This window comes from Rattus norvegicus, chromosome Y (genome assembly GCF_021556685.1).
Source record: "Rattus norvegicus strain SHRSP/BbbUtx chromosome Y, alternate assembly SHRSP_T2T, whole genome shotgun sequence".
NCBI lineage: Eukaryota > Metazoa > Chordata > Mammalia > Rodentia > Muridae > Rattus > Rattus norvegicus.
Genome location: NC_141555.1, coordinates 17,971,205 through 18,115,383, shown reverse-complemented (window position 1 = coordinate 18,115,383; position 144,179 = coordinate 17,971,205). Strand labels below are relative to the sequence as shown.

General features: G+C 37.4%; 1 pseudogene; it reads left to right on the top strand.

Moving 5' to 3' along the window:
• On the top strand, positions 7,878-8,204 carry LOC103694783 (glutaredoxin-1 pseudogene; annotated as a pseudogene).

Genomic DNA, 144,179 nt, shown 5'->3' with positions numbered 1-144,179 from the left:
GCCAAGACATAATATAGATTTTAAGCCTTTTGAAGATGGAATGAAGAAATAAATGTTCTTTCTAACTGATATAGTGATGGACTGGGTGTTGAGTATATCATATGCTCTATAAATTGTAGAACGGTAATAATCTTACTCAATTTATGTATAGCTAAAAAGACTGTTTACCTAGACAATAAGGGGGAAACATTGTTTACACTGAAGTTATCTGTATTTTCATACTTCTGATGAAGCAAAGAGAAGTTTCCAGCTGTAGAGAGATGTAGTACAAAAATATTACCACTGGTTTACAGGAGACATTCCTGGAAAAGGCACACCTGAATCTGGTCAATGTAAGGAAAGCTGTTAAGCAGGTAGGCCATGGCAGTTCTCAGTGCCATCATCATGTGGCCCTCCCTGAAAAATTTCTTGTACCCTGGAGAACACTAGCTTTTGTGATGTCACAAGGAACTGCATCTCAGATATTCCTGCAGTACCTCTAGGTATTACTAAATGGCCTCTATTTCAGTGAAAACAGCTATTTGGGAGAGAGAACAAAGAGGATGTACATAACAGAGATGGGGAGAAGGAAGTTGGACTTCTGTTTTAGTTTAAAAAAATGAAGAAATATGTGGTACATGGGACAGCACAGTGAGTGCTGTGTAGGGTTTGTGAGGGTTCACTGAACACATAGCCTTGATCTGAGTCTTCCATATATGGAATTCAGAAAGTGGGAGCCTCTCCGTATCATCTGGATTTCATTGGTTGTTATGGTTCCAGGAAGTCAGATATTTTTTATCATTAATTTCTTTATTCGAAAAGCCAGGTGTTCGGAAGGGTACAGTTGCTTGTCTGAGAGCTCATGGCTTTCATTCTTTTACCCCAGGAGAAAAAGGTCCAAAGGAAGGAGGAATCACAAGTATTGTATCCTCAGCTCAGTGTAAACTCCTCCTTGCTTTGGATTCCTATAATGCACTTTGTTTCTGACACTGATATATGGGACAGAAATGTGCATCTAGTTGAGACATCATCATCTCTGTCTTTCCACTAGTATTACTCTGATTACCATTACCTGACAGGTACCCTTTAGATTTCTGCATCAGTACGTATGATTCATTGACAGTTTTCTTTTCTTTTACTTCTATATTTTTTATTGTTTAGCAATTTTATTGATTTTTAATTGAATACTTCTATATTTACATTTCAAATATAAATTGCTTTCCCAGTTTCTTGTCCATAAGAGCCATAACCTGTCCCCCTCCCCTTTTTCTATATCCCCCCTTACTGACACTTGACATTCCGATGAACTGGGAATCAAACCTACAGAGGGCCAAGGGCCTCTTCTTCCATTGGTGCCCACCAAGTGCATCTTCTGCTACATATGCAGTTGGAGCCATTGGTCTGTCCATGTGCAGTCTTTGAATATTGGTTTCGTACCAGAAAGATTTAGTTATTTGGCATTGTTCTTATGGGGATTAAAGCCCCATTCAGCTCTTGTAATCCTTTTTCAATATTTACCAACAAGAAGTCCATTTTCAGTTTATGGGTTTGCCACTATCATTTACCTCTATATTTAACATTCTCTAGCTGTTTCTCTCATGTAAGGTCTATATCCGGTTCCTGACAGAGTGTACTTCTTAGCTTCATCAATTATATATCGTTTTGGTTGCAGATATATACTTTTGGTGGCTCCTACAGCTAGGTGTTTAGGTATTAGGTAACAGAATATATGTTAACATATATTCTGCCCAAATAGGTCGAGAATGTGGAATTCACAAATTACAATGTCAAATAGATTCCCTCTTGTATTATGAACATATTGAATTTTATGTTTGACTGGTAATCATGGCATTCTTCTCCCTGCCTATCCTCTGGTATCTAAGGTTTTTGATTAAGAAAGAATAATGGTAAAATAACAACAACCCTCAAGTCTGGCCATGGGAACACAGGAAGATAGTGCAGAATTGCTATCAAATTGAACTAGAGAACCACATTCTATAGTCCATGTTGCCTTAGCTTTACTGATGTTTGATAATTTTCAGATTAAATTAGGATTTAGGAGTTCTTCTTTTGCAGTGAGTACACAGTATTTACACCGTTATTCTCACTCCATAGTTGGGCACACTTTGTTGCCAAAATCATTCCAGAAAATGGAATTTGAAAACATAATTTTTGAGTACACATTCAGGAATATTTATGAAGTCCCCTGTCAAGGAAAGTACAATAAGAAAGTGAAATACAATATTCATTTAATTAAAGTCTGTAGAGAAAATACTGGCCTTATGATACATAGATAACCACGAAAATTGAACTCTATGTCACAGGAATGAACCTGGGAATAAAAATATTGTCTAGAGGAATGTCCTACACTAGATGTTCCTAAATCTTTTCTACCCATCCCAAGCCCCTGATTAACTTTCTACATCCAGAGCATGTAACCTCTAATAAAGCAAAGAGAAGTCTTTAGGTTTAGAGAGATGGAGTATGTAAAGGATTCCACTGTGTCACAGGAGACATACCTGGAAAGGGCACCCTCAAATCTGATCAATGAAAGGAAAGCTGTTTAACATGTAAACCATGGCACGTCTCAATGACATAATCATTATAACCTCCCTGAAACATCTATTGTAACCTGGAAAGCCCTAGCTTCTGTGATGTCACAAGTGTTGTGGTGACTGCAACTCCCTCTCACATATCCCTTCTGTAACTCTAGGGTTTACTAATTGAACACTAATTCACGGTAAACATCCATTTGAAAGTGAAAACAAAGAGGATGAATGGATCAGAGAAGGGGAGAATGAAGCTGGCCTTCTTTTTTGGAATAAAAAAAGGCACAAATACATGGTCCTCGGGAAAGCTCAGTGAGTCCTTGGTTCAGACTGAGTGGGAATGCTGAAGAGATAGACTTGATGTGAGCCTTCCATATATACAGAAGCTGGAGCCTGCCAAAAACATCTGGACCTCCCTGTTATTATGGTTCTTGGAAGTCAGAGAATTTATATCATTCATTTCTTTATTTCAAAAGCCAAGTATTGGGAAGGGCACCGTTGTTTTACTGAGAGCACATAGCCTTTATTCTTTATGTCAAAAACAAAGTGTCCTAAGGAAGAAGGGATGGACAAGTATTGTGTCCTCAGCTCAGGGTAAACTCCACCATGCTTTGGATATGTATGCTGCCATTTGTGTCTGACGATGATATCTGGGAGAGAGAAGTGCTTTGGTTGAGGCTTCATCATGTCAGTCTTTCCACTAGCATTACTCTGAATACCATTTTAGATTTCCGAGTCAATAGATGTGATGAGTTGTCAGTTTTCTTTTATATCTTTCATTTTTTTTACTGTTTAGCAAATTTTATTTTTTAACTGGATGTTTCTATATTTAAATTTAAAATATTATTTCCTTTCCGAGATTCCTGCTCATAAGATCCATACACGTTCCCTTCCCCTTCTTCCCAAACCCCCTTTTCTGCCAATTGACATTCCCTTGACCTTGGAGACAAACCTAGGTAGGACAAAAGGCTTCTACTCCCATAGTGGCCAACAAGGATGGGGAGAAGGAACCTGGCATTCTGCCTTGTTATAAAAATAAGAGAGAAATATGTGGTCCTTGGGAATGCTAAGTGATTACTTCATATGTGTTGAGTGGAGTAACGTAAGAGATCGCCTTGCTCTTAACCTTCCCCATATGGGAATCAGGAGCTGAGAGCTTCTCAGAAGCATCTGGACTTCCATGATCTTATGGTTCCTGGAAGTCAGACAGTTTATATCATTCATTTCTTTACTCAAAAAGCCAAGTGTTGGGAATGGCACAGTTGTTTTCCTGACCTCATGGCCTTTATTCTTTTTGTCCAAATGAAAAAGGTCCTAAGGAAGGAGGGAATGACAAGTACTGTGTCCCTAGCTCAGAGTAAACTCTTCCATGCTTTGGATGCCAATAGAGCAGTTTGTATCTGACTCTGATATTTGGGAGAGAGAAGTGCTTCTAATTTAGACTTCATAATCTCTGTCTTTCCACTAGTATTACTCTGAATACCACTTTAGATTGCCAAGTAAATAGGTGTGATTAGTTGCCAGTTTTCTTATCTTTCATATCTTTCTTTTATTATGTTTAGCAAATTTTAGTGGTTTTTAAACTGCATGTTTCTATATTTACATATAAAATATTATTTTCTTTTTCATTTTGCTTCCCATAAGATCCCTACCTATTCACTATCACTTCTTTTTTTTTTTTTTTTTTTTTTCCGGAGCTGGGGACCGACCCAGGGCCTTTCGCTCGCTAGGCAAGCGCTCTACCGCTGAGCTAAATCCCCAACCCTCACTATCACTTCTTAAACCACACTTACTCCCCCTTCACAATCCCTTGAACTTGAAGACAATCCTAGGTTGGATCAAGCACTTCTCTTTCCATTGGTGCCCATCAAGGCCATCCGCTTCCACATATCCATTTAGAGCAATTGGTCTGTCGATGTAAAGTCTTTGAATATTGGTCTAGTACCAGGAAGCTCTGGATCATTGGCAATATTGTTCTTATGGTGTTGAAAGCACCTTCAACTCTTGTAATCCTTTCTCAAAAATCTGTCAACAAGAGGTCCATTTTCAGTTCCCTGGTTTGCCACTAGCATTCACTTCTGTATTTGACATGCTCTAGCTGTGTTTCTCAGGAAATATCTATATCTGGTTCCCAGTAGAATGCACTTCTTAGGTTCATTTATATATCTATATATCTATATATCTATGTATCTATATATCTATATATCTATATATCTATGTATCTATATATCTATATATCATCTATATATCTATATATCTACATATCTATATATCTATATATTTATATATCTATATATCTATATATCTATATATCTATATATCTATATATCATCTATATATCTATATATCTATATATCTCTCTCTATCTCTATCACTATATATATAGTGATATATATATATGGTGACTCCTACAGTTATGAAGTTAGGTGGATTTTAATATGCATTCTGCGCAACTAAGTCAAGAATGTAGAATCCACAAATGGCATTGCCAAATAGACTCTCTCCTGTTCTTATGAGCCTATTGAAGATGAGGTTTCACTGGTCCAGAAGCCATTCTTCTTTCTGCCCATCCTCGTCTATCTTATATTTGGCCTTAAGATAGAATCATCGTAAACATCCTAAGCCCTTAAATCTGGCCCTGAGACACTGGATGTAGATATTGCAGATGATATCAAAAGTGACTAGAGAACAGAATTCTATGCTCCATGTGGTCCTTTGCTTAACTGATATCTGTAAATTTTGGATAAAATAGGATTTCGGAGTTTATCATTTGATGTCGGTACATCATATTTACACTGTTATACTCAGTCTATAGCTGTGTGCTTTGTTGAGAAATCATTGCAATAAATGGAAGTAGAAATCAGAATTTTTGAGTACACACTAAGGAACATTTATAAAATCAGCTATCAAGGAATATACAATAAAAAGTGAAACACTATATTCATTCAACTAAAGGTCTGTAGGGAATATACTGGCCTTTGGGAGAAAGAGAAATCCTAGAAATTGAACTGTATTTCACAGTAATGAAGCTAGGAATAAATAATTATCTAGAAGAAACTCCTACACTCCATGTTCCTAAATCTTTTCTACCCATGCCAAATCCCTGACCAAATTTCACCATTCAGAGCATGTAACCACTAATGAAGCAAAGAAAGTTTGTAGCTTTAGAGAGATGGAGTTTGTAAAGGATTCCATTGTGTCACAGGAGACATTCCACGAAAGGGCACCCTTGTATCTGGTTCATGTAAGGAAATCTGTTTAGCAGGTAGGCTAAGGCAGGTGTCAGTAACATCATCATTAGGCCCTCCTTGAAAAATCTATTGTAACCTGGAGATCCCTAGCTTTTTCTGTGATGTCACAAGTGTTGTTGTGACTGCAACTCCCTTTCTGATATTCCTTCAGAAATTCTATTGTTTACTAATTGGCCTGTAATTCAGAATAACGAGCCATTGGGGAGTGAGAATAAAGAGGATGAAGAGTTCAGAGATGGGGAGAAGGAAACTGTTCTTCTGTCTTGGTATAAAAAAAGAAAGAAATACATGGTCCTTGGAAAAGCTCAGTGAGTCCTTGGTAGGGGTTGAGTAGGATCACTGAAGAGATAGATTTGATCTGAGCCTTCCACATATGGGAATCAAGAGCTGTGAGCCACTCAGAAGCATCTGGACTTCACAGTTCTTATGGATCCTGGAAGTCAGAGATTTTATATAATGCATTTCTTTATTCCAAAAGCCAAGTGTTTGGAAGGTCATACATGTTTTCCTGAGAGCTCATGGCATTTATTCTTTTTGTCAATTATGAAAATGTCCTAATTAAGAAGGGAAAGACAAGTATTGTGTCCTCTGCTCAGAGTAAACTCCTCCATGCTTTGGATACCAATAGTGCAGTTTGTTTCTTACACTAATATCTGGGAGATAGAAGTGCTTCTAGTTGACACTTCATCGTCTCAGTCTTTCCACTAGTATTTCCACTGACTAACACTTTAGATTTCTGAGTCAATTCATGAGATAAGCTTGCAGTTTTTCTTTCTTTTATTTCTTTCACTTTTTTTAAAAATTTTTTAGCAATGTAGATTAAACCCATCGGATGAAATGAAGAATTGAAAAACTCTCCTGGGGATGAAAATGGTAAGGAAATCACGTTGATGTATCATAAATTCATTGACAAGAGCAATATTCAGACTAGTCTGGGGAGATGCTGCCTTCATCAGAGACCACAGACCTTTAGTGGAGAATGATTCAATACTGAACTGGGAAGGAAATATGATGGTCAATATTGTTCTAGAATATCTGACAACATTAACAAAGTGTTTCTTCCAGATCATTGAATGATTATTTTAAAACAACTCCCAGAATGAACTAATGAGACCCACCATCAGCCTGTGAAATAATGTGTGAAAGAAGAAATCTGTGTCTCTCCGGGCTGTTGATTTCAAACCAACAGTAAAGTGCCCATTCTATGAATGATACATAGATATATACACATTATAGTAGGAAGGTTACAAAGTTTCTTCAGGTCCATGAATGGGGTATTCAGCAGTGGACATGGCTCAGCAATAAAAGTAATTTTTGCCAACCCTTGAGACCTGAGCTCCTTAATTAGGAGCCCCATGATTGAAGGAAAGAACAAACTTCAGACAACTTGTCTCAGATTTTTATGTAGTTCAGGTTTCCTTGTCCTGGTCCTCAGAAGGAAAGGCATATTTTTTTCCAATTCTTGTTTATACTAAAATTCTTCTTTCTGATGCACTCATGCAAACAAATTACTGTGCATTTCATTGATAGGTTACTCTTGCTATTTTAATTCTGTTGCCAAGAACTATAGAAAATAAGAAGGACTGTATCAAAGCATCATATGAAAATCAGAGTAAGAGAATGTGGCCATTGGAAATTTGTAACTGAGCTAAAACTCTTACTAGAGACAAACAGCTGTAAAAGGTCTTCTCTAGATACCTGGTGTAGAAGTTGGTGTTCCCCAACAGATAGTAAAGGATGAATCTCTCTGTACAGAGAAATCAGACTAGTCACAATGATCACAGACTATGGACCATATAATTTAACAATGGGTGACTATTTGTAAAGTCATAGAATCCATTAGATTATTAGTCCAAAATGCTGGATGCCTGATCTGGTCATTGGTATATGGATAAATCTTCAGTATGCAGGTTCAAATGTCTTTGAGGTTTTGGTAGCATTGTGAGTGCAAACATGAAAAAGTAAAAGCTTCTTTCTTCCATGTTTTCTATGGGGATTCAAATAGAATGTATGGTTAAGAATACATTGGGATTGCCATTCTCAAATAAAAAACGATCTTCAACTGAACATTCTTTTCTGGGAAGCTGCACCCTGTCAGCATGTCACAAGTGTATGTGAACTGCAAGATCTCGTCTGACAAGGAAGTCCTGTTCATTGATCCCACCTGCCCCTATTACAGAAATACCTAAGACTTCCTCATCAACTCCTTTGCAAACACGGTCTTCTGGGATTTGAAGACATTACAACCACTAACAACACCAATGCGATTCAAGATTACTAACAACAGCTCACTGGAGTGAGAACAGTTCCTTGGGTCTTTATACGTAGAGAAAGACTGTATAGGCAGACACGGTTATCTAATCTACCTACAAGAGAATGAGGAGATGATAACGTTGCTGAAGCGGATTGGAGCTCTGCAGTTATAAATGGGGTGGCAGTTAAAGCCCATGCTGACAGGAGACATTCAGCCATGCTGAAGCCATGCTGAGAGTTGATGTGTGTCACAGAGGATGTCAGTATTTTCTTATGATTGGTATTTTCAACAAATTTGCTTTTATTCTATTCCTCAGTGCAAAAATCTGTTGTTGTTTGCCGCAATCTATGGGGTATTGAAACTTCAGAGACAACAGAAGTTTGATTATCCAGTCTTCATGTGCTGACATGTCTCTACCTCTAAGTCTATATTTCACAATCTAGTGCATTTAAATCTCCAGGGAATCAGTTACTGTTTCTCTACCATGCTGGTCTGCTGAAGTTATTTTACAGAATTCCACTTCCTAGTAATTATTAAAAAAATAAATATTGTGAAGTTGTTTAGGATCTACAAATATTGTGAAGTTGTTAAGGATCTACACACAGGCCTTTCATGCCCCAAGAATGTTCCATCCCACTTCTTCATTTACAGCTCTCAGCCAGCGTTCTCAATCTATCCATACAGCAACCCACAGAAGTGCACACTTGTATGAGGATGCTGTTTGAAAAACAGAGGAATAGCTTTAGCATAGTTGTTCTTCACTTTAGCCATATTAACACAGATGGCAGAGCATATGATGCATTCAGCATTGTTTGTAGTGTTTAATTGCCCATAAAGTCCCAAAGATTTGTGAGTTGATTCTGTCAGAGTACCAGAAAAGTGAAATATGAAATGCAAAATTTCACAACTTTCCTTTCAAGGCTGTTTGTGAAAGAAGTTGTTTCCAAATCACTGTCCTAATAAATTTATTACATTCTCACTTTGGTATTTTGTTTTGATGTCTTGAAGTGACATTTAATTATCATTGAAATGCAAGTCCCTTCTATGTTATCCAGTGAGTAGGATTCATTCCTCAAAAAGACGTATCTGCATATGCTTGAAAAATAAATATAAAGAATAGATCTTGATAAAGTTCTAGGTTAAAGATGCAACATCCTACCCTAAAGTTCCATATAAGAAGTACTTTTGACATTGACCTTATATTTTGCAGAAATTCTTCACATATTCCCTCTTTCGTTGGGGTTTAATTAATCTCAGATGAATAGTTGACAACCAAGCATAGCCTTTAGAATCATTTTACCCTCTTCACTAATAGTTTTGAGCAAATGAAAAACTAAAAGATCACAAAGAAGAAACGATAATAATCACCAGATACATTTGAGTCAGCTCTAACTCTCATGGTCAAGGTGACTTTGGACACACTCATTATGGTCATGGATTGCTATCATAAGACTCTGAAGAAGGTTGTTCCTAGTGCCTCACTTTAGGTTCCAGGAAGACCAAGCTGCCAGACATGATCAGGTTACCTTAGAATGCAATTGAAAGCCACATACGCTGAGGAACTTTTGATGTGCTTTAGCTCTATTGTCTGGTTTTTTTAAGGCTCTACCAAATAGCAAGCTGTCCTTTTTACTTCCTTCTCAACACCTCTAAATCTGCTCTATCTCAATTGCTCAGTTGACATTAGCATAGCTCAGCACCCCAAATATGGTCTCATCTTACTCTGTTTCTAACATTCTGCCTGCTACACCAATGGCCACTCCATACTTGATCTCACATGACTGGTAGCTCTTACTCCATCTGAAGTATTAAATCCTTTCTCCATCCTTGTGTCTACTAGCCTGCCTGCAGGAATACTAGATATCCACAGAACTGGTTGTCCAAGAGCATCCTTATTGAACTATACATACTCAATTTGGAAACAGGATATTCAGTGTTCTCAGGAATATTTCCTATCTAAGAATCAAAATGAGACCACACAAGACTGAATCCGTATCTGTTGGTTTTGGGAGGGAGATAGAGCAGTTAGAATTTCAGAGTTGAAATTCAAATAATTTTAATATATATGTAGTATTAATTATGCCAGGATAAAAGGATCCAAGAAATTGAAAATGGGTAACATTAAAGGCAAAAGAAAAAAAAACCTAGTACTGCAAACAATGTGGACCTGTTAGAAAGACTGGGCTCTTTCCAGCCATCTGAATTTGTACTTGAAATTCTTTCGACCACTTCTTGATCTCTGCATGTCGAAAAGAACAAAATGTAAAAGAAAACAAAATAAAATAAAAAAAATCACCAAAATGAAACAAAAAGCAAAAGAAAAAGTGAATCAACCCCATTCCTAAAAGAAGAAGACCGAGTGAAGTTTGCTTGAGGTCCTTATTTTTAACTACAACCATAAGCCACCAATAGCTTTCAATGAGAAATTATTCATTATTTTACTTGAAACTTCTCTGTGGGTCAAAGAAACAAGGTTTATACGCTGCAACAACAGGAAACAGAAACAAATCATACTGTAGAGCTCACCACTGATATTATGGTGACTGTGGGCAATGCGGAGAATACTGGTGTTTGACAATGGTTCTTGTGGTTTTCTATATGCTGGCAATATCTATGACTCTGAAATGAGTTAGAGTCAGCACCAAATCATCACTAAATGAACTCCTCATTTTCTTTGGAGCACAAGATCTGGCAAACAGTTGACTGACTATGATTTGTATTTTGGACCTAGCCTCTGTGGTAAAGCTAAGGCTTCTGGTGGAAAATCCTCCACCAAAACACTGGGTGGTCAATGGTGCTGCCAGTAAAAACCATGTCCTGAGTCTACCCTGCAATCTCCAGAAGAGGATTCAAAATGTCAAACTTAACAATATTTTATTTGTGGCTTTGTCTTGTTGTCACATTTTATTTTAAATAAAGTGTGATTTCTGGCATAATTTCTTCTAATTTCTTCCTCACATAGAACTTCACATTTGACCTCAAATTCCATTCCTGAAGGGGCACTCTTATCGTTTGTTGGCTAACTTTTCTATTTTCCTTTTATGGCTTTCTGTGATTGCTTATTGTGGCTGTCTAAATGATGCATTATTGAGCATTTGACCCCATCATAACGGTTTGTGGGCATCAGTATTTTGCATTTTCTTGATGGCTAGTTGATGTATGGGGAAGAGTGAAAGCAGTGGGCTGGTCCTGAGGAGGTTCTTAGAGCAGGTGTTCTTGGATAAACCCTTCTAGGAGTAGAACTTATGACCTGAAGTCTCTGGATTCCTAAAGAAGACAGGCAGTTTCAGGAATATCTGATGAATTTTTGGCAGAGAGCCAGGAATTGTCAAGCATGCATCTGGTCTACAATGAGTTCCTTAATTCCACTCTGAATGAGGAAGAATACCTATAAGAGCCACAGGGATAAAAGCTTTGACTCTCAGAGTAGAGTATTGAATTTTATCTTCAGAGGATTCCTGTACATGCCATTGGATTTATAATGGAGACAGAGCTACAGACATGCATCAAGGTCTCTGACTCTTTGTCTTCAACATACATGATTAAGGCTTGGTGGTCCTAAACACTATGGACTCCAGGACTTACCTACATCCTATCAGATATGAACTGAAAATGTCCTCCATTTCTTCATATCTTTGCCAGATTTTGTTGCTAAGGGCCAAGAGGACTGCAGAAGGGAGTGAGGCATATGTCTAGCAATCATGATTGGGAGAAAGAAAATAGCTAATAGGTCCAGGTTGAAGAGAGCTTTCCTCCTCTATCAGTGCTTCCAGTGTCTGTAGATTTCCCCTTTCGTCATGCTTCATTGGGCCACTAGCATTTTCTCTCCTGTGTCTGGGCCATTACTATGATTGTTCCCTTGTATTTATCTTCAGGGTTTGCTGGGAAGGCATTATTCCAACCTTCTATGATCAGTGAGCAAGTTGGAGAAATTGACTAATGACCTCCAGAAAATGACCTATGAGTTGGGAAAACTCCCAGGAGTGCTGACCCATTGCACCAACTGCATTTGGACAAAAGATAGCTATTATGCCGACTCTCTTGTTGACTGTCCTGACCTCTCTGTGTTAACCTCAGTTTTCTCACACCACAGGAAAATGCAACTGTAATGTCCTCATGTACAAACTAATTTTCTTATGTGCCTCTCAGAGGCAGGATATGAAGAAAGGATAGAAGTGTGATAAGAAGGTATTTAATTTCTCAGAGAAGCAGAAGCTGTGTTCTGAATAACAGGCTTGAGATATGGCACGTAATGTGTGAGCTCTCATCATGGATTTTGATAGACAGAGAATGCATTTCCTGTCCTCAGAGGAATACAAAAAGCTGTTCAGCTACAGAAGCACAGTAAATTAAACTTAGATAAGTAAACATTTATTTATTTACTTTAAAGGTTTATTTTATTTGATTTGTAAGATTATTCTGTAACTGTCAGGCACAACAGAAGTGGGCATCAGATGTCATTACAGGTTTGTATGCCATGATATTTTTGCTGGGAATTAAACTCATGGCCTATGAAAAAGCAGTCAGTGATCTTAAATGCTGAATCATCTTACCAGCCTAAATTAATTTTGATGGTGATGGTGATTTTATTGATGATGCTGATGTTGTGGATGATGATGATGATGATGATGATGATGATGATGATGATAATTATTATTATTATACAGAAACTCTAAATGGATCAAGACTTAACCTCCTCCAATGCTCTTCCCCCTCTCCTGTCTCAAGAAGAACCTACAATAAGGAAGACACCCTCAGAGCAGTCTATCCTCCTCAGCACTAAAGAAAGAAAATATTTTCTTTGACTTGTTTATGGAGATTTAATTTTTGACTGGGCTTATAACTTCAGACCTGAAGCCCGGTAGACTATGGAAATGGGAGCTCCTATTGGAGGAATTTGCTTATCTTGGATTAACTGGGAAATAGTGAGCAAGCATAAGATGTTGGTCCACCACCTTATCCCTTGTTGACAATAAAGTCTCCTGGGAACTGGGCAAGCAGAGTAAGCAGGCATAGCTAAAAGTCAATCCAGGTGGGTAAACGTTTGTCCATTAGGTATACAGGGGGAGCATTTCATTGACTAAGCTGAATGTTTCTCCTGTACACTATGTTCTAATCCCATGCAAGGAAAGTTTTGTTGATTTTGTCTATCCTGTGGCCCAGCAAGTGTTTTTCACATTCTGTGTGCAGTTTCGTCACTGATATGAATCTTGTAAGAATGGAGGGAGTCAAGGAAAGACACAGACAAAAACATTCTACCTTCTAGAAGATCAAGGCCTTCTCATAAAAAAAAAAATCTTTGTAACTATGAATTGAGCACTGAGGTAAATTGCTACCAACCTCTGGTCATGCAGTTGATATCAAAGAACCCACTTGTACCTTTTTGCAGAAATATGCAATAAAATCTCAATCAACTCCCTTTCAAACATGGTGTTCTGGATTTGTAGACATCACAGCCACTAACAATACCAATGTGATTCAAGATTACTTACAACAGCTCACTGGAGTGAGAAGAGTTCCTTGAGACTTCGTAGGTAAAGAAAGACTGCCTAGGCAGACACAGGGGTCTAATCTCCCTCAAACAGAATGTGGAGCTGATGACTTAGCTGAAGCAGATTGGAGCTCTCCAGTTATGAAAGGGGTAGCAGTAAAAACCCATGCTGACAATAGACATTCAGTCATGCTGAGGCCACTTCACCTGAAAGATGATGTGCATCATGAAGGATGACAGTATTTTCTTATGATTAGGATTTTCAACAAATTGATATTATTCTATTCCTCAGTGCTAAAGTCTGATGCTGTTTGCCTGAAACCATGAGTTGGGGAAGCTTAACAGATCACACAGGATTGAATATCCATTCCTCATGTGCTGATATGTCTCTCCCTCTAAGCCCATATTAAAATTCCAGTGCATCTAAATCTCCAGTGAATCAGTTATTGTTTTCTACCATGATAATCTACTGAGGTCACTTTGCAGAAGTCCACTTCCTAATGATCATTAAAAAATGAATATTTGGAAGTTGTTGATGATCTACACAGTGGCCTTTCCCTCCCTCAATCATGTACTTCTGCATTTATATCTCTCAGCCAGCGTTCTCAAACTTTCCCTACCAAAACCCACAGAAATCCACACTTGTATGAGGATGCTGTCTGAAAAACAGATGAAGAGCTTTAGCAGAGTTGTTCCTCACTGTAGCAATTTTAACATAGACAGCAGACCATATGATGAATTCAGCTCTGTTCACAAACTGGTTAATTGCCAAGAATATCCCAAGGAGTTGTGAGTTGATTCTAGTCAGAGTCTCAGAAAAGTCAAATATGAAATGCAAAATTTCAGAGATCTCCTTCAAAGACAGTCTATGAATGAAGTTGCTTGCAAAGCACTGTCCTAAAATATTTATTCCATTCACATTTTTATATTTTGCTTTGACATATTGCAATGACGTTTATTAATCATGGAAGTGCAGGTCTCTTCACTGGTCTCCTGTGAGAAGGATTCATTATAAAAAAGTTGTATCTGCAGATGACTAAAAAAAAAAAATAAATAATAGATCTTGATTAAAGTTCTGGGGTAAAGATGCAACATCCTACCACAAAGATCAGATTAGGTGTATATTTGACATATATGTGTGTGTGTGTGTGTGTGTGTGTGTGTGTGTGTGTGTGTTAAATCAGACTTGTATGTCTTGTGTTTTAAGAAAGCTTACCAGGTTGAAGATTATTTTTAATGACGTCATGAATCTATTCATCAAGATTTTATTGAGAATATATGTGTATCAGTGTAAATTAATCTGTAATACTCAGTCTTCCTCTCTTTCTGTGGGTCCTCTGTAATTCTTTGTCCCTCACTCTGTACCTTTCTGTTTACCTCATTTTTTCCCCTGCCTCACTTTCTCTCTTTTGTTCTCTGACAATTGTTGGATAATACTAGATTCAAAATAGAGTTTTAATGTATTCAATCCTTTTGTCTATTTTATGGAATAGTCTAAGAAACTTTCAGTGCTTTTTAAATGTATAATCAAAATCTTAAACTGAATACATGTGCACCTATGATATTTTAGGAGGGAGATATTAAATGCCCGACTCTGTGTCATTGTTCAGTGTAGTGCTGTTTAAACTATGCATATTGAGGTGATTTAATATTGGTATATCCAATAAATCCTGTAAATCATTAATGGTTTATGAAATATTCTAGGTTTGGGACTGTAATATAAAAAGTGTTTTCTCCTTGTCTCCTCTCTTCTCTTTAACTTTGTTAATTCTACCCTTTCTTTAAATAACTTGGCCAGAGGTAAAGAAAATCTTGTTAATACTGTCCACGAATAAAATCTTCTTTTCTATCATTATATTGTTGTCCTCATTTTATTGATTTCAGCCTTGATAAGTTGGATATACATGTTATACACCTTCCACAAAGCTCAGAGGCCACCCTAAAACAAGGTGCAAAGAGACTTTAGGTGCACAAATGTGGGAGTGATCATAGGGAAAGCGTGTCTTCTGGATACATAGCAGCTGTGGTTCCCTGAACAGCTTCAAGCCAGTCAACAGTCCAGAATGCATTGTAAATACCTGAAAGCTGTTACTCCTATCTCACATATTATGGACAGCTAGTGTCCTCTGTTGGAGTGTTGAACGATTTTTGTAAGGGGTGAACATGGGGTTATTAAACAGTATTTTAATGTAGAAGATATACAAAGGTAGGATTCAAAAAATATAGTGATGTAGGTAAAATAAATGGGAAAATTAACATCAAAAAATAAAACAATTAAAGTATATTACTCAATATTATGTACAAAGAGAATGTTTTATCATATAGGGATGTTTCATAAAGTGACTCTAATGAATTATCTTAGTTACAACAAATCTGCCAATTCTGTGAGTTTAGTGAGAGCACATTATGTGATTTGACTTTTGTAAATTTAAAGTGGCTATTTTCAAATATAGTGAGCATTTTTTCCATGTACACATTCAACAATGGGCTTCTATAAATCATAATGAAAAAAAGTAAAACACTGTATATCCTGAAAAAATAATTAGTTGGGTAAATATCTAAACAAAATATTCACAATTGAAGAAACTTAAATGACTAAGAATCGAATGCAAATTATATACCATTCTTATTCATTACAGAAATGCAAATCAAAATTATTCTGACATTTTTTTCATCCGTTTCAGAAAACTTAGTTTAATAACACATGAGCCAACTTATCTTTACAGTGTTATGGAGAGGGGAGAATATTGCTATTCTCCTGGTGGGAATGCAAACTTCTACAGCAACTTTAGAAATCAGTATGTTTCTTCATGAATGTAGAAATGGATACACCTAAAGATATAACTCCAATAAATCCGAATTTGATTTATTCTAGTATAGAGACCTGATAATTTGGAAATATTCAAGTTGTTCTTTAACAAATGAATGCATAAGGAAAATATGGTGCATTGACAGACTTGAAAAAGGAAAGCATGCATTTTTCAGGACATTGAATGTATCGTGTGAAATCTTCATAGATGACTTAATCCAGATCACAAAGCAAAAATGGGATACTTTTCACTTTAATCTGAATGTTAATTCAGCAAACTGTGTATCTGTATGATCAGTTTAGTGTCCGCTGTCCTCATTTTGGGAAGTACAAGTGCACTTATGAATTGCTGAGGGACAATGTCAGGAACAAGAATGTCAAATGTGAAGAGACAGGGAAGAGGGCGACAATGGAGGGAATACAGAGATGTACTGCTAAAATGGAGTAAAATTTTAATCATTGAATGGAAACCAAATGGAGTAGAAAATCATTTTTTTTAATTTTTATAAAGGATAATATTGATTTAATATAGGTACAGGGACAGAAGATAAAATATTGATTGATTTTATCTATGTAAATTTTCAATAATAAGTACATCTCAAAAAATATGGATTTCAGCTTTCAGTAAACCTGTAGTATAGATATTGACTGTACAATCCTTAAGGAGTGAGATGTGAATGTCTCTGTTGGAAACATGAATTATTATATTATAAACATTATATGTGTTCGATAATCTATTCATTTGTGTATCTTTCAAATGCCATTTCCCCAATTTGTCGTTCTTTCTTGAATCTCCCAAGCCATTCTGATCCTCTTTGTTTCTAAGATGGTGCTCCCTCATCTAAATGCCCACTTCCACTTTAGTCCTCTACCATCCCCCTTCTCTGGGATATGACGTCTCCACAGGAGCAATTGACTCCCTTCCCAGGGATGGAAAACGAGGGAGTGGTCTTCTCCATATGCTCTACAATCTAAGTATCAGAAGCCATGGGCTGGCCCAAGTATACAATTATTTGTAGTAAATTTCCTGGGACTCTGAAGTGTAAACATAATTGATAGTGTTGTTCTTCATATTGGGCTCCAATCCCCTTCAGATCCTCAGGCAATCCCCTTTACATTCTTTTCTGGATCTCAGTTTCTGTCAAATGGTTATCTGTATGTGAGTCTGTCACTGCCAGGTGATGGCAGAGCCCCTCAGAGCACAGACATATTAGGGTCTTATCTGCCACCACATCATGAAATCAGGAATAGTGTGAGTATTTGGAGTCTGTGGATGAAATTGTTTTTCTGGTCGGGTGGTCTCTGGATTGCCTTTCCTTCAGTCTCTGCTCCATTTATGTCTTTGCATTTTTTTAGACTTTGGACATTTATAGGTTAAAGATTTTGAACTGTGTGGCATCACCTGGTCTTCAGAGGTGGGCATGTCTAGCTACAGGAGGCAGACTTTTGTGGTTCTATCTCTTTTCTGCTTAGTATTTCAACTACCATCATACCAGGAAATATATGGGACCCTCTTGCATCCCTGGCATCTGCGACTTTCCTGGGGATAGCCAAATTCAACACTCACCACTGATGTTTATTTTTATTTATTCCAATTTTCCTCTAGATTTCTATCTTTTCTCTTAATATTATTTCTACTCCCCCCATTTTGTCCATCCATATCTACCTCTAGCAAGATCCATCCATCTGTCTGTCTTCCATTATCCTTTTGTTCTCACTTCTAAGTGGTTGCAAGAATCCACAATTTTGCCTTCTAACATTTTACCCTCCATGTGATAAATGATTTGTGTATTGTGTATACTGATATTTGGGGATAACGTCCACTTCTCACTAAGTACATCCCATGTTATGTCCTTTTTGATCTCTGTTACTTCACTAATTTCCAACTATATCCCTTTGCCTACAAAGTTCCTGGTTTCCTCTTTTTTAATACCTGAGTAGTATTTCTTTGTTTAAATAAAGCACACTTTCTGTATTTATTCCTCAGTTGACTTGACGTATATCACGATTGTTTCCTGAACTTGACTAATAGAAGTAAGTGTATGGAGATTTGGGCCTGGCTGCTTTGTAACTGTATGGCCACAGTTAAGATTACTGCCATATAGTCATGAGATTGTTGGACAGAGGCCTCTCCCATGTATTTACAGCACAGGAAGAAAAGTCCAAGTAGTAAACACCCAGTGTCTCCACTGCATGACCACTTCTGAGCCCGGCTGATGCATGTGGAACAGACACACCTGGACAACACCTGGGTGGTGATCAATTTACTTCTGCCTTTTGCCTCCTTAGCCTTTATCCTTGAGATTTACGCTGGTCTTCTGAGATTTCTCCCTAATTAATTCAGATCTCATAGTCAGTCTTTTGTTACCAAAGTCATGAGCCAGGTTGTCTGGAGCCAGGTTTTCTCACTGTGCTTCCCAGATATTTTCTACCTGGAGACATGTGTATATATGTGGTGAATAAAGCTACAGGAGACTCTTCCTCCTTCCTCTCTCTCTCTCTCTCTCTCTCTCTCTCTCTCTCTCTCTCTCTCTCTCTCTTCTGCTCTTTCACTCTTCCACTCTTCCCCTCTTCCTCTCTTCATCTCTTCTGCTCTTCCACTCTTATCCTCTGTTCTGCTCTTCCTCTCTCTCTCTCTTTCTTATTCTTCCTCTTCTTCCTCTTCTTCCTCTTCTTCCTCTTCCTCTTCTTCCTCTTCTTCTCCTTCTTCTTCTTCTTCTTCTTCTTCTTCTTCTTCTTCTTCTTCTTCTTCTTCTTCTTCTTCTTCTTCTTCTTCTTCTCTTCCTCTCTTGGCTTGAAACGATAACCTGTGTGTGTGTGTGTGGGTGTGTGTGTGTGTGTGTGTGTTGTGTGTGATTTTCTATCATCCCGCAGGCTTTTGCCCGATTCTCGGTACCTTGTCTGTGTTGGCGCCAACAAGTAAGGCTGCCATGAACATGTTCAACTACATGTCACTGTTATATGTGGATCATGTTTGAGTATTTGCTTTGAAGTGAGTGGTAAAGCTGGGTTTTCAGGCAATGCTATTTGCAATATTCCCTGAACCTCCACATTGATATCCAAATTGACTATCCAGATACCATTCCCTCCAGCAGTGGAAGAGTGATCCACTTTCCATACATCCTATCCTACTCTGCTACTGCATAAGTTTTTTTTGTATTAGTCAAACTGATTGCTGTAATGTAGAGTCTCAAGTTCATTTCAATTTGCATTTTTCTGATAACTAAGGATGTTGAACATTTCTTGATGTGTTTCTCACCTATGGAGATACCTCAGTTGAGAATTCTTTGTTTAGCTCTCTAACCCAGGTTAAAAGTTTGGTTATTGGTTGTGTGGGAGTTTAACTTTCTAAATTATTTCTTTATTTTTTATTAAGGCACTGTACCAGATATAGGATTGGTTAAAGTCTTTTCCAATGTGTAGACTTCTGTTTTGTCCTATTGGTATTGTACTTTGCTTTAAAGAAAGTTTTCAGATTGATGAGATTTCATATATTGACGGGAGATCTTAGAGCCTGAACCTGTGTATTTTGTTCTGAAAATTTTCTCCTGTGCAAATGTGTTTTAGGCACTTTCTGACACTTACCCTTCTGTTGGATTCTGCATATATAGTTTTATATAGATTTCCTAGATGCACTTTGACTTGAACTTTTAAGAAAGAGATAAAAATGGGTCAATCAATATCCAGACCAACAGTTAGGGTAGCGTCATTTCTTAAAATGCTTTCTGTTATGTACAACATACTTAGTCATCAGGTAAATGCAAATCAAAACAACCCTGAGATTCCACCTCACATCAGTCAGAATGTCTAAGGTCAAAGTCTCAGGTGATAGCAGATGCTGGAGAGGATGTCGAGAAAGAGGAACATTCCTCCATTTTTGTTGGGATTGCAAACTGGTACAACCTCTCTGAAAATCTCTCCTGAGTTTCCTTAAAAATTGGACATTGCACTTCCTGAGAACCCAGCAATACCTCCTCTGGGCATATACTGAAAGGTGCTCCAACATTCAACAAACACACATGTTACACTATGTTCATATCATCCTTATTCATAATATTCAGAAGCTGGAAAGAACCCAGATGCCCTTCAATAGAGGAATGGATACATAAAATGACATGTATTTACACATAGTACTACTACTCAGCTATTAAAAACAATGAGTACATGAAATTAATAGTCAAATGAATGGACGTAGAAAAACAAACAAAGTATGCACTCATTGATAGGTCGATATTAGGACAAATGCTCAAATCACCTAACATACAATGCACAGACCATATGAAACTCAAGAAGGAGTGGAAAATGCAGATGATTCACTCCTTCCTTAAAAAGGTAACTAAAATATCCATAATAGGTGTAGGGAGGCATTGTTTTTAGGAGAATGAAAGAATGGCCATTCAGAGTCTGCTGGACATGTGGCACACACACACACACACACACACACACACACACACACATAAACACACACACACATACACACACACATATATATACATATATATATATATATACATATATATACATATATACACACACACATATATATATGTATATATGTATATATGTATATATGTATATATGTATATATGTATGTATGTATGTATGTATGTATGTATGTATGTATATACCAAAACTTTTAAGAATGATGAAGCTAAGAAGTGCATGCTGGCGGGAATTGTATATAGATCCCTCCTGAGAGACACAGCCAAAGCATGTGAAACACATAGAAGAATGCCTGCAGCAAACCACTGAACTAAGCATAGGACCCCCTTTGGAGGAATTAAAGGAAGGGCTGAAGGAGCTGAAGGAACTTGCAAACTCAAGAGAAAAAAACTAGCAGCCAACTAGATCTTCGAGGTACTAAACCACAACCCAAATACTATACATGATCTAATCCTGGGCTACAACTGCATATGTAGCAGTGAATAGCCTTGTTGGGGTACCATTGTGAAACCCTTGGTCCTATTAACGTTGGACTCTTCATGTAGGGGAAAGTACAGAGGGGTGCTTTAAGGAAAAGAATGGATGTGGAGGGGACAACAAGATTATAGAAGGGGAGGGGGAGAGGTTCAGGATGATGAACTGGAACCCCAAAATAGGAATAAAATTTGAAATGTAAATAGTAAATACCCAATTTAATAAAAATGGAAAAAAAAGTGTAATCTTTCATGTCAAAAATCTTACTGTTAAATAAATATAGCTTTCGAGATTTTAAAACATTTATTTCCTATGGAGATTAATGTTGGGATTGCACATTGGAATACAAGTGCTCAGCACTATATTAGCAAGTTATATGGAGCCTGAGAACTGAACCCAGATGTTCTAGAAATATCTTTCAGAATGATTTTAAAACGTTTTGAACTAGTTCTAAATTTTCTGATTCTTCTTTATTAACTATGTACAATTGCTGTTAAAAAGATACAGAAAAGTTACTTATAATTTTTACAACCATTATTACACATATTCCAGCACTGACACAATATGAATTAGGGTGAATACTGTAAGTTATTATTAACTCGTTGTCTCCTATAAAAGTAAATTCTGTACCTGTTCATTTATTGGATCATTGATTTTTTAATTGTATGAAATATAAAAATCTATATTTGTATCCCATTATCATTTACTTAAAATATTAATTTAATTGATTGTAATATGGCCCACATAAAATAGACCATGGGTAAATGTAAGGATTGTTGAAAAGTGTACAGTCTCGTCTTTGTTGAGCTAGGTATGTATCAAAATCAGAGCGGTAGAGTGACTGATATTGATATGGAAAAAAGAAGTAATTACATATGGTGTCCTATGCTATGGAAATGATAATCAAGCTCAATATTTAAGGTTTTTAAAATTTAAAGGAAACAAAGTTTTGTTAGATTGCTTTTAATGGATATCCTTCTGAGGAGAGGAGATAATTGGGCCTTAGTAACGAATGCCCACAAATATGATACACTGCTATGCTTATTATTTTAAATTAATAAAACCTGGAGCAGGTAAATGCTGTATGAAGTTTCATCCACTATACCCCTTTTTAGAGATTGGATATGTCAGAGATGAAAAGGGTTGTCTTTGGTTCCTTATTGAATTTTTTTTAGTTAAATGAATGTATTCAAAAATCAGGAAAATTATTTTAAAAAAATGACATTTTGTCTCATTGAATTAATCATACAGTAAAATATAATTTCCCATTTCAGATATTGGTACAAATGTTAGAGTTTGGCATTAATTTCCTTTGGTCTTTTTTGCTGTCTATAGCCAACATGTCCCTTTTTGTTATGACTTATATACACAAAAATCTATTTTTCAATTTAAAGGAATATAGATTGAAAAAATTACTAATATCATTTGAGAAGGAAAGTAACTAACAATTTTACTATAGTTCCATTTATTAAAGGTTAGACAACTCTTTTAAGGAACTTCAATGGATAATATCAAAATATGTTTATAGTAATGGTACATCAAATACTTTTTGTTAATAGCCAGAATCAAAAAAGGTTTCTGATATTTATGCATTGTGGTATTTAATTATGTAAGAAACTGAATGATCTTAGATTTTGAAATAATGTATATAAATCATTTATTTTTAATATTTGTTGACAGAAGGAAATTATCAACGAATACATATATACAATGTGGCATACAGTTATAATATAAATAGAGCAAATTAAATATATAATTAATGAACCAAAGGTGAGCAATCATGTATAAAAGCAAGACATATGATTGAGTCTACCTACAGTTGGAGTTAAGAGATGATACGTGATTCCATGTATTTCTTTCTAGACACATAATAAGATAAAATTAATGTTGGAAAATGCTAAGACTACAATGAGTAGGTTTGATTTAATATACAAATTTAAACATTGCATTTGAAGAAATATACATAATGTATTTTCAAGTTTATATGTACAGCAGATACAAAATTCACTATGTCCAAAATTATCAATATAACTCAAGCAATTTCTCTGCTCATGTTAAAGTTGAATTATCAAATTACATATACATGTATGTATGTATATACACACACACAATACTCCTAAAAATTTCAAACAAATTAGCAAATAATAAAGTCATTCAGAGAAAAACCATGGAAAGTGATGAACTAAATTTCCAGAATAATGCTCTCCCAAAAGAATACTTTCTAGCATATCAAACATTGCATCAGGATTTTTAACAAAAATACGTATGTGGCCAATATATGTAATCAGATCCCAGTTGGACTTATCACTCAGAATTGAAGTAGAAATTGTAGTGGAGTGGGAAAAATATTAAATAACAGGTTAAACTATTCTTTTCCAATTATAAAAAAGAAAAATTTGAGAAATGGTGAAAGGACACAACAGATAAGATTGCTTTCTATTAAGTATTGATATCTAAGTGTATTCTTTATAGTTTATATAATAGACAGAGAAAAGTAAATCTTACAACTTGTTTCTTCACCTAAACACATTTTTCTTGGTTTGTGAATATACCCAGAACCATTCAAGACAATGAAAAGTGATAGATGCAGTGGTTCAATAAGTAAAAGACCTTTTGTTTATTTATTTTTTATAAATGTATTTTTTAGCATTTCTTCCCAGGTTTCTGTTGGATATTTTATAAACCCGTACTTTGATGTGGTCGATGGTTAAATTTAACTGAACATGGATGAATATGACAATACAATGGAAATGGATCCTTGGGGCAGAGAATATCTTTGGGTTTAACCTGGTTATAATGAAATGGTGGCCAGAGTGTGCACAACCAATCAGAAGGTAAGAAACTGTGGATTCGGGTACTGGTCTCTTTATGAGATTTCCCTTGTAGTGTTGGCAGAATTCTGTGATATCATGTGATTGTGCAGTGAGCAGGCCTTTTCTTTATTCCTGTAATGAAAGCAAATATTTGTGATTTTCAGTTCCTTCAGAGAGCTTGCTACGTGACTAGATCAATCAGGAACTCGGGATGAGGGAGTTAGTTGTGCAAAATATGTTGTTGGTATTGGATTTCTTCTAGGTATTCTAGGAAAGTTACTTCATAAGATTTGGAATATAATCAGAAGAGCTTGTTAAAGATGGAGAAAATCACTGGGTGTGGTGGCACAGGCCTTTAATCTTAGCACTGGGGAGGGAGAAGCAGGAAGAACTCTAAGTTAGAGGACAGCTAGACCTACAAAGAAAGAGAGAGAGATATCTGGTACTGCTAGGGATATAAAAGAAACACTTTCTCAAGAAAAGTTCAAAAACAAGTTCTGTATTATACAAAGAAAAAAATTCTCATTTTATTTTAGTAAGATGTTAATAATTTTATCTTTTTCTAATGGAATATATTAGCTATAAAATAATGTTTAGGCACTGAAAATGTATAAAAAGATGTTTTCTATCACTATTCTGCTGAAACTACAAGCTGAACTTGTATTATATAAAACTTTTTAAATATATTTGAAGGCTTTTCTGTGATTAGCTAAAGAGCTTTGCATTGTTCATTAAAAATTGTAGATTTCTGGCCAATCTTGAAAGGTCATCACTAAAATGTAGATGCATATAAAGCATAAAAGATCAAATTTAAAATTTTGCACAATAAAGAATGAGAACCTTTAATTGGTTTTCCTCTAAAGTAAACAGCTTTTTTTTTTTTTGGAGTGAACATCGGATGATTTGAACAAATTTTATGATAAATACCACCCACTCTGAGAAGATAAGTAAAAGAGAAAAATAAGTGAAAAAGAGGGCTATGGGACAATGAACTGGGACAGAGAATTCTATGGAATATATAGGACAATAAATTTGACCCCTCTAGTATTGGTTAGCTGGGGAATTCATTATGCATATCTATGTACCTAGAAAAAATTTCTTTTTCTTCTTAAGTTTGCACGGTTGGTCTGAAACCTCTGGGTATTTTATTAAGATCTTTTCATGTTTACATGATAGTTTTGAAATATTAGTGTCATTATCAAAAGCCAAACTTTGTATATACTTTTGGTGCAACAAAATAGAGACGTGTCTGCTTGGGTTTATGAGGAAATTTAGAATGTTAAATATGAATTTACATTACTCTTATATACCTTCTCTTCATGTTCCATGCTTGTTGATGAAACCTTACCAGATAGGAATGCATAGTATCCATCTCGCTAGAATTGCAGGACTTTATTGTATCTTGTTTGACATGTGCATTTCTATTAAAATGCTAACTCCTTTCTAAGTCTCTTGATTTAACTGGAGAGGTTTTCAATAACACCTAGTCTGTTGTTTATTCATATAAAATGTCTTTGGTTTGGTTATTGAATTTTATGCCAGTAACTTCTTAATGTACTTTATTTTGAAGATATATATATATATATATATATATATATATATAATTAAAATAGTAAATTTTTAGTGGAAATCCACTTAGTGATGGACACTTTTTACAAATATTCTCTATATTATTGAATATTTTCCTTTTTTAATTAGTGTAAAATATTATGAATACCACATCCTTTATTAATAAACACATCTCTAGTGAATATAGCCACAAATATGTTATTACTTTTATCTTTGAAAATTTTTCTTACTTTTTCAGTAATATGTCTTGACTTCTGTATCTGAGCTTTCTCATATTTATTCACAAAGAAATCTATGGCTCTTTTATTGAGAATAGTAAAAAATATTCATTGATAGGTAGATCGATGATTAACACAATATACACAATGGTATTTCATTCACCGCTAGGAAAACTAAACTATGATGGTTCAGGAAAATAGATGTAACTAGAATATTTACTGAGTAAGGTAACAAAGACTCATGTAGATCATATAATCAAATTTTAATGTAAATGCATTTATGTGAAGCTGTGGGTCGTTCGAGTTTATTAAACTATAATGGGACACATGAGACTAGAAGTAGGGTTTAAAACAGTGTGGTTTGTAAGATATTGAGCATGTGGGATATGAATGTAGAGGTAAGATTGACACAGACACAATAGTATCAGTGAGAGAGAAATAGTGGGGGTTGGGAAAAAGAACTGAGGAAGGGAGGATGAAGTTCAATGTCTGCAAACATGACATAAAGCAACCTGGGACTTTATAGGTTAGGTTAAAATAAATATTAAAATTTAAAATTAATACCATAATGTTTAATGTAATATACATCATGTTTGAGGAAAAATGCCAGCAAGCGATATCAAAATGTAAACAATATATTTATCTTATTTGATCTTAGTCATATTATCCATAATTATTTGGTAAAAATATTACTTGCCTGCCAAATTTTGGTATCATTTAAAAAATCACCTGTGAGATAATAATTACTTATGGTAGTAGAGTATTATTATTATAAGAATATCAAGTGGTAAATTTTGTGATTTGATCTATGTTTTAAGCAGCTTTTTGCTTAATGTTTGCCCCTCCTGTCATTCACTCATACTGGACTATAATTTTCAATGTTGAATACTACTATAAAAATATGATAATTCAGGGTTGTTGAAATTGCTCAGTTACAAGTTAATATTATCCATAAATTACAGGATAGCGTCCAAAAAGTTCATAGATCCAAAGAAGATAAGCAAGAAGAAAGGTCCAAGTGCAGATGCTTGACTCTCACTTAGAATGGGGAATAAAATAGTCTTGGAGGCAGAATGAGTGAAGGAACTGGATGGGAGAAGGAAGGGAGAGGAGAATGGATTACCTGTGGGAAGGGAAGGAATATATGGACAGACAGTAATGAGAAGGTAAGGAAATCTTGAACTTATGGAGATGAAGAGGTAAGGGAAATCTCCAGGATGAGAAAGAGACCTGGATAAGGGAGGTACCCACGAATCAATGGGGTGACCTAAGCTGTTACTCACATTGGTGATATTGGAGATGAATAGGCCAACTCCTGTAGTCAGGAAGGACCACCAGTGGAGGGATAAAGACACAAGTAGACTCACAAAACTTTCTGCAGACAATATGTCAAGTCTAAAAGAAAATCAGGGACTGAGTGAATTGCCAGTACAAATTGGGACCCATTCCATGGGAAAGCACCAGGACGACCAACAGTGTTAATGAACCTAGAACCATGGGAATTCTTAGAGACTGAGCCCCAAACCGAAGATCATTCACAAGCTGGACCTAAGCCCTAGTGCATATGTAGCAGACATGTAGATCAATCTTCATGTGGGTTACACAAAAACTTGAGTGGGGGATGTCCTGTTGTAGTCAAGTTGTAGACTGACTGAGGAATCTGTCCCCAAACAAGGTTACCATATCTGGTTGCAGTTGGAGAGGATGTGCCTAATCCTGAAGAGACTTGGTGTTTCAGAGTTGGAACCATAACTAGGCACGTCATCATCTTAGGAGAGAAGAGGATTGGGTCAGAGACTCTGGGAGGAAGGGTAATACAGGGGGCAACATTTGGTATGTAAATTTAAAAAACCTAATTACTAAATTTTCTATTTCTTTAACAATAATCTCCTAGATTATAGTCTCACTGTACATTACTACTGTGCTCTTAAATCCAATCTCTACTGGTGGACTTCTATTTGAATAGATGTTTAGCTTCTGTCTCCTTACAGCCTGAGTTCATAAATAGGTTTTTGGGAATGCAATTTTCTTCAGAAGGCAAGCATAGATGTAGCATACACTAGGAGAGTAGGCAATTGAAATATGACTGAGTATTGAGGATTGAGCTATAGTTGGAAACATAAAAGTAATTTCCCATTTAATAACATGCTTTTTGTCATGAACAAATACAGGAACAGGGGATTCCATATGTTTAACATATAACATAGTTTTGGTCATACATTTTCCTCTGCTATAATTTCCCATATATATATGTATATACATATATATATATATGAACAGCACTTGTAACTACTCAATAGGAGAATCAGTCCAATGATGGTGCAATTTACCTTATCATACAAGAATGTGTTTTCCAAATCATTATCTGACCTAGGGATCATATCCGTAACATAAGACCCAATATATCTTATTCTTCAGAAATATGTTTCATATTTGAATAAATGCTTAAAATAATTGCACAATACTTATCAAAAAGACATGAAAAATACTAAACGCACAAATCATTGGTGAAGTTTAAATACAAATGACAATACTTATACTGTGTTGCTGGAAAAAAATCTAGTATACAGTTGCTTGGAATAAATTTTAATATAGCTATTATAGAAATCAATATAAAAATTAAAAACTGAAATTACTTCTGATCAATAATACCACTGATGAAATATGTACCTGAAGGAATCTATCAGTATATTCCTCTGATACCTTCATTAAATGAGTTTATCTTCTAACTTTTCACAATATCCATGTTACAAAATGGGATGAATAACATCTACAGACACTACATCTTTCTTTAACCATGAAAAGAGCAAAATTTCATCATTGGCATGGATATTGATGAAGCTAGATATCATTGTCTCAATTGAAAATTCAGAAGTATGAAGACAAGTACCATCATCTTATGAAAATAGGCAACTACTGTTTGTTTGATTTTAAGCCTCTTCTATAGAAGGAAAATCAGATGTCATATTATAAACACGGACAAATTTTCTCATGGCTCTGATGGCCATAGAGAAGATCCTACTATTCCTATTTTGCTAAATAGCCATGTTGTCAAACTGCCTTCCAATTCTTACTGTTTTTGTCCATAGATTACAGCTTACATGAGGTGTGTTCAGAGAAATGTATAGGTGTACTGTGCAGCAATTCCTGCCGATATGTGTAACTGGTATAAGGGCTAAGACCATTAGAAAAAGAATGCTGAGCATAAGGCTTGGGAAACATGGAAGAAAAGGAGAAGGCAGAATGTGAGGAGAGGGAGGATGCAATCTGGACATGACACAGTTACTGGACCTATGGACTCACTGCATCTACACTTGTATGCACAAGTACTGCACATGATTAAGACAACAAGATTAGGGAACATCCCAGTAGGCAGTACTCAGTTAAGCAATGGATTACAAAGAAAAGAAAAAAAGGAAAATATAAAGAATATGTAACTGGAAATAGAATGGATCTGGAAAGAGTAGAACCAAGCTAAGGATAGGTGTGATCAAGGTATACTGTATATATGTATGAAGAATAAACAAATAAAATTAAAATTCTAAAATAAAAAAATTCTGAAAATCTATTAAGAATTTTTGTGTCCTCTGCAAGTCACTTTTTACCCCTAAAAGTAGAATAGAGTATCCTAACTTTTGCTAAGTTGCAGGAAAGTAAATGAAAGAGGTAGTTACATTAGTTCAGTGCATGGTGTCTTCATTATGGAAATATCCAACTGAGGGTCATTAATCTGTACAGTTAACTTATACCACTTGTTCAAATAAAATAAAATTAAACATTGTGTAATGATCCACCAAAACCAAACTGCACACTAGAGAGTTTAATGCATCCCGAAAATGCCCTCTTCTTAACCCTAACCATTTTAATCTTTGAAACTCTGAATACATATGAATAAAAAATGTCTAACCTGATACACAGTATGTAGTATGGTGTCTTTGTGACTTATATGGCAAGACATTCAGGGTTGCACATTGCCTTCATTATGTCATTCATTTTACAAATCCTAGGACACCAAGATCTAATATCCATGGGCTTTGTTCCTGACAACCATGGATTGCACTCTGTCCATGATAACTTTATGTATATTAGTTAAACTCTGAAAGGCAATTTGCTGCCTCACAAAATTAAATTGATTCATTGCTCTGGTTATGATAATAATTTCTTGTAGAATAGATATAAATTTCTCATGACAAAATTTGCTTACCCTTCTGGTGGTTTGTGGGCTGTTGAGGAGCGTAAACCTCTTCCTTCTCAACATACCACTTACTATAGATTATTTTTCACTGTTGATCTTATATACAGGAAAGATAGGAAAAACACTGAAAATAGTATGGGCTTTGATTTCTATCCCAAAAATTATTTTTTACTTCTTCATCATCTTCATCATCAACACCACCACCACCATCATCAATGCCATCATCAACATCATCATCCAATTTACATAAAACTGAATTTGAAATTTTGTTACACCAACAATGAAATGAGTATTCTGCTTGAAGCAGAAATATTGATGAACACTAACTCCTGTGCAGTCATTTTAGTGTTATAAAGACATTGCCAAAATTGCTTCAGATGATTGATTGAAATACTAGTGCTCTTTACAACAGGTTTTGAGAGTCCCTGAGTGAGAGAATGGTCTTTATAGCAAGACCTTCATTAACAGGCTTTGATTTAACCCATCTACCTACAAAGTGAAATTGTCCCAGAAATAAAATAGTGCCTCTCCAGAAACATCTTTTATCCACTGATACACATCTACTTCTATTTCTTAATTGTCATGTTGATATGCTCCTAGGATACAATATATTCTGATTTATTAATGGTATTTTAGTATTATTTGAGTTAATTGTGAAAATTTCAATGGAAAATATCTGTTCCATGATTTTATCCCATACAACTTTTAATTTGATCTTGAAGAGTTTCATGAAAATTGAAGTATCAAAATTGTATATCTTCCCATTGAAAAGTTGTAACATCCATCATGTGAAATACCAAGAGTACCTCAATGGATTGATGTCTCTGAATGCATTTAAAGACTCTCCTACTGCATTACTTTAAGCCTGCAGAAGCTTTACTCACATAGCTGCAGTTCCAGGTTGGCTATAAACAAATCACTTTCGGTAAGTTGGAAAGTGATTAAAACTTTGATATGAAACTAGTTAGGACTTTGAGAAAATGGAGCAGACAGGCCATAGAAAGTATGTTTTTAAAATTCTTTTATTTTCTTTTTTTTATTAACTTGAGTATTTCTTATATATATTTTGAGTGTTATTCTCTTTCCCGGTTTGTGGGCAAACATCCCCCTAATCCCTCCGCCTCCCCTTCTTTATGGGTGTTCCCCTCCCTATCCTCCCCCCATTGCTGCCCTCCCCCCAACAATCTAGTTCACTGGGGGTTCCGTCTTAGCAGGACCCAGAGCTTCACCTTCCACTGGTGATCTTACTAGGATATTCATTGCTAACTATTCTTTTCTTAAAATTAGACTTTTTTATGCAATATATTTTATTACGGTTTCTCTTCCCTCTATTTCTCCCTCTTCTTGTATACCACTCTTGCCACCTGTATCTACACTCCTTCTGACTCTCAGTAGAAAACAAACAATCATCCAGGGGACAAAATTAAAATAAAAGTTAATGAAATGGAGTAGAACAAAACAAGCAGATAGAAAAGACCCAATAAAAGGCACAAGAATCAGGTACAGACACAGAGACACAGACTTCCATTCACATACTGGAGAATTCCATGGAAACATAAAACATAAACCAGGAAACAATATACACTATATACATATACATATATACATATACATATATATATATATATATATATACACACACACACACACACACACACACATATATATATATATATATATATATATATATATATATATATATATATATATATACAGGGTAACAATTAATAGATAATTAAACAAATTAAAAAAGGAAATACAAATTGTGAAGGATTCTCCAAAGATAATGATGAATTCCGTCAGTGCTTTATATGCAGTCTACCCTTAAAATGAATTTGTGTATGCAGTGAGAGTCCCTTGGAGTAAAGTAAGTTTTCATTTTCATATGATTACCCATTGGAGATAATTTCTGGTTTAGAGATAAGGTGATGTTCAGGGCTTGACTTCTTTCAAGGGCTAATTAATAGGTAACGAGATCTGTGAGATGCTGTCCTCTGAACATTATTCAGTGGTAACACTCAGGAAGTCGCAATAGTTACATCTATCCGAACAGACCCTCAATTATATTGACCCTGACTATTCAAAGTAACTAAGGGCAGTGCTGGAAAATAAAAAATGATGTAGCCACTGGTCTCTGAGTAGTGGTCAAATGTATAGCTTCACGCCCATGTTCACGAAATGGCTCAGGTTATATCCAGGGGGTCATGAAGCAAAATATAAAGATATGCATGTGCTATCAGGATTTAGTCCAAAAAGGTTATGTTGGTTGGGGTGGTTGAGGTTGAGAGTGTAGAGGGCTTCCATACATGTGTTGTGCATGTATGGAATTGTAAAAATAACTTGCTTTCTTAAAACTTCTAAATGTAACCACCGAGAAAATTTGGGAGATAATCTTTTAAGTCGGCTCTATTTGTTTTAAAAATTGAGTCTCATTGTGTAGCTCTAATTGACCTAGAACTGACAGTGTTCTGTCTCCTGCACCCCCTGCTCTTGTAGTAGGTTTACACAACATTGACAAAATTATAGAATATGTGTAAATCTTCTGTTTTTGAAGTTTGATTACATAATTCAATATTCTGTCATTTGTTTATCAATTAACAATATAACTTGAATACATGGACATGGGGAATTTCGTCATGAAATATCATGCATTTAATAAATGGTAGTATACTCATTTGTTTAAAAAATAACCTAATGGTGGCATTCAGATTATTTTCATTTTCATTAGCTAATGTTCGCTACAGAAAATCAGCATGGACACTGTCTCAGGCACTGTACTCACTGGTGATTTTTTACATTATATTTTGTATAAATTACAAAACACATTGTTGCAATGATGTCAAGGCTGTTAAGTAATGTAATACTTGTATAAATACTGCCAAATTTCCATCTCAGAATACTATAATAAATACATATTGCCATCAATTTTATATGAAAGGACCCATAATATTCCATTCAAAATTAAATGATACATATATTTTAAAATGGTATCAGTCTCTGACTTCTGTCAGTTGTTGAATTATTAGGGGAAGGATTGAAGAAGTTGAAGCAGAGAGCAACATCTATAAGAAGACCAGCAGTCTCAACTAATCTGGACCGCTGAGATCTCCCAGACACTGAGCCACCAACCAGGCAGCATATACAAGGTGACCTGAGGCCCTGACACATATATAGCAGAGGACTGCCTGGTCTGACCTAAGATTTGAGAGACTTGAGCCCACAGGGATTATGGTTCCTGACAGGGTCTGGAGAACATCCTCTTGGAGTCAGGGAAGGAAGAGGTGGAATGGAATGAGGAACTGTTGGAGGGGACCAGTAGAGTGTACAATGGAAGGAATGTAAATAAATAAAATAATTTATATAATAGTTTCACTCATAAATTCAAATGCTAGATTCTTTTTAACATCTTCATTGCAATTCAATCGTGAAGTTTAGCATTTTATGCTTATTGAACTGTGTAAACTTTAATCCTTAATTTACCCTTCATACTATTTGCGAATAGTCTCCTTTCTGATTACATTGCATCAATTGTGTTTGCATATGTAGAAGGCTTACTGTTTATAATTTGTGCAGAAAATACATTCATGAATCTTTTTATTTTAATGATCTGTTATGAGTGAACATCTATGTATAGATTTGTGCACATGAACACAGGCACCTGGGAAGAACATAAGATATCAGATCCCCTTGAGCTGCTTTTACAGCTGTTGCAAGTGGCTTGATCGATGTTGGAAGCTGAACGTGTTTGGTCTAAAGAGTAGTAAGAGCTCTTAACCACTAAGCTAATACTACAGTACTTATTCCATAATAAACTCAACCTATTTATGATTTTCTCATGTATTTCAGGGTATCATTGAACTTGAGACATCTTGCCACATTCTAGATTCTGAGACTACATTCAGGCATTAATTTTTCCAGCTTTCGTTCCTTTATCATAGTAAGATGTGTTGGATTAAATATATTAATATTATGCAGTAAATCCTCCAAATGTTTACTTGTAGAACCTTGGCTTAGTGTCTGCTTCTTTCCTTTTGCAATAACTATTTTAATTTTACAGTTTGTAGTTCTCTCTTTCTTTACACAATCCATCTGATGTGTTTTTCTTTCATATAGAATGAAGCAAAACCTTTTAGTTTTTCTTTGAATAGTTAATGTACTAAGAAAATGTGTTGAGCTTCCCATTTTAAGGCCAATACAATACATTATTTCTTTAAAATGTTCCTAGAGTTTTGTTTTTTCTTTTTCTTATTACTGATCTAATTAGTCTCATTATTAATATTCTGTGTAATCATTTATGTGTTCAGGTCATGGAGCAAATATGGAAGTCTTCCAATCATATATGTGTAGGTATCAAATTTCGGTTCTTGGTTTTTCATGGCATAAAATATTATCTGCTCAACGCCCTCACTGCAATAAACTATAACATTTTAAGGTGCATTATAACTCCAGACTCCCTTTATATATACAATTCTTTCATCATTTGGCTTTTAATAAATATTTTTGATTATTCTAATATATTTTATTTTCCATGTCCCCTTGGTAATTCTAGTATGCTATTTTAATATTTAATTAATAATTTAACCATAATTATTATGCATTTGTTACCTAGCTAATATGAAATTTTCTTAGATACAATTGAATACATGCAATTAGTTAACTAAAGCATGAAGCTTGGTACATAATTTTGTTCATTATTACTATACATTTGCATAAAACAGAGAATATTTCATTGTCACAATCCTGATGCCAACTTTACACATTATTCCAGCTAACAACTATCTGTAACTTTTAATCACTTAAAAGGAGTTAGGATTATTGTTAAATGATATTTCCCCAACATCAAGTAAGTAGATTTTATTTTGCTTCAATTAATTAAACATGCTACAGCAGGAAAACCTTAATTTTCTTTTTTTTAGTTAAGATGAAATTTAACTTTTACATCCTCCTGCCTATCAGAAAGTCAATATTCTTATACAGGAAGATGTGCCAGGCACAGATCAAATTTCTAGTATAACCTGTAATTACAATCATCAGTCTTGTCAGTTTCATAGAATTGTTCACATCATGCCTGTAAAACACAATGATCAACATGGCAGAATAACCATAAGGGCAGTGCAATGGCGTAAATAGCTTGGTGCTAGCCAACAGCTCTCTAACTTGGCTTAAGTCCTGTTCAGTGAACATGGATGGTAGTATTAATTTAGCCATCTATATAAGGCTATTGAAGGTGTGGGTAGAAGGAGAATGTACAGCCCCTCACTTACTTAAGCCAGTATCATACCTAACAACAATCAAAGCCATGTGTCCTTATATGCAGAATTAATTACAGTCTCTTCAACAAACATCACAGTAAAAATCCCAGCCATTCAAAATGCAGAATAGAAAATTAAGTCCAATCTCAATGGCTCTATCTACAAAATGTCACTTGATTCAAGGCTGAGGAACATTATAGAAGAGGTGGCAAGAAGATTGTAAGAGACTAAAGTTTACTATGAGATGGTGTCTCAAAGTAACACCAGAAATTACACTTATAGTGTCTCACTAACATGACTGCCTACACAACAGCTGAGGAAGACTGTGAATGGTGAAGAATTAAAGTTTAGTTTTCTTTCTGTTTCAACTCCTTCTTCTTCTTCTTCTTCTTCTTCTTCTTCTTCTTCTTCTTCTTCTTCTTCTTCTGCTTCTTCTTCTTCTTCTTCTGCTTCTTCTTCTTCTTCTTCTTGCCCTCTCCCCTTACCCCTCCCCTCACCTACCCCTGCCTCATCCCCACCCTCCTTCTCTCTCTCTCTCCCTCTCTCTCTCTTTCTCTCTCTCTTTCTTTCTCTCTCTATCGCCTTGTTGACTATTAAATATTTATATTTCAAATGTTATCCTTTTCCAGTTTTCCAGTCCATAAGCCCCTTAACCATTCTCCCTACCCTTTTATAACCGTGTTAACATCCCCACCCACACCCTCCCCAAGCCTCCCCACATTCCCCTACTCTGGGGCTCCAACCTTGGCAGAAAGAAGAATTTCTCACTCCATTGTTTCCAGCAAGTCCATCCTTTGCTACATCCAGTTGGAACCATGGGTATGTCCACGTATAGTCTTTCTGTTGTGGTTTGGTTCCTGGCATATCTGGTTTGTTGTATTGTTATTATTGTGGGGTTGCAAATCCCTTCAGCTCTTTCAATCTTTTCTCTAATTCCTCCAACAGGGGTCTGGTTCTTGATTCAATGGTTTGCTGATGGGATTTCCTTCTGTATTTGACATATTCTGCCTGTGTCTCTAAGGAGGAATCAGTATCCAGTTATTGTCAGCCTGGACTTATTAGCTTGATCCAACTTATCTAGTTTTGGTGTCTGTACATGTATGGGTAACATGTGGTCCAGGCTCTGAATGGCTTGTCCATCAGTATCTGCAATAAACTTTTCCTCCTTATATACTCCTACAGGTATTGTGGTTCCCCTTTTAAAGAATGTGTGAAACATCTGCATTTTGGTCATCCTTCTTGTGATTCATGTGATCTGTGCATTGCATGATGAATAATCTGAGATTTTTGGTTATTATCTGCTTATCAGTGAGTGCATATCAAGTGTGTTTTTCTGTGATTGAGTAACCTCACTCTTGATGATATTTTCTAGTTAATTCCATTTGCCAATTAATTTTGTAAAGTCATTGTTTTTGATAGCTGAGTAATATTCCATTGTGTAGATGTAAGATATTTTCTGTATCCATTCCTCTCTTGAAGTGAATCTGGGTTCTTTCCAGCTTCTGACTATTATAAATAAGGCTGATATGAATATAGTGGAGCATGTGTCTTTGTTAAATGTTGTGGCATCTTTTGGGTATATCCCCAAGTGTGGTATAGCTGGGTCCTCAGGTAGTTCAATGTCCAATTTTCTGAGGAACCTCCAGACTGATTGCCAGAATGGTTGTACCAATGTGCAATCCCACCAAAAATGCAGGAGTGTTCCTCTTTCTCCACATCCGCACCACCATCTTTTATCACCTGAGTTTTCATCTCAGCCATTCTGACTGGTGTGAGGTGGAATATTAGGGTTGTTTTGATTTGCATTTCCCTGATGACTAAGGATGTTGAACATTTATTTAGGTTATTTCTGGCCATTCAATTAACTTCAGCTAAGATTGTTTTGTTTCGCACTGTACCCCATTTTTAAATAGTGTATTTTGAATCTCTAGAGTCGAACTTCTTAAGTTCTTTTTACATTTTGAATATTAGCCACTATTACATGTAGGATTGGTAAGATATTTTCCAAATCTGTTGGTTGCAGGTTTGTCCTAATGACTTTGTATTTTGCCTTACAGAAGCTTTGCAGTTTTATGAGATCCCATTTGTCGATTCTTGATCATAGAGCACAAGGCCTTGGTGTTCCCTTCAGGAAATTTTCTCCAGACCCCATGTGTCCAAGACTCTTTCCCACTTTTTCTCCTATTAGTGTTCGTGTATCTGGTTTGATGTGGAGGTCCTTGATCTACTTGGACTTAAGCTTTGTACATGCTGATAACCATGGATCAATCTGCTTTCTTCAACATGCTGACTTCCAGTTGAACCAGCACAATTTGCTGAAAATGCTGTTTCTTCCTTTGGATGGTTTTATCTCCTTTGCCAAAGATCAAGTAACCATAGGTGTGTGGGTTTATTTCTGTGTCTTCAGTTCTATTCCACTGATCTATCTGTCTGTCTCTGTATGAATACCATATCATTTTTATGACTATTGCTCTGTAATACTGCTTGAGTTCAGGGATAGTAATTCCCCTTGAAGTTCTTTTATTGTTGAGGATACTTTTAGTTATCCTGGGTTTTTTTATTATTCCAAATGAATTTGAAAATTGCTCTTTCTATCTATATTAAGGAATTGAGTAGGAATTTTGATGGGTTGGCACTGAATCTGTAGATTGCTTTTTTGCAAAATATCCGTCTTCACTATATTAATCCTGCCATTCCATGAGCATGGAAGACCTTTCCATCTTCTGAGATCTTCCACAATTTCTTTCTTCTGAGACTTGAACATATTGTCATACAGTTCTTTCACTTGCTTGGTTAAACTCACATCAAGTTATTTTATATTATTTGGGACTATTGTGAAGTGTGTGGTTTCATTATTTTCTTTCTCAGCCTGTTTATCCATTGAGTAGAGGAAGGCTACTGGTATGTATGAGTAAATTTCATATGCTGACTCTTTGCTGAAATTGTTTATCAGGTTAAGAGTTCTCTAGTGGAACTTTTGGGGTCACTTAAGTACACTATCATATCATCTGCAAATAGTGATATTTTGATTTATTCCCTTCCAATTTTTACAATTTGACCTCCTTTTGCTGTCTGCTTGCTCTGGCTATGACAGTGAGTTCCGTATTGAATAAGTAGGGAGAGAGTAGGCAGCCTTGTCTCATCCCTGATTTTAGTGGGATTGCTTCAAGTTTCTCTCCTTTTAGCTTGATGTTAGCTACAGGTTTGCTGTATATTTCTTTCACTATGTTTATATATATGTCTTGAATTCCTGATCTTTCCAGGACTTTTATCCTGAAGGGTTGTTGAATTTTGTTTAATGCTTTCTCACCATTTAATGAAATGGCAATGTGCTCCTTATCTTTGAAGTTTGTTTACATGATAGATTACATTTATGAATTTTCCTATATTAAACCAACCTTCCATCCCTGTGTTCAAGTCTACTTGATCATGATGGATGATTATTTATGATGTGTTCTTAGATTTGGTTTGCAAAATTTTATTGAGTATTTTTCATCAATAGTCATAAGGGGAATTGGTCTGAAGTTCTCTTTCTATGTTAAATCTTAGTGTGGGTTAGGTATAAGTGTAATTGTGGATTAATGTAAGGAATGCGGTAGTCCTCTCTCTGTTTCAATTTTGTGGAATAATTTGGACAATATTAGTATGAGGTCTTCTAAGAAGGTCTGATAGAATTTTGCACTAAACCCATCTTAACCTGGGCTCTTTTTGGATGGGAGAATTTTAATTTCTCCTTCTATTTCTTTAGGAATTATTGGTTTGTTTAAATAGTTTATTTGTTCCTGATTTAACTTTGCTTCCTTGTATCTGTCTGCGAAATTATCCATTTCCTCCAGATTTTGCAGTTCTGTTGAATATAGGCTTTTATAGTAGAATCTGATGATTTTTTTTTAAATTTCTTCAGATTCTGTTGTTAGGTCTCACTTTTCATTTTCGATTTTGGTAATTTGGGTACAGCCTTTTTGACCCCTGGTTAGTGTGGTTAAGGGTTTATCTATCTTATTGTTTTTCTCAAAGAAAAAGCTCCTGCTTTTGTTGATTCTTTGTATCGTCCTTTTCATTTCTACTTTGTTGACTTCAGCTCTGAGTTTGATAATTTCCTGCTTTCTACCCCCCTTTGGTTTCATTAGTTATTTTTTTTTCTAGAGTTTTTACATGTGCTATCAAGCTCCTGACATATGCTCTCTCCTGTTTCTTTTCGCAAGCACTCAGAGCTATAAGTTTTTCTCTTACCTCTGCTCTCATTATGTCACATATGCTTGGGATTGTTGTATCTTCATTTTCATTAAGTTCTAAGAAGACTTTCATTTCTTTCTTTATTTCATCCTTGACCAAGTTGTCATGGAATAAAGCATTTTTCAACTTCCATGTATATGTGGGCTTTCTCTCATTATTGTTATCGTTGAAGACCAGTCTTAATGTGTGGTGATCTGATAGGATGCATGAGATTATTTCTGTCTTCCTGTATCTGTTAAGGTCTGTTGGGGTACAGTTTATGTGGTCAATTTTGAAGAAGGTTCGCTGAGGTTTTGAGAAGAATGTATATCCTTTTTTTTTAGGATGGAAAGTTCTATAAATATCTGTTAAATCCATTTGGTTCATAACTTCTATTACTTTCTCTAAATCTTTGTATAATTTCTGTTCCCAAAATCTCTCCAGTGATGATGGTGGGGTGTTTAAATCTCCTACTATTATCAAGTCAGGTGCAATGTGTGCTTTGACTTTAGTAAGGTTTATTTTATAAATCCTCAGGATTTCTCGTGAATCATTTTTATTGCACAAATTTAAATGTAAATATAACATTATGGTTCTTGAGTTGATATTCTGGAAATTTAATGGGAGAGGCCGGGCCTCACCCTCTAACTAGAGAGCTACCTATACAAATACAGAAATTACTAATGAAAAGGAAGTTGCTTTAAAAATATTTCAATTTGGGTTGGGATTTAGCTCAGTGGTAGAGCGCTTACCTAGCAAGCACAAGGCCCTGGGTTCGGTCCCCAGCTCCGGAAAAAAAAAAATTCAATTTAAAAATGTAGTCTTTTTCTGTGTTGGCTGTGGGAAAGTTGTTTATTTGTTTTTGTTTGTTTGTTTGATTTAATTTAATGTGGAAAAATATTTACAGTACATAAAAAAAGTGTGAAATACATCACACTAGAATCCTATTCATTACAGCATTTTTTTTCTACAAGAGCAGAGTCCACTGCATGGTCAAGTAAGTACAACAGCACTTCTGTTTCATAATTGTCAGAGCTTTAAGTCTACCCTATCTTCTCTACACTTAGATTTTTATAAATTTTGCATGAATGGGTCAGATATAATCTAATAGATCTAATAAGCTATTATGCCTGACTATGTACCCTGCCCCCATGAGAAAACTTTGTATTGTTTTTCTTTTGTTGTTGTTGTTGTTGTTGTTGTTGTTGTTGTTGTTGTTTTGGGGAGCTGTGTTTTTAATTATCCCCAGTAGAAAATTAATCTAGTGATCATTTAGTGAATAGAAACGAAAATTATGTATTATGGTGAGAAATTCTGCAAAATAGAGGGTAAATCTAAAATATTTGTGGGTAGACATGCACACATGTTCATGACCCATGTAGCTGACAAGCATTCTACACCTGCTCAACTTAAGTGATTTGGGAAATTAACTTATTCACACAGAAGAAAACTCATGGTGAATAGATTTTTTTTTTTAGCCGTGTTTATAAGTGATCAAATGGTGAAGCAGGATGTAAACAAATACTATTTTCCTTCACTGTTGCTTATACTATTATTTTAATTCATGTACAATCCCTACGTGCACTTTCTCTATTATGTTTGTCTGTGTCTCTGTCTCTGCATGAATATATAGGCACACATGTGTATGTGGCATACAAGTGAGTGTTTGTGTGTCTGTGTGTATGTGTGTCTGTGTCTTATATGGTATTTATGAACGTAGGTAACATGTTTATTTATTTCTAATTTGGAAATACTGAAACCCACATTTGATTTGTGGATCAACCATGTGCTGAACTACTAACATACCTCTGAAATTTCATTACATCAAGTGAATAGAGAGAGAGCCTAAGAGGCTGGTGATATCTCCTATTCTACCTTTTTCAGGAAAAAGTGGTGTATCTTTTGGCAAGAAAACCCAAAATTCAGCAAAGACATATACACTTCACAAAACAGAAAAGGACATCTCATTGAAGGGAAAAGTTATCAGATTGGGAGAGAAATAAGTTTGCTACATTCCAATATTTGTGGGACATGAGAATGAAGATCAGAAGATATAATGAGAAGGGACAGCTAGAATCCCTAAGGAAGCAAAGTAAGTAAATACTGGAGCTTCTAATTACACGAGAGCTAATGGATTGGTAAGGATGGTAAACATAATGATAAGAACTTTGCAGTCCAGACTCAGTCTCCATGTAAGGCTACAATGTGAACACGATGAAAAGTTTTCACCACCACAGTGCTAACAGCTACTTTCCAAGTTACATTGTGGAAAAAAAAGAGTATAATTATAGACAGAAGAGAAGGATGATATCTGAAAACAGACAAGGCTGTGCTGGGACTGAACAGTTTTCCACGTAAGTAACCCAACAAGCACACAGCAGGTGCCATATGTAAAAGTGAGCAAAGAGGAATGAACTGCATAGATACTATGTGTGCAGAAATACAGGAAATTTGGTGGAATTCTAAGATGTTGAGATGAAAGTATAGGAAGGAATTTCTATCAAGCCAGGCACCATGTCTTGCTCTAAGATACTCACATTCAAGAGACTGAGGGAGAGAAATTAGGAATTTCAGTTTAGTCTGGACTACATATCAAGACACATCTTTTATTCTTTTTCTTTATTTAAATCAATAGTCTGATTGATAGAACATCATGAACAATATTAAGAAAACAGAAATTTAATGCATATTCAGTGATAGTCCTGCAAAGAAAACATGTTCTATAAAGAGACAGGAACTATTTAGTTACAAATACCAGCTGTCATATTGAAGGGTGTGGCATGAAGGGGTATGGTGTTGTTTGGTTGATCCTTCTTCACTTTCATGGCTCACTTTACACATCTTAAAAATCTTCTCTGATGTCCTCATTACTGTGCAGACATCAAGATGTGCCTTGCCTTTAATTCTATGAAATAAAACCGGTAATCATTTATTTATCAAATGATTATTTGATTTTACTTTATCTTCAAAAATAATGAGTCTTGTGAAAATGATACCTTTATTTGTGGTTTTGAATATTATTAATAGCAATCAGAGGATAATCGGGGCCCAACACATACACACGGTGGTTGGAGAGACTATACCTGTGGAAACACGAAAGCATAGAAACGAGTAGGTTGATCTGTTTTTCTGAATAACATTGATAACTAGTTAATGATAAGAATGGGTAAAAAATTGTGATACAGTCAAGGTTTTCTTTTTCTTAATTTGAATGATTGCTTATACAGCATGTGAAACTGAACTCCGACCAATGGAAAACCTTCTGCCTGAGCTTCATTAATGCCAGGACTACAAGTTTGCACTAACTTTGTAAATGTTTGGACACTTGGCTCAATGTTTAAAAAAGTTTTAAAAAATTAACATCTCTCATCTGCAAGGAACCTTCTAATGGCTTACTGCTCTGTCTTCCAGGTGATGAGTGTCAATTGTGTCAATTTTCAGACGAATTTCCCTTACGAACATTGGTGGAAAAAATACTAGGTAAAATGCTCCAAAACAAAATCCAAGAATATATCAATCCGCCATCCAGCGCCATCTACTAGGCTTTCTCCTGAGGATGCAGGAGTGGATCAATCTATGAAAACCCATCAAAGTGACCCACCATATTAACAAACTGAACTGAAAAAAAAATTCTGCCCTCAGCATTTCACATTAATTTGGGTGCTCCCCTTGGAATTAAATTTGTGGTAGTTGCTTATCATGACATGTATATATATAAATATGTACATATATATTTTAGTAAAGTAACATATTAAATTGTTAAATCCTAATGCTATAATTTATAACAAATATTAATATATTATATTAATATTAACACATTGTACTTATACATTAAATTTTATATTAATATGGTAAATATAATTAATATTAATATAGTATGTTACTATATTAAAATAATACATAGTGATATAATATTGTAACTTCATACATGAAAATCACTCAACCAGTCGTGTCTTCACAGAGAGAGTTGAGAACCAGGGTGGTCTTTTCTTAGGACAAGAGAAAGATTTGCCAACCTTCCAAAAGGAAAGCAATCCAGACAGTCTGGGTGTGAGGATGGTTAATTTGTGCATGACTAACACACACAAACACACACACACACACACACACACACACACACACACGCACACACACACACATGGACACACACACACAAACACACAGAGAGACACACAGAGACACAAACACTCACACATAAAAATACACACAGAGAGACAGACAGACACACACACACACACACACACATTATAGATGTATGTTTCCTAGAGTGTTTAGGTGCAAAAGGATGAAGTGTCCCCAGGAAATAGTCGGTCAACAGAATATTGGTCTGCCTGCAAGTGAGTTGGGGGTTGCTCCAAGGTATTCACAACTCTATTAGAAGGTATTCAGGCATGTGCTGTGTGCATATATTTTACTCAGCTTGAGCAAGGGCTACACAAATCTTGGAGAGCGGGAAGGGGTTTTCGGGCACATTTACATCGATGGAGGCTTAAGGTACCAGGAAGGCCTCATTTGCTTGAGCTTTTATAATTTCTGTCCAAGCATCGGTCTGTTGTTCAGGGATCTTCATTTGAACTCCTCAGAAACCGACTCTACTGAATGTGACCCATCCCCAACCCTGAGGTCCTACTTGCTTGATTTCAAAAAATTGAAGGTTCGGACTCTGCGTTCTCTATCAGATTACATTCTCGGGAGGTTGCATCTAGATGTAATGAATTAACTAGTGCATCCATCATTTTTCTGCATTAACCCGTATTTCCCCTAACTCTGGCCAGTTCTCTCTGCACCGCGCTATCCCTCCTTCTTCCCCACTGACCTTCTGCTCATGTCCTCATTCGCCCTCACTCACCCACAGAATCTGTTCCAGTTTTCCTTTCAGAGAGGTCGATGCTTTCCCCTCACAGGCCTTCACCTTTCTGGTGACCTCTCTCCATTTGTGGATTGTAGATAGAATAAGATTTATCTCACACCTGATACCATCCATAGGTAAACGCGCTCCATGTTTGTGTCTCTAGGTGTCAGTTCACTTTTGGTTGTTTTTTTTTTCCTAGTTTCAACTATTTTCCATGCAGCTTCATGATATCATGCCCCCATCCCTATGATATCATGCCCGCACCTCAATGAGGTCATTTCCCACTCTCATGATGTCATGTCCCACCCACACGATGTCATGCCAACACACATGATGTCACGCCCCCATCCCAGTGATGTCATGTCTGTGCCCCTTGCTAGAATGGTTGCATCTATTCAACAGGTAACATTCTGAATTCTGCCCTATCACCACACTCCTCCAGGCTCCACCTATTTACAGTCCCTCCTTCTATTCTCTACCTTTCTTCTCTGACGGAGTGGAGGTCCCCTCTTGGTACACCCTCTCCCCTGGCACATAAATTCTTTGCAGAACTAGATTCATTGTCTCCCACCAGGTACTGAAAATGCAGCCTGGGTTAGAGAACAGGATCCACAGGCAGGCGACTGGTTTAGTGAACCAACGTGAAGGCCATTGTGCTCCTCTGCCTCTCTCAGTCCTTCCTTCAGCTCTTCAGTGAGAATCACTGACCTCCGTCCGATATTTGTCCGTGCGCCTCTGCTTCTGTGTCAGTCGGCTGCTCGGTGGAGCCTTGCAGAGGACAATAACGCTACCCTCCCGTCTGCAAACACAAGAAAGGACCATTAATAATGTCAGTGTTTGTCGTTTGCCCATAGGATAAGGCTCACATCCGGCCACTTATCCTTTGGCCATTCCCTCATTTCCTGTTCCATCTCTGTCCCTGTGCTTCTTCTGGTGGAGGCAATTTTTGGGTCAAAATTTTGGGGGTGAGTTTGGGTCCTTATCCTTCCACCTTGGGTCCTCTCTGGCTACAGATACAGACCATTTCAGTATCTGTATCCCCACTGTTACGAGTCTCAGCTAAAGTCACCCTCATGGATGACAGTGTAGCATCACCCATCCCAGATTGCTGGCAAATCACAGAGATAGCACCCACCCTGGACAGTCACTCATTTCTCTTTATTCTCTTGACCCTCTGTCCCTCTTGCCCGTCTCTCCCAAGAAATGATTCTCAAACCCCATTTCCCTTCCCATCCCCTTAGGCACCCAATCCTTTCCTTGCTTCTGCCTACTCTCATTAGTTTATTCCTCCTTCTGGGTGAAATTCAAGCATGTTTCTTGGCCCTTTCTTCTTGTTTATCCTCTTTGATTCCGTAAATCTTAGTGTGTGAATTTTGTACTTTATGGCTAATACCCTCTTTTACGTGAATATGTACATGTTATTTTGGGTCTCAGTTGCCTCATTCAGGACAATACTTTCTCATTCCATCTACTTGACCTCAGCTTCTCAATGTCCTTATTTTTCATTTGTGTGTAGTATTCCATTGTGTAAATGAACCACATTAACTGTAGCCATTGTTTGCTTGAGGGGCATCTGGCTTATTTCTATTTTCTGTTCATTATGAAGAAATCCACTAGGAACATGATGGAGTACATGTCCTTGTGGTATGGCAGAGGTCTTTCCAGATATGAGACCAGGTGTAGTGTAGCTGGGTCTTTAGGAAGAATATTCCCCATTTTCTCAGATCCACTGGATAGATATGGAAAGCATTATACGGATTTGCTCTTCTCCCAGCAAATGCAATTTGTATCCTGATATTTATCTGCTTCCTCAAAGGAGGTTTCCCCCGACTGGTGCTCTATCATGGACTCAGGTGATCCCATATGAAACTTCTTCCCATTTTAACCGGTCAGTAAATGCTAGAGCCTATTACTGAGAGCCGGAGGGGAAAGTTGGTACTGGAGGTTTGACTGTGGGGTTAGGTAGAGAGGCAGAGAGGGTAAGAGGGGAAGGCCGAGGGCTGAAGAAAAAGAGGAGGAAATAGTGATGGAAAGAATCCATATGGCCTGGAGAAATCACATGTAGCAAGGGTTTTTCTGGTTGGGGAATACATTATGGTAGCCTTTAATCTGCCCAATACACATTTATAGATTATAATTATAATAACCATATTGTGTGTTTTCTTTATGGGCTCATTAGGTTCGGGATTTTCAACAAGCTTTCCTCAACTGTATTTCTGGATCAAATTTTCTGTTAATAGAGATCTCCCCTTATAGGGGCTCTAACCATTGCTCCATAGTCCAGTAGACACAGCTGTTTCTTCCTCAGTCATGTCTCTTCTATTTTCTATGGATATCTGTGTCTTCAGTGATCCAGGCCCAGTGTTCCTTTTTCTCGAGGTCTTCAATGATCTCACCCAGAGGAGTTTCACATTTCTCAACTTGTTCCATCTAGTTGACTGCAGCTTCACAATGTCCTTATTTTTCATAGCTGCATAGTATTGCTTCCATAATTTCTTCTCAGCCTCTCTGTCATTTGCATGAAAGATTATTTTCATTTAATTTTTCACCTGTCAACTTGGCTGAAGGTGATGTTCATATGTAGGTCATTACTGGTAAAACTTTGGGATCACATATGTTCACTATTATATGATGTGTGAATGGTGATACACTGAATTCTTTTCCGATATCATCCCCACGACTTCCTTTGGTTGTCTTATTGCTCTATCTGGGAATTGAAGGACTTTACTGACAGGATGCTTTGAGATAAGCAGTCTGTTCTCATTCTCCAATTTAGTAGAATTGCCTTTTGCTCCCCCCCCCTTATTTTGATATTAACGGTTGGCCTGCTATATTGCATTTTGTGTAATATTTTATGGATTTATTTAGTATTTTATTGCATTAGGTATGAGCCTTACATCCATGGTCTCCCTGAGATCATAAATAGTGAAGGACGATGGATTCTATCAAAGGCTTTTTCAGAATCTAAAGTGATAGAATGGCATATTTTTCCTTGTTTCTTCAATTCAGCTCCTTCACACCATTGTGTAATAGTGGATATTAATAATTCATAGTAAATATATTAATAATTACTATATTAATTTTGAAATATTAATGTATTATATCAGTTACAATATTATATCACTATGTATTAATTTAATATAGTAACATACTATATTAACATTAATTATATTTACCATATTAAATTTAAATTTAAAAAATTTTAATGTATAAATACAATGTGTTAATATTAATATAATATATTAATATTTGTTATAAATTATAGTATTAGGATTTAACAATTTAATATGTTACTTTACTAAAATATATATGTACATATTTATATATATATATATATATATATATATATATATATATATACATGTCATGATAAGCAACTACCACAAATTTAATTCCAAGGGGAGTACCCAAATTAATGTGAAATGCTTAGGGCAGAATTTTTTTTTTCAGTTCAGTTTGTTAATATGGTGGGTCACTTTGATGGGTTTTCATAGATTGATCCACTCCTGCATCCTCAGGAGAAAGCCTAGTAGATGGCGCTGGATGGCGGATTGATATGTCCTTGGATTTTGTTTTGGAGCATTTTACCTAGTATTTTTTCCACCAATGTTCGTAAGGGCAATTCGTCTGATATTCTTTCTTTGTTGAATCGTTTTGCGATTTCGGTGTCAGGGCTACAGTGGTGTCATGGAATCAGTTTGGCGATTATCCTTCTGTTTCTGTGTTTTGGGGTAGGTTGAGAATTCTTTGAAAATCTGGTAGGAGTCTGTGCTCAATCAATCTGGCCCTGGGGATTTTGCAGTGAGTAAACTTTTAATTACTTTTTGTGTCTCTTTAGGGGTTGTAGAGCAATTAACATAGTTTATCTTACCTCACATTATCTGTGGTCAGTGTTATCCATCTACACAATCATCCTTTTAATTCAGAGATTCTAATTTTGTAGAGAGCAGGTTTTTGATCTAATGATTCTGTGACTTTCACCAGTGTCCATTGATGCGGGTCCCTGTTCATTTCTGATTTTGTCATTTGGATGCTGTCTTACCTCCTATTACATTATCTGTTTAAGGGTTTGTCTGTCTGGTTGATGTTCCCAAGGAACCAGCCCTTGTTTTTGTTAATATTTGTATTCTAATTTTTTCTCATGGATCACTCTCATCCCCAGTCTGATCATTTCTTTCTGTCCCCTCCTTTAATATGTATTTGCTTCTTATTATTCTAGAGCTTTCAGGTATGCTGGGAATTGCTAGTGTGGGGTCTCTCCGGTTTCTTTATGAAAGCGCTCTGTGCTGCATGTGCACCTTCCTCTTACCACTGTTTTCCTTATGTCCCTTCAGTTTGGAGACAATATGCCATCATTTCAATTGAATTCTAAGGACACTTTTTTTTTTCAAGTCTTCTCTGAACTGGTGGTTCTGCAGTTGAAAGATATTGAATATCCAAGAGTTTATGGACTTTTTGTTATTGTTTTAATCCATGGCGTTCTGAGAACATCCAATGGTTAGCACAGTCTTTCTGTATCTGCTGTGGCTTATTTCAAGAGGGAATGCATGATCAGTTTAAGATAAGATTCCATGTGGTACTGAAAAGAAACTGTGTACTTTTGTGTTCATGTGAAATATTGTGTAGTTATCAGTGAGGTCAGATTAATTGAAACCCGTGTCATTTACATCTTCTATTTTTATTGTTTTATTTTTTAGTTTCTGTCTCAATGACCTGCCCTTGGTGAGATGGCACACTGATGCCCCCCACTATTAATGTGTGAGGTTCGATGTAATATTTAAGCTTCAGCAATATATCTCTCATTAATGTTGCTACTTTTGTCTTTGGGATATGGAAATCTAGAATTGAGATGCCATTTTGGTAGATTTTTCCTCTGATGAATATGAAGTGCCCTTCCCCTTCTGTTTTGATTACTTTTGGTTGAAAGTCCGATTTGCTGGATGTTAGAATGGCTACACCATCTTGTTTATTTTTTCAATTTCTGGGAAAACCTTTTCCAACACCTTAGTCTGAGGTTGTGTCTATCTCAATTGCTGGAGTGTGTTTCTTGAATGCAGCAGAATGACGGATCCGGTTTTTTTAATCCATTGTGTTATCCTCTGTCCTTTTATTGTTTAATAGAGGCCTTTAATGCTTAATGATATTAGTGACCAGTGATATTTACTTCATGCTATTTTGATGTTGGGGGTACAGTATTTTCTTGCTTGCATGTATTTTGGTTTTTGTTTTTTTTGTTTTTTGTTTTTTTGGTTGGATGTTTGAGTGTGTATGTTAGTATAAAATCTGTTCTGTAGGGTGTATGGTTTTTTGTTTACATGCTGGTTTTTTTTGGGGGGGCAGGTGGGGTTTGAGTATGCAGGTGAGTATATGATCCATCCTATAGATTATGCTATGTAATTTTTAATTTCTAGTGGGCGGTAGGGATGGTTCAACTTCTCAACATACATCAATATAATCCAATATATAATGAAACAGAAAGAAAAAAAATCACATGATAATGTCATTAGATGCTGAAAAAGCAATTCCAATCCTGCTTCATGCTAAAAGCGTGAGATTGATAAGGGAGACCAGTCCTATGGAGAATCATAGTAGAAGCAATGGACAGAAAACCAATAGTGAACATCAAGCTAAATATAAAAAAACTTGAAGTAATTCCATTAAAGTGAAGGACAACGTAAGGCTGGCCACTCTCTCTATTCAGTATAGTATTTGAAATTCTATCCAGGGTAAAAGCATAGTTTAAATTTGGTTCTGACATGGAGTATGGTCAAGGCCTATGAAGCAGAAATGACACAGCGTTTTAAAATCCTGGGGTATGGCCCACACTTTAGCACTGCCTCATTTCACCTTGGTGAGTCATAGCACCAAGGACCAAGTGTACTGAGAACTTCATGCAGCATTTCACTCGGTTGTTCCCCTCTTATCTCTCTACTTCTAAGAAGTACATAAAAATCCTCATGGAGCTTCCCACCACTCAGGGAGCAACATCATTGGCATTTGCAATTATAGTGGTCGAGGTCTTTTAGGAGTTTACTCTGTGGCAGACCAATGCTTCCACCATCACCCAAGGAAAGGTAGAATAATGAGAGATGGCCACCAACCGTAAAAATTTGGAAAAATAAAATTGTTCATTAAACTTGCTAACATGATTTAACTACTGGCTCTGATGTAAAAAAAAATGGGGGAATAATTTGAAATTCGGAAAGGCTGGGACTTTTAAGGTCCGCCATCAAGTAAACTGGTGGCACTGACTAAAGGTGTGACTGTCACAGAGTCTGGACTGTTGAGGACGGATTTCTGTCCCAGTTGTACCCTCAGCTTCCTGATAGGATTTAATAAGGATTGACAATCACAGGTGTGCAGTCTGATCATTTAAAGTAGTTATGACTTTTTTATACAGATGTTTAGATTTGAGCTTTTTAGAAGATTCTTATTAGACTACATTTAAAGATAAATAATATGATATTAAACCATTTCTCTCTAAATTCAAATTGCTGCCTACAGTGAAGGGAAACCGACTGAGAAAACTACTTTGCTTACTCTTTGTTACTCTATAACAAATTGCCTATGTATGAAGTTATGTTGACCTTGGGAGTAATTTGTTTTCTTTATGTGTACTATGTAATATTTGTTCTCATATAGTATTGGGTATCACTTTTTTCAGCATCAAGCATGAGAAGAAACTAGAATATTATCATATTTGCAATTTTACATGGCTTGAATGATTTCTCTAGGATATCAAAGGTACATGTTGTGCTTTACCCTGAAGTTATCTGTATTTTGATGCTAATTCCACTACCCTAAGTATAGCTGCCTACTCATGTACACAGAACTCAGGAGACTTCACCTGAACCACCTCCCATTGAATTTGTAAAGTGCAGGTGAGGGTCAGGTACAGGATAGAAGGAGGCCTGTCATTGGAGGAGAAAGAAGGATGTTTCAAGGAAGAGGAGGAGACTAGAGGAAAAGGAGAAATAGGAAAAGGAGAGGGTGAGAAACCATGGCAGGTGAGGTTAAGATTTTGCTCTGTGTATTTACAGGTTGTTATTAATGTTCCTAAGGGATGGATGGTAAAGTGCTTTATATGTTTAAGTGGGCAATTATATTTTATCAATTGGGTCAAAATTATTGTGTTGTGTGTTTTACTATGTGAGGGTTTGAATATAGGAAAGTGTGTGGCGGCAAGTGAAACTGGGCCGACAGGGAGTAGGGATGTGTTTACCATCCCAGATATATTGGGACACTGCGGTGGTAGTGATAGCAGGGTAAAAGACAAGTTTTTCTTTCCTTTTTTTTTGTTTTTTTACAACAACAGATGGTGACCCAAGGTGATGGGCAAGAATCCACTAGTAATCATAAAAGTTGAGAGAACTTTTTTGTTTTCTAAGTAAGAGGACACCAGTGTCATGTGATAATTTAAGGGCTGGAAATCAAACAAAAAAATGGGAAAGCATCCTGGGCTGACAGGATGTTGGTCCCCTGCTGTGTGATAAGTAAAGGCAGCTCAGAGAGTTAAGAAATTAAAGCTGTTTTTTAAAGAAAGTTGTTTACAAAGTCTTTCAGGATATTCCTATTCTTTTTAACATGGGCTCCACCGGAATTTTCGGGGAAATCCTAGTTATACAAAATGTCTTTTTTTTTTCAGGTATTATTAACAAGTGATTAGTGTGTTTTGAGAAAGAAGAGAGTAGAGAGATTACCTGAATCATGTGGTGATTTTCATCTACTGTTCAAAACATAGGGAAAAATTATTCACTACCAAGTAGAGAGTTGTGATGAAATGTCTGTAACGCCATGGAGAGTGAATGCAGACATATATTGTAGAAGTTATAAGGGTAAAGAAAAATCTGTGGTTTCGGGTAGAGAGCTTAACAGATTGAGATATTTTGGGAAAAAGTCCTCGTTTGATGCATTGCTTATTGATATTAGAATTGATAAAATGTATTTGGTTAGTTTATTGAATTACCCCACTATAAGGCTAGCGATGGTTTGGGGTTACTTTTGATATTTATCACAATAGGATGCTCAAATTCTCTTCATGTGGGCTCCACGGGAACTTTGGGTTAATTTCCTGATATCACCGAGTACAGAGTGATATCAGGCTCATAGTTTACATAAATTCATTTTTTTAAAAAATTGTTTAATCTTCATGATGGGTGTGACATTGAGTTTTATGCTTTTATTATTATTCTGGGAGAGAGTGAAAGATACAAGCTTTTCTGATTTCAGAATAGGGAACAGAGTATTTTGGGAGAAAGATTTTGTCCTTGTGTCTTTAAAAATTGTGATTAGGCTCTGGAAACCTCACAGAGTCATACAGATTTGAGAGTGGTAGACTGCCTGACAAAATATATTCAGGAGAATAAAACAAAAAGATATCTCGATTCAAAACATTTGTCTTGAGAGTTGTATTTTTCAGAGTGTACCTACTTGGAATTCTGGTCTCAATGACTTTCAGCTGGGTCCAGTCATGACATATTAGCTATCACATTTGTTTCATTCTCCCTACCACCTACCCCTAAAGATATCTCAACACCCATGTACACCTTGAAGAAGTTATGGAGGAGTCGTCGTCTCAATTCCCTGGAATTTGTGGGCTGGGGCTAGATGTGGTTATTCTAATGTTGTTTTTATAAAGAATTTAAAATTGGTTGAAATTTAGCAGGGAGGAAAAAGATAGATTGAGTTATACGGTCAGAATCGCATTTGGAAACTAAGCTTAATCTTATCTTTGTTTGGGAATAGAATTTATTTGACAAAAAAAAATTTAAAAGTACAAGAGCCAATCCTAATATTGTTGTCATTACAAACTTCGGAGTTGATTTCACCTGTGAGTTAAGATTCAAATAGCAAAGTCGTGGCTCTAACTTTGTAAGAGTACTTTCAATATTAAGATATAAAGACAACAGTCCAGATTGTCTTAAATAGATAGTTTTCAAAAACGTCACAAATCCACAAAATTTGAGATTTAAGTTATTATTTATCTTTAGTTGCTCCTAACTGTTCCCCTTTGGCAGATTTAATGAAGAATTTGAACATCTATACCTCCAATTGAGGCAATACATTGTGGCTAGGCAGTTCCTGGGAAAAATGCCTGTTTCATCTGCAGATTTATACTATCCAGAAAAGGACAAATTATGCAGAGGATTTGACTGATAAACCCTGCCAATACAGTGTAATCAGCCCTTTCAAGTTTGCGTTTCAAGAGGCTGTCAGTTGATCTTGTGTCAGAAGGCTGAAGACTTACCCTCACATGTTGCTAACAGGGGACTGTGCTGGTGGAGATTTGTCTCTACAACCCCTCATAACTAAAAGTCGTCTTAGGCTTCCTATGTGTATAGATATTTGGTCATTCTCAGATTTCTGGCGGGGTTGGAGACTGATTATAGCCTCATTGTTCATCAGGACATATAACTCAGGATATACATATTTTATTGGATAGTTATCACATAGTATACAAGCTAGCCAAGGCATAATATAGATTTTAAGCCGTTCTGTAGCTGAAATGAAGAACTAAATGTTCTTTCTAAGTGATATAGTGATGGACTGGGTGTTGAGTATCTCAAATGCTTTATAAATTCTAGAATGGTAAAAATCTTACTCAATTGTTATATAAATGAAAAGTCTGTTTAACTGGACAAAAAGGGGGAAACGTTGTTTACACTGAAGTTATCTGTATTTTGATGCTAATCAACTGCTCCAAGGACAGCTGCCTAGTCCTGTACTCAGAACTCAAGTGACTTCCCCAGAACCACTTCCTCATTAAATTTGTGAAGTGTAGGTGAGGGGCAGGTACAGAATAGAAGGAGGCCTATCCTTGGAGGAAAACGACGGATGTGCAGGAAAGAAGTTTGAAGGCAGTAGAAGAGACTAGAGGAAAACGGAGAGACAGGAAGAGGAGAGGGTGAGAAGGAATGGCTGGTGAATTTAAAATTCTGCTCTGTGTATTTACTGGTTGTTATTAATTTTCCTAAGGTATGGATGGTTCCAGGCTTTGTATGCTTAAGTGGTCTATTATATCTTATCAATTGGGCCAAAGATTATTTTGTTGAGTGTTCTTTTATGTGAGGTTTTGAGTGTAAGAACGTGTGTGGCAGTAAGAGACACTAGGCAGATGAGGAGTGGGGATGTATTCAACTAAGATATCTACCATGGACTTGGGAAATTACGGTGCCAACGTTAGCGGGGTAAAAGACTACTTTTTTATTTTTATATTTTCGCAACAACACATTCATTTCTGTATTTGACATGTTCTAGGTGTGTCCCATAGGAAAGATCTATATCTGGTTCCATGACAGAATGTGGTTCTTAGGTTCATCAATCTTATCTAGGTTTGGTTGCTGTTATATACTTTTGGTGGTTCGTACAGCTATGAAATAAGGTGGCATTTTAACACGGATTCTGAGCAACTACATAAAAAATGTAGTATCCACAAACGGCAATGCCAAATAGACTCGCTCCTGTTCTTATGAGCCTATTAAAGTTGAGGTTTCACTGGACCTCAAGTTCTTCCCTCCCTGCCAATCCTCTTGTATCTCATCTTTGGCCGGAAGAAAGAATCATTTTAAAACAGTCAAACGATGAAATCTCACCCTTTGGAACACAGGAAGGTAGATATTACAGAAATGATATCAAATGGGACTACAGAACCACCTTCGATAGTCCATGCTCTCCTTTGATTTACTAAGGCAGGTATGTATTTGGATAAAATAAAAATTTGGCAGTTTATCATTTTAAGTAGGTACACAATATTTACACTTGTAAATTCACTTTATAGCTAGACCATTTTTGTTGCCAAAATCATTGCAAAAAAAAAAAAAAACCAAAAAACTAGATTTGGTAAACAGAATGTTTGAGTACACATTCAGGAATATCTATAAAGTCCCCTATCAAGGAATGAACAATCAGAAAATGAAATACAAAATTCACTCAATTAAATGTCTGTAGAGAAAAAAATGGCCTTTGGGAAAGAGGGAAAACCTAGGAAATTGAACTGTTTGTCACAGGAATGGACCCGGAAATAGAGTTATTATCCAGAAAAATCTCCTACAACCCATGTTCCTACATCTTTTCTACCCAATACAAGTCCCTAACTGACTTTGTCCATTCAGAGCCTGTAACCACTGATGAAACAAAGAGAAGTTACCAGCTGTAGAGAGATGTAGTACATAAATATTACCACTGTGTTACAGGAGACTCTCCTGGAGAAGGCACCCTTGAATCTGGTAATGTAAGGTAAGCAGGTAGGTCATGGCAGTTCTCAGTGACACCATCATTTGGACCTCCCTGAAAAATTACTTGTACCCTGGATAGCCCTAGCTTTTGTGATGTCACAAGGAATTGCATCACAGATATTCCTGCAATACATCTAGGGATTACTAAATGGCCTCTATTTCAGTGCAAGCAGCCATTTGGGAGGGAGAACAAAGAGGATGTACTTAACAGAAATCAGTAGAAGAAAGTTGGCCTTCTGTTTTAGTTTAAAAAATGAAGAAATATGTGGTACATGGGACAGCACAGTGAGATTTTTTATCATTAATTTCACTATTCCAAAAGCCAGGTATTGGGACGGGTACAGTTTTGTTTTGTTTTGTTTTGTTTTGGGGGGGGGTTGATTTTTTTTCCGAGAGCTCATGCCTTTTATTTTTCCCCCAGAAGGAAAAAATCCTAAGGAGAAAGGGATAGACAAGTATTATATCCTCAGCTCAGAGTAATCTTCTCCATGCTTTGGATTCCTATCGTGCAGTTTATTTCTGACACTGATATCTTGGAGAGAGAAACGCTTCTAGATGAGACTTCATCATCTCCTTATTTCCACTACTGTTATGCTGACTACCATTCCCTGACAGTGTCCCTCTAGATTTCCGAATCAATATGTCTGATTACCTTTCAGTTTTATTTACTTATATATCTGTCATTATATTTTTTTTACTTTTTAAGCTAATTTTAATACTTTTTGGATATTTCTATATCTACATTTTAAATGTTATTTCCTTTCCCAGTTTCCTCACCATAAGAGACCTGAACGTTTCCCTTCCTTTACCTTAAAACACCCCTTACTGCCCCTTGACATTTCCTTGAACTAGGAGTCAAATCTAGGCAGGACCAAGGGCCTCTCCTTACTTTGGTTTCCAACAATACTATCCTCTGCTACATATGCAGTTGGAGTCATAGGTCTGTCCATGTACAGTCTTTGATTATCTGTATAGTACCAGAAAATTCTTGTTCATTGGCATTGTTCTTCTGATGGGGTTGAAAGCATCTTCAGATCTAGTAATACTTTCTCAAAATTTACCAACAAGAGGTCCATTTACAATTCTCTGGTTTCCCACTGGCATTCACTTGTGTAATTGACATGCTCTAGCTGTGTCTCACAGGAAAGATCTATAACCTGTCCCTGGCAGCATGCAATTCTTAGCTTCATTAATCTTAATCGTATCTAGTTTTGGTGGCTGATCTATCTATCTATCTATCTATCTATCTATCTATCTATCTATCTATCTATCCATCCATCCCTGTCTCTGTCTCTGTCTCTGTCTCTCTGTCTCTCTGTCTCTCTGTCTCTGTCTCTCTCTGTCTCTCTCTCTCTCTCTCTCTATTTGGTGGCTTCTACATCTATGAAATTAGGTGAAATTTTAATATGGATTCTGAGCTCCTAGTTCAAGAATGGAGAATCCACAAATGACAAAACCAAATATACCCCCTCCTGTTCTTATGCACCTATTGAAGTTGAGGTTTTACAGGACCTCAAGCCATTCCTCTCCCTTTCCATCGTCCTGTATCTTATGTTTGGCCTGAAGAAAGAATCATGCTAAAATATCCAAAAGCCTGAAGTCTCACCCTTGGAAAACAGGAAGGTAGATATTACAGAAATGATATCTAATGGGACTACAGAACCACATTCCATATTCCATGATGTTCTTTGCTTTACTGATGTCTGATAATTTTTGCATTAAATAAAAATTCTGGAGTTTATCATTTGAAGTAGGTACACAATATTTACACTATTACATTCACTCTTTAGCTTGGGCAGCTTTTTTGCGAAATTCATTGCAAAAAATTAGAATTGGAAAACGGAATTTTTGGGTACACATTCACGAATATCTATAAAGCCCCCTATCAATGAATGAACAATTAGAAAATGCAATACAAAATCCACTCAATTAAATAACTTTAGGGAAACAATGTCCTTTTGGAAACAGATAGAACTTAGGAAATTGAACTCTTTGTCATAGGAATGGACCTGGTAATAAAATTATTATCCAGAAGAATCTCCTACATCCCATGTTCCTAGATATTGTCTACACATACCCAGCCCCTGAATAACTTTCTCCATTCAGAGCACGTAGCCACTAATAAAGCAAAGGGAACTCTCTAGTTTCCGAGAGATGTAATATGTAAAGGTTTCCATTGTGTCAAAGGAGACACTCCCTAGAATCTTGTCAATATAAAGAAAGCTCTTTAGCAGGTAGGACATAGCAGTTCTCAGTGACATCATCATTAGGCCATCCCTGAAAAATGTCTTGTATCCTGGAGAGCCCTAGTTTCTTCTTTGATGTCACAAGTGTAGTCGTGACTGCAACTGCCTCTCAGACATTCCTCAGTAACTCTAAGGTTTATTAGTTGGCCTTTATTTCAGTGTAAACAGCTATTTGGGAGTGAGAACAAAGAGGATGTAAATATCAGAGAATGGGAGAAGGAAGTTGGTCTACTGTTTTATTTTTAAAAAATGAAGAAATATGTGGTACTTGGGAAAGCACAGTGAGTGCTATGTAGGGGTTGTGAGGGTTCACTGAACACATAGCCTTGATCTGACCATAACACATATGGGATTCAGGAGGTGGGAGCCTCTCTGTAGCATCTGGATTTCCTTGCTTGTAATGGTTCCTGGAAGTCAGAGATTTTTTATCATTAATTTCTTTATTCCAAAAGCCAGGTGTTCGGAAGGGTACAGTTGTTTTTCTGAGAGCTCATGACTTTCATTCTTTTACCCAGGAGAAAAAGTTCCTAAGGAAGGAGGGATGACAAGTATTGTATCTTCAGCTCAGTGTAAACTCCTCCTTGCTTGGGTTTCCTATAGTGCACTTTGTTTCTGACACTGAAATATGGGACAGAGATGTGCATCTAGTTGAGACATCATCATCTCAGTCTTTCCACTAGTATTACTCTGATTACCATTCCCTGACAAGTTCCCTTTAGATTTCTGTGTCAATACGTGTGATTCATTGACAGTTTTCTTTTCTTTTACTTCTATCATTTGTTTTTTCTTTATTTTTTAGCAATTTTTATTGCTTTTTATTGGATACTTCTATATTTACATTCCTAATGTAATTTCCTTTTCCAGTTTCCTGCCCATAAGAGCCCTAACATGCCCCCCCTGTTTTTCTATAACCCCCCTTATTGCGTCTTGACAGTCCGTTGAACTGGGTATCAAACCTAGGGAGGACCAAGGGCCTCTTCTTCCATTGGTGTCCACCGAGGCCATCTTCGGACACATATGCAATTGGAGCCATTGGTCTTTCCATGTGTAGTCTTTTAATATTGGTTTAGTACCAGAAAGATTTCCTTATTTGGCATTGTTCTTATGGAGATTAAAGCCCCATTCAGTTCTTGTAATCCTTGCTCAACATTTACCAACAAGAAGTCCACTTTCAGTCCACGGGTTTGCCACTATCATTTACCTCTGTATTTCACATACTCTAGCTGTGTCTCTCAAGAAAGGTCTATACCGGTTCCTGGCAGAATGCACTTCTTAGCTTCATCAATTTTATATCGTTTGAGGGCAGATTATGTATGTGTGTGTGTGTGTGTGTGTGTGTATATATATATACTTTTGGTGGCTCCTACAGCTAGGTGGATAGGTGGAATGTTAACATAGATTCTGCCCAACTAGGTCAAGAATGTAAAATTCACAAATGACAATGTCAAACAGACCGCCTCTTGTATTAAGAACATATTGAATTTGAGGTTCGACTGGTAATCATGCCATTCTTCTCCGTGCCTATCCTCCAGTATCTAAACTTTCTACTAAAGAAAAAGTAATGGTAAAACATCCAAAACCCTCAAGTCTGGCCATGGGAACACAGGAAGATATTTAGTGTAGAATTGATATCAAATGCGACTAGAGAACCGAATAGTATATTCTATGTTGCCCTTTGCTTTGCTGAAGTCTGGTAATTTTTACATAAAATAAGCATTTATGAGTTTATTAATTGAAGTGAGTACACAGTATTCACACCGTTATGCTCACTCTATAGCTGGGCACACTTTGTTGCCAAAAATCATTGCAGAAAATGGAACTGGAAAACAGAATTTTTGAGTACACATTCAGAAATATTTATGAAGTCCCCTGTCAAGGAAAGTACAATAAGAAAGTGAAATACAATATTCATTTAATTAAAGGTCTGTAGTGAAAATACTGGCCCTTGTGATACATACATAGCTTAGAAAATTTAACTCTATGTCACAGCAATGAACCTGGGAATAAAAATATTATCAAGAAGAATCTCCTACACTAGATGTTCCTAAATCTTTCTTCCATGCCAAGCCCCTGACTAACTTTCTCCATCATGAGTATATAACCACTAATGAAGCAGAGAGACGTCTCTAGATTTAGAGAGATGGAGTACATAAAGGTTTCCACTGAGTCACAGGAGACATACGTGGAATGGGCATCCTCGAATCTGGTCAATGTAACAAAGCTGTTTAACAGATAAGCATTGACATGTCTCAATGACATAATCATTAGGCCCACCCTGAAACATCTCTTGTAACTTGGAAAGCCCTAGCTTCTGTGATGTCAAAAGTGTTGTCGTGACTGCAACTCCCTCTCAGATATTCCTTCACTACCTCTAGTGTTTACTAATTGAACTCTAATTCAGAGTTAACAGCCATTTGGGAGTGAAAACAAAGAGGATGAATATCAGAGATGGGGAGAAGGAAGCTGGCCTTCTTTCTTGGTATAAAAAAAAGGAAGTAATACATGGTCCTTGGGAAAGCTCAGTGAGTCCTTGGTACAGATATAGTAGGAATGATGAAGAGATAGTCTTGATATGAGCCTTCCATATATGGGTAACAGAAGCTGGGAGCCTCCCAAAAACATCTGGACATCCCTGTTATTATGGTTCTTGGAAGTAAGGGAATTTATAGCATTTTCTTCTTTATTTTAAAAGCCAAGTGTTGGAAAGGGCACAGTTGTTTCCCTGAGAGCTCATAGCCTTTTTTCTCTTTGTCAAAAAGAAAGTGTCCTAAGGAAGATAGGATGGATAAGTATTGTGTCCTCAGATCAGAGTCAACTCTTCACCATGCTTTGGATTCCTATAGTGCAGTTTGTGTCTGACAATGATATCTGGGAGAGAGAAGTGTTTCTAGTTGAGATTTTTTTTTTTTTGGTCTGGAAGTCTATGGTGCAAGGCCATTTTTTTTTATTAACTTGAGTATTTCTTATATACATTTCGAGTGTTATTCCCTTTCCCGGTTCCCGGGCAAACATCCCCCTCCCCCCTCCCCTTTTTTATGGGTGTTCCCCTACACATCCTCCCCCCTTGTTGCCCTCCCCCAACAATGTAGTTCACTGGGGGTTCAGCCTTAGCAGGACCCAGGGCTTCCCCTTCCATTGGTTCTCTTACTAGGATATTCATTGCTACCTATGAGGTCAGAGTCCAGGGTCAGTCCATGTATAGTCTTTAGGTAGTGGCTTAGTCCCTTGAAGCTCTGGTTGCTTGGCTTTGTTGTACATATGGGGTCTCGAGTCCCTTCAAACTCCACAGTTCTTTCTCTGATTCCTTCAACGGGGGTCCTATTCTCAATTCAGTGGTTTGCTGCTGGCATACGCCTCTGTGTTTGCTGTTTTCTGGCTGTGTCTCTCGGGAGAGATCTACATCTGGCTCCTGTCGGCCTGTACTTCTTTGCTTCATCCATCTTATCTAATTTGATGGCTATATATGTATGGGCCACAAGTGGGGCAGGCTCTGAAAGGGTGTTCCTTCTGTTTCTGTTTTAATCTTTGCCTCTCTATTACCTGCCAAGGGTATTCTTGTTCCCCTTTTAAAGAAGGAGTGAAGCATTCACATTTTGATCATCCGTCTTGAGTTTCATTTGTTCTAGGCATCTAGGGTAATTCAAGAATTTGGGCTAATAGCCGCTTATCAGTGAGTGCATAACATGTGTGTTTTTCTGTGATTGGGTTACCTCAATCAGTGTGATATTTTCTAGTTCATACCATTTGTCTATGACTTTTTGAGATCATTGTTTTTGATACCCTAGTAGTACACCATTGTGTAGATGTACCACATTTTCTGTAACCATTCCTCGGATGAATGCCATTAGGGTTCCTTCTATTTCCTGGGTATTATAAATAAAGCTGCTATGAGCATAGTTGAGGATGAGTCCTTTTTGTATATTGGAGCATCTTTTTGTTATATGGCAAAGAGAGATCTATCTGGGTCCTCAGGTAGTGCAATTTCTAATTTTCTGAGGAATCTCCAGACTGATTTCCAGAGTGGTTGAACCAGTATGTAATCCCACCAACAAAGAAGAGTGTTCCTCTTTCTTGACATCATTATACACATCTGCTGTCTCCTGAGTTTTTATTTCAGCCATTCTTACATGTGTGAGGAGGAATCTCAGGGTTGTTTTCATTTACATTTCCTTGATGACTAAAAATGATGAACATTTCTTTAGATGTTTCTCAGATATTTTATATTCCTCAGTTGAGAAATCTTTGTTTAGTTCTGGACTACAATTTTAATAGTGTTTTTTGTCTCTCTGGAGCGTTATTTCTTGAGTTCTTTGTATGTATTAGGTAATAGCCCTCTGTCAGGTGAGTATAGGTGTAGACCTTTTCCCAATCTGTTTCCTGATGTTTTATATGACATATCTATATATCTATATATCTATATATATATCTATATATATCTATATATATCTATATATCTATACATCTATATATCTATATATCTATATATCTATATATCTATATATTATATATCTATATATCTATATATCTATATCATATATATATGTATATATATACATATGACAAAGTTGTTCTGAACCTTGACACCCACTAGCATGTTGCCCTATAAGGGGTACAACAACAAAGAGTTGGTGAGCAAAGCTCCTCTATTAGGGGCTTTAGCAAGCTGAATGAATCCTCAGGCCTCTGTATGTGCTGGGACAGGAATCTAAATAGATGTTATACTGTTATTTAGACAGACTATACCAAAAGCATCATATTATTTCCACAGTACAGTATTGAGGCTACTCCATATCACACACATGGGATGCTGACGTTAATGCTCTACAGAGATGAGAGCAATCTTTCCCCCCTCTTGTCAGGAATATATTCTTCCATGAGGAAAATCAGTGTGTATTGTTATGTTTCAAAGCCTGAACTAAAGGTCTGATCATGAAAAAAGGGTTTATAAAGTTCATCCTGATTTCATTTGAGATTTTTGGATAGGCAGATGTTTCCCAATAGTGTTTGCAATATCAAATAAGGACACAGTGGCATGTGTTGGCTGAAAGTATAGCACAGTGGACAACAGAATACACGATCAGCCTGCGGTAAAGGTTTTACTTTTTCACAGGTGAAAGTCTATGTATCAAAGGATGTGTGTATTACAACAGCAGCTGCTGTCAAGTTTTGAAGAAGCATTGCTGAGGGCTACAATGGATTTTTAACACAGTGATATGCCATGGCCAGTAGGGCCTAGCAATCACTTGGCCTGGAAACATCAGATAATGTGATGTTTGACAGCTAGGTTGGATGATTCTGGATTATTGTTAAATTAGCACACAAGAATGTAAATACAAGATGCCATTCCAGAGCAATGCAGAGTCATTGTGGGGACCTTCACCCAGAACAAAGAAGTTGATTCCCAGATCCATAGATTGTGATCAGATCCAAATGACTATAAATAAATATGGGAATCACTTGTTTATCAAAAATGACTCTTTATTAACTATTTCTGTTTTGTCCTACTGTTCTGTGCTAAACCTTAGCTCTTTATTACTTGTGCTTCAACAAGTGTTAATATGTGTTGATTACCGCATGCTACTTAGCAGCAGGAATTCAGGAAAAAAAATATTTATTCCTACTTTCTATGGCAAGTCAGCCACAAGCCTCTTCCTTATACCTTTTCTTCTATTGCTTTGTTGAAAATAGTTCCTGGACTTTTGAACTGAGAATCTTCTCCTTCTATTCCTATTGCACTTAGGTTTGGTTGTTTGTTTGTTTTTCTTTTTTCATAGTGTCCCATATTTCCTGGAGGTTTTAGATTTAATTTTTATCTTTACTGATAGATTAATTCCATCAGTCTTATATGCCTGTGATTACCACTCCCATCTCTTGTATTATCTTATTGATGTTTGCATCTATAGTTTCTGTTCTCTTACCTAAGGTTTCCATCTCCAGGGTTTCTTTATTTTATGCTTTTATTATTTCTTTTATTTTTCTTTTCAGGTCTTGAACAACTTATTCATTTTCTTCACTCGTTTGATTGTATCTTCCTATATTTATTTACAGGGCTTATTCATCACATCTTTAAAGTTCTCTACCATCTTCATAAGATTAGATATAAGGTCATTTTCTGTTGCAGCTGTAATTTTTTATTCATGACAGTCTGCTTTAGGATAGCTAGAACACGGTTTTACCAATTTCCCTGGGTGTTATTGATTGTGATGTTATGTTGGTCTTTATCCCTCTTGGTTTTGCAGTTATTATGAATTTACGGGATGATTTCTGAGATTATCATTGTTTGAAAAGTGCTTTAGGATGCCCCACTCCAATGATTCCTATTTTCTCTCTGACTTCTGGTCTGAGTGTCCCAGAGCACAGGTTACTTGCAAAATTTCAAACCCAGTAGGGGTCTATCCACAGGTTTTACGGCCTATGTGGCCTCTTGGGTTTTGGGTGCTAAACTTGTTTCTATGGTTTCTAGTATATATTTGATTGGGGACCCTGTTACCAGATTAATCTAGAGCAAAGAAGGTGGAAGTTGTTCTCTAGATAATGGACCCTAGGGATTGGGGTGCTATTTAAGGTTCCTGGGTGTGCTTTAAGGGGTCTTGTTAGACAAAGAATTGGGGCACGATCTTACTTGGTTAGTCCTTGTCACAGCTGGTCTCCATGAAAGCACTTGTAGTTGTGCATCAGAAAATGGAGTGCAAAATTGAGGGTGTAGTTTACTCCTGCAGAGTGTGCTTTAAGGGGATTTGACTGGCAAGTGCATGAAGCAGTGTCTTCCTGGTTGTCCATTGTGCCTGTAGGTCTCAGAGAACACAAGCAGAGTTGTGAGCCATGAAATATAGTGCTAAAGACATAGTCTAAATGCATGAAATTTAATTGAAACCCAAATTCTTTCTTGGCATTCTTTAACTTTATTCTTAAGATACCTATAAACTCACACACCGTTTTTTTTTTTTTTTATGTCCTGTGGAGGAAGTTTATTTTAATTTGTGGAGGAAGTTTGCTTCCACATCAGTAACAGATATCTTGGATTGAGAAGAATTAAGCACCAAGTCCCTCTGACATGTTTGGAGGCAACTACTATATCCTGGGTCTATACCAATTTGAAGCAACCTAACATTAATGCATGTGTCTATTTACATGTCTAGGTAGTATCATGGTAAGTAGATGAACAGATAGAGAAGTATAGATCTGAGGTATATATATATATATATATATATATATATATACATATATATATATATATATATATATATATGTGTGTGTGTGTGTGTGTGTGTGTGTGTGTGTGTGTGTGTGTGTGTGTGTGTGTGTGAGTCCCTGTATGTGTTTCTGGACATATGGGGGGAGGAGAGATTTATTTGAGTGACTTACAGGCTCTGGTCCAGCTAATCCAACAATGGCTGGCTGTGAAAGTTAAGTTCAAGGATCTTATAGTTGCTGAGTCACCAAGAATGATGTCTGAAGTTGTCTTCAGGAGCTTTGGAATTCTTTCGAATTATGATTTAATGCCAGTAATGAAATAAACTTGCTATCAAGACAGAGCAAGCAGGATAAGAACAAACACTTCTTTCTTCCATGTCCCCATACAGGCTTCCAATAGAAGTAGTTGCCCACATTGTAGCAGGTTTAAATATCTGGATCAAGGTGTGTTTTTGTATTTTACAATTTCAGACAAGAAGTAGATTTTCTCGCTTTGAATGAAATCAGAAGTCCTTCAAAGATATGCCCATTATTTTATGGTTTTTGGTAATTCCAGTTGTAGTCAAGTAGGCAACCAAATATAGTCATCACGAGTCTACTTCTAGTGAACTGGAGACACCATCATATTTCCCTATATCGTGAATTATTTGTAAATGAAAATAATAACCAGATTATAATGGCACTTTGATAAAATAGAATGATCCTACATACAAATAAAAATGCACTAAATATTTAACCAAGTCATAGTCATACTGAATGTGATATAATTATCAATACCACAATGTCGAATGCGTTATACATTTAGAATAGGTGAAATGGGTTTTATGGCACATTCTTTTAGTATCTCAAGTTTGAAATGAATATGAAAACGATTGCATTTTCTTAATTGATATTATATTGCATGATAAAGAAATTGATGTAAGAAAACACAAAAATCTATAGAAACACTTTGTTAACAAAATACGAAGGAATTATTGATTTCAATTATTAATCATTTTCTACAACTGGTTATGGTTATAAAGACAACCATGTGTAAATACCAACTTAGGTTGTATTTATAAATACCTTTTTCACTACCCTGTCTTATTTTCTTCACCCATCAGAAGCACCTCATTAGATACCAATCTCCATGCCTCATGGGTTTGCACCCTTTGTCATTCTTCATGAGTTTGGCTATTTTCTTTTTACATTGGCTATGAGGACAAAGATCTCTCTATCTTTTCCAAGCTCAAGCTGTCTCTCAATTCTACCCCCTGGCCTGAAAGTTTTGCGGCAGAGCACACAATTCTCTTCTAGAAACTGAGAAAATGACCTAGCTCACTGCATGTTCTTAACTCTTGTTAAACTGCTTTCTTGTTTCCCACTGCATTAGCCAAATAGGATGTATTTTTTTTCTTGTATACTTTGTCTTTAACATTCGAAATGTAAATAAGAAATACTCAAGTTAATAAAAAGTAAAAATAAATAAAAATGAATCTGGTAATTTGCATTTAGAGTTAGTCTATTGAAAATGTTTCCCTCCAAGTCTTGGTCATTCTGAGTGGTCTTTCGATTTTACCCTGTAATATCATGAAGCAATAGATTTATCTTTTTGAAATTGTACAGTTTGAGCAACTTATACATTTCATCATGGAGTATGACCCTGATGTCTGTAGATTTCTTTCAAGGTGCAACCTGATACATTCCACAGGGAACCAAGACAAAGAACCTCAACACACTGGTTGAGGCACCTGTGCTAGACTAGTCTAAATTTCCTATAGAAATTCTCATCTATTTTGTCACTTCTAGAAGTAATACTGTAGATAACACCTTCTGTTTGAACACATAGTGATGGGCATTTTTTACTGCAGGTAACAGACATCAAGATTCTAGTGAGATGTCTCCAACTGACACTTTTTCCAAGTGTATGATTGTGTTGTAGCCACCATTAATTGTCTCCTTATATTCATTTATTTCATTATGTGTTGTCTATCTATGTCTCTTCTGACCATTTTGTTATTTGTCATTCTGAATTGAGAATTTTGTATTAAAACTAATAAGCAGTTCACTCCTTGGGATATTATCTTTATTATTTCCTGAAGACCTATAAAGAAAAGTAGGTGTTTATGTATTCTTTGAATTAGAATTACCTTCCGTTAATGTGAAATTGCTGAGTTCAGGGACATAAAACCACTGGAAATCTGGAGAAGTATGGATGGGCATCATAAGAACTCCTCGCCACTCTAATTAGTTTCCTTCCATAGATATGTGCTTAGGTTTATAACAACACCTTCCTCTCTGGGTTGCACCTGTTTCCTTAAAATTATATCTGTGGCAACTTTAAAAATAAACTTCCCCTATGAAATAACAGAGACCAAACCAACATCCCAACAGTACACAGGAATTGACCTATAACTCTTGCCACATATGTAGCAGAGGATGGACTTGTAAGGAGAGGTCCTTTGTCCTGACAAGGCTCAATGTCCCAGGGTAGGGGAATGTCAGGGAATGAAGGTGGGAGGGAGTAGGTGGGTAGGTATATAAGGAGCTCCCTCATAGAATCAGGGGAAGAGGGATGGGATAGTTGGTTCCTGGAGGTGAAACAGGGAAAGGGAATAACAATTAAAATATAAATAAAAAATAAATTATATCAATCTTCTAGTAACCAAGCGTGGAGAGAAAAAACATTAAAAAATTTTCTACACATTTATTAAGATGAGGAAGAACTACACCTATCCTCTTACTTTTTAGGATTGGTGACCTCATCCTGTGCATAAGCTGTGCCCAAGTGCCTTTTCCTCTTCCTCTACTGAAGTATCCCCTTGCATACCTATTATTGAACCGATTAAGTTCCTTGTGTCCTGAACACCTGAATATAGCTTCAGTATGTGCAGTTCCTGCAATTATTTGCCTCTGATCATTCTCATTTTGGAAGAAAATATCTGAGTAAAGAGCCCCTATCCGGAGTTATGATATGTGTTTCTTTAAGGACCAGTGACCAATACTACTAGAGCACATAGAAACCCTCTTCCTCTGAGAAAACTCAGACACTCATCTCTATTTTAGAGAATTTTTTTAAAGTTAATCAACCCAAAGACAATGCTTGCAAACTGTTACTGGCCACCCTGTTCATATCAGAAGAGAAGGATTGAATAATTTTGGAAAGTAAAAACTAGATTCTGAGTCCATATATGGATCTCTGACTGAATACACTAATTTTATTGAGAGTCTGTTCCCATTCCACACAGCTCCCTTAGGATTTTGACCTTGACCAAGGTACTGTGGTCCTGGTCATCTATTACCAGACTTTCTGGGTGGGCTACAAGCAGCATTTCAGAGGCCAGAAAACCTGTAAATATAAGTGACTTCACACAGGGTACCTCAGAACATACTTCTTTTCTAAAATAGTTTCTATGGACTTATCATAACAATACTCCAATAGTCCTAGATGCCCTGGATCTAGGAGATGTTGAAGAGTGCTTTTGTCACTCATTTCACACAAGATATTTGATTTAAAAAGATTAGAGGGATGTGCAGGTATTGATGAGTCTTAGTGGTTAGTAGTAGTTTAAATTAGTTTGAAAATAGAGATCTGATTGAGAGGCAGGAGGACTGGAGATTTAAGAAGGCCATTAGTGGTAATCCGAAGAGTAAATTTGAATAATAATCAAGGCTTTTAAAACAAACATGAAAAGGGCTAGAAGCGAGCAAGCAACCATTGGAGAAAGACCAATATGCCTCTTGAAAATGAAGTGAACATTGGAAAAATAAGTGATGTAATTGGTATTAAAAGGTACAGTAGGTCCTACAGTTAGGACAGTGACGGTGCCCAGGCTACTGTACTCCAGGAGTCTATGGTAAAACTTAAAATTGTGACAAAGCAATTGATTTTGTAATGGTCACTGGATCTACATATTCAGTCCTCAATAATGTACTATGACAATTACCTGAACCAAAGAAAGCATTCACCGTAGCAAAAGGAAAACTCCCTTAATATCTCTGAAGCAGCAAACATGCCATTGACATAGGCAAGGGGATAATAACTCAAATGTTATTGATCATGTCTGATTGCCCCCTCTTGCACCTGTTTCCTTCTGTCATGAGGCCTCTTACATAAACCGAAAGCAACCACCAGCTTTTTGAAAAATGAGATGCAGTTAGACTTCCAGACACTAACAAAGTAAACATTGTTTCTGTTTACCAAAAGAATACCTTCTTTGTGAAAATCCTGCTCCCTATTAAAAAGATAGTTGGAATACCTTTCAGATTTGTAATTTCAGATTAGTAATGAAGAATCCTAGGTATATTGGGAGAATCTATCCTCTCAGACCTGTCCCTAAAATATAATCTCATAATTATTCAACTAACCAGATCATTTGTGCATATGTAGATTAAATAATGCACACTGTGGAAGCAAAGGGAGAGATACAGTCTATATTACCCAGCTGAAAGAGATGGGCGTCCTGATATCTTGCCAGTCTCACTGGAGTATGTTGTCATTACTTGAGAAGAAACTGGGCTATTTATTATATAAACTATCCAAGATATGAGGGACTGTCATTAGAGGGTAGAGACTACCAACCCCATAGTTCCGATCTCATATACACTCAGAAGTCTGAATCCTCCAGAGAAAAGTGTGTAGATTGTCTTGTTCTTGAAAGATGTATTCTTCAGGTTCCCTTTGGCAAAGGAGATAAAATTAAATTTTGAATGATAGTTACAGCGGGAGGTAAAAGTCGGCAAATAACTTAGACCCTATTCATCCATTGATTTCAAAATTCTTCAGTCCTGTCTGATGATGGCCTCAGAAGTTTCACAGGTCCACACCCTTTCAACAGATAGATAACCACCTCCTCCCTCATGAAGCTCAAAATAATTACTCAAGGGGCACTGAGGCACAGGTCCAAGAGTTATAATCACTGAGCTAGAAAGGGTGAGCTAGGAATGTTCATATTTTTATATTAAGAGGACGAAAATATTGACAAAAATATGGGGGAGGCAAAAAAAATCCTGTATCAGAGAATGGTTGCAATAATCCCATTGGTCCCAACACCAAAGGTTACTAGACAGGTTTGAGATATTCTTGGTGTGGGTGGATATTTCTCTGCCTGGATACCAGGGTTTTGGAGAAATAGCAAATCCTAGATACCCAGAACACATGGGGGTACTAGAACCTAATCTGCGTGGAGACAGAAGGTATGGAGTTTGATGCTTGATAGTTCTTGTGGTTCAAGCCCTAACCTTTCAAGGTTCCTCAGAATGTTTTCATCGGTTTGTTCATGAAACAAGTGAAAAGACACTGCATGAAGGATTTACAAAAACACTTTAGGGCCGTGAAAACACCTTGTGTGCACCTGTCTAAACAACTGGACCTTGTAGCCTCAGGAAGGATCACTTGTCTAAAGGTGACATTAGCTGCTCCTCTTCTGTGAAAGATACAGGGAAGTTACTTCTGGGTCAGCATTTTATACTTCTATCATCCCAGAGAGTTGAAGCCTTTTTAAAAGGAACAGCACAATCTAGCTTCTATTATTTTTCTCATCTTTATTAACTTGAGTATTTATTATTACATTTCAATAGTTATTCCACTTCCCGGTTTCTGGGCTAATATCCCCATAACCCCTCCCCCTCCCTTCTATATTTGTGTTCCCCTCCCCATCCTACCCCCATTACCACACTCCCCCCAAAAATCACGTTCACTGGGCGTTCAGTCTTGGCAGACCAAGGGCTTCACCTTCCACTGATGGTCTTACTAGACTATTCATTGCTACCTATGAGGTTGGAGTCTAGGGTAAGTCCATGTATAGTCTTTGGGTAGTGGCTTGGGCATTGTTGTTCATACGGTGTCTCTAGCCCATTCCAGCTCTGTCAGTCACTTCCAAGATTCCTTCAATGGGGGTCCCATTCTCAGTTCAGTGGTTTGCTGCTGGCATTAACCTGTATTTGCTGGATTCTAGCTGTGTCTATCAGGAGAGATCTACATCCAGTTCCTGTCAGCCTGCACTTCTTTACTGCTCCATCCATCTTATCTAATTGGGTGGCTGTATATGTATGGGCCACATGTGGGGCACACTTTGAATGGGTGTTCCTTCTGCCCCTGTTCTAAAATTTGCATCCCTATTCCCTCCCAAGAGTATTATGAGACACTAGCTTCTATATGTCCCTTTTGCACACGAACAGATACTATTACTGCATCATCCTGGAGTGTAGAAGGAAAAACACACTTTACATAAATCCTGTTACCCTGTTGTGTGCTGTAGACCCACAGATGCTCATCACTGACTGTCCTGAGGTAAGAACAATGATCCAATTTACCTGGACAGACCTAATGGATTACTGCAAAACCCCAACCCATGAAAGACACTAATTCAATACTCAACACAGCTGGGAGTATTGTCATTAAACATGGAGCAAGGTACCAAGGAGCTTCAATAGTTACTGTTATTGAAATTATTTTGAGGCAAGCCTTAGAGACAGGTCCCTAGGCCCAGAGAACAGAATTGATTTATCACTCTGACTCAGGATGTCAAAAAAGGATAATGGAAGCCTGTCACCTTGTACATGCACAGACATTATGCTTTGGATACTCCACACGTCTATAATATGGAGACAAAATTGTCCTTGTTGCTGAGGAAAGGACATTAAGCACATAGAGAAAGTCTTGGCTCCCCAGAGGATATTTGGATTCCCCTATGATTTGCTAGGCTTCACTGCTATGCACATCAAAGAGATGACTGCTTTTTGACTAAAGGCAACAAGATCACTGACCTGGATGCCCAACAAGTGTCCCTAAGACCTGTGACCCTACTGACCTCCTGGTGACATACCCAACCCCCTGCTACCTGAGACTTCATGGTATAAATAAGATGTGAGCATGAAAAAAAATCAAATGGCTACCTTGAATCCACAGGTTGGTAGTGAACCGAAGAACAAAGATCATTATTTCAGAAACAATTGGCAGTTTTCTGGAAACCCAGCTTTACCAGGCTACCTGTCCTGGGTCCACAGAACTCTATGAACTGCCAGTACCAAAGTATGTTATAACTACCTACATTGGACAGCATGGCAAGATATGTCTAAGCCAGACATCAGGTTTATACAGTACATAAAATAATCTAGAACATTACAACATTAATGTATACCGTAAATTAATTTATATTCTCCTAGCATGAAAGCATGAAATTGAAATTAATGAATTAAGACATAAAACCAAACTTTAAATTCAATCCATATTAACATGAATATTCTCAAATACATTAAAATACTGCGTCATGGACATATCTGTGTTATCAGACATATACCATGAACGTCATAAACCTTTTTCTTCCATATGAATATCACCTACCACAATTGGTTTCTATTTCTACCATCCTCTGTGAAATCAACAACCTGCCCACTAGTCCCCCTCTTCTCACTCTGGGCCCATACAACATGGGGGTGAATAACATGAACCTTTACCAGGCATCTGGTTCTTAATTCAGGGCCATTTACTGCTTTATCGTCTATACATTCCCCTGAAATAAGACATCTCTATGATAATGGGTCTAATCAGTCCATGACCATCACAACTGTGATGTCATCCATTTAGTATTTTTTTCTAAATTTTCGGATGCTTTCAGTCAACATAGCTGCTGAAACTGTTTAGCAGGTAGGCCATGGCAGTTCTCAGTGACATCATCATTAGGCTCTCCTTGAAAAATCTCTTGTATTCTGGAGAGCCCCTTTCTTCTCCTGTGACGTCACATGTGTTGTCATGAAACAACTGCCTCTCAAATATTCCTTCAGTACCTCTAGTATTTGAGGTGTATGTCTGATAACACAGATATGTCCATGACGCAGTATTTTAATGTATTTGAGAGTATTCATGTTAATATGGATTGAATTTAAAGTTTGGTTTTATGTCTTAATTCATTAATTTCAATTTCATGCTTTCATGCTAGGAGAATATAAATTAATTTACGATATACATTAATGTTGTAATGTTCTAGATTATTTTATGTACTGTATAAACCTGATGTCTGGCTTAGACATATCTTGCCATGCTGTCCAATGTAGGTAGTTATAACATACATTGGTACCGGCAGTTCATAGAGTTCTGTGGACCCAGGACAGGTAGCCTGGTAAAGTTGGGTTTCCAGAAAACTGCCTCTGATTCAAAGCATACCACCATTTGGGAGGGAGAACAATGAGGATATATCAGAGATGGGGAGAAGGAAACTGGCCTTCTGTCTTGGTATTAAACAAGGAAGAAATATGTTGTCCGTGGGAAAGCTCAGTGAGTCTTATCTAGGTGCTTAGTGTGTTTGGTGAAGAGATAGCATTTTTCTGAGCTCTCCTCATATGGGAATTAGAAGCTGGGAGCCTCTCAGAAGCATGTGGACTTCCCTGCTTGTTATGGTTCCTGGATGTTAGAGAGTTTATATCATTAACTTCTTTTTCCCAAAGCTAATTGTTGGGAAGGGTAAAGTTGTTTTCTTGAGAGCTCATGGCTTTTATTCTTTTTGCCCAGAAGAATATGTTCTAAGGAATAAGGGAAAGAAAAGTATTGTGTCCTCAGCTTGGTTAATCTGCTCCATGCTTTGGATTCCTGAAGTACACTTTGTGTCTGACACCGATATCTGGGAGAGAGAAGTGCTTCTAATGGAGACATCATCATCTCAGTCTTTCCACAAGTATTACTCTATTACCCTTCCCTGACAGTGATCCTCTATATTTCTGATATATATATATATATATATATATATATATATATATATATATATATATATATATATATTGGTGTCTCCTACAGCTATGAGGGTAGGTGGAATGTTAACATGGATTCTGTGCCGCTTGGTCAATAATGTAGAATCCATAAAAAACAATGCCAAATAGAAACCCTCCTGTTCTTATGAACCTATTGAAGTTGAGTTTTCACTGGTCCTCAAGCCATTCTTCTCTCTGCCCACCCTCCGGTATCTTATGTTTGGCCTTCAGAGAGAATCATGCTAAAACATCCAGCCCTCAAGTCTAACAATGGGAACACAGGAAGGTAGATAGTGTAGTACTGACATCAAATAAGACTAGAAAACTGAATTTTATAGTCATTTTGTCCTTTGCTTTGCTGAAAATGGAAATGGAAACAGATATTTTGAGTACACATACAGGAATATTAATAAAGATTCTTATCATGGAATGTACAAGGAGAAAGTGAAATACAATATTCATCAATTTAGGTCTGTAGGCAAAATACTGGCCTTTGGGAAATAGAGAAAACCTGTGATATTGAACTGTATGTCAAAGGAATGGACTTGGAATAAAATATTATCTAGAAGAATCTCCTCCACTCCTTGTTCCTAAATCTTCTAGCCATGCTAAGCCCCTGACTAACTTTGTCCGTTCAGAGCAAGTAACCCCTAATGAAGCAAAGAGAATTCTCTAGATTTAGAGATACATAATATGTAAAGGTTTCCACTGAGTCACAGGAGACACTCCTGGAAAGGGCACCTCCAAATCTGGTCAATGTAAGGAAAGCTGTTTAGCAGGTATGCCATGGCCGTTCTCAGTGACATCATCATTAGGCCCTGCCTGAAAAAATCTCTTGTATCCTGGAGAGCCTTAGCTTCATCTGTGATGTCACAAGTATTGTCCTGACTGCAACTGCCTCTCAGATATTCCTTCAGTACCTCTAGGGTTCACTAATTTGCTTTAATTTATTGAAAACTGCCATTTGGCAGGGAGAACACAGAGGATAAAGTGATCAGACATGGGGAGTAGGAAGCTTGATGCGCCCACCTCGACCAGCAAGGAAGACGCAATACCGTTGGGCTCTTCTTAACAGCCTTTATTGCAGGGACACCTTATTCTTGATACGGGGGACCCTGGGGAACAAAGGCACTCACCTTAAATACAAAACAAACAGTGGCTGTAACAAACTTTTCTCTGGGGATTGGTGGAGTGAGAGATACCTTACTAACATGCTTATCACCCTGGCCTTGTAAATGCTAAAATGCCAGGGACACGGCCATAATGGTTGTGTGCCGCAAATGACCACTGCATTTCAGTACCATCTTTAGCTGCTCCCAACAGAGGCTGGCCTTCTGTCTTGGTATAAAAAAGGAAGAAATATATGGTCAATGGGAAAACTCCTTGAGCCTTGAGTAGGGGTTGGATAGATTCACTGAATAAATAGCCTTGATCTGAGCCATCCACATTTGGGAATCAGGAGCTGGGAAGCTCAGAAGAATCTGGACTTCCCTGCTTGTTATTTTTCTTGGAAGTCAAATAGTTTAAGTAATTCATTTTTTATCCCAAAAGCCAGGTGTTGGTAAGGACACTATAATTTTTTCCTGAGAGCTCATAGCTTTTATCTATTTGCCAAGAAGGAAAAGGTCCTAAGGAAGAAAGGTAAGGCAAGTATTGTGTCCTCAGCACAGAGAAAACTCCTCCATGCATTGGATTCTAATAATGCAGTATGTGTCTGGCACTGATATCTGGGAGGGAGAAGAGCTTCTGGATATGACTTCATCATATCAGTCTTTCCACTAGTATTACTCTGACTACCATTCCCCAATAGTGACTCCTTAAAATTCTGAGTCAATAGGTGTAATTAGCTGACAGATTTCTTTTATTTCTTTCATTTTTTTATTTTTTAACAAATTTTATTGCTTTTTTAATTGGAAATTTCTAAATTTACATTTAAAATATTATTTCCTTTCCCATTTTCCTGACTAAAAGATCTCTTACCAGTCCCATACACTTCTCCTATAACACCCCTTACTGCCCCTGGACATTCAATTGAACTGGAAGTCAAACCTAGGCAGGACCAAGGGTTCTTCTTCCTTTGTTGCCCAACAAGGCTATCTTCTGCATCACATGCAGTTGGTGCCATAGGTCTGTTCATATACATTCTGTGAATATTGGTCTACTACCAGCTCTGTTTCATTGGCATTTTTTTTCTTATGTGGTTGAAAGCACCTTCACCTCTTCTATTTCTTTCTCAAAAATCTACCAATAAGAAGTCCATTTTCAGTTCACTGATTTGCCACTAGGGTTCATGTTGTGGTTTGCCCTGAAATTATCTGTGTTTGATGCTAATTCCTCTGCCCCAATGTCAATTGCGTAGTCCTGCACTCAGAACTCAGGTTACTTCACCAGAATAACCTCCCCATTGAATTTGTAAAATATATGTGAGTGGCAGGAACAGAATAGAAGGAAGGTAATCATGGGAGCAGAAGGAAGAATGGGTTCTTTGACTTTTTTTGCAAGACTTTTTTTTAATTTTTTTTATTAACTTGAGTATTTCTTATATACATTTCGAGTGTTATTCCCTTTCCCGGTATCCGGGCAAACATTCCCTCCCCCCTCCCCTTCCTTATGGCTGTTCCCCTCCCAACCCTCCCCCCATTGCCGCCCTCCACCCACCAATCTAGTTCACTGGGGGTTCAGTCTTAGCAGGACCCAGGGCTTCTCCTTCCACTGTTGCTCTTACTAGGATATTCATTGCTACCTATGAGGTCATAGTCCAGGGTCAGTCCATGTATAGTCTTTAGGTAGTGGCTTAGTCCCTGGAAGCTCTGGTTGCTTGGCATTGTTGTACATATGGGGTCTCGAGCCCCTTCAAGCTCTACCAGTTCTTTCTCTGATTCCTTCAAGGGGGGTCCTATTCTCAGTTCAGTGGTTTGCTGCTGGCATTCGCCTCTGTATTTGCTGTATTCTGGCTGTGTCTCTCAGGAGCGATCTACATCTGGCTCCTGTTGGTCTGCACTTCTTTGCTTCATCCATCTTGTCTAATTGGGTGGCTGTATATGTATGGGCCACATGTGGGGCAGGCTCTGAATGGGTGTTCCTTCTGTCTCTGTTTTAATCTTTGCCTCTCTCTTCCCTGCCAAGGGTTTTCTTGTTCCCATTTTAAAGAAGGAGTGAAGCATTCACATTTTGATCATCCGTCTTGAGTTTCATTTGTTCTAGGAATCTAGGGTAATTCAAGAATTTGGGCTAATAGCCACTTATCAATGAGTGCATACAATGTATATCTTTCTGTGATTGGGTTAGTTCTCTCAGGATAATATTTTCCAGTTCCAACCATTTGCCTACGAATTTCATAAAGTTGTTGTTTTTTATACCTGAGTAATATTCCATTGTGTAGATGTACCACATTTTCTGTATCCATTCCTCTGTTGAAGGGCATCAGGGTTCTTTCCAGCTTCTGGCTATTACAAATAAGGCTGCAATGAACATAGTGGAGCACGTGTCTTTTTTATATGTTGGGGCATCTTTTGGATATATGCCCAAGAGAGGTATAGCTGGATCCTCAGGCAGTTCAATGTCCAATTTTCTGAGGATCCTCTAGACTGATTTCAAGAATTGTTGTACCAGTATGCAATCCCACCAATAATGGAGGAGTGTTCCTCTTTCTCCACATCCTCACCAGCATCTGTTGTCCCCTGAGTTTTTGATCTTAGCCATTCTCACTGGTGTGAGGTGAAATCTCAGGGTTGTTTTGATTTGCATTTCCCTTATGACTAAAGATGTTGAACATTTCTTTAGGTGTTTCTCAGCCATTCGGCATTCCTCAGCTGTGAATTCTTTGTTTAGCTCTGAACCACATTTTTAATAGGGTTATTTGTTTCCCTGCAGTCTAACTTCTTGAGCTCTTTGTATATTTTGGATATAAGGTCTCTATCTGTTGTAGGATTGGTAAAGATCTTTTCCCAATCTGTTGGTTGCCATTTTGCCCTAACCACAGTGTCCTTTGCCTTACAGAAGCTTTGCAGTTTTATGAGATCCCATTTGTCAATTCTTGATCTTAGAGCGTAAGCCATTGGTGTTTTTTTTAGGAATTTTTTTCCAGTGCCCATGTGTTCCAGATGCTTTCCTAGTTTTTCTTCTATTAGTTTGAGTGTGTCTGGTTTGATGTGGAGGTCCTTGATCCACTTGGACTTAAGCTTTGTACAGAGTGATAAGCATGGATCGATCTGCTTTCTTCTGCATGTTGACCTCCAGTTGAACCAGCACCGTTTGCTGAAAATGCTATCTTTTTTCCATTTGATGGTTTTGGCTCTTTGTCAAAAATCAAGTGACCATAGGTGTGTGGGTTCATTTCTGGGTCTTCAATTTTATTCCATTGGTCTATCTGTCTGTCTCTGTACCAATACCATGCAGTTTTTATCACTATTGCTCTGCAATACTGCTTGAGTTCAGGGATGGTGATTCCCAATGAAAGTCCTTTTATTGTTGAGGATAGCTTTAGCTATCCTGGGTTTTTTGTTATTCCAGATGAATTTGCAAATTGTTCTGTCTAACTCTTTGAAGAATTGGATTGGTTTTTGATGAGGATTGCATTGAATCTGTAGATTGCTTTTGATAAAATGGCCATTTTTTACTATATTAATCCTGCTAATCTATGAGCATGGGAGATCTTTCCATCTTCTGAGGTCTTCTTCAATTTCCTTCTCCAGTGTCTTGAATTTCTTATTGTACAGATCTTTTACTTGCTTGGTTAAAGTCACACCGAGGTACTTTATATTATTTGGGTCTATTATGAAGGGTGTCGTTTTTCTAATTTCTTTCTCGGCTTGTTTCTCTTTTGTATAGAGGAAGGCAACTGATTTATTTGAGTTAATTTTATACCCAGCCACTTTGCTGAAGTTGTTTATCAGCTTTAGTAGTTCTCTGGTGGAACTGTTGGGATCACTTAAATATACTATCATATCATCTGCAAATAGTGATATTTTTACTTTCTCTTTTCCAATCTGTATCCCCTTGACCTCCTTTTGTTGTCTGATTGCTCTGGCTAGAACTTCAAGAACTATATTGAATATATAGGGAGAGAGTGGCCAGCTTTGTCTAGTCCCTGATTTTAGTGGGATTGCTTCAAGTTTCTTTCAATTTAGTTTAATGTTAGCAACTGGTTTGCTGTATATGGCTTTTACTATGTTCAGGTATGGGCCTTGAATTCCTATTCTTTCCAGGACTTTTATCATGAAGCAGTGTTGAATTTTGTCAAATGCTTTCTCAGTGTCTAATGAAATGATCATGTGGTTTTGTTCTTTCAGTTTGTTTATATAATGGATCACGTTGATGGTTTTCCGTATATTAAACCATCCCTGCATGCCTGGGATGAATCCTATTTGGTCATGGTGGATGAATATTTTGATGTGCTCTTGGATTCGGTTTGCCAGAATTTTGTTGAGTAATTTTGTGTCGATATTCATAAGGGAGATTGGTCTGAAGTTCTCTTTCTTTGTTGTGTCTTTGTGTGGTTTACGTATAAGAGTAATTGTGGCTTCGTAGAAGGTATTCGGTATGGCTCCATCTGTTTCAATTTTGTGGAATAGTTTGGATAATATTGGTATGAGGTCTTCTATGAAGGTTTGATAGAATTCTGCTCTAAACCCATCTGGACCTGGGCTCTTTTTGTTTGGGAGACCTTTAATGACTGCTTCTATTTCCTTAGGATTTATTGGGTTGTTTAAGTGGTTTATCTGTTCCTGATTTAATTTTTGCATCGATATTCATAAGGTAATTGGTCTGAAGTTCTCTTTTTTTGTTGGGTCTTTGTGTGGTTTAGGTATTAGAGTAATTGTGGCTTCATAAAAAGAATTCGGTAGTGCTCCATCTGTTTCAATTTTTTGGAATAGTTTGGACAGTATTGTTATGACATTTTCTATGAATACTGGATAGATTTTTGCACAAAACCCATCTGATCCTTGACTCTTTTTGGTAGGGAAGCTTTTAATGATTGCTTGTATATCTTTAGCAGTTATTGGTTGTTTTAACATTTTTTCTTTTACTGATTTACTTTGGTACTTGGCATTTCTCTAGAATATTGTCATTTTTCTCCAAATTTTCAAGTTTTGTTGAATACCGGCTTTTGTAGGACGATATGATGACTTTTAATTTGCTCTGATTCTGCTCTTACGTCTCCCTCTTCAATTCTTATTTTGTTAATTTGGACACACTTTGTGTTCCCTCTGGTTAGTCTGGCTATGGTTTAATATATCCTGTTGATTTTCTCAAAGATCCAGATTTTGGTTATGTTCATTCTTTGTATGGTCCCCTTTTTCTACTTGGTTTATTTCAGCTCAGAGTTTAATTTTTTCCTGACTTCTACTACTCCAGCACATATTTGCTTCTTTTTGCTCAAGAGCTTTTAGGTGTGTTGTCAAGCTGCTGATATATGCTCTCTCCTGTTTCTTTCTGAAGGCACTCAGAGCTATGAGTTTTCCATTTAGCACAGCTTTCTTTATGTCTCAAAAGTTTGGGTATATTTTACCTTCATTTTTATTGATTTCTAAGAAGTCTTTAATTTCTTTCTTCATTTCATCCTTGACGAAGCTTTCATTGAGTAGAGCATTGTTCAACTTCCATTTATATGTTTGTGTTCTTTCCTAATTGTCATTGAAGAACAGCTGTAGTCCACGGTGGTCTGATAGGATGCATTGGATTATTTCTATCTTTCCGTATCCTTTGAGGCCTGCTTTTTGACTGATTATATGATGAATTTTGGAGAAAGTGCCATGAAATGGTGAGAAGAAGTTATATCTTTCTGTTTTATAATAGAATGTTCTAAAGTATCTCTTAAGTCCATTTGGGTTATAACGTCTGTTAGTCTGTCTATGTCTCTTTTTTAATTTCTGTTTCCGTGATCTGTCCAGTGATGAGAGTCCTGCTATTATTATTTGTGGTGCAATTAGTTCTTTGAGCTTTAGTAAGGTTTCTTTTAAGTAAGTAGGTGCCCTTGTATTTGCAGCATATATATTTATGATTTCGAGTTCATCTTGGTAGATTTTTCCTTTGATGAATATGAAGTGTCCTTCCTTATGCTTTTTGATGACTTTAGTAATGTAGATTTTATATGATATTAGAATGGCTACTCCAGCTTCCTTCTTCAGACCATTTGCTTGGAAAGATTTTTTTCCAGTTTTTTACCCTGAGGTAGTGTCTGTCTTTGTCTCTGAAGTGTGTTTCCTGTTGTGCAAATCGCTGGGTCCTCATTACATATCCAGTTAGTCAATCTGTGTCTTTTTACTGGGGAATTGAGTCCATTGAAGTTGATAGATATTAAGGAATAGTGATGGTCACCTACTCTTATTTTCATAAAGGGAGGTTAGTTTATGTTTGTGTGCTTCTCTTGGTTTTGCTGTGAAAAGATTAATTTCTTGCTTTATCTATGATTTTACTTGCCTCCTTGTGTTGGAGTTTGCCAGTGTCCTTTGTAGGACTGGATATGTAAAAAGATATTGTATAAATGTGGTTTTGTCATGGAATATCTTGGTTTCTCCATCTATGTTAATTGAGAGTTTTACTGGATACAGTAGCCTGGGCTGGCATTTGTGTTCTCTTAGTGTCTGTGTCCAGGATGTGTCCAGGATCTTCTTGCTTTCATAGTCTCTGGTGAGAATTCTAGTATAATTCTGATAGGTTTGCCTTTATATGTTACTTGAGCTTTTCCCTTACTGCTTTTAATATTTTTATTTGTTTTATGCTTTTGGTGTTTTTGACTATTATGTTATGGGAGGATGTACCTTTCTTGTCCAATCTATTTGGAGTTCTGTAGGCTTTGTGTATGTTTATGGGCATCACTTTCTTTAGACTAGTGAAGTTTTATTTTATAATTTTGTTGAAAATATTACTGTCCCTTGATATTGGCAGTCTTCACTCTCTTCCATACCTGTTATCCTTAGGTTTGACCTTCTCATTTTGTCCTGGATATCCTGTATGTTTTGGGCTAGGTGCTTTTCTGTTTTTCATTATCTTTGACAGTTGTGTCAATGATTTCTATGGAATCTTCTGCTCCTTAGATTATGTCTTCTATCTCTTCTATATTGTTTTGGATTCGAACAGCTATGACTCCCGGTGTCTTTCCTAGGTTTTGCATCCCCAGGCTTGTCTTCATTTGTACTTTCTTTATTGTTTCTATTTCCATTTTTAACTCCTGGAAGGTTTTGTTCATTTCCTTCTCCTATTTTGTTGTTTTTCCCAGTAATTCTTTAAGGGACTTTTGTGTTCCCTCTTTACGGGATTCTACTTGTTTACTTCTGTATTTTCTGTCATACTGTATTTTCTTCCGGGGGCTATTTAGGACCTTCTTAACATCCTAAATCGTCATAATAAATTGTGAACTTAAATCTAGATCTTGTTTTTCTGGTGTGTTTGGATATCCATTGTTTGCGTGTTGGTGTGAGATCTTTGCTCTGATGTGCCCAAGTAGTCTTGATTTCTGTAGTTGTAGGTCCTGTGCTTGCCTCTAGCCATCAGGTTGTCTCTGAAGTTTGCTTGTCTTGCTCTTTCTGACAGTGGCTTTACTGTCCTGTAGGCTCAGGTGTCAGGACTGCTGTATATCTGTTTTTCTGTTTTCTGTTTTTGGGTTTTTTTTCTCCCACTTTTGGGAACAGAGTATTCTGCTCTCATGTGTTCAGTTGCTCCTGTCCACTGGCTTTCAGGTGTCCCAGTAGGCAGGAATGAGGAGGAACTTCCCATATTTCTCCTATGTCCTTTGTGGTGGTAGGGGGCACAGAAAGCACAAGGTGTTTTCCTCTTGAGTCAGGAATCTCGGCAGAGAGTAGTCTCCTCTGGCTTCCCAGGAGTGTCTGCTCCTCTGAAGGTCTAGTTCCCCCACCATCTGTACTTGTGTGCAGGGTGCTGTTTGACCAGTTCAGTTCAGATCCAGGCACAGATTGGAACATGGTGCTCCTGCAGTTTTACTTCTCCTATATTCCTGGGTCCAGAGGCACTATGCTCTTTTGTCTTGGACCAGAGTTGTGGGTAACATTGGGGAGAAGTGGCAGTCTCTGTGCCTTGTAGGGTCAGTATTGCCCACACTCCTGGGTGGTCATCACTCTCTCCCAAAGGGTCTGGGAACAGGGAGCTCTGGGCTGGATCAGCAAGGTTCAGGAGCCAGCTAAAAAATGGAAGTGACTGGTCACAGAGGAGTTCTGCCTTTGCATGCCATGAGTCCATAAGTCAGGTCACTTAGAGCAGAAAAGTTGTATTCACCTCTTTTCTCAGGCTCCTCGGGCTGATGTTCAGCTCTCTATGAGAGCCACAACCAAAAATGTTCTCCCGGTACTGCTCCTAAGTCCCTATGCACAGGAGGCCCAGATGGAGATAGGTGATTTTTTTTCTTGAGTCAGGAATGTGAGAAGAGTTCTCATAGATTTCCACACTCTGATGGTCTCGGTCTTCCCCACCACACACAAGATTTGTGTGTAGGATGCTTTATGGACCAGTTCAGATCCAGGTGCAGTTTGGATTGCAGGGCTCCTGCAGATTGACTGCTCCTATATTCATGTGTCCAGAGTCACTACGCAGTTTCCCCTTGAGCTAGGGATGTGGACAGAGGTGGCCAGAAGTGGCAATCTCTCCTTCCCTGAGACTCAGTACTGCCCACTCTTCTGGGTAATCGGCTCTCTGTTCACAGAGTTTCCAATGGAGTTTAAATGTTCATTCCCTATTCTACAGGTCTCCAATCTTTCCAATACTCCTCCAAAGTGTGTTGGACAAGACCCCTCTGGACAAGGGGAGGTACAACATGGCCCATCAGAAAAATAGGGCTGCAAACCTTCTTCACTTATAGGTAATCTCAGTGATTTTTCATATTCCACAAATGGATTAAGACCTGCCTTCTCTCCACATGAGACTTTAATAACTTCACTAACTGCCAAAGCAAGGCAGAGGGCTATGTTCACTCAGAAAGAAAGTCAAAAATGTCCCCTATCTCCACCAAAGTACCTTATGCAATCTGCTTCAGTTAAAGTGAGTTTGAAACCTGATTCTGCTGACAAAGGGGATTTCAGAACTTCCCTATTTAACCAAGAGGAACTTCAAAGTCTTCCACTATTAAAAAATGGACTTAAATCATCACTTATGGTCCAAGGGGGACAAAATGCAGTCACAAATCCCCAAGAGAACCTCACAACACACATACAAGTCCAAAAAGAGACAAACCTTTCTGCATGTACACCAGTAGAACAAGGACCATTCCCAGTTTCAGAAGGGGCTCTGGAGAGTTCCACACCCACAAAATATGTGGTAGAATATTCTGAGTCCACCCAAGGGACTCTTGAGTCTTTTGCACATAAAAAATATGATCTACCACCCGCACCATCTGTTCCAGTGCTTCCTATGTCAATATTCCACAGAGAATTATTCAAATATCATTTACCAGCCAAACGTACTCTCCTGACTTTTCATCAGGCCCAAAATAGCCAAATTTATCACAACACACAGTTAATGAGCCATGCAGACTCCATATTGATACAATGTGCAGAGAAGATAAAACATCCCCTACTTCCTCACTGGACTCTAGGTCATTCTGTCCTGAAAGGAGAGGCTCCAAAATTTTCCACATATACATCAGAGTTGCTAGAATGTCCCAAAACTGAGCAGGATTCTCTGAGTAGTACTCTATCTCATAAAGAGACTGTAGTACAAGAAACATTCTCAAAAGGATTTTACCCACAGCCACATATTTATAAATGGCTTGTCGATGTGAGAAATGTACAAAAGATGTTCTAGGACATATTCCATCTGTAGAGAAGGTTATGGATCCAAATATATGTGAACCGGGAATGGGGGAACATGATATGCCAACACCAGTGTCTGTGGCATCCTGGCCATCTGATGAAACAGACTCCTTGGCTTCCTTTTGTGCAAAAGAATGCATACGACCTCCACAAACTTCACAGTAGGCTATAGGAACTTCCTTATCTCCTCAAGATCAGCCATTTTCCCAAAATACAGAAGAAGCTACACACTCTTCGAAATATGCACAAAGGGTTGCCAGTCCTTCTTTATACCCATAAACGGACCTAGAACATCTGCCAAATACATCAAAGGCGCTGGATTTTACCTTTTCTTCTGAAGGGGCCTTTGGAACCTGTTATGCTTATCAAGCAGTCTAGGGAACCTGACACTTCTATACGAAATTCTGTTTCAACTTCTCCAGTACAAGAAAATTTTCTTGGAACTTCCACAATTATACAACGATATCTAGAAACATCCTTATTTGTTCATGAGGCTCTCAGACCTCTCACATATGTCCATGATGCTCTAGGAGAGGTCACATTCAGAGGTAGCTCTAATACCTAACCCCCATTCTGATGTCACAAGCAGGATTTCTACACATATACATGGTACATTGAGACCTTACTCATCTGAGAAGGATGTCTTAGGATCTACTGCATCTGAACAGCATGCTTTACAACTATCCCCATTTACCCAAGTAGATTTGTTTCACATGTCCACTTTGGGGAGAAATAGTCGACATTCTCCCTCTACCAAAATGGACCATGGGCATCCAATTTCTAGAAAAAAGGGTTAAGATTTGTTCCTTTTGATGGTGTCTTGAGGCATTTATTCTCTAAGGAAGACAGTTTCAACATTCCCCCTTCTGCCACAATGGATGTTGTGCCATCTTCTGCTGCCAAAGACACACCAAAACCCACAACTACTCCTCAGGTGAGTCCCACACCACCATCTGTCCAGAGGGCCTTGGGATTTTCAAAAAAAAATGACCAAGGAAATGTGGAAAGTTGCCAATCCATACAAGGGCATGCTGGATATTACATATCATCCACAGATGCTCAAGTAAGTCCTCCTTCTACGAAAAAGGCATGCTCACCCTCTGTACAGGGATTCAGGGAATTTCTTCACCTCTTTCTATGGCTCTAGAAAGTGTTCTCCATGCTCAAAGTGATTTGTCATTGTGAAAATTAGACTTCAAAAATACAAAACCATTTTTATATTTCCAAATGTCTGAGGGAAAGTCCACATCAAAAAAAAATTATTTAGACCTTGTGCCATTACCCCAAGTATATCAGAAAAATTCCATGTCTTCTGAAGCATCTAAAAATCATTCTGGCTCTAGCACTGTTCCAGCGAAACATTTACCATCACCCATACAATCCCCAGGACCATCGAAATATAAAAAGGGTATTCTAGAAACTTTACCATCTGCTCAAAGGTCTTTAGGATGTTCAGCAACTTCCACAAGAGCTCAGTAAACTTGAACAAAAGAACTAAAGCCATCTTCCCAGGGTGTTTTCCCAAGAACCACATATTTCTTCATTTCTTTTATACCAAGACAGATGTCCACCTTCTTTTTCCCCATCTCTGATCTCTTCATCCTATTTGTCCTCCCTCCCAAATGACACTTTACTCTGAATTAGAGGACAACTAGTAAACCATAGATATACAGAAGGAATATCTGAGAGGCAGTGTCTCTCAAGACAACACCTGTGACATCACAGAAGAAGCTAGGGCTCTCCAGGATACAAGAGAATATCCAGTCGGGGCTGAATGATGATGTCACTGAGAATTGCCATGGTCTACCTGCTAAACAGATTTTCTTACATGCTCTGAATGAAAAAAGCTAGTCAGTGCTATGTCATGGGAAGAAATGATCTAGGAACATGGAGAGAAGGAGATTCTTCTGGAGATTAATTTTATTCCCAGGTCCAATCTTTTAACTTAAGGTTCAATTCCCTAGGTTTTCTCTTTTTCCCAGGTGCCAGTATTTTCCCTACTGACCTTTAATTGAGTGAATATTTTGCTACATTTTCTGATTGTACATTCATTGCTAGGGGACATTATATATGTTTCTGCATGTGTACTCAAAAATTTCATTTTTCCAATTCCATATTTGCAATGAATTTGGCAACAAACGGGGCACAGATATAGACTAAATGTAACAGTGTAAATATTGTGTACCTCCTTCAAATGATAAACTCCCAAATCCTTATTTTAACCATAAATTACCAGACATCAGTAAAGCAAAGGACAACATGGACTATAGAACGTGGTTCTGTAAATCTATTAGATATCAGTTCTCTAATACCTACCTTCCTGTGGTCCAAGGGCAATACCTGAGGGTTTGGATGTTTTACCATGATTGTTTTTTCAGACATTATATATATTCCTGAATGTATACTCAAAAATTCTGTTTTCCAATTCAATTTTTTGCAATAATTTTGACAACAAAGGTTGCACAGCTATAGAGAGAATATAAAAGTGTAAATATTGTGTACCTTCTTCAAATGATAGACTCCCAAATTCCTATATTATCCAAAAATTGCAAGGCATCATTAAAGCAAATGACAGCATGGGCTATAGAATGTGTTTCTGCAGTCCCTTTAGATATCAGTTCTCTAATATCTACATTACTGTTTTCCCAGGAAGAGACTTGAGAGTTTGGATGTTTTACCATGATTCTTTCTTCAGTCCAAACAAGATTCAGGAGGATGTGCAGGATGAGGTATGGCTTGAGGTCCATTGAAACCTCAGCTTCATTAGCTTTATAAGAAGGGGCTCGAGACCCCATATGTACAAAAATGCTAAGCAACCAGAGCTTCCAGGGACTAAGCCACTACCTAAAGACTATACATGGACTGACCCTGGACTATGACCTCATAGGTAGCAATGAATATCCTAGTAAGAGCAACAGTGGAAGGAGAAGCCCTTGTTCCTGCTAAGACTGAACCCCCAGTGAACTAGACTGTTGGGGGGAGGGCGGCAATGGGGGGAGGGTTGGGAGGGGAACACTCATAAGGAAGGGGAGGGGGGAGGGGGATGTTTGCCCGGATACCAGGAAAGGGAATAACACTCGAAATGTATATAAGGAATACTCAAGTTAATAAAAAAAAAAAAGAACAGGAGAAAGTCTATTTGGCACTGCCATTTGTGGGTTCTACTTTCTTGACTTTGTTTCCCAAATTCCATTTTAAAAATCCATGTAACATCATAGCTTTAGTATATATATATATTATATATATATATAATAATATATATAATAATGTTGTCTCTCTTTCCCAATGGCCAGTATTCTCCCTACAGGCATTTAAGTGAATGAATATTGTATTTCACTTTCTTATGTACATTCCTTGATAGGAGACTTTATAAATATTCCTTAATGTGTACTCAAAAATTCTGTTTTACTATTCCATTTTTTGCAATCATTTTGGCAACAAAGGGGGCCCAGCTATAGAGTGAATATAACAGTGTAAATATTGTGTATCTACTTCAAATGATAAACTCTCAAATCCTCATTTTATACAAAATAGTTTTGGTACATATATATCATATATATATATATATATATATATATATATATATATATATATATATATATATATATGTGTGTGTGTGTGTGTGTGTGTGTGTGTGTGTGTGTGTGTGTGTGTGTGTGTGTTTGTGTGCAACATGTCCAGCAGACTCTGAATGGCCATTCCTTCAGTCTCCTAAAAATAATGGCCACCTACCCCTCATATGGATATTTTATTTACCCTTTTAACGAAGGACTGAAACATCTGCATTTTGGTACTCCTTCTTGAGTTTCATGTGGTCTCTGCTTTGTACCATAGTTAATTAGAGCATTTGGGGTGATATCCAATTATCAATGCGTGCATACTTTGTGTGTTTTTCTATGATTGTGTAACCTCACTCAGGATGATATTTTCTAGGTCCATCCACTTGTCTATGAATTTCATACACTCATTGATATTGATAACTGAGTAGTAGTCCATTGTGTAAATATAGGCCATTTTCTGTATCCATTCCTCTGGTGAAGGGCATCTCGCTGTGTATGCAGGGTCAACCTCAAAAATCTCTGACTTTCTAGCATGCAGATGTTGTCACAATTTCAAATCACATCAGTCACCGAAAACAACCTCGGTAAAACTCTCTGACAGAGGGATGGCAGTCATTACTGGAGAAAGAAATGGCTTTGATGTCCGTTAGAACAATCTGCTCATGGCATGGCCATTCAGTCAACCCAAGCATCATGGGATGAAAAAAATCTAGATTTAGAGACTGAATGTTTAAAGTTTCTTTGGGAGATTTTAGCCTGTTCGCAATGGTTCACTCTTATCAGGAAATATTTGAAGTGGAATACTATGCAGCTATGAAAAATAAGGACATTGTGAAGCTGCGGTCAATTAGATGGAACGAGTTGAGAAACCTGAAACTCCTCTGGTGAGATCATTGAAGACCTTGAGAAAAAGGAACACTTGGACTGGATCACTGAAGAAAAATGTGTCCATAGAAAATACAAGAGACATGACTAAGGAAGAAACAGCTGTGTCTACTGGACTATTGAGCAATGGTTAGAGCCCCTACAAGGGGAGATATCTATTAACAGAAAATTTGATCCAGAAATACTGTTGAGGAAAGCTTGTTGGAATTTCCAAACCCAATGACCCCATAAAGAAATCACACAATCTGGTTATTATAATTATAATCCATAAACGTGTATTGGGTAGATCTAACTTTATCATAACTTATACCCCAACCATAAAACCACTTGCTACATGTGCATTCTCCAGGCCATATGGATTGTTTCCACCATTACTTCCTCCTCTTTTTCTTCAGCCCTTTCCCTTCCCCTCTTACACTCTTCTGCCTCTCTACCTAACCCCACCGTCAAACCTCCATTACCAACTTTACCCTCCAGCTATCAGTATAGGCTCTAGCATTTACTCACAGGTTAAAATGGGAAGAAGATTCATATGTGATGACCTGAGTCCATGATAGAGGGCAAGTAGGTGGGGAACCTCCTTTGAGGAAGCAGAAAAATATCAGGATACAAATAGCATTTGCTGGAGGAAGAGCAAATCCGTATAATGCTTTGCATAACTATCCAGTGGATTGTGAGAAAATGGGGAATATTCTTCCTAAAGACCCAGCTATACTGCACCTGGCCTTATATCTGAAAAGACCTCTGCCATACCACAAGGACATGTATTCCCTCATGTTTCTAGTGGATTTCTTCATAATGAACAGAAAATAGAAATAAGCCATATGCCCCTCAAACAAATAATGGCTACAGAAAATGTGGTTCATTTACACTATGGTATACTACGCAGCTATGAAAAATAAGGACATTGTGAAGATGCGGTCAAGTAGATGGAATGAGAAATTATTGTTCTGAATGAGGTAACTGAGACCCAAAATAACATGTACATACTCACTTAAAAGAGTGTATTAGCCATAAAGTACAGAGTACATACAGTGTGACCTATGGAACCAAATAGGCTAAACATGAATAAAGACCCAAGAAAAATGCTTGAATTTCACTCAGGAGGAGGAATAAAATAATGAGAGGAGGCAGATGGAAGGAAAGGATTGGGTGGCTAAGTGTAAGGGAAGGGAAATGAGTTTTGAGAATCATTTCTTGGGAGAATCGGGCAAGAGGGACAGAAGGCCAAGAGAAATCAGTGACTGTCCTGGGTGGGTGCTGTCTGTATCATTTGCCTTCAATCTGGGATGTATGAGGCTACCCTGGCGTCAATGAGGTTGAATTTAGCTGAGACTCATAACAGTGGGGATACGGATACTGAAATGGTCACTTTCCGTAGCCACAGAGGAGCTAAGGTGGAAGGATAAGGACACAAACCCACCCCCAAAATTGTGACCCAGAAATTGGCCTTTCTATTATAGACACAGGGATAGAGATGGAAGAAGAACTGAGGGAATGGCCAAAGGATAAGTGGCCAGATGTGAGACTTATCCAATGGGCAAACGGCAAACACTGACATTAATAATGGTCATTTCTTGTGTTTGCAGGCAGGAGGGTAGCATTCTTGTCCTCTGCAAGGCTCCACCGAGCAGCCGACTGACACAGAAGCAGAGACGATCGGCTAAATATCGGAAGGAGCTCAGTGAGTCCCACTGATGAGCTGAGGGAAGGACTGAGAGACGCAGAGGAGCAAAATGATCATAACGTGGGGTCAGTAATCCCATCGCCTATCTGTGGATTATTGTTCTCCTACCCGGGCTGCGTTTTCCGGACCTGGTATGAGAAGATGAATCTAGTCCTGCAGAGACTTGATGTGCCAGGGGAGAGGGTGCACCCAGAGGGGAGAGCCTTGATGTGCCTCTCAGAGAAGAAGGGGAGAGGATAGGAGGAGGGACTGTAATATGTGGGAGCCTGGAGGAGTGTGGTGACAGGGCATCATTCAGGATATTACCTGGTGAATAAATACAACCATTCTCACAAGGTGCGCAGGCATGATATCACGGGATCGGGAGCATGACATCATGGGTGTGGGGCATGAAATCGTGGGGGTGGGGCATGACATCATTGGAGTGGGGCATAAGATTATGGGAGTGGGGGAATGATATCATAGGGATGGGGTCATGATATCATGAAGCTTCATCGAAAATACTTGAAACTAGAAAGAAAAACTAGCCCGAGAGGGAGCTGAGACCTAGAGACACAAACATGGCGCGCGTTTACCTATGTATGGTATCAGCTGTGAGATAAATCTTATTCTATTTACAATCCACAAATGCAGAGAGGACACAGGAAAGGAGGAGGCCGGAGAGGGGGAAAGCATTGACCTCTCTGAAAGGAAAACTGGAACAGATTCTGTGGGTGAGTGCGGACGACTGAGGACAGGAGCAGAAGGTTGGTGGGGACCATGGAGGATAGCACGGTGCAGAGAGAACCGGCCAGAATTAGGAGACATACGGGTTAACGCAGAGACTTAATGGATGCACTGGTTAATTCATGGTGTCTAGAGGACAACCTTCAGAGGATTTAATCTGATAGAGAAGGCAGAGACCGAACCTTCAATCCTTTGAAATCAAGGAAGTGGGACCTCAGGTTTGGGAATGGGGCACATTCAGTAGAGTCGCTTTCTGAGGATGTCAAATGGAGATCCCTGAACAACAGACCGATTCTGGGAAAGACATTATAAAAGCTCAAGCAAATGAGGCCTTCCTTGTAACTTAAGCTTCCATCGATGTAAATGTACCTGAAAACCCCTTCCCGCTCTCCAAGGTTTGTGTAGCCCTTGTTCAACATGAGTAAATTATATGCACACAGTGAGTCCCTGAATACCTTCTAACAGAGTTGTGACACTGAATACCTTGGAGAAACCCCCAACTCACTTGCAGGCAGACTAATATTCTGTTGATCGACTAGTTCCTGGGGCCTCTTCACACTTTTGCACCTGGACCCTCTAGGAAACATTCATCAGAGATGTGTGTGTGTGTGTGTGTGTGTGTGTGTGTGTGTGTATGTGTGTATGTGTGTGTCTCTGTGTGTGTGGGTCTCTGTGTGTGTGTCTGTTTGTCTATCTGTCTGTGTCTTTCTGTGTGTGTCTTCGTGTATGTGTGTGTGTCTGAGTGTGTTTGTGTGCATGTGTGTGTGTGTGTGCGTGCGTGCGTGCATGTGTGTGTGTGTGTGTGTGTGTGTGTGTGTGTGTGTGTATGTGTTAGTCATACACAAGCTAACCATCCTCACACACAGACTGTCTGGATTGCTTTTCTTTTTGGAAGGTTGGCAAATCTTTCTCTCGTCCTAAGAAAAGGCCACCCTGATTCTCAACTCTCTCTGTGAAGCCATGACAGGTTGAGTGATTTTCATGTACGAGGAGTCTTTCCTAGAGAAATTTGCTTTCATGGATACAATAACCCTTAAAAAACACGTCTCAATATTTACTTTCCTTAGTCTGTGATCCCTTGAGGTGATTACTCCATTACTATTATTATTATTATTATTATTATTATTATTATTATTATTGTCGTCATCATCATCAATATATATATATATTATTATTGTCGTCATCATCATCAATATATATTATTATTGTCGTCATAATCATCATCATTTTTATTATTATTATTATTATTATTATTATTATTATTATTCCAGGATAATTCCATTATATAATTGTCTGTGCTGTTACCAGAGTGCAAATATTCACTGATGGGAGGAAGTAATTCTTAGTGAGAAATAAGACAGTTTTTCACAATGTTTCAGGCTTTGGAGATTGGTAGACATTACATAACCATCTTTTTATTCATAGCAGGAATAATAAAAATTATTAAATAATAGTAGGCAGAAAATGTTAACAACATATTTATGCTGGCTAATTTAAATTCCTCATTTCATCTCTGGAACATTATATATTTTCTTTCAGGAGCTTCTTGAAATTCTTTGAAGATGTGAAAACCGGTATGTGTTCATCTGTACACATTCATAAAGCATGGCCATCGCTCTAGTGATGGACAGATGACACGACTGTCAGAAACAGACTGATTTTCTTGCCAGAGGAATAAATCTTCATGTTCATGGAGGCAGTTTCTGTCTTAGGTGCAGATGTTTAAAATCCCCTGAGAATGCTTCCTATAGCTACCGTTTCCTATATGTGTTAATATCCTAGGATGTGTTTTGTTCTTTGCATTTTTTTTCAAGATCTACAAGAAAGTTTCGATTGCGTATACTATTTGGAGATGTTGTCTTTTATCTTCTTTATCAATATAGTCTGGGATGTAGACCTTCAGGCATTTTATGATCCATCTATCACAGCTGGGGCTGCAAATGAGATGAGTCTACATTAGGAATAAAGGAAAGAAGACAGGTAAGGTAATAGAGAACTCCCTGATGAATTTATCCCCTGTGAATCTGAGATGACTGTTGTCATCAACCTGTATATATAAACTTTAACTTTACAACAAAGTACACTCACATGAGTTTAAAACTTTGTACTTTTCATTGTGTAAATATTTGCAATAAAGAGAACTTTAAAAGTAATAAAGTTTTGTGATGTGTGTAAATCATTTAATAGATTCCCTTGTATAACGTAAAGAAATATAAGTCGTTTTCCTTCATGTTGAATGTAATGAATACAGTGTCTCTTCTAACAATATATGTAGTAATTTGACCTATATAAAATTTAATATGTTCATATCTTGCCTAAACATAAACCACAATTACTTAAGAAATACTTCCTGTAATTACTCAGTGTTTTTTCCTAAATATTGACTTAAAATGCATTTAGCAGAATAGATATTGAGGATAGAGGGAGAGAAGAAACTAAATGGGAGGGGAGGTAGGGATGGGAGTGGGCTTTGGAGGAATTATGTATAGGCAAGGCAGGGAAAGGAGAATGGAAATCACAAGTGTGGGTTGAGCAGCTCTAGGAAGTGCCAGAGACCTGGGAAAGGCAAGGCTCCAGGGTGTCTATTGGGGTGACTCTAGCAGTGGTGATACAGGTCCAATTCGCGACTTCTGTAGCCAGGCATGACTCCCAGTGATGTGACAAGTACGAAAACCTACACACAAAACCTTCAATCTTAAATCAACATAGACTACAAGACGTTCAGAGACAAAGATATATAGAGCAGACATGAAAAGAACGTCCAACCAATGGTTAGCACATATTGAGACCTACCCCATGGGCAAGCACCTATCTCTGACACTAGTAAAGTTACTCTATCATGCTTGCAGACAGAATCCTAGCATAACTGTCCTCTGAGTGACTCCACCCAACAGCTGAGAGAAACAAATGTAAAGATTCACCACTAAACATTAGCTGGATCTTGGAGATTCTTTTGAAAAAAAAGGTGAAGATTCGAGGCCCAGATGATATGAGGGATTCCACAGTAAGACCAATAGAGTCAACTCACGGGGACTCTTGGTGGTTGCCAAAGACTGAACCACTAACCGGAGAGTGAACATGGACAGAACCTGAGCCCCTAGGACATAGGTAGCAAATGTGTAGCTTTGTCTTTTTACAGGGCTCCCCGACAATGGGTGTTGGCGTACCCTGAAGATGGAGCACCGATTTTGGGATGTAAAGTGAGTAAATAAATTAATGAATTTAAAGAAACAGATATCCCATCTACAGACGACATGTTTTGGGAAAGCCCAATTCTAGTTTTTCGGTACCCGCATGAAGACAAAGCCTGTGGAGTGCATATATCCTTAGAGGCCATAATCCTTTTCATTCTGTTCTTCCATCAGAGTCCCCAAGCTCCACCCGTGGTTTGACTAGTGCGTTTCTGCATCTGTCTAAGTGAGCGGCTTAGTGAAGTCTCTCAGAGTGAAGCCAGGCTAGACTCCTGTCTATGAGCATAACAGAGTGTCATTAATAGTGTCAGGGATCGTTGCTGATCCATGTGGGACGCCTCAATCTGTCCTAACCATTAGTTGACCATTCCTCACTCTCTGCTCTATGCATGGACCCTGCATTTCTTGTAGTCAGAATAAATTTTGGGTCAAAAGTTAGTGTCTCTATCACTCCATTTTGGTTTCTCTCTGGCTACAGGAAGAGGTAGATATCACTTAATCTTTGAGCCTCAGCTAAGGAAACACCCAGTGTTTCTCTGGCATCTCTCTTACCCCAGCTCTATGCCTCTTTCTGGATATGACCTCTACCTCCCCCCTATCCATCTAGGCTCCTTTGTCTGGACTCAGTAGCAAAGGATGTGACTAGCACCACAGAGACTGTATATGCATCATGAAGGGATAACCCTGTGGGGTCTGAAACTCCTCAGAGGAGAAAGGGCTGGGAGAAAGTTTGTGAGAAGGGTAAACTGGAGGGGGGCAGTGTGCACTATGTAAAGTGAATAAATAAATAACTTTGAAAATAACTAAGTCTACTTGAAGGTAAGAAGCAGTTGTGTGTGTGTGTGTGTTTGTGTGTGTGTGTGTATGTGTATGTGTTGTCTATGTGAGTATATATATGTATATGAAGGTAAGAAGCAGTTCGGTGTGTTTAATATTAAATTATCACATGTGAGAAAACAGTGGTCTATGTAGAAGAAAGGTCAGCTTAGGCACTATATTTACAAAAAATGGTGTTTGCTGAAGATGAAGAAATGATTTGGTGATTAATAGCATTATCTGTTCTTCGAGAGAACCCGGGGTCAATCCCCAGCTCCCATGTGACAGCTTACAGGTGGCTGTAATTTCAGTACAATGGAATCTCACATGCTCTTCAACTTCCTGGGCACTAGGCATGCATGTGTCGTAAACATAGACAAGCAGGTAAAACACTTACATATGTACAACAAAAAGTAATAAGGTGTTCCTGGTTGACATAATTTTATTTACGTGAATATTAGTGATAATCACAGTCCAATAAACATTGTATTGATCCATAATACAATCAAAGCCAGAAAGAGTTATCACCTGAGTCACTTAAAATGTATTTATTTAAAAAAATTGCAATAAAAATTTGCAGTACTAAAATTTAAATTTTTTAATATATGAATTAATAAAAGTAGTATTTTCATATAGCTGAAAAATAATTCTTGCTGCGCCAACCCTGTCCAGCAAGGAAGACTCAACACTGTCGGAAAGTCATGCCCATAAACAAACAAGAAACACACAGAACTCCAAATTGAAGAAATTCCTCCCATCACATATTAGTCAAAAAAACAAAAGTGCAAAACAAAGAGAGAATATGAAAAGCAGTAAGGGAAAAAGGTCCAAGTGACATACATAGTCAGACCTATAAGAATTACACCAGACTTCTCACCAGGGACTATGAAAGTGAGAATATCCTGGACAGATGTCAAATAGAACCTAAGAGGGTACAATTGCCAGACCAGGTTATTGTATCCAGTAAAACTTTCAAGTAACATAGACAGAGAAACCAAGATATTCCATGACGAAACCAAATTTATGAAATATATTTCAGCAAATCCAGGCCTACAAAAGATAATAAATGGAAAACTCCAACACAGGGAGAGAAAATACATCATACCCAAAACCAGAATATAATTTACTTGCAATGAAATGAAAAGAGAGACAAACAAACATAATTCTACCTCTAACTAGAAAAATAAATATCTCTCAACACCAGTGGACTCAATTCCCCAATGAAAAGACACAGACTCACAGAGTGGATAAATAAAGAGTATCGAACATTTTGCTGTAGGCAGGAAACACACCTCAGAGACAAAGATGGATACTAACTCAGAGTACATGGCTGGAAAACAAATTCCCAAGAAAATTGCATGAAGAAGCAAGATTTAGTTGGATTATAATATCAAATAAAGTTGACTTTCAACCAAAAGTCTTTAAAAAAAGATAAGGAAGGACATGACTTTCTAAGGAGGATAAGGAGGATGATGACTTCATAGTCATCCAAGGAAAAATCCACCAAGATGAACTCTTAATTGTATGTATCTATACTCCAAATGAAAGGGCACCTGCATTCATAAAAGAAACCTTATTAAAGAATGAAGCATAGACTGCACTGCACATGATAGATAACAGTAGGATATTTCAACACCCCACTCTCATCACTGGAGAGATCATGAAAACAGAAATTGGACAGAGATGTAGAGAAACCAGCAGAACTTATGAACCAAATTTATTTAACAGATATTTCCATCATAAAAATAAAAGGATATACATTATTTTCAGAACCTCATGGAATCTTCTCCAAAATTAACCATATACTCAGTCACAAAACAGACCTCAACATATGCAGGAAGATAGAAATTATCCCATGCATTCTTTAAGATCACCACACACAGACTGGTCTTCAAAAATACCAATAATGACAGAAAGCTCACGTATACATGGAAGTTGAACAATGCCCTACTCTATGAAAACTTGGTCAAGGAAGAAAGAAAGAAAGAAAGAAAGAAAGAAAGAAAGAAAGAAAGAAAGAAAGAAAGGAAGGAAGGAAGGAAGGAAGAAAGAAAGAAATTGAAGACTTCTTAGAACTTAATGAAAATGAAGATACAACAGTCCCAAACATATGTGACACAATGAAAGCAGTGCTAAGAGGAAAACTTACAGCTCTGAATGCTTGGGAGAAGAAATAGGAGAGAGCCTTTATCAGCAGTTTGACAAGACACCTAAAAGCTTTAGAACAAAAATAAATAAGTAAACCCAAGTGGTGTATAAGGCAGGAAATAATCAAACTCCGAGCTGAAATGAACCAATGAGAAACAAAAAGGACTTTACAAAGAATCAACAACACCAGAAACTGTTTCTTTGAGAAAAGCAACAAGATATATAAACCCTTAGCCAGAATAACCCATGGTCACAGAGACTGTATCCAAATTAACAAAATCAGAAATGAAAAGGGAGACATAACACCAGAATCTGAAGAAATTCCGAAAATCAGGAGATTCCACTATAAAAGTCTATATACAAGAAAACTAGAAAATATGAAGGAAATGGACAATTTTCTAGACAGATACCAGGTAGCAACGTTAAATGAGGATGGAATAAACTATCTCAACATCCCATAAATCCTAAAGAAATAGAAGCAGTTATTAAAAGTCTCCCAACCTAAAAGAACCCAGTTCCAGATGGGTTCAGGGCAGAATTTTATTAAACCTTCATATAAGTCTTCATAAAAATATTGTGCAACCTAATCCACAAAATTGAAACAGAGCACTACCAAATTGATTCTATGAAGCCACAATTACTCTTATACCTTAACCATACAAAGACCCAACAAAGAAAGAGAACTTCAGACCAATTTCCTTTATGAATATTGACGCAAAAATACTCAATAAACTTCTTGCAAACCGAATCTAAAAAACAGTCATCCATCATGATCAGGGGTGCAGGGATATTTCAATATACAGAAAACCATCAGTGTGATCCAACATGTAAACAAACTCCAAGATAAAGACCCATGGTCATTTCATTATATGCTGAGAAAGCATTTGACAAAATTTAACAACCCTTCAGTGGAGGGTGCATCGCGGTTAAACATAGATGGTGCCGATTCCACTCACGTCTGGTAGTAAACGACTTATTGCACATGCACAGGATTGTCCCCTTCCCAGGGCGGCCTTAGGATAATGAGGTGATTCGGCTCCCTCCTGTGGTGAACAAGAGTAATCCGCATGTGTGATATTTGCACCTGGCATCAGTTGGATGGGAAGGTAATGTGCTAATGAGGGATTCATGCTCAACCAATCTCTGAACGACAAGTAGCAGGGATGATAGTGGGGTGATTCGTGCTCCACCAACCCCTGAAGGACAATTAGCATTGCTACAGCCTGTTGTGTATATAACGTGAGCTCTTTTGCCGCTCGAGGTCCCCGTATCAGCAAAGAGGTGGCCCTGCAATAATGGATGTTGAGAAAAATCCGACCATGCTGCGTCTTCCTTGCCGGCCGAGGTGGGCGTGACACTTCAGAATAAAAGTCGTGGAAAGATCAGAAATTGAAGGCCCATTCATAAACATAGTGAAAGAAATATACAGCAAACGTCTAGCTAAGATCAAACTAATTGGAGAGTAACTTGAAGCAATCTCACAAAAATCAGGGACTACACAAGGCTGCCCATCTCTCTCCCTACTAATTCAAAACAGGACTCCATGTCATATTCAGAGAAACCAGAAAACGAAAGGAGGTCAAAGGGACACAAATTGGAAGGTAAGAAATCAAAATATCACTATTTGCAGATGATATGATAGTATACTTAAGTGACCCCAAAAGTTACACGAGAGAACTACTTAACCTGATAAATACAGCATAGTGTCAGGGTATAAAACTAACTCAAACATAACAGTAGCCTTCCTCTCTTCTATAGATAAACAGGTTGGGAAAGAAAATAATGAAATCACACACATCACAATAGTCCCAAATAATATAAATTATCTTGTTGTGAGATTAACCAAGCATGGGAATGATCTTTATGACAAAAAGTTCAAGTATCTAAAAAAAGAAATTGAGGAAGACTTCAGAAGATAGAAAGAGCTTCCATGCTCATGGATTGACAGGAATAATATAGTAAAGATGACCATTTTGCCAAAAGCAATCTACACATTCAATCTAATCCCCGTCAAAATTACGACTCAATTCTTTAATAGAGATAGAAAGAGCAATTTTTCCCTTTTTTTTCGGAGCTGGGGACCGAACCCAGGGCCTTCTGCTTGCTAGGCAAGCGCTCTACCACTGAGCTAAATCCCCAACCCCTAGAAAGAGCAATTTGCAAATTCATTTGGAATAAGAAAAACCCACAAGAGCTTAAACCATCCTCAACAATATAAGAACTTCTGTGGGAATCATCACCCCTGAACTCAAGCAGTATTACAGTGCAATAGTTTTAAAAACTGCATTGTATTTGTAGAGAAACATACTGATAGAGAGTGGAATAAAATTAAAGATCCAGAAATGAACCCACAAACCTATCATTTTATCTTTGGCAATGAAGAAAAATCCATCCAAAGGAAGAAACATAGCATTTTCCAAAAATAGGGCTGGTTCAACTGGAAGTCTGCATGTAGAAGAATGCAAATTATCCCATTTTTATGACAATGAACAAGCTTAAGTACAAGTGGAACAAGGACCTACATATCAAACTAGATACACTCAAACTAATAGAAGAAAAGGTGGGAAAGACTCTTGAACACACGGACACTGGAGAAAATTTCCTGAAAAAAACACCGTGACTTATGCTCTAAGATCAAGAATTGACAAATAGGACCTCATAAAATAGTAAAGCTTCTGTAAGGCAAAAGACACCGTCATTAGGACAAAACTGCAACCAACAGATTGGGAAAACATTTTTACCAATCCTATATCTGATAGTGGGTAATATCCAAAATATACAAAGAACTTACGAAGTTAAACTCTAGAAAGGCAAAATAAACTATGAAAAATGGGTACAGTGAGTAACAAAACATTCTCAGCTGAAGGTTATCAAATGGCCAAAAAAATCACTTAATAATTGTTCAACATCCTTAGTCATCAGGGAAATTGAAATCAAAATAAATCTGAAATTCCACCTCACACCAGTCAGAATGGCTAAGGTATAAATCTCAGGTGACAGCAGATGCTGGTGAGCATGTGGAGAAAGAGGAACACTCCTCAATTGTTGGTGCGATAGCAGACTTGTACAACACTTCTGAAAATCAGACTGAAGGTTCCTCAGAAAATTAGACATTCCGTGACCTGAGGATCCAGCTATACCTCTCTTGGGCATATACCCAAAATATGGTCCAACATCCAACAGAGTAATATGTTTAAATGTGTTCATAGCAGCCTTATTTAAAATAGCCAGAATCTGGAAAGAACCCAGATGCCCTTCAACAGAGGAATGGATACAGAAATGTGGTACATCTACACAATAGAATATTATTCAGCTGAAAAAGCAATGACTTCATGAAACTCTAGGCAAATAGAATGAAGTAGAAAATATCATCCTGAGTGAGGTAACTCAATCACAAAAAAACACCCTTGATATGCATTCATTGATAAGCAGATATTAGCCAAAAAGCTTTAATTACCCATCATGCAATACACAGACCACATGAAACTCAAGAAGGATGACCAAAATGCAGATGCTTCAATCTTTCTTTAAAAGGGGAAGCAAAATACCCATAGGAGTGATAAGGAGGCAAAATTTATAACAGAGACTGAAGCACTTGCCGTTCAGAGCCTGTCCCACATGTTGCCCATATATATACAGACACCAAATCTAGATAAGATGGATGAAGCTAAGAAGTGCAGGCTGACAGTGACTGGATATTGATCCCTCCTGAGAGACACAGCTAAAATATGTCAAATACAGAGGCAAATGCATACAGAAAAACCACTGAACCAAGAACCAGAACCATGTTGGAGGAATTAGAGAAAGGATTGAAAGAGCTGAAGGGATTTGCAACCACATAATAATAACAATGCCAACCAACCAGAGCTTCCAAGGACCAAACCACAACAGAAAGTGTATACATAGACTGACCCATGGTTTCAACTGCATATGTAGCAAAGGATGGCCTGGCTGGAAACAATTGAATGAGAAACTCTAGCTTGTGGAAAGACTGGAGCCCCAGTGTAGGAGAATGTGGGGTGGGGAAGCTGTGGGTGGGATGTGAACACTGTTATAGAAGTGTAGGGTTAAGGTGCTTATGGACTCGAAAACTGGAAAGGGAATAACATTCGAAATGTAAATAGGAATTAGCTAACAATCAGAGGGGGGAGGGGGAGAAGGGTAGGAGTGGGGGAGAGTGAGGGGAGGGGGAGAGGGAGAGAAGAAGAAGGAGGAGGAGGAGGAGGAGGAGGAGGAGGAGGAGGAGGAGGAGGAGGAGGAGGAGCAGGAGGAGTTGAAACAGAAAGAAAACTAAACTTTAATTCTTCCCCATTCTCTCTCTTCCTCAGCTGTTGTATAGTCAATCATGTTAGTGAGATGTTATAAGAGTAATTTCTGGTGTTACTTTGAGACACCATCTCATAGTAAACTTTAGTCTCTTACAATCTTCTCACCCACTCTTTTATAATGTTCCTCAGCCTTGAATCAAGTGACATTTTGTAGATAGAGCCATTGAGACAGGATTTGAAGTTTCTATCCTGCATTTTGAATGGCTGGGATTTTTACTGTGATCTTTGCTGCAGAGACTGTAATTAATTCTGTATATAAGGACATGGATATGATTGTTGTTAGGTATGATACTGGCGTAAGTAAGTAAGGGGCTGAACATCCTACCCCATAACCACAGCCTCAATAGCCTTATATATGTGACTAAATTACCAGTACCATCCATGTTCATTGAACAAGACTTAAGAAAATTAGAGATCACTTGGCTATCACCAAGTGTATCGAGCCGCCGCGCAAAACAAAGATGGCGCTGACAGCCAGCCCAGTCTGAAAGTAAACAATGTACTGCGCATATGCAGGCTTGTCCCCTCCTCAGCTCAGCTGTATGATCTGGCACCCTCTTGTGGTGAAAAATAGTACTGCACATGCATAGGTTTTTGTTTTTTTTTTGTTTTTTGTTTTTTGGTTTTTTTTTTTTATTAACTTGAGTATTTCTTATATACATTTCGAGTGTTATTCCCTTTCCCAGTTTCCGGGCAAACATCCCCCTCCCCCCTCCCCTTTCTTAACTGTGTTCCCCTACCCACCCTCCCCCCATTGTCCCCCTCCCCCCAACAGTCTAGTTCACTGGGGGTTCAGTCTTAGCAGGACCCAGGGCTTCCCCTTCCACTGGTGCTCTTACTAGGATATTCATTGCTACCTATGAGATCAGAGTCCAGGGTCAGTCCATGTATAGTCTTTAGGTAGTGGCTTAGTCCCTGGAAGCTCTGGTTGCTTGGCATTGTTGTACATATGGGGTCTCGAGCCCCTTCCAGCTCTTCCAGTTCTTTCTCTGATTCCTTCAACGGGGGTCGTATTCTCAGTTCAGTGGTTTGCTGATGGTATTCGCCTCTATATTTGCTGTATTCTGGCTGTGTCTCTCAGGAGCGATCTACATCCGGCTCCTGTCGGTCTGCACTTCTTTGCTTCATCCATCTTGTCTAATTGGATGGCTGTATATGCATGGGCCACATGTGGGGCAGACTCTGAATGGGTGTTCCTTCAGTCTCTGTTTTAATCTTTGCCTCTCTCTTCCCTGCCAAGGGTATTCTTGTTCCCCTTTTAAAGAAGGAGTGAACCATTCACATTTTGATCATCTGTCTTGAGTTTCATTTGTTCTAGGCATTTAGGGTAATTCAAGCATTTGGGCTAATAGCCACTTATCAGTGAGTGCATACCATGTATGTCTTTCTGTATTTTGGTTAGCTCACTCAGGATGATATTTTCCAGTTCCAACCATTTGCCTACGAATTTCATAAAGTCGTTGTTTTTGATAGCTGAGTAATATTCCATTGTGTAGATGTACCACATTTTCTGTATCCATTCCTCTGTTGAAGGGCATCTGGGTTCTTTCCATTTTCTGGCTATTATAAATAAGGCTGCAATGAACATAGTGGAGCACGTGTCTCTTTTATATGTTGAGTCATCTTTTGGGTATATGCCCAAGAGAGGTATAGCTGGATCCTCAGGCAGTTCAATGTCCAATTTTCTGAGGATCCTCCAGACTGATTTCAGGAATGGTTGTACCAGTTTGCAATCCCACCAACAATGGAGGAGTGTTCCTCTTTCTCCACATCCTTGCCAGCATCTGTTGTCCCCTGAGTTTTTGATCTTAGCCATTCTCACTGGTGTGAGGTGAAATCTCAGGGTTGTTTTGATTTGCATTTCCCTTATGACTAAAGATGTTGAACATTTCTTTAGGTGTTTCTCTGCCATTCGGCATTCCTCAGCTGTGAATTCTTTGTTTAGCTCTGAGCCCCATTTTTAATAGGGTTATTTGTTTCCCTGTGGTCTAACTTCTTGAGTTCTTTATATATTTTGGATATAAGGCCTCTATCTGTTGTAGGATTGGTAAAGATCTTTTCCCAATCTGTTGGTTGCCGTTTTGTCCTAAACACAGTGTCCTTTGCCTTACAGAAGCTTTGCAGTTTTATGAGATCCCATTTGTCAATTCTTAATCTTAGAGCGTAAGCCATTGGTGTTTTGTTCAGGAAATTTTTTCCAGTGCCCATGTGTTCCAGATGCTTCTCTAGTTTTTCTTCTATTAGTTTGAGTGTGTCTGCTTTGATGTGGAGGTCCTTGATCCACTTGGACTTAAGCTTTGTACAGGGTGATAAGCATGGATCGATCTGCATTCTTCTACATGTTGACCTCCAGTTGAACCAGCACCATTTGCTGAAAATGCTATCTTTTTTCCATTGGATGGTTTTGGCTCCTTTGTAAAAATCAAGTGACCATATGTGTGTGGGTTCATTTCTGGGTCTTCAATTCTATTCCATTGGTCTATCTGTCTGTCTCTGTACCAATACCATGCAGTTTTTATCACTATTGCTCTGTAATACTGCTTCAGTTCAGGGATAGTGATTCCCAATGAAAGTCCTTTCATTGTTGAGGATAGCTTTAGCTATCCTGGGTTTTTTGTTATTCCAGATGAATTTGCAAATTGTTCTGTCTAACTCTTTGAAGAATTGGATTGGTATTTTAATGGGGATTGCATTGAATCTGTAGATTGCTTTTGGTAAAATGGCCATTTTTACTATATTAATCCAGCCAATCCATGAGCATGGGAGATCTTTCCATCTTCTGAGGTCTCCTTCAATTTCTTTCCTCAGTGTCTTGAATTTCTTATTGTACAGATCTTTTACTTGCTTGGTTAAAGTCACACCGATGTACTTTATATTATTTGGGTCTATTATGAAGTGTGTCGTTTCTCTAATTTCTTTCTCGGCTTATTTCTCTTTTGTATAGAGGAAGGCAACTAATTTATTTGAGTTAATTTTATACCCAGCCACTTTGCTGAAGTTGTTTATCAGCTTTAGTAGTTCTCTGGTGGAACTTTTGGGATCACTTAAATATACTATCATGTCATCTGCAAATAGTGATATTTTGACTTCTTCTTTTCTGATCTGTATCCATTTGATCTCCTTTTTTTTTCTGATTGCTCTGGCTAGAACTTCAAGAACTATATTGAATAAGTAGGGAGAGAGTGGGCAGCCTTGTCTAGTCCCTGATTTTAGTGGGATTGCTTCAAGTTTCTCTCCATTTAGTTCAAGGTTAGCAACTGGTTTGCTGTATATGGCTTTTACTATGTTTAGGTATGGGCCTTGAATTCCTATTCTTTCCAGGACTTTTATCATGAAGCGGTGTTGAATTTTGTCAAATGCTTTCTCAGCATCTAATGAAATGATCATGTGGTTTTTGTTCTTTCAGTTTGTTTATATAATGGATCACGTTGATGGTTTTCCTTATATTAAACCATCCCTGCATGCCTAGGATGAAGCCTACTTGATCATGGTGAATGATTGGTTTGATGTGCTCTTGGATTCGGTTTGCCAGAATTTTATTGAGTATTTTTGCGTCGATATTCATAAGGGAAATTGGTCTGAAGTTCTCTTTCTTTGTTGTGTCTTTGTGTGGTTTAGGTATAAGAGTAATTGTGGCTTCGTAGAAGGAATTCGGTAGTGCTCCATCTGTTTCAATTTTGTGGAATAGTTTGGATAATATTGGTATGAGGTCTTCTATGAAGGTTTGATAGAATTCTGCACTAAACCCGTCTGGACCTGGGCTCTCTTTGGTTGGGAGACCTTTAATGACTGCTTCTATTTCCTTAGGAGTTATGTGGTTATTTAACTGGTTTATCTGTTCCTGATTTAACTTCGATACCTGGTATCTGTCTAGGAAATTGTACATTTCCTCAAGATTTTCAAGTTTTGTTGAACATACGTTTTTATAGTAAGATCTGATGATTTTTTTGAATTTCCTCTGAATCTGTTGTTATGTCTCCCTTTTCATTTCTGATTTTGTTAATTTGGACGTACTCTCTGTGTCCTCTCGTTAGTCTGGCTAAGGGTTTATCTCTCTTGTTGATTTTCTCAAAGAACCAAATTTTGGTTCTGTTGATTCTTTCTATGGTCCTTTTTGTTTCTGCTTGGTTGATTTCAGCTCTGAGTTTGATTATTTCCTGCCTTCTACTCCTCTTGGGTGTATAAGCTTCTTTTTGTTCTAGAGCTTTTAGGTGTACTGTCAAGCTGCTGACATATGCTCTTTCCTGTTTCTTTCTGCAGGCACTCAGTGCTATGAGTTTTCCTCTTAGCACAGCTTTCATTGTGTCCCATAAGTTTGGGTATGTTGTATCTTCATTTTCATTAAATTCTAAAAAGTTTTTAATTTCTTTCTTTATTTCTTCCTTGATCAGGTTATCATTGAGTAGAGCATTGTTCAATTTCCACGTATATGTGGGCATTCTTCCCTTATTGTTATTGAACACCAGTTTTAGGCCGTGGTGGTCCGATAGCACGCATGGGACTATTTCTATCTTTCTGTACCTGTTGAGGCTCGTTTTTTGACCAATTATATGGTCAATTTTGGAGAAAGTACCATGAGGAGCTTACAAGAAGGTATATACTTTTGCTTTAGGATAGAATGTTCTATAAATATCCGTTAGGTCCATTTGGCTCATGACTTCTCTTAGTCTGTCTACATCTCTGTTTAATTTCTGTTTCCATGATCTGTCCATTGATGAGAGTGGGGTGTTGAAATCTCCCACTATTATTATGTGAGGTCCAATGTGTGTTTTGAGCTTTAGTAAGGTTTCTTTTACTTATGTAGGTGCCCTTGTTTTTGGGGCATAGATATTTAGGATTGAGATTTCATCTTGGTGGATTTTTCCTTTGATGAATATGTAGTGTCCTTCCTTATCTTTTTTGATGACTTTTAGTTGAAAATTGATTTTATTTGATATTAGAATGGCTACTCCAGCTTGCTTCTTCTGACCATTTGCTTGGAAATTTGTTTTCCAGCCTTTCACTCTGAGGTAGTGTCTGTCTTTGTCTCTGAGGTGTGTTTCCTGTAGGCAGCAGAATGCAGGGTCCTCGTTGTGTATCCAGTTTGTTAATCTATTTCTTTTTATTGGGGAGTTGAGGCCATTGATGTTGAGAGATATTAAGGAATAGTGGTTATTGCTTCCCGTTATATTCATATTTGGATGTGAGGTTATGTTTGTGTGCTTTCATTCTCTTTGTTTTGTTGCCAAGACGATTAGTTTCTGGCTTCTCCTAGGGTATAGCTTGCCTCCTTATGTTGGGCTTTACCATTTTTTATCCTTTGTAGTGCTGGATTTGTAGAAAGATATTGTGTAAATTTGGTTTTGTCATGGAATATCTTGGTTTCTCCATCTATGTTAATTGAGAGTTTTGCAGGATACAGTAACCTGGGCTGGCATTTGTGTTCTCTTAGGGTCTGTATGACATCAGTCCAGGATCTTCTGGCCTTCATAGTTTCTGGCGAGAAGTCTGGTGTGATTCTGATAGGTCTGCCTTTATATGTTACTTGACCTTTTTCCCTTACTGCTTTTAATATTCTTTCTTTATTTTGTGCATTAAGTGTTTTGACTATTATGTGACGGGAGGTGTTTCTTTTCTGGTCCAATCTATTTGGAGTTCTGTAGGCATCTTGTATGCCTATGGGTATCTCTTTTTTTAGGTTAGGGAAGTTTTCTTCTATGATTGTGTTGAAGATATTTACTGGTCCTTTGAGCTGGGAGTCTTCACTCTCTTCCTTACCTATTATCCTTAGGTTTGATCTTCTCCTTGAGTCCTGGATTTCCTGTATGTTTTGGACCAGTAGCTTTTTTCTGCTTTACATTATCTTTGACAGTTGAGTCAATGATTTCTATGGAATCTTCTGCTCCTGAGATTCTCTCTTCCATCTCTTGAATTCTGTTGGTGAGGCTTGTATCTACAGCTCCTTGTCTCTTCTTTTGGTTTTCTATATCCAGGGTTGTTTCCATGTGTTCTTTCTTGATTGCTTCTATTTCCATTTTTAATTCCTTCAACTGTTTGATTGTGTTTTCCTGCAATTCTTTCAGGGATTTTTGTGATTCCTCTCTGTAGGCTTCTACTTGTTTATTAATGTTTTCCTGTGTTTCCTTAAGTGTGTTCATGTCTTTCTTGAAGTCCTCCAGCATCATGATCAAATATGATTTTGAAACTAGATCTTGCTTTTCTGGTGTGTTTGGATATTCCATGTTTGTTTTGGTGGGAGACTTGGGCTCTGATGATGGCATGTAGTCTTGGTTTCTGTTGCTTGGGTTCCTGCACTTGCCTCTCGCCATCAGATTATCTCTAGTGTTACTTTGTTCTGCTATTTCTGACAGTGGCTAGACTGTCCTATAAGCCTGTGTGTCAGGAGTGCTGTAGACCTGTTTTCCTCTCTTTCAGTCAGTTATGGGGACAGAGTGTTCTGCTTTCGGGCATGTAGTTTTTCCTCTCTACAGGTCTTCAGCTGTTCCTGTGGGCCTGTGTCTTGAGTTCACCAGGCAGCTTTCTTGCAGCAGACAAGTTGGTCTTACCTGTGGTCCGGAGGCTCAAGTTTGCTCGAGGGGTACTGCCCAAGGGCTCTCTGCGGCGGCAGCAACCAGGAAGACCTGTGCCGCCCCTTCCGGGAGCTTCAGTGCACCAGGGTTCCAGATGGCCTTTGGGGTTTTCCTCTGGTGTCCGAGATGTATGTACAGAGAGCAGTCTCTTCTGGTTTCCCAAGCTTGTCTGCCTCTCTGAAGGTTCAGCTCTCCCTCCCACGGGATTTGGGTGCAGAGAACTGTTTATCCGGTCTGTTTCCTTCAGGTTCTGGTGGTGTCTCAGGGAGGGGTCCTGCCGCTCCTGGGCCCTCCCCCACGGGAGCCCAGAGGCCTTATACAGTTTCCTCTTGGGCCAGGGAAGTGGGCAGGGGTGAGCAGTGTTGGTGGTCTCTTCCGCTCTGCAGCCTCAGGAGTGCCCACCTGACCAGGCGGTTGGGTCTCTCTCTCACCGGGTCTGGGAGCAGAGAGCTGCTACATGCATAGGTTTTGCACCTTGTGTCAGTTGGCTGGTAACATGCTAATGAGGGGGCGGTACCATGCTGGTGGGATGCTTCATTCTCCTCCAATCCCTGGTGGACAAGTAGTGGGGTGATAGTGGGATGACAGTGGGTGATAGTAGGGTGACCCATGCCCCACCAATCCCTGAGAGATTATTAGCAAACTTTTGTGTATATAAAGTTAGCGCTTTTGCCGCTTGAGGCCCCCGTATCAGCAATGAAGGTGTCCTGCAGTAAAGACAGTTGACAAAGATCCAACGGTGTTGCGTCTTCCTTGCCGGACCAGGTGGGCCCACAACCAAGCTAAATATACAACTGCACTGCCCTTATGGTTATGCTGCCATGTTGATCATTGTGTTTTACAGGCATGATGTGAACAATCCCTTGAAACTGACAAGAATAATGACTGTAATTACATGTTAAACTAAAAATTAAACCTGAGCCTGACACATCTTTCTGTATAAGAATAGTGATTTTCAGATAGGTAGGAGAATGAAAAGTTAAATTTAGGCTTAACCTAACAAAAGGAAATTAAACTATTTCCTGCTATAGCACGTTTAATTAATGTATTGATGTTGTGAAAATATAATTTAATAATATAATCCTAACACATTTTATGTGATTAAAAGTCACATGTAGTTGGTGGCTGTCATACTGTGTAAAATTGGCATCACGATTGTAACAATGAAATATTCTCTGCTTTATGCAAATGCATAGGAATAATGAACAAAATTTTGTACCAAGCTTCATGCTTTAGGTAACTAATTGTATATATTCAATTTTATCTAAGATAATTTCATATTAGCTAGGTATCAAATGCCTAATAATAATGATTAAATTATTAAATATTAAATAAGCATACTAGAGTTACCAAATGGACATGGAAAATAAAATATATTAGAATAATCAAAAAAATATTTATTAAAAGCCAAATGATGAAAACATTGTATATATAAAAGCAGCCTGGATCTATATGTCACCTTAAATTGTTATATTTTGTTCCAGTGAGGTGGTTTAGCAGATAAAATTTCATGCCATGAAAAACCAGGAACCTAAATTTGATACCTACACATATATGTTTGGAAGACTTCTATATTCACTACATGACCAGAACACATAAAAGCTTACACAGAATATTAATAATGAGAGTAATGAGAACAATAATAATAAGAAATAGAAAAAAACGCTAGGAACATTTAAGGAAATAATGTATTGGCCTTAAAATAGAAAATTCAACACATTTTCTTAGTACATTAACTGTTCAAAGAAATACTGAAAGGCTTTTACTTCATTCTTTATGAAAGCAAAAACACATCAGAAGGATTGTGTAAAGAAAGAGTGAACAGCAAACTGTAAAATTAATAGAGTCATTGCAGAGGAAAGAAACAGACACTAACTAAAGGTTCTATAAGTAAACATTAGGAGGATTTACTGCATAATAGTAACATGTTTAGTCTAACACATCTTATGATGATATAGAAAAGAGAGCTGGAACAAATAACTCCTGAAGGTAGTCATAGCACCTAAAATATGACAAGATGTTTCAAGTTCAAAGATACCCTGAAATACATGAGAAAATGATAAATAGGTTGATTTTATTATGGAATAAGTATTGTAGTATTAGCTTAGTAGTTAAGAGAACTTACTACTCTTTAGAGCAAACACGTTCAGTTTCCAACGTCCATCAAGCAACTTGCAACCAGCTGTAAAAGCAGCTCTAAGAGATCTGACATCTTCTGGTCTCCCCAGGTGCCTGTGTTCATGTGCACAAGTCTATACATAGACGTTCACACATAACAGATCATTAAAATAAAAAAAAATCATGAATGTATTTTCTGCACAAATTATGAATAGTAAGCATTCTACATATGCAAACACAATTGATGCAAAGTAATAAGAATAGAGAAAATTTGCAAATAGCATAAAGAGTAAATTAAGGGTCAATTCTTACACAGTTCAGTAAGCATAAAACGCTAAACTTCACAATTGAATTGCAATGTTGATGTTAAAAAGAAACGAGCATTTGAATTTATGACTAAAACTATTATAAAAACTATATTATTTATTTACATTCCTGCCATTGCTCCCTCATCAGGTCCCCTTCCACAATTCCTCATCCCATTTCACTTCCTACTCCCCTGACTCTAAGAGAATACTCCCCAGACCTTACCAGGCATTCCTGATCCCTGGAGTTTCATGCCTCTCCAGGATTAGTTGAGACCAGGCAGTCCTCTGATATATATGTGTCATGGTCTTGGACCAGCTTGTGTATGATACCTGGTTGGTGGTTAATTGTCTGGGATATCTCAGGGGTGGGGATGATTCGAGAATGCTAGTCTTCCTATAGAAGCTGGCCTCCCCTTCAGCTTCTTCAGTCCATACCCTAATTCAACAACTGACAGAAATCAGAGACTGATACCGTTGTAAAATATGTGCATGATTTAATTTTGAATGGTATACTATGGGTTCTTTCATATAAAATTGATGGCAATATGTATTTATTATTGTCTTCTGAGAATGCAATTTGGCAGTATTCCTACAAGTATTACATTAGTTAACAGACTTGACAACATTCCAACAACGTGTTTTGTAATTTATACAAAATACAATGTAAATAATCACCATTGAGTACAGTGCCTGAGTCAGTGTTCATGCTGATTTTCAGTAATGAACTTTAGTTAATTAAAATGAAAATAATCTGAATTACACGGGTAGGCTATTATTTAAACAAATGAGTATACTGCCATTTCTTAAATGCATGATGTTCCATGAAGAATTTCCCCATTCACATGTATTCAAAATATATGTTTAAATGAAAAATAAATGACAGAATATTGCATTATGAAATCAAACTTCATAAAAAGATATATATATATATATATATATATATATATATATTCTTTAATTTTGTCAATGTAGAGTAAACCTCCAACAAGGGCAGGGGAGGCAGGTGACAGAACACTGGGAGTTCTTGGTCAATTTGAGGTACACAATGAGACCCAATTTTTAAAATAAATAGAGCTGACTTGAGAGAATATCTGCCAAACGCACTTGGTGGTTACATTTAGACGTTTTAAGAAAGCAAGTTATTCTTTGACAACTCCATACATGCACAACACATGTATGGAAGCCCTCTACACTCTTTATCTCCCATCCTCGCCAACCAACATACCCTCTTTGAACTAAACCCTGATAGCATGTGCATATCTTCACATTTTGCTTTATGAACCCCTGGATTAAACCTGAGCCATTTCGGTGAACATGGGTGTGAAGCTATACATTTAACCACTAGTAAGACACCAGTGCCTACATAATTTTCTTTTCTCCACCACTGTCCTTAGTTACTTTGAATATTTACGGTCTGTTCAGATAGATTGCGACTTCTTGAGTGTCACACATGCATGATGCTCAGAAGACAGCACCTCACAGATCTCCTTACCTATTAATTAGCCCTTGAAAGAAGCCTAGCCCTGCACGTCACCTTATCTCTAAACCAGAAATTATCTCCAATGGGTTATCATTTGAAAATGAAAACTTAATTTTCTCCAAGGGAATCTTACTGGGTACACAAACTAATTTTAAGTTTAGAAAGTGTATAAAGCATTAAGGGAACTCAACATTATCTTTGGAGGATCCTTGTCTCATAATCAGTCCTGACTTTTTCTTCATAATTTCTTCTTCCCTTTGTTATTTGTTCATTTATCTATTAATTGTTATTCTGTGTGTTTTGTGTATATATTTTTCCTGGTTTTATGTTTCTGTGGAATTCCTGAGTGTGTGAGTGGAATTCTGGGTCTCTGTGTCTGTATATGATTCTTGTGCCTTTTATTGGCCCTTTTCTATTTGATTGTTTTGTTCTACTCCAGTTCATTAATTTTTATGTTATTTTTATCGCTTAGATGACTGTTTCTTTTCTAGTGAGAGTCATAAGGAGTGTACATAAAGGTGGCAGGAGAGGTGTGGAGAAGGGAGAGAAATAGAGGGATGTGAAACCATAATCCAAATATATTTCATGAAAAAGTCTGATTTTAAGAAAAGAATTTTAAAAACATACTTTCTAGGGCCTGTCTGCTCCCTTTTCTCAAAGTCCTAACTAGTTTCATATCAAAACTTAATGTAAATGTTTTAAACACTTTCCAAAGCATAGAAAGTGATTTGTTTTTCAGCCAACCTGGAACTGCCACTATGAGAATGAAGCTTCTTCAGAATTGCAATAATGCAGTAGGAGAGTCTTTAAATGCTTTCAGAGACATCAATGCGTCGAGGTTCACTGGGAGTTTCACAGGATGGATGTTACAATTTTGATGGGAAGATATACATTTTTGATTCTTTTTCAATATCAAATTAAAAGTTGTATGGGATAAAATAATAGAATAGGTATGTTAATTTGAAATTTTAACAATTAGCCCAAATAATACTAAAATACCATTAATAAATCAGAATATATTGTATCCTAAGCCCATATCAACATGATAATTCAGAAGGAGAAGTAGATGCATATTAGTGGATAAAAGCTGTTTCTGGAGAGGCACTATTCTATTTCTGGGTCAATTTCACTTTGTTGGTAGATGGTTTAAATCAAAATCTGTTAATGAAGGCCTTGCTGTAAAAGACCATTCTCTAAGGGATTCCCCAACCATGTTGTATAGGTCACTTGCATTTTAATCTATCATCTGAAGCATCTTTGGCAATGCCTTTATAACACTAAAATGACTGCACAAGACCTAGTGTTCATCAATATCTCTGCTTCAAGCAGAAAACTTCGCATTTCATTCTTTGGTGTAACAAAATTCCAAATTCAATTTCATGTAAATTAGATGATGATGGTGATGATGGCGTTGATTAAGGTGGTAGTGGTGGTGGTGGTGGTGGTGGTGGTGATTAGGAAGATGATGATGAAGAAGTCAAAAAAGAACTTTTTTGATATAAAACAAAGAGCATACTATTTTCAGTGTTTTTCCTATCTTTACTGGGTATAGGATCGACAGTAAGAAATAATCTATTGAAAGTGTTATGTTGGGAAGGAAGAGGTTTAAGCTCATCAATAGCCCACAAACCACCAGAAGAGAAAGCAAATTTCGTCATGGGAAATTTACATATATTCTTACATGAAACCCTTACCATAACCATAGCAATGAATCAATATAATAGTGTGACTTAGCAAATTGCATTACAGAGTTTAAGTAATTAATATAAAGTGATCATGTACAGAGTGCAATCCATGGCTCTCAGGACCAAAGCCTATGGATTTTAGATCTTCTTGTCCTAGGATTTTAAAAATGAATGACATAATTGATGGCAATGTGCAACCCTAAAAGTCTTATCATATAAGTCACAAAGACACCATACTGTACGTTGTGTATCAAGCTAGACCCTTTTTATTCATATGTATTCAGATTTTCAAAGAGTAAAATGGTTGAGGTTAAGAACAGGGCATTTTTCGATTTGCATTTAAATCTCTAGTGTGCAGTTTGGTTTTGGTGGATCATTACAAAGTGTTTCATTTTATCTTATTTGAACAGGGGATATAAGTTAACTCTACAGATTAATGAGCCTCAATTTGATATTTCCATAATGCAGACAGCATGCACTGAACTAATGTAAGTACTTTTTTTCGCTGACTTTACTACAACTTACCAAAAGTTAGGATACTCTTAACTACTTTTAGGGGAAAAATTGACTTCCATTGGATATAAAATTCCAAAATAGATTTTCAGACTTTTTCTTATTTTAGAATTTTTATTTATTCTTCATACTTGTATGTACAATGTACCAAGATCACACCTATCCTTAACATGGTTCAACTCTTTCCAGATACATTTCCTTTCCAGTTTCATCTTCTTTGTATTTTCCTTTTTTCTTTTCTTTGTAATCCATTTGTTCACTGAATACTGCCTACTGGGATGTTCCCTAATATTATTGTCTTAATCGTGTGCAGGACATGTGCATAAGTGTGTAGCTGAAGTGAGACCATAGGTCCAATAGTTGTGTCATGTCCAGAAGTCCTGATAGCATCCTCCCACTCCTCACGTTCTGCCTTCTCCTTTTCTGCAATGTTTCCCCAGCCTTATGCTCAGACTCTTCTTCTTACAGTCTTAACACTTATACCAGTTACACATATCTGCACTAATTTCTGCACAGTACACATATACATTTCTCTAACCACAGCTCATGAAATCTGTAATCTATGGACAAAAACAATAAGAATTGGAAGGCAGTTTGACAAGATGGCCATTTAGCAAAACAGGAGTAGTAGGATCCTCTCTACAACCATCTGAGACATGGGAAAACTTTGACCATGTTTATAACATGACATCTGACTTTCCTTCTATAGAGGAGGATTAAAAGTCAAACAAACAGTAGTTGCCTACTTTCATAAGATTAAGGCATATGTCCTCACAGTTCTGTTTTTTTTTTTTCAATTGGGACAATGATGTCTAGCTTGATCAATATCCGTGCCAATGATGCAATTTTGCTCTTTTTATGGTTACATAAGGGTTTAGTGTCTATATATGTTACTTATCCAATTTTGTAACATTGATATTGTGAACAGTGAGAAGATAAACTCATTTAATGAAGGTATCACAGGAATATACAGGTAGATTCTTTCAGGTATATATTCCTTCAGTGGTATTATTGAATCACAAGTGATTTCAGTTTTTAGATTCTATATCGATTTCTATAGTAGCTATATGAAAATTTAGTCCGAGCAACTGTATACCAGGGTACATTTTTCCAGCAACACAGTATAAACATTGTCATTTGTATTTAAAGTTCACCAATTATTTGTGGGCTTAGTATTTTTCATGTACATTTTGATAATTATTTTGCAATTATTTTAAGCATTTATTCTAGTATGTAACATATTTCTGAAGAATAAGGTATATTGGGTCTTATGCTATGGATATGATCCCTATGTCAGATAAACAGTTAAAAACACCTTCTTTTATAATAAGGTAATTGCATCATCATTGCCCTGATTCTTCTGCTGAGTTTCAAGTGCTGCTCATATATATAAAATCTAGAAATACTAGAAATATCTATGGGAAGTTGAAGGAGTGGAAATGTAAGACCAAAAATATGTTACATGTTATATACATGGAATCCTCTGTTCCTGTATTTGTTCATTATGAAAAGCATGTTATTAAACGGGAAGTGCCTTTTATGTTACTATTCTAGCTCAATCCTCAATACTCAGTTATATTTCATTTACCTACTGTCCTCGTTTATGGTACATCTATGTCTGCCTTCTGAAGAAAATTGCATACCCAGACCCCTATTTATGACCTCTGGTGGTAAAGAGAGAAGCTAAACTTCTATCCAAGTAGAAGTCAACAAATAGAGATTGGATTTAGAGCACAGTATTTATCAGCTGTGAGACTATAATCTATGAGATTACTGTTAAAGGTGTAGCAAATTTAGTAATTATTTTTTTAAATTTCCATACCAAATGCTGCCCCTCCCTTGTCACTTCCTCACAGAGTTTCTGTCTCAATCCTCTTCTCTCCTGAGATGGTGAAACTCCTATTTATGGCCCCAACTCTGAAACATCAAGTCTCTTCAGAATTAGGGACATTCTCTCCAACTCCAGCCAGACAATGGAACCCTATCTGGGAACAGATTCCTCAGTCAGGTTACAACTTACAGCACTTCCCCCACTCAAGTTTTTGCGGAAGCCATATGAAGATTGACCTACATGTCTGCCACTTATGCACCAGGTGCATAGGTCCACCCTGTGCATGATCTTCGGTTGGGGGCTCAGGCTCTAAGAGTTCCCCGGGGCCTGGGTTAGTTGACACTGTTGGTCTTCCTGTGCAGCTCCTATTGCCATTGGGCCACCAAACTGTCCTCAAGCTCCATCCACTGTTTGGCTGTAGGTGTCTGTATCTGCCTGAGTCAGCTGCTGTGTGGAGTCTCTCAGTACAGCATGCTCCTATCTGCGAGTTTAACTGAACAACATTAATGATGTCATGATTGGTGCTTGCCCATGGGATGGATCTCAATTTGCACTGGCACCTCACTCAGTCCCTGATTTTCTCTTAGACTTGACCAATTTTGTGTAGAATTCTTTTTGGGTGTTATTGTGTCTTTAATCCTCCATTGGTGGCCCTTCCTGGGTACAGGAGTTGACCTCTTCATGTTCCATATCACCAATGTGAGTCACAGCTTAGGAACGCCCATTGATTCGTGGCTACCTACCCTATCCCAGGACTCTTTCTCATCCTGGAGATTTCCCCTATGTCCTCATCTCCATAAGTTCAAGATTTCCTTTCCTTCTCATGACTATCTGGCCATATCTTTTGTCCCTTCCCATACGTAATCCATTCTCTTCTCCCTTCTTTCTTCCGTCCAGTTCCTTCCCTCAATCTGCCTCCAAGATTATTTTATTCCTCATTCTAAGTGAGAGCCAAGCATCTGCACTTGAACCTTTCTTCTTGTTTATCTTCTTTGGATCTATGAGCTTTGTGGAGGGTATCCTGTAGCTTATGGATAATATGAACTTTTAATTGAGCAATTTTAACAACCCTGCAGAATTATATTTTTAATGTAGTATATCAAAATTGAAAAATATATTTCTGTATGAGTGAATGTCAAGTGGGGCAAAAATTAAGCAAAAAGCAACTTAAAACAGAGATCAACTCACAGATTTTACCAGTTGATATTCTTATAATAATAATAACACACTACTACCATAAGTAATTATTACCTCACAGGTGATTTTTTAAATGATACAAAAATTGGTAGGTAAGTGATGTTTTTAACAAATAATTATGGATATTATGACTAAGAACAAATAAGATAACTTTATTGTTTTGATACCACTTGCTGACATTTTTCCTCAAACATGATGCACATTACATTAAACATTAAGGAATTATCCCAGCTCCGAGAAAAAAAGAAAAGAAAAAAAATTGAGGTGTCCGTTTTAATTTTTAATATTTATTTTAACCTAGCCTATAAAGTAACAGGTTGCCTAATGTCATGTTTGTAGACATTCAACTTCATCCTTCTTTCCTCAGTACTTTTTTCCCACCCACCACTATGTCCCTCACACTTGCACTATACTGTCTGTGTTATTCTTACTTCTACATTCATATCCACATGTTCAATAACTTCCAACCCATACTGTTTAAAACCCTACTTTCTAATTTCATGAGACCCATTCCAGTTTAATGAACTAAAACCACTAACAGCTCCACATAAATACAAGTATATGAAAATGAGATTTTTAATCTATATGAGAAAGAACACATGGTACTTGCCTTTCTGAGTCTTTGTTACCTTACTCGGTATATTTTCTAATTACATCTATTTTACTGAAATCATCGTAGGTTAGTTTTCCAAGGGGTGAATGAAATACCATTGTGTATATTGTGTTAATCTTGCCTATCTACCTATCAATGAACATTCCTTACTATTCTCAATAAAATAGCAATAGATTTCTTTATGAATAATGATGAGAAAGCTCAGATACAGAAGTCAAGTTTTATTACTGACAAACTAAGAAAAAAATTTCAAATATAAAAATAAGAACATGTTTGTGCTTATATTAAATAGAGATGTGTATGTTGATAAATATTATTCTATTCAAAATATTTTATACTAATTAAAAATTGAGAATATTTAATAATTTAGAGATTGTTTGTAAAATTTTCCATCACTAAGTGACATCTCCTCTAAATATTAAACTTTTAAAAATAATTATATATAAATATATATATATATATATATATATATATATATATATATATATATATATATATATATATATATATACATATATATAATTTACCTTCCAAATAAAGAATATTATGAAGTTACTGGAACAAAATTCAATAACAAAACCAAAGACCTGTTATATGAATAAACAGCAGACTAGGAGTTATTGAAAACCTCTCCGGTTAAATTAAGAGACTTAGAAAGGTGTTAGCATTTTAATAGAAATGCATATGTCAAACAAGATACAATAAAATCCTGAAACTCTAGCAAGATGGTTACTATGCATTCCTGTCTGCTAAGGTTTCATCACACACATGATACATGAAGAGAATGTATATATTAGAAATATATATTCATATTTAACATTGTAACTTTCTTCATAAACCCAAGCACACACGTATCTATTTTGTTGCTTAAAAAGTATGTACAAAGTACGGCTTTTGATAATAACACTAATATTTCAAAACTATCATGCAAACATACTAAGGCTTTTATACAAAAGATACAGGTTTCAGACCAACCATAAAATCTTAAGATGAAAAAGAAAATTTTTCTAGGTACATAAATATGCATAATGATGTCCCCAGCTAACCAATACCAGAGGGGTCAAATTTATTGTCCTATATATTCCATTGAATTCTCTGTCCCAGTTCATTGTCCCTTAGCAGGGTTTTTTTGTTATCTTTCTCTGTTTCTTATCTTATCAGAGCAGGTGGGATTTCTCACAAAATTTGTTCACATCATCTGATCTTCACTCCAACAAAAAGAAGCTGTATAGTTTAGAAGAAAACCAATTAAAGGTTCTCATTATTTATTGTGCAACGTTTTAGATTAGATTTTGTAGGCTTAATAGACATCTACACCTTAGTGATGACCTTTCAAGATTGGCCTGAAATCCACCCTTCTTAATTAACAATGTAAAAGCCCTTTAACTAGTTACAGAAAAGCCTTCAATGTGTACATAGGTTTATTTAATACAAGTTCTGCTTATAGTTTAAGGGGAATAGTGATGGAAAACATCTTTTCATCCATTTCAGTGCCTAAACATTATTTTATAGCTAAGATATTCCATTTGAAAAAAGATAAAAATATTAACATCTTACTAAAATAAAATGAGAATATTTTTTCTTTGTATAATACAGAACTTATTATTGAACAATTCTTGGTACAGTGTTTCTTTTATATCTCTGGGAGTACCACAAATCTCTCTCTCTCTCTCTGTAGGCCAAACTGTCCTTGAACTTAGAGTTCTTCTTCCAGCTTCTGCGTCCCCAGTGCTAAGAGTAAAGGCCTCTGCCACCAAACCCAGTGCTTTCTACATCTTTAACAAGGTCTTGTTTGATTATATTCCAAATCTTATAAAGTCTCTTCCCTAGAAGTACCTAGAAGAAATCCAATACCAACATCATATTTTGCACACTTAAATCCCTCATCCCGAGTTACTGATTGATCTAGTCACCTAGCAAGCTCTCTGAGGGAACTGAAAAAATAATTTTTTTTGCTTTCATTACAGGAATAAAGAAAAGGCCTTCTTTATCTCATGATATCACAATCTCATGATATCATGGAACAATTCTTCCAACATTAGAAAGTGAAATCTCATAAAGAGCCCTGTACTCAAAGCCACAGTTTCTTACCTTCTCTTTGGTTATGCACACTGTGACTGCCATTTCCTTATAGCCAGGTTGAACCCAAAGGTATTCTCTGCCCTAAGGATTCATTTCTATTATATTGTCATAATCAGCCATGTTCAGTTAAATTTAAGCACCGACGACACCAAAGTGAGGATTTGTAAAATACCCAACAGAAACCTGTAAAGAAATGCTACAAAAATAAATTCATGCCTAACAAATAAAATATCTTTTACTTGTTGTAACACAGCGTCTATCCATTTTCATTGTATTGATTGGTTCTGGGTATATTCAGAAGCCAAGAACATTGTATTTAAATCAGGAAACAACTTGTGAGATTTAGTTCTCTCTGTCTATTACATAGACTACGAAGACTAAACTTAGATATCAATGCTTAATAGAAAGCAATTTTACATGTTGTGTCATTTCACTGTTTATCAGATTTTTTGTACAATTGAAAAAGTATAGCTAAAGCCTGTTATTTAATATTTTTCCCACTCCATTTCAATTTCTACTCTAATTCTCAATGATAAGTCCAACTGGGATCCGATTACATATATTGGCCCCATACTTATTTTCCTTAAAATCATGAGGCAAAGTTTTATATGCTAGAAAGTGTACTTTTGGGAGGACATTTTACTGGAAATTTAATTCATCCCTTTTCGTTCGTTTTGTCTGAATGACTTTATTATTTACTAATATGTTTTAAATTTTTAGAAGTATTGTTCGGTTGTGTGTGTGTGTGTGCGCCTCTGGGTGTATACATACATACATATGTATATTTGATAATTCAAATATAATATGACAAGAGAAAGTTGCTTGAGTGTTATTGATAATTTATGGACATAGTGAATATTTGTATGTGCTGTATATATAACCTTGAAATATGTACTGTATATTTTTTCATAAGCAATGTTCAAATATGTATAATAGTTCAAACATACTAATTGTAGTTTTAGCTTTTTCCACACTAATTTTATCTCATTAGATGTCTAGAAAGAAATACACGGAAGCATGAATCATCTCTTAACTCCAAATGTAGGTAGACTCAATGATATATCTTGCTTTTGTACATGATTGCTCACCTTTAGTTCATAAATTATATATTTAATTTGCTCTATTTATATTAGAAATGTGTGGTATATTGTATATATGTATTCGTTGACAGCACCCTTCTGTCAACAAAGAATAAATGATTTATAAATATCATTACAAAATCTAATATCATTCAGTTTCTTCCAGAATCAAATACCAAAATGCATAAATATCTGAAGCATTTCAGATTTTGACTATTAACAAAAGTATTTGATGTACCATTCCTATAAACATATTTTGATATTATCCATTAAAATTTCTTCAAGGAGTAGCTTAACTATGAATAAAGGTAGGTATAGTAAAAATGTTAGTATCTTTGAATCACAAATGATGTCAGTATTTTACATAGCCAAATATGCATAAACATGTAATTTTACACCTGGATTTCATTAAACGTGCATAGATACATTTCCACTTAAAATCAGCTGGATCCAGCTTACACACATTCTCACAATTACACTCTTATAAACATTCTTGTAATTACATACTTACACAGACATCCTTACTTACATATGAATATGGAGCAAAAGACTAAGCACCAGTGCAGAAAGATGAGATGCAATCATTATTACATAGAGAAAGAAATCCCTTCTAACCTTTTAATGCTAAGTGAATTAAACCCAAGTTTGTAAGAGAAAAGGCTTGTTCCTTTTAATAAGAGTAAGCCTTCATAAATCAGTAGCCTCCCTCTACACAAAAAAGAAGCCAAGAAACAAGAAATAAGGGAAACAACACCATTCATAATAGACCCAAATAATATAAAGTACATTGGTGTGCCTATAACCAAGCAAGTAAAATACCTGTAGAATAAGAACTTCAACACTCTGAAGAAAGAAATTGAAGAAGACCTCAGAAGATGGAAAGTTCTCCCATGCTCATGTATTGTCAGGATTAATATATTAAAAATCCACATTTACCAAAAGTGATCTACAGATTCAATGCGATACCCATCAAAATACCAATCCATTTATTCAAAGACTTAGACAGAACAATTTCCAAATTCATCTGGAATAACAAAAAACCCAGGATAGCTAAAACTATCCTCAACAATAAAAGGACTTCAGGAGGAATCACTATCCATGAACTCAAGCAATATCACATAGCAATGGTGATGAAAACTGCATGGTATTGGTACAAAGACAGACAGCTAGAACAATGGAACAGAATTGAAGACCCAGAAATGAACGCACACTCCTATGGGCACTTGATTTTTGACAAAGGAGCCAAAACCATCCAATGGAAAAAAATAGCATTTTCAGCAAATGTTGCTGATTCAACTGGAGGTCAACATGTAGAAGAAGGCAGATCGATCCATGCTTATCACCCTGTACTAACCTATAGTCCCAGTGGATCAAGGACCTCCACATAAAACCAGATACACTCAAACTAGTAGAAGAAAAACTAGGGTAGCATTTTGAAAACATGGGCATCGGAAAAATTTTCCTGAACAAAACACCAATGGCTTATGCTCTAAGATCAAGAATCGACAAATGGGATCTCATAAAACTGCAAAGCTTCTGTAAGGCAAAGGAACCTGTGCTTAGGACAAAACGGCAACCAACAGATTGGGAAAAGATCATTACCCATACTACAACAGATAGAGGCCTTGTATCCAAAATATACAAAAAAAAAAAAGAAAGAAAAAAAAAAACGCAAGAACTTAGACCACAGGGAGACAAATATCCCTTTTTAAAATGGGGTTCAGAGCTAAACCAAGAATTCACAGCTGAGGCATACCAAATGGCTGAGAAACACCAAAAGAAATGTTCAACATCTTAGTGATGAGAAAAATGCAAATCAAGACAAACCTGAGATTTTATCTCACACCAGTGAGAATGGCTAAGATCAAAATCTCAGGTGACAACAAATGCTGGCAAGGATGTGGAGAAGGATGAACGCTCCTCCATTGTTGGTGAGATTGCAGAGTGGTACAACCATTCTGGAAATCAGTCTGGAGGTTCCTCCGATAATTGGACATTGAACTGCCTGAGGATTCAGTTATACCTCTCTTTGGCATATACCCACAAGATGCCCCTACATATAACAAAGACACTTGCTCCACTATGTTCATAGCAGCCTTATTTATAATAGCCAGAAGCTGGAAATAATCCAGATGCCCTATAACGGATGAATGGATACAGAAAATGTGGAACATCTACACAATGGAATATTACTCAGCTATCAAACAATGACTTTGTGAAATTCGTAGGCAAATGGTTGGAACTGGAAAATATCATCCTGAGTGAGGTAAACCAATCACAGAAAAACACACATGTTATGCACTCATTGATAAGTGACTATTAGCCCAAATGCTTGAATTACAATAGATGCTAGAACACATGAAACTAAAGACAGATAATCTAAATGTGAATGCTTCACTTCTTCTTTAAAAGGGGAACAAGCATACCCTTGGCAGGATAGAGAGGCAAAGATTAAAACAGAGACAGAAGGAACACCAATTCAGACCCTGCCCCACATGTGGCCCATACATATACAGCCACCCAATTAGACAAGATGGATGAAGCAAAGAAATGCAGGACGACAGGAGGCAGATGTAGATCTCTCCTGAGAGACAAAGGCAGAAAACAGCAAATACAGAGGTGAATACCAGAACCAAACCACTAAACTGTGTTCAGGACCCCCATTGAAGGAATCAAAAAAGAACTGGAAAGCTTGAAGAGGCTCAAGACCCCATATCAACATCAATGACAAGCAACAAGAGCTTCCAGGGACTAAGCCACTACCTAAAGACTGTACGTGGACTGACCCTGGACTCTCACCTCATAGGTAGCAATGAATATCCTAGTAAGATCATCAGTGTAAGGGGAAGATCTGGGTCCTGCTAAGACTGAACGCCCAGTGAACGTGATTGTTGGGGGGAGGGCGGCATTGGGGGGAGGATGGGAAGGGGAACACCCATAAAGAAGGGAAGGGGGAGGGGTTAGAGGGATGTTGGCCCATAAACCGGGAAAGGGAATAACACTCGAAATGTAAATAAGAAATACTCAAGTTAATTAAAAAAAAAAGAATGAAAAAGAAAAAGAAATGACCTGTCCTGTCCCAAGGTAAGGAGAAGCCTGACTGCACCTTCTGTTCTTTCAAACTTCTTCTCTTTTCCTCTTCTCCTCTGCATTCTGCAGATTGCTTTCTTATGTTACCTATAGTCTCAAAGTTATTCCTCTCTACATTTCTTCTCAGCCCATATCTTTTTGGCTCAGTTCTACTATGCTCAGTTCTCCTTAGCTCAAACCGGACTTTTCATCTCAGCCCCTCTCCAGCTTAGTTCATCTGTTTCTGTCCTTCGAGTTCAGCCCTTCTCTCTCAGTCCTTCTGTGTGTCTTCTCTTTCTCCTCAGCGCTTAAACATATTTCACAATACATGATCACATGTTACAATGTTCATCACAGGTTCATATGAAAGATCATAGCATAAATTGAAATAATATTTAGAACTGAGAATTTTTACATGAATATCCATCAGGAGTAATTACCTGGCTAAACATTCATTACCAGGGTCAGCTCTACAGGTTAACTGAAGTTCTAAAACCATAGTTATTAGAGAAGTTATATACAGATAAACCCAGTCAATATCTTATCCTCTATACTTGCACCTGTAACAAATCATTTGTTCTCTTTTTATGACTCTTGATAACTGTTATGCAACCTCTTGGAATGTGTTCTGAGTAGGAGAAAGTCTGTTTACTATCTCAGAACAATTAACTGGTGACACCTGGGAGACTGGCAGAGTTGTCATTGCAATTTTGACTATTAGAAAGAGACTTATAAAAGTCCCACTAAAAAAGAGCTTAATAACCATTGATATAATTTTAGGAAGTTTGTAGGATCATTATTAAAACTAAAGAATTCATCCATTTGTCTATATAACTTCATTATGGGACAGTACAACTTCGTAGGGCTGCAGAGATCTGCCCCAAAAGGATGTGCTATTACTCAATGATTGTTACATATGTCTAATAATAACAAAGGTAATAGCATTTTAATAGCAAGAAAATTTCCCAAAATGAATCCCTTACAGCCTTGCTTAATAAGGGCAAACCAGTTGTGTATTATAAAATAATCCGAGGTTGTCCATCTGAGGATGATCCTCTGCTACTAATTAGCTTGTCCTGTTACAGCTCCTGACACTTCCTTCTCAGTTCCACATGGTACGTTCTCCAAAACTGAATATATGATCCATCACAAAACAGGCCTCAGCAGATGCGAGAAGATTGAATTAATCCCAGGCATCCTATGAAATCACTACAGACTAAGAATGGTCTTCAATAACAATAAGAACAACCAAAGACCCACATATACATGGTAGCTGAAGAATGATTTACCTGAGGAGAACTTGTTCAAGGAAGAAATAAATAAAAAAATTAAAGCCATTTTAGAATTTAATGAAAATGCAGGCATAACTTTGGAACACAAAAAAGCAATGATAAGGGGAAAACTCATAGCTGTGAGAGCCTCCACAAAGAAACAGGAGCTATGATACACTCGCAGTTTGACAGAACATTTGTCAAATACATACAAACAACTCAAGATGTTAGAGTTCAGAGACACAAATAACCCTATTAAAATTGTGGTCCAGAACTAAAAAAAGATTTCTCAACAGAGGAAAATCAAGTATCTGAGAAGCACCTAATGAAATGTTCAACATACTTAGTCATCAAGGAAATGTAAATGAAAACAACCCTGAGATTCCACCTCACACAAGTCAAAATGGCTGAAATTAAAAAAAATAAAAACTGAGGAAAAAGCAGATGATGATACGGATGTGGAGAAAGAGGAACAGTCCTTCTTTTTTGGTGGGATTACAAACTGGTATAACCAGTCTGGAAATCAATCTGCAGGTTCCCCAGGAAATTGGAGATTGCAGTAACTGAGGACTCAGCCATATCTCTCCTGAGCATATACGGAAAAGATGCTCCAACAGAAAACAAAGACACATGCTCAACTATGTTCATTGCAGCCTTATTTATAATACCCATAAGCTAGAAAGAACCCAGATGACATTTCTGGGTAATGGGTTCATAAGATGTGGCAGTCATCTGGGGAATGGATTCATAAAATGTGGCAGTCATCTGGGGAATGGATTCATAAAATGTGGCACATCTACAGAATTGTTTACTACTCAAGCTATCAAAAAACAATTATTTCAAGTAATTCATAGACAAAAGGAATGAACTAGAAAATGTCATCCTGAATGAGGCAACCCAATTACAGAAAAACATACATGGTATGCAGTCACCAAAAGTGGATATTTTCCCAAAAGCTCAAATTACACAAGATGCATATATGTATATGTAGAGAGCTGCGATGTGCTGTGCCTCAAAGATGGCACTGGTTACCGCCTTCCACCCTCCCAATGGTGAGTGCTCCTTACAGTAAACAACTCATTATTTGGCTATGTCTGCATGTCCCGCTAGCTTCCACATAGTGATAGCCTATCTACATGACCCACATGGCTTGCTAGGACTGGCCAGTGCTAGCTATTTAAGTGTGGTGCAGGGTGTTCCCCGGGGAGAGAGAGCCAGAAGAGAGAGAGGTCAGAAGATTGAATCAAGGTTCCTTAATAAAACTCCTTGAATTGAGACTACTCCTGTGGTCGTGCCTTCCTTGGTGGTCGAGGTTGGACGTGGCATCTATATATGTATATCAGCCACCAAATCTAGATAAGATTGATCAAGCTAAAAAGAGCATGTTGACAGGAACCAGATATGGATCTCTCCTGAGAGACACAGCTAGACCATGTCAAATATAGAGGTGAATGCTAACAGCAAACTAGTGAACTGAAAATGAACCTCTTCTTGGTAGATTTTGAGAAAGGATTACAAGAGCTGAAGGGGCTTTCAAACCCATAAGAACAACAATGCGAATGAATCAGAGCTTTCTGGTATGAAACCAATATTCAAAGACTGTACATGGAAAGACCTATGACACCAACAGCATATGTAGCAGAGGATGGCCTTGTTGGGTGCCAATGGAAAGAGAAGTCATTGGTTTTACCTGGGTTTGACTGCCTTTTCAAGGGAATGTCAGGGGGCAGTAAGTGGGGCAATAGAACACGGTGAGGGAGATTATTGGTTAGGGATTTTATGGCCAGGAAATTTAAAAAGGAAATAATATTTGAAATATAAATATAGAAATATACAATAAAAAAGAATAAAATTTGTTAAAAATAAAAAATTTGAAAGGAATAAAAGAAAAGTGCCAGCTAATCATCCCTATTAACTCAGACATCTAAAGAGTCACTGTCAGTGAATTGTATTCAGAGTCATACTAGTCGAACGACTGATGTAATGAAGTCTAAACTAGAAGCACTTTTCTCTCCCAGATATCAGTGTCAGACACAAACTGCACTCTAGGAATCCAAAGCCTTGAGGAGTTTACTTTGAGCTGAGGACACAATACTTGTTTTTCCCATCTTCCTTAGGACCTTTTCCTCTGGACAAAAAGAATAAAATCCGAGAGCTCTTAGAAAATCAGCTGTGCCCATCCCAGCACCTGACATTTGGAGTTTAGATATTAATGATGTAAACACTCTGATTTCCAGGAACCATAACCAGCAAGTAAATCCAGATGCTACTGAGAGGATCCAGGCTCCTGATTCCCATGTGTGGAAGGCTGAGATCAACACTATCTCTTCAGTGAACCATCACAATTCTGAGAGAGCATTCAGTGAGCTTTCCCATGGATTACAGATTTAGTAATTTTTTTAAACTAAAACAGAATGCCAACTTCCTTCTCCCCATCTCTGATCTCTTCTTCCTCTATGTTCTCCATCCCAAATGGCTCTTTACTCTGAATTAGAACCCAATTATTAAACCCTAGAGGTACAGAAGGAATATCTGAGAGGCAGTTGCTGTCACAACAACACTTGTGACATCACAGAAGAAGCTAAGGCTCTCCAGGATAAAGAGATTTTTCAGGGAAAGCTTAATGATGATTTCACTGAAAACTGCCATGGCCTACCTGCAGAACACTTTCCTTACATTGTCAAGGTTAGAGGGTTCCATTTTCAGGAGTGTGTCCTTTGACACTGGAAAACTTTACATACTCCATCTCCATAAAGAAATAGACCTCTCTTTAGATCATTAGTGATTACATGTTCTGAATGGCGAAAGTTATTTAGGGACTTGGCATGGGTTGAAAAGATCTAGGAACTTGGAGCGGAGGAGAATCTTCTGGACTATAGTTTTATTCACTGGTCCATTCCTGTGAAATACAGTTCAATTTCCTAGGTGTTTTCTGTTTTCCAAAGGGCAGCATTTTCCCAACAGACCTTTAATTGAAAGAATATTGTATTACATTTTCTTACTGTACATTCCTTGATATTGAACTTTACATATATTCCTGAATGTGTACTCAAAAATTCTGTGTTACAATTCAATTTTTTGCAATGATTTTGGCAACAAAGAAGGCCCAGCTATAGGGTGAATATAAGTTTAATATTGTGTACCTCCTCCAAATGATAAACTCACAAATCCTCATTTTATCCAAATATTATCAGACATTAGCAAAGGACAACATGGACTATACAATGTGGTTCTGTAGTCCCATTAGAAATCAGTTCTCAAATATCTACCTTCCTGTGTTCCCACATCCAGTCATGAGGGTTTTAGAGGTTCTACCATGATCTTTCTTCAGGTCAAACATAAAATTCAGGAGGATGTGCAGGGAGAGGAATGGCTTGAGGTCCAATGAAACCTCAACTTCAATAGTTTTATATGAACAGGAGGGAGTCTATTTGGCATTGTCATTTATGGATTCTACATTCTTCAAGTTGCGCAGTATCTATGTTAACATTCCACCTGCCCTCATAAATGTAGCAGACAACTATAGTGTGTTTGTGTGTGTGTGTGTGTGTGTGTGTGTGCACACATACATACATACATACATATATATATATATATATATATATATATATATATATATATATATATATATATATAAAACCAAAACTGGAGAAGATTGATGAAGTTAAGTAGTGCATTCTGCCAGGAACTGGATATAGATATTTCCTAAAAGACACAGCTAGATCTGGTAAACTATATACATGAATGCTAGTGGCAAACCAGGGAACTGAAAACGGACCTCTTGTTGGAAGATTTTGAGAAAGGATTACAAGAGCTGAAGGTGCTTTCAACACCATGAAAACAACAATGCCAATGAACTAGACCTTTCTGGTACTAGACCAATGTTCAAAGAATGTGCATTGACAGACCTATGACTCCAATTTCATATGTGACTGAGGATGGCCTTGTTGTGCATCAATGGAAGGAGAAGTCCTTGGTCCTCCCTAGGTTTCTCTCCCAGTTCAAGTTCATGCCAAGTGGCCTTAAGGTGATTAAAGAGGAAGAGGAATGAAACGTGTAGGGATCTAATAGACAGTTAACTTCGAAAGGAAAAAACATTTTAAATGTAAATATAGAAACATCCAGTTAAAAACAATAAAATTTGTTAAAAATAAAAAAAGTGTAAGAAATAGAAGAAAAGAGAACTGCCAGATAATCACATCTATTAATTCAGAAATCTAGGGGATCATTGTCATGGAAGGATAGTAAAGTAATACTTCTGGAAAGACTGAGATGATGAAGTCTCCACTAGAAGCACTTCTCTCTCCCAGATACCAGTGTCAGACACAAACTGCACTATAGGAATCCAAAGCATGGAAAAGTTTATACCAAGCTGAGTACACAATACTTTTCTTTCCCTTATTCCTTATGACATATTCTTCTGGGCAAAAAGATTAAAAGCCATGATCTCTCAAGAAAAAATCTGTACCCTTCCCAACACTTAGCTTTGGGAAAAAGAAGTTAATGATATAAACTCTCTGACATCCAGGAACCATAACAAGCAGGGAAGTCCAGATGCTTCTGAGAGGCTCCCAGTTCCTGATTCCCATATGAGGAAGGCTCAGATCAATGATATCTGTTCAGCAAACCTACTAAGCCCCTACACAAGACTCACTGAGCTCTCCCATGGACAACATATGTCTTCGTTTTTTAACCAAGACAGAAGGCCAGCTGCCTTTTCCCCATCTCTGATATCTTCATTCTCTTTGTTCTCACTCCCAAACGGTGGTGTTCTCTGAATTATAGGCTAATCCATAGAGGTACTGAAGGAATATTTGACAGGCCGTTGCTTTCATGACACTTGTGACGTCACAGAAGAAGCTAGGGCTCTCCAGGATACAAGAGATATTTCAGGGTGGGCCTAATGATGATGTCACTGAGACCTGCTATGGCCTACCTTCTAAACAGCTTCAGCAGCTATGTTGAATGTAGGCATCCAAAAATTAAAAAATACTAAATGGATGACATCACAGTTGTGATGGTCATGGATTGATTAGATCCATTACCATAGAGATGTCTTATTTCAGGGGAATGTATGGATGATAAAGCATTAAATGGCCGTGAATTAAGAACCAGATGCCTGGTAAAGTTTCACATTAGTCACCCTCATGTTGTATGGGTCCAGAGTGAGAAGAGGGGGACTAGTGGGCAGGTTGTTGATTTCACAGAGGATGGTAGAAATAGAAACCGTTTGTGGTAGGTGATATTCATATGGAAGAGAAAGGTTTATGACTTTTATGGTGTATGTCTGATAACATAGATAAGTCCGTAAAGCATTATTTTAATGTATTTAGGAATATCCATATTAATATGGATTGAATTTAAAATTTGGTTTTATGTGTTAATTCATTAATTTAAATTACATGCTTACATGCTAGGGGAATATAAATTAATGTACGGTATACATTAATGTTGTAATGTTCTAGATTATTTTATGCACTGTATAAACCTGATGTCTGGCTTAGACATATCCTGCCATGCTGTCCAATGTGGTTGTTATAACATACATTGGTACTGGCAATTCATAGAGGTCTGTGGACCCAGGACAGGTAGCCTGGTAAAGCTGAGTTACCAGAAAACTGCCAATTGTTTCTGAAAGAATGATCTTTCATTCTTCTGTTCACTAACAACCTGTGGATTCAAGGTAGCCATTTGATTCTTTTACATGCTCACATCTTATTTATACCATGAAGTCTCATGTAGCAGAGGGTTGGGTATGTCACCAGGAGGTCAGTAGGATCACGGGTCTTAGGGACACTTGTCGGGCATCCAGGTCAGTGATCTAGTTATCTTTAGTCACAAGGCAGTCATCCCTTTGATATCCATAGCAGTGAAGCCTAGCAAATCATAGGTAATCAAAATATCTGCCCGGATCCGCAGGTCAGTCGACCAGGGTCTGGGATCCACCAAGGAGAGAATGGGGGACAAGAGACGGAAAGAATGGACAGCAAGTCAAGAAGTCTGATCAAGCTGACAATTTTTTAATTTTTCTCAGGCTGAAGATATACTGGTAGAAGCAAAATGTGGTAAGGGGTTGGGTGACCTCAAAGAATGGCTCTGGCTTGATAACCAGGATATTGGCTGGGTAAATCGGCCAAGTGGGGGAACAGCAGGGTGGGTTGCTTAGTGACCTGACCATCAGAGCCTGACCACCGGTACTCAGTGATCTGACACCTAGATTTATGCTATCTATTGAATTTATGTAGAGCTGCAGGTGCTGTTTTGTTCTAACCTAAGGCTATTGCTTTTTGTTCTATCATAAGGCTAAAATATAATTGCTTTTTAACCTGAAGACTATTGCTTATTCTTCTAGCATAAGGCTAGAACAAAATTGCTTTTTAACTTGAAGGCTGCTTTCGCCATCTCGAGGCTGCTTCCAACAAATATCCTCTTGGAGAGCCAAAACTTCCTCTATGTTCTTTATGTCCTTTCCTCAGCAACAAGGACAATTTTGTCTCCATATTATACCATAGACATGTGGAGTATCCAAACCATAATGTCTGTCCATGTAAAAGATGACAGGCTTCCCTTTTCCCCATTTGACCTCCTGAGTCACACTGATGAATCAGTTGTGTTCTCTGGGCCTACGTACTTGGCTCTAAGTCTTGCATGAAAATAATTTCAATTGCTGTAACTGTTGAAGCTCCTTGGTATCTCACTCCAGGTTTAATGAAAATATTCCCAACTGTGTTGAATATTGCATTAGTTTCTTTCATGGAAAGGGATTTGGCAGTAGTCCATTAGGTCTGGCAACATAAATTGGATCATTGTTGTTACCTCAGGACAGTCAGTGATGAGCATCTGTGGGTCTACAGCACAGAACAGGGTAACAGGATTTATTTCAAGTGGGTTTTTTCAACTACACTCCAGGATGGTGCAGGAATTGTATCTGTTAGTGTGCAACAGGGACATATGGAAGCCAGGGTCTTATGAATACTCTTGGGAGGGAATAGGGAGGCAAATTTTACAACAGGGACAGAAGGAACATCCATTCAGAGCCGGCCATACATATGGCCCATACATATACAACCACCCAATTAGATAAGATGGATGAAGCAGCAAAGAAGTGCAGGCCAACAGGAACTGGATGTAGATCTTTCCAGAGAGACACAGCTAGAATACAGCAAATATATAGGCGAATGCCAGCAGCAAACCACTGAAGTGAGAAAGGGACCTTTGTTGAAGGAATCTTAGAAAGGATTAGAAGAGCTTGAAGGGGTTCGAGACACCATATGAACAACAATGCCAACCAAACATAGCTTCCAGGGACTAAGCCACTACTGAAAGACTATACATGGTTTGACCCTAGGTTCCAACCTCATAGGTAGCAATGAATAGCTTAGTAAGGACACCAGTGGAAGGGGAAGACATTAGTCCTGCCAAGACTGAACCCCCAGTGAACGTGATTGTTGGGGGGAGGGCAGTAATGGGGGTAGGATGGGGAGGAGAACACAAATATAGAAAGGGAGGGGGAGGGGATAGGATATTAGCCCAGAAACCGGGAAGGGGAATAACAATCGAAATGTAAATAGGAAATACTCAAGTTAATAAAGATGGAAAAAAATAGAAGCCAGGTTGTGGTGTTCCTTGTAGAAAGACTTCAACTCTCTGGGATGATATGCTTACCCAGAATTTAATTCCCTGCTTCTTTCAGAGAATATGGCCAGCTAATGTACCCTTTAGACAAGTGATCCTTCCTGAGGCTACAGGGTCCAGTTATTTAGACAGGTGCACACAAGGTGTTTTCACGGCCCTAAAGTGTTTTTGTAAATCCTTCATTCAGTGTCTTTTCATCTGTTTCATGAACAAACAGATGAAAACATTCTGAGAACCTTGAAATGGTAGGGCTGGAACCACAATGACTATCAAGTATCAAACTCCATCCCTTCTGTCTCCACGCAGATTAGTTTCTAGTACCCCCATGTGTTCTGGGGTATCTAGGATTTGCTATTTCTCCAAAACCCTGGTATCCAGGCAGAGCAATATCCACCCACACCAAGAATATCTCAAACCTGTCTAGTAACCTTTGGTGTTGGGACCAATGGGATTATTGCAACCATTCTCTGATACAGGATTTTTTTTGCCTCCCCCATATTTTTGTCAATATTTTCGTCCTCTTAATATAAAAATATGAACTTTCCTAGCTCACCCTTGCTACCTCAGTGATTATAACTCTTGGACCTGTGCCTCAGTGCCCCTTGAGATATTATTTTGAGCTTCAGGAGAGAGGAGGAGGTTATCTATGTGTTGTAAGGGTGTCGACCTGTGAAACTTCTGAGGCCATCATCAGACAGGACTGAAGAATTTTGAAATCAATGGATGAATAGGGTCTAAGTTATTTGCCCACTTTTACCTCCCCCTGTAACTGTCATTAAAAATTTAATTTTATATCCTTTGCCAAAGGGAACCTGAAGAATACATCTTTCAAGAGCAAGACAATCTACACACTTTTCTCTGGAGGATTCAGACTTCTGAGTGTATATGAGATCGGAACTATGGGGTTGGTAGTCTCTACCCTCTAATGACAGTCCCTCATATCTTGGATAGTTTATATGATAAATAGCCCAGTTTCTTCTCAAGTAATTGCAACATACTCCAGTGAGACTGGCAGGATATCAGGATGCCTATCAATTTCAGCTGGGTAATATAGACTGTAACTCTCCCTTTGCTTCCAGACTGTGTATTATTTAATGTACATTTGCACAAATGATCTGGTTAGTTGAATAATTATGGGATTATGTTTCATGGACAGGTCTGGTAGGATAGATAATCCCAAAATACCTAGGATTCTTCACTACTAATCTGAAACTACAAGTCTGAGAGGTAGTCTCTTTAATAGGGAGCAGGACTTTCACAAAGAAGATATTCTTTTGGTAAACAGAAACAAGGTTTACTTTGTTAGTATCTGGAAGTCTAACTGCGTCTCACTTTTCAAAAATCTGGTGGTTGCTTTCAGTTTATGCAAGAGGCCTCATGCCAGAAGGAAACAGGAGGAAGAGGAGGCAATCAGACATCATCAATATCAGGTGAGTTATTATCCCCTTGCCTATGTCAATGGCATGTTTGCTGCTTCAGAGACATTAAGGGAGTTTTCCTTTTGCTATGGTGAATGCTATCTTTTGATCAGGTAATTGTCGTAATACATTATTCAGGACTGAATATGTAGATCCAGTGACCATTATGAAATGAAATGCTTTGTCACAATTTTAAGTTTTACCATAGACTCCTGGAGTACAGTAGCCTGGGCCCCATCACTGTTCTAACTGTATGACTTGCTGTACCTTTAACTTCCAATTACAGCACATATTTTCCAATGTTCACTTCATTTTCAAGAGGCATATTGGTCTTTCTCCAACTGTTGCTTCCTCGCTTCTAGCCCTTTTCATGTTTGTCTTAACAGACTTAATTATTATTCATATTTACTCTTCAGATTACCACTAATGACCTTCTTAAATCTCCTGTCCTCCTGGCTCTCAATCAGATCTCTGTTTTCACGCTAATTTAAACTACTACTAACCACTGAGAATCATCAATACCTGCACATCCATCTAATCTTTTTAAATCAAATATCTTGTACGAACTGAGTGACAAAAGTACTCTTCAACATCTGTCTAGGTCCAGGGCATCTAGAACTACTGGACTAGAGATATGATAAAGCCATAGAAACTATTTTAGAAAAGAAGGATGTTCTGAGGTACCCTGTGTGAAGTCACTTACTTTTACAGGTTTTCTGGCCTCTGAGCTGCTGCTTGTAGCCCAGCCAGAAAGTTCGGAAATAGATGACCAGCACCACAGTACCTTGGTCAAGGTCAGAATCCTAAGGGTGGTATGCGGAATGGAAAGTGACTCTCAATAAAATTAGTGTTATCAGTCAGAGATCCATATGTGGACCCAGAACCTGGTTTTTACTTTCCAAAATTATTCAGTCCCTCTCTTCTGATATGAACAGAGTGGCCAGTACCAGTTTGCAAGCATTGTCTTTGGGTTGGTTAACTTTAAAAACATTCTCTAAAATAGAGATGAGTGTCTTAGTTTTCTTAGAGGAAGACGGTTTCTGTGTGCTCTAGTAGTATTGGTCACTGGTCCTTAAAGAAACAAATATCATGACTCTGGATAGGGGCTCTTTACTCAAATCTTTTCTTCCCAAATGAGAATGATCAGAGGCTACCTAGAGGCAAATAATTGCAGGAACTGCACATACTGGAGCCATATTCAGGTGTTCAGGTCACAAAGAACCTAATTGGATCAATCATAGGTATGGAAGGAGATACTTCAGGAGAAGAAGAGGAAAGGGCACTTGGACATGGCTGATGCACAGCATGAGGTTACCAATCCTAAAAAGAAAGAGGATAGGTGTAGTTCTTCCTCATCTTAATAAATATGTAGAATTTTTTTAATGATTTTTCTCTCCATACTTGGTTACTGGAAGATTGATATAATTTATTTATTTTTATTTACATTTTAATTGTTATTCCCTTTCCCTGTTTCACCTCCTGGAACCAACTATCCCATCCCTCTTATACAGCTCCTTATACAGCTACCCACCTACTCCCTCCCACCTCCATTCCCTGACATTCCCCTACCCTGAGACATTGAGCGTTGACAGTACTAAGGACATCTCCTTCCAAGTCCATCCTCTGCTACATATGTGGCAAGAGTTATAGGTCAATCCCTGTGTACCCTTGTGATGTTGATTTGGTCCCTATCATTTCCTGGGAGAAGGTTATTTTTAAATTTTCCAAGGGTATAATTTTAAAGAAACAGGTGCAAACCAGAGAGGAACATGTTGTTATAAACCTAAGCACACATCAATGGCAGGAAACTAATTAGAATGACCTGGAATTCTTATGACACCCAGCCATACTTCTCCAGATTTCCAGTGCTTTTATGTCCATGCACTCAGCAATTTAACATTAAAGGAAGACCATTCTAATTCAAAGAATCCATACACACCTCCTTGGCTTTATAGGTCTTCAGAAAATATTAAGATAATATCACCAAGGACTGAACTGCTTATTAGATTTAATACAAAATTCTTAATTCACAATGACAAACAACAGAGTGATCAGAAGAGACAGAGATAGACAACACATAAACAAATAAATGTATATAAGGAGACAATTAATGGTGGCTACAACACAGTCATACACTTCTGAAATGGGTAATTTGGAGACATCTCAGTAGAATCTTGATGTCTGTTATAAGCAGTATAAAATGGCCATCACTATGTGTTCAACAGAAGGTGTTATATCAAGTTATACTTTAGAAGTGATAAAATAGATGACAATTTCTATGGGACATTTAGACCAGGTTATCACAGATGCCTCAACCACTCTTTTGAATTTCTTTGTTTTGGTACTCTGTGGAATGCCTCAGGTTGCACCTTAAAAGAAATTTACACACATCAGTTCATAGTCCATGATGAAATGTATAAGTAGCTCAAACTGGTTACAATTTCAAGAAGGTAAATCTATGGCTTCACCAATTACAGGGTAAAATTGAAATACCACTCACAATGACCAAGACATGGAGGGAAGCATTTTCAATAGACTAAATACAAATTACCAGATTCATTTTTAAAGACAAAGTATACAATAAAAAAGAAACACATCCTGTATTGCTAATGCAGGGGAAAACAAGAAAGCAGTTTAACAAGTGTCAAGAACATCCAGTCAGCAAGGTCATCTTCACAGTTTCCAGAAGAGAGTTGGGTGCTCTGCCACAAAACTTTTCAGGGCAGGAGGTAGAATCGAGAGACAGATTGAGCTTGGAAAAAATGGAGATATCTTTGTCCTCATAGCCAATGAAAAAAGAAAATACCCAAACACATGCAGTATGACAAAGGGTGCAAAACCATCAGGCATGGAGATTGGTATCTAATGATGTGCTCCTGATGAGTGAAGAAAATAAGACAGGGTAGTGAAGAAGGTATTTATAAATAAAACCTAAGGTTGTATTTACACATGCTTGTCTTTATAACCATAACCAGTTGTAGAAAATGATTAATAATTGAAATCAATAATTCCTTTGTATTTTGTTAACAAAGTGTTTCTATAGATTTTTGTGTTTTCTTTCATCAATTTCTTTATCATGCAACATAATATCAATTAAGACAATACAATCATTTTCATATTCATTTCAAATTTGAAATAGTAAAAGAATGTGCCATAAAACTTATTTCACGTTTTCTAAATGTATAACGCGTTTGACATTGTGGAAATGATAATTATATCACATTCAGTATAACTATGACTTGGTTAAATATATAATGCATTTCTATTTGTATGTAGGATTATTCTATTTTATCAAGGTACCATTATAATCTGGTTATTATTTTCATTTACACATACCAACAACTTTAAAACACACGGGAAACCTCTAGAAGAAAAAAAAAAGGCAAACATACCACAGGGAGGGAGACAGAAGGAAGGTATCAAACTCAAGGCTGGAATCAATAAATTAGAAAAAAGTAAGACAATAATAATATCAAGAATTCCAAGAGTTGAGAAAATTAACAAATTAAGCAATCTAATTCAAACGTGGAGGAACACTATCCTATCTAACAAAATAGAAAAATGAAGGGAGACATAACGGGGAACAATGAGATAGTTCAAAGAATCCTTAGGTTTACTTCAAATGCATATACTCCTTAACATTGGAAAATCAGAACAAAATAGTCAATTTCATATGTAAATGAAGATCAGGTAAGCAACTTAAAATGGAGGTAAAGACCCTAAGGAAATACAATCATTAAAAGTCTCCCAACTAAAAAAGGGGTGCGGAGCATGGCAAGTTGGAACACATGTGGGAATCCCCCTTCTCTAAGGCAAAGGATAGGGAGCAATGGAAGACGAGCAAGTGAGAATGGGAAAGGGATGAGAGGACTTGGGAAAGGCTGTAATCCAGATGCAAAGGGAACAAATGAAGGGAATTAAAACAAAGGAATTACTGGCCATATGACCTAACTCTCTCCTGCAGTTTTCCTTACTGTGTAGCAGTCTTCCTATCCCTAACATATGTTCCTTGTATCAAACACCTGTGGGCACCTCAGACATGGGCACAGAGCTGCCACACAGAAGAGCCTGGAGAAATATTTTTTGTTTGTCTGGTGAGAAGGAGGACAGCTGTAGAACACACCTGCTGTCCTATTTTGATTTTCTCTGTCTAGCAAACTTCTAAGACATTTATGGAAGCTGATTTTTACCAATTGTGGAGGACATAAATTTTTTTTCAGTCCTTTAAGGGGAGAAAATGCAAAGCTGGGCGTAGGTGAGAAAGGCTGCTGAATCCTGAGTGAAAGCTTTGTGTGGAGTTCCTCTACTTGCTTTCTGGTAAATCAGGGAAGAACCAGGCAAAAGGTTGCATTACTGGTGTACTAGGACATTGTAATATAGATTGTATGCAACAGGGCAACCAGGGGAAAGGATGATTAGGAAGGCAGGAAATCACCAAAGAGCCTTGATAGAGTGCATTGTCCTTGGAAGTATGTTTGACTAATGCATAATGCACATCAGCATTTATGCCTTTTTCTTATGTCACAGTGGGAGCATGATTGTATGTGGTATTGTGGCACCCTGACAGTCCTTAGCATCTCTAGGACATATGAATCTTTTTATGCTAATCCTGATCTCTGTAAGGTGTCAGGGGAGTGAACTTGGAGCACTGAGACAAAAGGAAGACATACCGCAAAACACACACACACACACACACACACACACACACACACAAACACACACACACACACTACCACCACCACCACCATGAACAACAACAACAACAAAAACAACAACCAACCAACCAACAAACAAACAAAAAACAACAAGGAGGTAATTTGTTGTAAAAATAATTTAATCCCATTCTGGTGTTTTTATCCTACCTTTGTCCATTTTATTCCCTGATAAAAGACACACACAAACACACACACACACACACACACACACACACACACACACACACACACACACCTTATATTAAGATAAGCCTTTATGAGAAATGGAAAGTGCCAGATATTTACACTTTACCTCATTAAAATCTATTTTCTATCTATAATTCCACACTATTGGTATGTTTTCTCTGGCCTTCTCTTAAATCCAATTGACCAAAAGGTATGTCAATGACATTTTGAACCCTCAACCATTGCACGTTCTTTTTCTTTTCAGTCGGTTCTCTCTCTTCTGGGTCTCATCTGCTTTTCTCCCCCACCCTGACAGTAAATTCAGCCTCAAGACTTCCAATAATCCCTTTTCGCTTCTGCAAACATCACAAATACCTGTGTGTGTGCATGGGCATATGCATGTGCCTGTCAGTGTGTGTGTGTGTGTGTGTGTGTGTGTGTACATGCATGCACACATTTACATGATTAAAAGATAAACATACTTTGAACAAAAAAAAAGAGAACTCAACTCATTTGAAATAGCTCTCTTAGATGAGTTTTGCCATCATCAAAAAAAATATATTTCTTTTCACGACTGTTGATTTTTACATACTTGTTGGGAATACAAACTCAGGTCCTCATATTTGGATGACAATGAAATCACCAACTATGACATCAGCCAAACACCTTACAAATGCATTTTATAAGTTTCTTAGGTTTACTCTATGTTAGTTACAGATTCAGATACTATCTGTTTAAATACAAGTTCTATGGTTGCTTAGAAAATTTTAAGAGTCCTCAGATGCCTGACAGTGTTGGCTCGTGCCTTTAATTCCAGTACTTGATCAATGGTTGGGTTTATCTGTGAACTAAAGACCAGCCTAGTCTATGTAGTGAGTTCCATGGCACCCAGGGCAATACAGATAAAACGCTGTTTTAGAAAACAAAACAAAGACACAGACAGACCAACAGACAAAAAGTGGTCCTTTGTCTGGAGCAATCTAGAAAAGGCTCAGGCTAGAGGGTGACCTTCCTGGAGGTCTCTGACCATTTGCATGGACTAAGATGTATTAAATAGAGTTCCAATGGATCAAGAGACTTCATCTGGGGATTACTTTTTGCACCTGGTGTGCCTTTACTCTCAGGCTTAAAAGCCCAAGAATTGCTGTGCATTGCTCTGTCCCCCGACACTCCCCACTGAGTATCCTGCAGATCAACATAAAGATGAACTTTCATAAAATAATGTTTAGATAAATTATTGATTTTATAGACTTTCTCATTTGCTTCAAATAATCTTAGGAATTAGGTTTAAAGATATGATTTTAGTTTTTTGCTAGAAAGATGTAATAAAGTAAAATAAAGGATACAATGTGTCCATTCCACATAATAGTTTATAAAGGCTGTATAATGATAAATACAAATATATTTCCTTATTACACTAAAAAGAGAAATAAGCTGGGGACAAATTTGTATTCAAGGTAAATATTCAGGGCAACGGCTGAAGTCACAACTGTGATTGAAGTTAAGGCAACGCCATAAGACACTGTTTCTTTCAACTTATAAAGAACAAATTGAATGAAACAACCCTTTGAACAACATCCTTCTATAACTCCCATGATTTGTAATATATTATCTCTGAGGTAATTTTTAAGATCATTTGTTTAAGGAGAAATAAAAATGCCATTGAAAAGAAAAAAGTTTGGTGTTTTGGGGGACTCTTTCTCTACCCTATCAATTCATGCATCCATCCATCGATCCCTCAAATGTATAGGTAGGTCCTCTACATCTATTATCCACATACATGGAGGTATATTTGTATGCATTAAAGTATGCATGAACACCTTTGGATGAATCAGCTGTTGGACTGAATGATATTGTATCTAATGTATGCCAGTCTAAGCACATTATCCTATGTAAAGTATTTAACAATATCCTTTGTAACATTTTACCTAGATGGAATTATTTTTTTACATAGAAAGATATTGTCTAAAAGCTATGAAAAGCTAAAAGCACTAAACAAAAGATTTTGAAGCTTTTTAAGCTTTTTTTTTCGTTTCATGTGATTATATATCAGTGGGAGTGATGTCTTTCCTTTCCCTTATATATGAGGGTCAATAACAGTTGTATCAGGTAGAGGGTTCTGGTTGACTTGCCAGAGAAAGCAGGAATAAATATTTTTTCCTGAATTTCTGCTGCTATATAGCATATGGTAATCAACACATATTAACACTTGTTGAAGCACAAGTAATAAAGAGCTAAGGTTTAGCACAGAAAAGTAGGACAAAACAGAAATAGTTAATAAAGAGTCAAGTTTGATAAACAATTGATTCCCATATTTATTTATTTATAGTCATTTAGATCTGACCACAGTCTACGGATCTGGGAATCACCTTCTTTGTTCTTGGTGAAGGTCCCCACAATGACTCTGCATTGCTCTGGAATGGCATCTTGTATTTACATTCTTTTATGCTAATTTAAAAATAATACAGAATCATCCACTGTCAAACATCACATTATCTGATGTTTCCAACCCAAGTGACTGCTAGGCCCTACTGGCCATGGCATACCATTGTGTTGAAAATCAATTGTAGCCCTCAGCAATGCTTCTTCAAAACTTGTCACCAGCTGCTGTTGTAATACACACATCCTTTGAAACAAAGACTTTCACCTGTGAAAAAGAATGACCTTTACAGCAGGCTGATCGTGTACCCTGTTTTCCACTATGTTATTCTTTCAACCAACACATGCCACTGTGTCCTTTTTATATATCACAAACACTATTGGGAAACATCTGCCTATCCAAAAATCTCAAATGAAACCAGGATGAACTTTATAAACTCTTTTTCAGGATCATACCTTTAGTTCAGGCTTTGAAACATAACAATACACACTGATTTTCCTTATGGAAAAATAAATCCCTGACAAGAGGAGGGAGAGATTGCTCTCATCTCTGTAGAGCATCAACATCAGCATGCCATGTGTGCGATATGGAGTAGCTTCAATACTGTACTGTGGAAAGAATATGATGCTTTTGGTATAGTCTGTCTAAATAACAGTATGACATCCATATAGATTCCTGTCCCAGCACATACGCAGGCCTGAGGATTCAGTTAGCTTGCTAAAGCCCCTAATAGAGGAACTTTGCTCACCAACTCCTTGTTCTTGTACCCCTTATTGGGCAACTTGCTAGTGGGTTTCAAGGTTCAGAAAAACTTTGTCATATATATATATATATATATATATATATATATATATATATATATATAGAGAGAGAGAGAGAGAGAGAGAGAGAGAGAGAGACAATCAGCAGGAAACAGATTGGGAAAGGTTTACACCAATCCTACACGTGACAGTGGGCTATTTCCTAATACATACAAAGAGCTCAAGCAGTAACGCTTCAGAGAGACAAATAACCCTATTAAAATTGTGGTCCAGAACTAAACAAAGATTTCTCAACTGAGGGATATCAAATATCTGAGAAGCATCTAAAGAAATGTTCATCAATTTTAGTCATCAAAGAAATGTAAGTGAAAACAACCCTGAGATTCTACCTCTCACATGGAAGAACGGCTGAAATAAAAACTCAGGAGACAGCAGATGTGTATAAGGATGTCAAGAAAGAGTAATGCTCCTTCTTTGTTGTTAGGATTACAAACTGCTTCAATCACTCTGGATATCAGTCTGGAGATTCCTCAGAAAATTGGAAATTGCACTACCTGAGGACCCAGATAGATCTCTCCTTGGCATATAACCAAAAGATGCTCCAATATACAAAAAGGACACATCCTCAACTATGGTCATAGCAGCCTTATTTATAATACCCAGGAGCTAGAAGTAATCCTAATGGCATTCATCAGAGGAATTAATACAGAAAATGTGATACATCTACACAATGGTGTACTACTAGGGTATCAAAACCAATGATCTCAAAAAAGTTATAGACAAATGGAATGAACTAGAAAATATCACATTGATTGAGGTAACCCAATCACAGAAAAACACATATGGTATGAAATCAGTGAAAGTGAATATTAGCAAAAAAGCTTAAGTGACCCAAGATGCAGTCCACAGACAACTGGAAGCTAAAGAAAAGAACACACAAAATGGGCATGCTTCACTCCTTTTCAAAAGGTGGAACAATACTATCTATGAATTTAGATCAGAGACTAGCAGAATCCCATTCAGAGAATGCCGAACACGTGGCAAAATAAACATACATCAATCACCAAAATAGATAATATTTATGATTCTAGGAAGTGCATGTTGACAAGAACTGTATATAGATCTCCATGTGAGACACAGCTATAACATATCAAATACAGAAGTGCATTCTAGTGGCAAACCAGTGAACTGAAAATGGACAGTAAGGGGGGATACAGAAGAGGAGGGGGACTGGTTAGGGATCTTATGGGTAGGAAATTTGGAAAGGAAGAAAGATTTGAAATGTAAATATGAAAATATCCAATAAAGAAAAAGGAATAAAATTTGCTTAAAAATTAAAAAAATGTAAGAAATAAAAGAAAACTGCCAGGTAATCACAGCTATTGACTCAGAAATCAAAAGGTCATTGTCAGGGAATGGTAGTC